We start from the raw sequence: 144,179 nt of genomic DNA, 5'->3' as shown, positions 1-144,179 counted from the left end.
CCATCATATTGAACCATTCTAAATAGAGCTAGAATCAACAAAACTCCCCCGGCTTTTAGCGCCGTTGGCGCTGCCGGTAGTGTTGACGGCAGAGCTCACGACCCATCTGAGGTGTTGCTGACATGGTTCCTACTGCAAGACCACGGCGGCAGGAAAAGTGTCAGATGTGCAAAAACTTACAAAGCTGGGTCAGATCTGACTGAAGTTTGTGAAAATGGTCAAAACAGTGAAATAGGCCGGCGCGCGTGGGTGACGACCGCAGCTTCCTGATTTGCGTGGGCGTCTAAAGGTGAGAAGCGATGGATCGATCGATATGGTTGCGGCAGCTACCTCCTTTCTATCCATCTGCGGTGCGCCTAAATGTGTGTCGTCACCTTATAAACTCCGGCCATTCAGGCTCACGCTTTCCATATACAAAAGACACACGGAGAGACAGGGAGACCGCCGACTGTTGGCCATGCTCATGCATGTGGCCGGTAACATAAAATACATGCAGCAGGAGCGGTGCAGAGAGCCATATACATCCTTATCTCGCGTGCCGCATGCATGCGTGTCCAGCCTCCAGGTCACTCCTTTACACGTGATTCTCCCGCGGGCTCTCAATAGTTTATGCCATGCAACATGCACCGATCATCGATCTCCGATCAACATCTGTGTGCACGATACATTCCTCCTACTCAATCGAACATGCTTACCTCACACACTTCTATATAACTACTATATGAACGTTCCTATTTATGCTCCTCGATCCATCTTTCCAATTTCCATAGTTTATCACGGATTGATCGATGCATGCATGATCGAATATATCACCACGCATCAGCAGGCCGGCCGGCGCAGCCCAACCGCCTGCTGATCGTATCATCGCCGGAAAGGGCACGCTTTTCTGTGGGGATTACGTCCCTGAGTGCCTGCTTACTCATCCATGGGTTGTTACAAGTCATCAGATAAATAGATATATATGTATAAATATTCTACTCCTACATGAATATATCCACTGGGTACGTTTATTACACATGTGCACGTGGGCGCGTACGCAAGCATCCACTAACCCCGTACTTAATTGGAGATTCGGCGATCCGACGTGCGCGGGGGTTTATCCAACTGATGTGGCACTTTGCATCATACGCACAACCTAGCTTGATTATGGAAAGGCCGGTCTTGCTCGATAGATAGATAGATATGATCGATATGATTATTATGTGTAGCATGTTCGTCTGAAGATCAAAAGACATGCGTTGGGCTTTTCTTTCCGACATCGTAGATCGATGACGATTGATCATTAAGCACATAATTAACTTGATTGTACGTGATCTATGCTTTTCTATGCCATCTTTGACCAATTTGGGATGATGCTCGTGTCGTGCAGCTCTGCTGTCCACGCATGGTTCGTTCATCTCTCTCTGAGTGCATGCTATCGATCAGCAGGTGATTTGTTTTTACCATGTCTAGGTGCATCAATGGGAGCGGTAAGGACCCATGAATATATAGGGATTTTTTAGTGTTGAAAATCTTGACAACAAACTTACCAGATAAGTGGTAGCTAGCTAGTATTATTGATCAATTATATATCCTTACTTTTTATCCGATATCGTTGCGGATAAGTTCCACACATGCATGCATCATGCATTATACCTGCGTCCTGTGGGAGGAATTTTCTTTAGTTTATGATGAGTAGCTCTGTTGTCCAAACGAAATTATCAAAAATAAATCGAATGAAATAAATGGGCGCAAGAAGCTACTCCCAAGACACGTGCATACGCAAGCAGGTTTGAGATAGGCTCGGTTAATTAGTACACATAATTAACTGATGGTCCTACTAGCTTGATGATACCACACTCATCATGCATGAATGCAAGGTTTCAAAGCGAAATTCCAGATATATATTTAGGGAATAGAAGTATCAAAATCCACTCATCATGCTAGCATAAATTTTATTTGGAAATAGTTTAAATTTAGTCATTTTTTACTGGTTTCCTCTCTTTTTTTGCGGATATTTTTTTACTGGTTTCAACATAGCTAAGAGGCCTTAATTTCTTACAACATAGCTAATGTTCCTATCTTATAAACCCAAGGAGGCCTTATTTTTTTACTGGTTTCAACTTAGGTTACAAATTTCTATGATGTGCCCAATGAGGCCTTATATTTGTTGTCCCATGCATGTGGAGGTGACAAACTTAGGCATCCGTCGAAGTTAGCTAGTTTGACTCTAGCGTGTAACTCCCGGCGCCGCAACGCAACCACTCAACTTGGGTGGGCATTTGGGTGGAAACTAATCGACCACGGCATGTGCTCTGTCCTGACTGGCTGCTGGCCTGACACTCCCTTGACAAACGAGGATGAAGTTTAATTGGTTTGCAGTATCGTAAATTCGATACCGATCGCAACTGTATACGCAAGTTAAGTTAGAATGCGTGTCTGCAGCCGGGCTGCTGGTGCTGGGCACATCATTGACCTGCAATAAATAGTTTGAGTAAGCACCACATAACTCCCAGCTAGATATATATACACTCTAGTAGGAGTACTGCCGTGGAGTACGTGAGTGTGAGTCGGTCAAGTGTTGGTTGGCTCTTGGCTCTTCGCAAGTTCATTTTGGCCACTTGCGGCCCTATTTTCGCTGTTGATCTCTTGACCTCGGGCACTGTGTGGTGAGCTGTGACATGTTCATAGAGCAAATGTAGTACTCCCTGCTGCTTGTAGTTGATCTCTTGACCTCGGGCACTGTGGGGCGGCGACAAGTCTACATATAGATTAGATCAGAAATATCAGTGCGGCACGACCGTTTCAATTCTCCCCCTCCGGCAAGGTGCCGCTGATTCTTCACGCGATCGCCGCAACGTGCAGGCAGTGTAAGAATATAGTACACAAGTTGCAGTGTCAGATGTTAGGTGTATGTTGGGGCGACGAGGGAGGGAGTACTTTCCGTCTGAACAATGAGAAAACATAGTCCTACTGCATACATACGGACGCGCTGCAGGATGCTGATCTATCACGTGCATGCATGGATGCTCGCGTGGCAGGTCGTGGGCAATAGTACGTGTGCAAGCTCATTCTTCTGGCAGGTCGTGGTGTACAGAAGAGGCCGTGGCGCGGGGCCAAACACCGACAGATTGTCCCACGAACTGACGTGGTAACTTCGCTCAGTCTCCGGCTTCTTTGTCCGAGATCGCCGTGGTCGTACTCCACCGGTACGGGGTAGTAATTAGAAGTTGCCAAGTTGCAGCGGTCGCCATGGCGCGTTCCCTCCGGTTTATCTATGTCGTACGCTCTCCTGTTTTATCTCTGGTGGTCAAGCTGAGCTAGTCGATCGTTATGAGGGAAGCTAACACTCCGGCTGATTTATGTGCCAAATATGCTACTTGTCTTAGCAGTACCGATTGCTGGATTGCTGAAAGTCCGTCGTTTCTTGTTAGAACCCTTCTGACTGATGTTAGCCTAATTTTCATTAAGCAAAAGATCCCTGAGTTTTTGAGTTAAAAAAAAGGAGCTAGTCGATCCACTACCTTGACTTTTACACGCGTTAAGACTGTGTCTTTGAAACATGATGACAAGTTTTTCGTAATCAAATCTATGTTTATGCTCCTACATGAAAAAGAACATTGGATACAATGGGAATAACTCACACAATACTATGGACAACTTGCAGAAATTGTCATCAAAGACCTGTTGCAAACTAACCTTGATGAATCGCCACCGCAATAGTAGACTATGGCATAGAACGGAGATTCAATCCAGCAAAGCATATCCATGTGCTTGCGTGTGTTGGGGGGGGGGGGGGGGGGGGGGCTCCCCGATCTAGATGACCAGCTGTGCTAGTATGGCGACACAAACACGACTACCATACTAGTAAAGGCTAGAGGTGCTGAATAAGATGACATTGTCACCGACTATGGCACAGAGACATGCCAAAGTATGACAACAAGCACCAACATGTCTTCCAATAAGATAGGCGGAGATAAATACTCACGAGTTCGTTGGCAACACCAGACCAAGTGCTATCGAGAGGAGATTGGGTCCAAATGAGTTTTATTCAATAAAAACATCTGAACAACGTCACCACGACACTATAGCATAGTTCTCAAAACACATGTTGTTTCCTTTTTGTCGAAAGAGGTCTTCTCTCCACTTTATTCAACAACAATGTTCAAATTCATCCGTACAAAGCCAGATATGGTGGCTTACATCTAAAGATAAAGCATATTTAGCTAAATTATATGCCTCGTATTTTTTCTTTGAACCATTATGAGCCTCATAACAAACTTAGACTTAATAGCAGTTATATCCCTCATGATTGCTTCGTAATTCGAGTTTGTTGCCATCGCAGTATCTTCCACTGCAGTTTCACAATCACATGCAACATATGTCAATGAATGTGATGGGCCTAGAGTTTGTTAACCATGTAGTCAATAGTTAATGTGGTGCCATCGTGACAAGCCCAAAGGACCCTTCAGAACCTCCTCTGTTATGTTGTTGTCTTTGAGGTGTAGTCTGTCATAGGATCTCCTAAGCCTGACCAGGGTCACCTGCAGGGCTGCATCCTCAGGAAAAGCTAGAAAATCACGTTCCGTGTTTAGGACGACGCAAGTCACGGAGTGAGACGTAGCTCCGCGTCGCCTATGGCACAACCTATTGTGTCGTTCGATTGAGCTTGTCTGGCGAAGTGGTTTGCAGGGATGTTCTGAACACCGGTTCATGGAACTGTCCACCGGTTTTATCTGGTGGGCTGTTAGGGTGGTTCGCGGGGATGTTCTTTTTTGTGTGTTTTTCTTTACGGTTTTCATCGGTTTTTCTATCGTTTTTAAATTTTATGTTTCCTTTTCACCCTTTTTTATTGTATTTTTTTCAAATACATTTTCACTCTTTTTAATATTCCATTAAAAAAATTCATATACCATTGTACATTTTATCACACTTACCATTTTTCAAATACATGACCAATATTTTTTTCAGATACATGTTTGACATTTTGTTGAATACATGTTAAATAATTTTTAATACATGTGAAACATTTTATATATACATTGAACATTTTATAATACATGTGAATTTTTTTTCAGATACACCTTTAACATTTAAAAAAGGATGTGATAAATACTTTTTAAATACATGTTGAACAATTTTCGTTTACACATGGAACATGTTTCTGATACCTGCTGAACATTTTCAAGTACATGATGAATATTTTTTCAAATACATGATTGACCTATTTTTCGATTTTTTTTAATAGATGCTAATTCTTTTTGAATACATGTTCAAGATTTGTTTGGATGGTAAATAAGAAAATTTCAAAATAAATGATGTTCCACATTGTATAAACATATTTTTTTTACAAATTTCATGAATACAGTATTCTAACACATCAACATTTTTTTATACGTCATAAAGATTTTTATAATGGTGTGAAACGTTTTTCAAAATTACAGAAACATTTATTTGCACTTTATAATTTTTCTAAATGTCACAAATATTATTTTGTAACATATTAACATTTTTAAATGTCACATACATTGTTCTGAAGAGTGGAGTTTAAAAAAATTACTTGAGGAAATTTTTCAATGACTTAACATTTTTCTAATGCATGTCAAAAGTTTTTATTTAATTTGGAATACATGTATTTATAAAATTTCACAAAATATAAACAAAAGAAAGGAAAAAAACTAATGAACAAAGAAGCAATGAAGAATGGAACAAATGAACGCGCCCGAGGGTACTACTGAGCCAGCCCGGCAGCAAGTAGTGCTGGATTTGGCATTCATTTGTATGGTGTTCATATGTCTACATGTTAGATACTTCCGATTAAGGCTTCTCTTCGTCATCGATCGTTATTAATTGGATGCGCTGGTCCCTTGAGGCCTTAGCACGAAAACCTCCCGATTGTTTATACTACGATAAGGTTTGATCAGCTCCGTGAGGGAGACAAGATAACGGCGGCATGCCTTCAGTTTGTTTCGGTGCTTATAATTGCCGCTAGGTAGTCTATTAATCTGGATGCAACTTCCATTACTTTTGATATTTTTGTTATTTATAATAAGGATGTAGCTAGGTCTCAGTCAACTGAGATTTAACCGTCTCAATCAAGTGACATATAGAGTAGTATATAAGAAGAAAAAAAATTAAACAGAAAAATTTGCACGGACCACCACTCAAGATGGAACGAATAAACATCAACTGAGACATAAACAAGTCTCAGTCGACTGATACTTAGTAAAACTGTTATAATAAAGTTTGATGAACAGATCGGAACTTTTTCCGGAAAAAAAAAACCGCTACATATACTACACTACTATTACGTGAATGTGAGTATCTGCGCCGCTGATTCCAGCTGATCTTTTGACCCCGGGCGTGTCTGTGAGGCGAGTGGTGACAAGTCTATAGAGCAAATGTACTCCCTGCTGCCTGCACTCCTTCTACTTGATCTCTTGACCTCGGGCACTGTGAGGTGGTGGCAAGTCTATAGGTCAGCGCGAAGTCTACGCAGCGCTTCTTCCAGACCGCGTGGGCCGGAGTGGGCGCCGCTACGCTGGCGTCCATGGATCTCTTATTTGTCTTGGGCGCCATGCCGTACTCCTCGTGCTCGGGCGCCAGTGCCGTGAGAAGGTCGACGCCGAAGAGTCGCACGGTCCTCGTCACCGGGGCCGGCGACGGGGCGGCCGCCGCGTTAAGGAAGGTCGTCGTGCTCTTGGACCGGAGCTTGCAGTCGATGAAGAGCTGGTTGTTGCCGGAGGCGGAGCGGTAGAACCCGACCGCGTCGCCGGCGTGCAGGCCCTTCTCCTTGACGAAGCGGCTCCACCCCTTTGTGAGCACGTAGCTCTGGCTGCTGTTCCAGTACGAGTACCGGAACCTCCACATCTTTCCGACGGCGTCATCGAAGTTGAGCAGCACGCCCTTGCACTCGCCTGGTACGGCGGTGCTGGCAGAAGGGAGCTGCAGCGGGAAGTGCTTCTCGGCGTGCTGCTTCGGGATCACCAGCCGGTTCAGCTTCCCCACGTCGCTGGGCGTGACCGTCTTGTCGAACAGGTGCTCGCGCCGCGCCGCCGCGGAGGGCGCCGCGGCTGAAGGAGCCGACGAGGCGGGAACTAACGACGACGACGTAGGGGACGACGCCGCGGAGGCGAGGAAGGCGCGCTTATGCTGCGCGAGCTCATCGGGGTAGATGTGCTTGCGCAGCATGTCCACGACCTCGGCCTTGGAGCGGGCGGCGAGGAAGCGGAGCTCGGCGGCGTCGCCGGGGTCGGACTCGGCGAGCGGGCGGAAGTTGGTGACGGCATCGCGGCCGCGGAAGCGCTGCGCCGCCGCATCGTAGGCGCGCGCCGCCTCGGCCTCCCCCGTGAAGGTGCCGAGCCAGACGCGCTGGTGGCGTTCATAGATCTGCGCGCCCCAGCGCCCGTTGGGCTGCGGCACCACGCCCTTGTACTTGGACGACGGCAGCCTGCCGACGCGGCAGGAGTCCGCCTCGGCGCCAGGCTCCGGCGCGTCCATGACCGCGCTGGCCCCGCTGCCGATGCGCTGCAGCGGCTTGGTCGCCGGCGCGGCCGGCGCCGGAGAGGCCTTCTTGCCCGTGGACGCGCCGCTGCTCACGTCGCCCACGAGGCAGCTCCTCGCGCTGTCCATCCGATCACCACCGAGAGAAATCAAGAAGATGCTTAGCTAGTAGTAGCTTAATTAGCTAAAGGTTGTGTGGAAATGGAGGCAGTAGGTAGGTAGGTGCGTGTGTTATATAGAGGATGAGACGAGGTGAGTGTGAGTGTGGCTAAGCTGGCTAGTGCATACACCAACCACACTATATTGTATTGTTTCATACATTTCCACACATGGGCTTATGGTTTTTTTTGTCTTTCATATGTGTGTAGTACATAATAGATATACTATTGTTTCTTTTTATTTATACATGCTAGTGTTGTTTTTCATTTGCATGGTACTTTAGTTATACATAAATGATTTTATATTTCTTTGCAGACAGTACTTGATATTAGTATCAGTTTGTCTAATCCACATCTAAATATTTTTTTTAAATGTCACATCTAAGCTTCCACAAATATATAATGTAACAACAAGTATTAGTAGTTGTGTATAAGGTTTATGTTTTGGACTTAAGGTTTCAATTTAAATATTATATATTTATATAGGCCTCGTGGGCACTTGTGTTGATGTGGGTCAACTAGTAGATATTTTATGGCGGCTTTCATGGAAAGGATAAATGAAAAGATCAAAGACTACGATGAGGATGATGATGAACACACTAGTTGGCCATGCTACGCACACAGTATCGTATGGTGTGGTTGTGTGAGAAATTCAGAGTGCCATTCTTGCATTCCCTTTTGTTGCCTTCTAGTTTTAACTTTGTTTGGGAGGAAGAAATGTAGTAGCACGCCAAGGAAAGCATCTCCTCCTCTTAGTAACGCCTACAAGTGGAAGAACAAAATGTGTGAGCTGAGCTAGCTGCTAGCTCAGCTGACCCATTTTTGTTTTGGCGCTTATGCAACAGGTAATGTGTTGTTGTGTGCCAGTCACTCATAGTAAACGATGACGCTGATGTCGGCGTAGAATTTTGTGGGAGTTCTAGTCTTCTAGATCGATGGGTATGCATGTCTGCATCGGTCGATCGATTCCTATTTGATATTTTTGATCTTTTATTGACTATTCACCGTACGTGCGTAGAATTTCTTCATCACCGAAAATACGAAACAGCACTTACTAGTTAACCATATGTTTGATGTTTTACTTGACCATTCACCGTATACACATGGAATTTCTTCATCAATAAAAACACAAAACAATACGAGTAGCTAGGTGACGATAATGATCAGGGACCAAACATAAAGAAGCAGGTCAACGGCCAATCCTATTGCACGTATGATGTATAGTTAATCAATTACATTGCAACAATATGATATTTGGGATCAAGCCGGCAACTAGCGTTGGATTTTAGCAGGCAATCGTCGGACCGTTTCAACAGACCATTTTATATATGTGTTCGTATGTGTGTCTATTTATATAGTTGGCAACTAATTGATTCTTAAATACTAGTACAATAAAGTCGACAGGTACGTACAACCTATGTAGCTGGATAGTATACATGAGCGCACAGAGTTCAATCAGTTCATAGTCTCAAGATCTATGGTTGATACATTATACTACAAAAAATAAACCATCTAGCTGCATGCATGGTCAGGCTGCTTGCTACGTATCCGTGCCTGCTTGCGCTGTCATGTGGTGACCATGTTTGCAAGCTGGTGTGGGGAGCAGGAAGTAGAGCAATTGCCACAGACGACGACTTGGTGCAAGACTTGGCATCGCAAAGTCCACCTCAAGGCTCGTGGAATTAATCAAGATGTGCAGTTTGCAAGAAAGATCGTAGAATTATAAGAAGGATGTATAGAAAAAACATATACTAAAGACAGCATGCGTCGATCGGAGACTTTCTTGCATGGATGGACAGCGAGTGGGACTGCAGTGCATACTCATTAAATTCTGGTCCACGGAGAATTGGAAGTTGGCAATGGGTACTACCCTAAAAAAAACTCTCTTGGTAGTTTACCACCTTATAATACAGTACATGGTCAACACAAGAGTTATTTACCCAAAACCACCATATTATGGGCTAGGGTAACAGATCGGTACCACATTTGAGGCAGGGCACAAAAAAACACCAACAATGGGGCTAATCTGTAACGCGGAGCACTGATTGTCTCATTTACTCATGAAAACAGCAAAATCGACAGGTCGAACTCACCGGTCAGGCTGACATGGTAAAGACCAAGCACAAAAAAAACAGTAAACAACTGAGTTGGCAAATGATATGCGGACCCCGCATTTCAGTGACTACATGATCATCTTCTTCCTATCTGCCTTTCTATGGAGCATTACATCGAGCAGCTTGTGGGCAGTCGGACTCCAGCGACCAAAGGCACCAGCAATTCAGCGGCGAGCACCATGGTGGTGGTGGGAGTGGGGGGCGCCGTGAGTCCTCGAAGGCCGATGCTGCTCCCGTCGGCATGGATGCCCGAGTCATCTGCGTCTGTGCGAGCCGAGAGCTCCATGGCCACCGTGGCCATGGCAGCCGAGCCCCTGCTCGAACTAGCCCCTGACCGCCTCGCCCTGTAGCCCGCACGCCTAGCCGCTGCGAGTCACACACGCATCGAGATGCGCCGACGAGATTCGGCAGCCGCTTGTCCCGCTGGCGTCCGAGGTCGTCGGCCATGGCACGCACGCGCAGATGCAATCACAACAGGGAGTAGCTCGAGCGGAGCCATGGTGTTCTTCTGTGGTTGTGGAGGCGCGCGGCAAATGCGTTGGCGGTGCACGACCGGAGCAACGGCGAGACAAGGGGTGGTCTGTGCAGCGGCCGTGGGGTTGTGCGGTGACTGGCGGAGCAGCTCGGGGCGACGTCGTCTGCAGAGCTTCGGGAGGATAAGGTGGCCGGCGGGCTGCCTTGGCCTACGGTGGCCCAGGCGGAGCTCCTCGATGAGCCGATGCACGAAGGCCTCGGGTCGTTGGCGATGGTGACCCTGGTGGGATAGGATGGGGGGAGAGAGATAAAGATGACGAGGAAGAAAAAGAAAATAAGGGAAAAATATATGAGGCTGACATGTGGGACACCCCTCCAACTCAGCATATTGTCCACACAAGCACGCCACATCAGCCCGACAGGTGGGCCTAACTTGTCAGTTTCGCTGTTTTCTCAACCAAATCTGAGCATCAGTGCTCCGCGTTACAGATTAGGTACAATTTTGGTGATTTTTTGTGCCCTGCCTCAAATGTGGCACCGATCTGTTACCCTAGCCCATAATGTGGTGGTTTTTGGTAAATAACTCTCAACACAACCATATTGCTTCAGGAACACGATGGCCGAGAAATGCAGGGTGGACCGAGATTTTTATTTTATTTTATGAGGCAAATTTATCCTTGGGAATGATCGGTGCACAAATTTCAAATTTTAAGTATTTTCTAAACACATATGTCGAGAGACTACTGCAATTTGAAAATTAACGTGCATTTAGAAATCCAAGGCACTACCCGATAACTTCCAGCACTCTCACACAATCAAGATTTTTGGCCGTCCAATCACATTTTTTGGGCGTTTCTGGCCATTCATTCTAGCTGCTTCATCGTCAATACGGCATACTTAACTATAACTAGGGGTGTATTACGCTTGTCCTCACATACCAACATTATGTCTAATTCTATATGGGCCAAGCCGACAGGCTGTCCGATGAACTCCAGTATAAAATTTGGAGCCCTATGGTTGAGTGGGCCAAAAGAGCCCATGTAGCTCCTGTGCACAGAGGCCTACTCTATGGTGCATAGGCAACTTTGACATGTTCCCTGTGTTATGCCTAAGTGCTCCTACTCTGGTTGCACCTCCTCCTCTCCCCGACCTCTAATTCCCCCAAACCAGCCCTCCCGGAACTGCCAGCAGCCGAATGTGACCTCAAGCGGTGTCTCCCGTTCTCGATATCGACTTCGATGGGAGGTGCCCATCTCGCAATCTTGATCTCGAGTAGCGTACCCACCGAGATGCGCCTACTTATCGGGTGATGACGACACCAGAACCGGCACCATAGGCACAATGTTGGCCCTTACCTCCCCACTTCCTCCATGCCCCTTCCACAACCAAAGGTAGCTTCAAGCGGACATGGAGTCAAATCACTTCTTCTCCCTTAATTTCCCACCCCTCGATTAGGTCCAGATCAGGATCATGGCCAGAGCCACCGGAGGTGGCCACAGAGTTGTCCACTATTATTGGAATCCACGCACTACATCGTCTTTTGCTGCACCATATCCGTCTTCTGCCGCCGGGTCACTCTTCCTTGTTTAATACCACTTCCTTTGAGTTCTCCGAGTTGAACTGTCTGGCAGCAATGGTAACATAATGTATCTGATTATGATGGTTTTTTATGCTATGCAACACCACTGTCGCAGTTGTCGGGCAAGCTCGGCCACGATCACTCTTCCTACCATATGTTTGATGTCGCCATGAAAGCTCTTGGGTAGATGGGCTACCTAGGAATTTTTAAGAAATTGATAAGTTTTAAGAATTTTTTTTCAAAGGCTAGGGATCTAATTCCTCTGACCATGCCAAAAAAATAAAGAGGGAATGGTTGTTATAGAAAACCTGGAAGAGCATGCTGAAATTTGTCTTGATGTTTAAAGTAGGAGAGCTTCCTTGTGTGTTGAACTTAATGAGATTCTTACGAATGAAGATTTTTTGTTGCAACAATCTAGCGAATGTTGGCTACTCAAAGGTGTACAAAACACTACTTACTTTCACTGGGTTGCTAACGGCAGGAAAAGGGAAAACACAATTAACTCTTTTACCGTTGGTGATACTACTTGCTCCCACAGGAGTTGTTGTTATAAGGGTGAAGTAGCCCAGCGGCAAGTATTTCTCTTAGTTTGAAAACCAAGGTTATCAATCCAATAGGATCTCCTCCAATGAATAAAGTATGCAGTACCCGCACACAACACACAGAACAACTTGTCGCCAACATGGCAAGAGATAGAGACAATTGGTAGAAAAAATAAAATAGGGCGGCAAGGAAAATATTTATTTTCAATAAAGGAGAATATACCCAAGGGGCACAGGTTCACTAGTGACATCTCTCTCTCTCTCTCTCTCTCTCTCTCTCAAACAAGCAAGTGACATGGTAAACGAATTACAATTGGACACCGGATAATAATGCAATATTTATGACTAGTCATTCATGGTGTAATCTCATATAGGCACTACGTTCATGATAAGTTGACCGTTAATCCAACTACGTCTACTACTTGTATTCCACTAGAAAATCACTATCCAGCATGCATCTCGAGGTATTAAGTTCACAAGAAACAAGACATAATATAGACAACAAACATAAATTAATATGACGAGACATCATCGTTTAATCCTTAGTGGTAACAATACAAATACGTGTCTTGTACCTTTATGTCACTGGAATATAGAGCACGACAAGATTGAACCCACTACAAAGCACCACTCCCTTTGAAGAAAAACTCATCGAACCTGGCCAAAGAAGATAAATAGATTAGAGAGAGCATGCAAAACTACTTAGTTATACAACAAGAAAACCTCAAAATATTCAATTGATTTCAATGAACAATATGATCCATAAAGTGACAATTCATCCTATCCCAACAAACACAGTACTGGTTACATCGAGTTGATCCCGATCATGTGAGGCTGTTCACGGGAACATGGTATTAAAAGATCCAAATATAGAGAGAGTCATCTTGCTACTGTTATGGAGCCTAAGGTCCTTTCACGGATGTGGCGAGGTTGATGAAGAAGCCTCCGACAATGGACTCCCGCTCTGGTAGAGCTCCGGAACAGGCCTCAAGAATGGGTCTTAGCAAAATGGGAACTTGTGGCGGCTGAAAAATTGTTATAAAATTATCTCGGTTTTCGTATTTATAGGAATTTATGATGGTGGAATGGACGAATGGAGGTGCAGGTGGGCCCCACATGACCTAGGGGGGCATGCCCTAGGGCAGGGGCATCCCAGGTGGCCTTGTGGCCCCCCTGTGGCTCCTCTCGATCTCTCCTGAAGCTTCCTGGGGTCCTTCGTTGCCCGAAAAATCTATTAATTAAATTGACAAGTTATTTTGACCTCCGTATATATTGATTTCCTGTAAAAACAAAACATGTAGAAAACATGAACTGACACTAGGCACTAAATTAATAGGTTAGTCCAAAAATATAATAGAAAATAGTATAAAAAGTATACACAAGTGACAATGCAATAACATGGAACAATATATTTGAGATGTATCAGATACTATCATAGAGGGTACCAATAAATTGTTGCAGCAAGCTATATCTTATATTCTTATTAGAAAGACCTTTTTGGGCTTGCTCCATGCAATTTGTTTCACTTTCCCCTGATACCGGGGGTGACCATGAAAGCCATAAGGAGGAAGATAATGTGTTCCCAACTAGAGAATTTATGATGAGGAAGTTAGAAAATATTTATTTGGCATGGAGTGTAATGGAGCACCTAGAGCAGACAATATTCCAACAAAAAAATATCAGTGTTGTTGGGAGATTGTTAAATTTGAGATTATGCATTTCTCTTCTGCTTTTGTACTGGCACCCTTGAGGTAGAAACACTTAATTATGACACTATTACCATTATCCCCAAGTTTAGTAGCGCCAAAAGCTTCAGCAATTTCGTCCCATTTGTCTAATTAGATGTCCATACAAGTTGATCACTAAAGTTTTAGACAATTGGATTGTGGTTTATACTAATAAAATCATTAGTGTTCGTGAGAATGTATTCATTGAAAACAAAAATATTACGGATGGAATCTTATCCCTCCACGAGACCTTACACCATACCCAGGCTCAGAAAAAAGTGGGTAACGTGCTTAAATTAGATTTTGAAAAGGCCCACGAATTGGTCTAGTGGATCTACCTTTTGCATTGTCAAAAGATGTGTGGTTTTGGACCTGTTTGGTGTGGATGGACAAAAAATAGGCACGGTTTGTGTTAAACTAAACACCACGACTATTGCTTATTCCAGAGTCACAAGGGTGTGTGCCAAGGAGATCCTTTATCCCCCCCCCCCACACACACACACAAACGAAAAACCTATGTGCGGGAGGCAGTGATGATATCCTTAATTTCTATGCTAATTTATTGAATTGTTCAGATTGGCCACTTTCCCATGAAATATATTCTACTCTTAGAAATGTGGGTTGAGAATATGTTGATACCAAACATCTTAAGATATGTGAATCCTGGATTAGGAATGCTGCTTCTACGGGTGGTAGATTAACTCTCCTTAATTCCTCCTTGCCAAGTATTGCTTATTACTACATGTCTATGTTTTTGTTGTCCAAGATTTTTATTGAAAAGCTTGATAAACACATGCGACGTTTTTCTCTGGCATAGGGGGAATGGTAATAAACGTTACTATCTAATCAAATGGTCTTGGGTCTGTGGATTGAAATGTAAAGGTGACCTCGGTGTTAAGGATTTTAAAAAACCATTAGTTTGTAGGTCAAGTGGTGTTGTAAACTTGATAATAACACTAGTAGAAAAAGGGTCAAACGTGAAGCACATTAGTGCCGGTTTGAATTTGAGCCGGCACTAATGTGTACATTAGTGCCGGTTCCAACGGCTAGCTGGGCCGCTCTCATTAGTACCGGTTCGTGACGAACCTTTAGCACCGGTTCGTGCCACGAACCGGTACTAAAGTGAGTGGTGGCAGGATGTTGTCAGTCCGGGGCCCCTCCAGCACCTTTAGTACCGGGTTGTATCACGAACCGATACTAAAGGTCGTCCTACATAGACCCTTCGTCCACCCGCGAGCTCGCTCTGTTCTTCCCCTTTCCCCTCTCCTCTCTGTTCTTTTCCCTCTTCCTCTCAAGCTCATCACATATTTTTCCCAAGATTTGAAGGCCCCATCCATACAGATGATCACAAAGGTTAGCAACTTTTTCCTTTCATCTCTCATTGCTAGATTAGCTCGTGCAATGCTTTATATAGTGATTGATTTTTGAGTTTAGTAATTTGGGAGGAATTATATATATGTGCTAGTATTTGATTTATATGCAATTTGAGGTCAAAAATAACACTTAGTTTCGCATATGTAGGTGTGGTTTACTTAGTACCTTCTAAATCTCCGTCGTAACCACCGTCGATCGCTCGCAACGTCCCGTCGCCGGCACCACCTTGTGGTGAGCCTCTTGTTCATGAAGTTTTATATAAAAAAATGATGTTTGTGTGATTTGGATATATAGTTACTCGTATAATTATCTTACTCATACGTTGTTTGTTATGCATAGTGCCATGGTTTTGATATCCGTCCCCGTCGGCCCTCGTCCGAGTTATGATTCGGATGTGGTATATTCTCTTTTAGAACTATTCATTGCATTTCGTGTTTATGACAAATTATGCCCATCAAGTTGACATAGATATTTGTATGTAGGAGGTAGTTGAACTCGAAATTCCAACTGACCCTATTGTCAAGAGGTTAAATTTAGTTGAAAGAGAAAACGAGGATTTGAAGGAAAAATTGAAAAGAATTGAGGGGAAGAAGATGGAATTGGAGTTGCATGTTGCCGATGTCGTCGATGATCACAAGATTAAGATGGAGAAAATGCGCTTGAAGATTAGAAAGATTAGAAAATATGCCATTCATAGTGAGGCATGGTATCATTATGTTGTTGGATCAATTGTTACCTTAGTTGCGATCTTGATCGCATTTGTTGTTGCATTTAAATTCTTTAGCTAGAGAGTTATTTGTTTGTTGCATTTAAGTGTTGTATGATCTTTATGTATGAACTTTATGTATTGTATTAATTTGATGTTTTCGGTGTTGCGTATTGAAGATGAGCCGGCAATGGATGTACGATGACCGATGCTCTCCCGACTTCATTAATGGCGTGCGTACTTTTCTACTTGCGGCTGAGGCAAACAAGCGAGCGGATGGTTTTATGCATTGTCCATGTGCTGGCTGTAAGAATGGTCGCAATTACTCTACGTCAAGAACCATTCACGTCCACCTGTTTGAGTCCGGTTTCATGCCCCACTATAATGTTTGGACCAAGTATGGATAAAGAGGGGTTATGATGGAAGACAATGAAGAAGAAGAGGACGACGACAGCTATCCTACCATGGGTTCCCTGAATACGACGATACAACAATGAGGGAAGAAGCTGAGCCGGTAATGCGGGAACAAGCTGAGCCGGCAATGCGGGAAGAAGCTGAAGAAGAGGCATCGGATGAGCCCGTTGATGATCTAGGTCGGGCCATTGCCGATGCAAAGAGAAACTGCGCAAGTGATTTGGAGAAGAAGAAGTTGCAGCGCATGTTAGAGGATCACAAAAAATTGTTGTACCTGAATTGCGTAGGTGACAAGAAAAAGCTGGGCACCACACTGGAATTGCTGCAATGGAAGGCAGAGAATGGTATATCTGAAAAGGGATTTGGAAAGTTGCTGGTAATGATAAAGGATGTGCTTCCAAAGGACAACGAATTGCCCGAGAGTATGTACCAAGCAAAGAAGGCTGTATGCCCTTTAGGGTTAGAGGTGCAGAAGATACATGCATGCCCTAATGATTGCATCCTCTACCGCGGTGAGTACGAGGATTTGAACGCTTGCCCGGTATGTGGTGCATTGCGCTATAAGATCAGCCGCGATGACCCTGGTGATGTCGAGGGCGAGCACCCCAGGAAGAAGATTCCTGCCAAGGTGATGTGGTATGCTCCTATAATACCATGATTGAAATGTTTGTTCCAAAACAAAGAGCATGCCAAGGCAATGCGATGGCACAGAGAAGACCGTAAGAAAGACGAAAAGTTGAGAGTACCCGCTGACGGGTCGTAGTGGAGAAAAATCGAAAGAAAGTACGAGAAGGAGTTTGTAGATGACGCAAGGAACGTATGGTTTGGTCTAAGCGTAGATGGCATTAATCCTTTTGGGGAGCAGAGCAGCAACCATAGCACCTGGCCTGTGACTCTATGTTTGTATAACCTTCCTCCTTGGTTGTGCATGAAGCGGAAGTTCATTATGATGCCAGTGCTCATCCAAGGCCCTAAGCAACCCGGCAACGACATTGATGTATACCTAAGGCCATTAGTTGAAGAACTCTTACAACTGTGGAATGGAACAGGTGTACGTGCGTGGGATGAGCACATGAGGGAAGAATTTGACCTAAAGGTGTTGCTGTTCGTGACCATCAATGATTGGCCTGTTCTCAGTAACCTTTCAGGACAGAGAAACAAGGGATACCGCGCATGCACGCACTGTTTGGACGATACCGAAAGTATATATTTGGCTAATTGTAAGAAGAATGTGTACCTGGGACATCGTCGATTTCTTCCGAGCAGGCATCCCGTAAGAAAGAAAGGCAAGCATTTCAAAGGTGAGGCGGATCACCAGACGAAGCCTCGCCACCGTACTGGTGCTGATGTACATGATATGGTCAAGGATTTGAAGGTGGTCTTTGGAAAGGGTCCTGGTGGACAACCTGTTCCGAATGAAGCTGACGGACGCGTACCCATGTGGAAGAAGAAATCTATATTTTGGGACCTGCCCTATTGGAAAGACCTAGAGGTCCGCTCCGCAATTGACGTGATGCACGTGACGAAGAATCTTTGTGTGACCCTGCTTGGTTCTTGGGCGTGTATGGGAAGACAAAAGATACACCTGAGGCACGGGAGGACCAGCAACATATGCACGGAAAAAACGGCACACATCAGGGTCATGCAAGCTACGCTCTTACCAAAGAAGAGAAGGAAATCTTCTTTGAATGCCTGCTTAGTATTAAGGTACCATCTGGCTTCTCGTTGAATATAAAGGGAATAATAAACATGGCAGAGAAAAAGTTCCAGAACCTAAAGTCTCATGACTGCCACGTGATTATGACGCAACTGCTTCCGGTTGCATTGAGAGGGCTTCTACCGAAAAACGTTCGATTAGCCATTGTGAAGCTATGTGCATTTCTCAATGCAATCTCTCAGAAGGTAATTGATACAGAAATCATATCAAGGTTAGAGAATGATTTGGTGCAATGTCTTGTCAGTTTCGAGTTGGTGTTCCCACCATCCTTCTTCAACATCATGACGCACGTCCTAGTTCACCTATGCGAAGAGATTAACGTTTTGGGTCCTGTATTTCTACACAATATGTTCCCCTTTGAGAGGTTCATGGGAGTCTTAAAGAAATATGTTCATAACCGTGCTAGGCCAGAAGGAAGCATCTCCAAGGGCCATGAAAATGAGGAGGTCATTGAGTTTTGTATTGACTTTATTCCTAACCTTAAGCCGATTGGTGTTGCTGAATCGCGGCATAAGGGCAGACTGGATGGAAAAGGCACGCTAGGAGGGGAACAAATAATATGTATGGACGGACATTCTCTCACTGAAGCATACTACACAGTTCTACAGAATTCCGCTTTGGTGGCTCCGTATATGGATGAACACAAGAATTTGCTACGCTCCAAACACCCGGAGCGGTCTGATGACTGGATTACACGTGAACAAACCAGGAGTTTCGCCAGCTAGTTGCAGACACGTACCATGCATGACACGTACCATGTCCCAGTTACCATCTTCGAATATAATGACTTTCAAAGGGTACGAGATAAATGGTAATTCATTTTACACGATCGCCCAAGATAAGAAGAGCACCAACCAAAATAGTGGTGTCCGCTTTGATGCAGAAACCAAGACAGGAAAGGAAACATATTATGGTTATATACAGGACATATGGGAACTTGACTATCGACGTGGTTTGAAGGTCCCTTTGTTTCTGTGCAAATGGATCAATATGACACGAGGCGGGGTAACGGAAGACCCACAGTACGGAATGACAACAGTGGATCTCAACAATCTTGCGTATGCAGACGAACCATTCGTCCTAGCCAATGATGTGGCACAGGTTTTCTATGTGAAGGACATGTCTACCAAGCCAAGAAAAAGAAAAGATAAGGAAGCGAATGCATCGTACGATGAGCCAGAGCGGCACATAATTCTTTCTGGGAAGAGAAACATCGTGGGAGTGGATGACAAGACAGACATGTCAGAAGATTATGAAAAGTTTGATGAAATTGCTCCATTCACAGTGAATATTGACCCAAACATCCCGTTAAATGATGAAAATTTTCCATGGTTACGGCGCAAAGGGATACACGCGAAGAAAAAGTTTCACACCCAAAGATCTGGGATGTGATCGGCTTCACTATCATCACTTTCTTCTGTGTTTCACACCCAGGAGGGAATCTCTGTAATAGTTAGGGTAGTTATGTGTTTTGGCATTTGAAACGCGAAGAAATTTTATGTGCAAACAAATTCTTTCATGTCTTTACTGATTTTTAAAGTTAAGTTATTCACAAACTAGTGATTCATACTAATTTCAAATAATTCAAAATTTAAACTATTCAAATTTGAAAACTACGGGCATTAACAGAAAGTTTGTAATTTTTTGTACCTAAAGCAAAAATATTCACAAAGAAACTCTAAATACACAAAAAAACAACTAAAAATAAATAAAGCAAAAAAAAGCCCGCCTACTAGGCCAGAGCGGCCTGCATACGACTAGAAACCCAACCTGTTGTTGGGCCAGGATGGAGGCCCGCAAAGGCCCAGTAGGCCCACAGGGCAGCACAGAACATGTAGGCCCAGTAGGCCTGCTTTGGAGAGGAGCTCGAGAGAGCTACCGCACGGGGGTTTATAAACCAGTGCGGACGCCCCTCGGCTAGCGAGGTGGGACTAAACTTGCTGCACAGCACCTTGCCAGCGCACCCCCTTTAGTACCGGGTGGTGGCTCCAACCGGTACTAAAGGCCCCCCATTTAGTACCGATTGGAGCCACAACCCGGTACTAAAGGGTGTGCGGTTCCCACCGCTTGGCCTGGCCAAAAAAGGCCTTTAGTACCGGTTGGTGGCTCCAACCGGTACTAAAGGTCCATCCTATATAACTAAACACTTTAATAATTTCAGTTTCTCATCTGCTTCTTCTCCTCTGCCCCGTCGCCCGCCACCCCCGTCTCCATATCCCTCGTCGCCGCCCCGTCCCCGTCGTCGCCGCCCCGTCGTCCCCGTCCCCGTCGTCACCGCCGCGCCGTCCCGGCCCGTCCCGCGTCGTCCCCGTCCCCGTCATCGCTGCCCCGTCCCCGTCGTCGCCACCCCGGCCCGTCCCCGTCGTCGCCGCCCCGTCCCTGTCCCCGTAATCGCCATCCCCGTCGTCGCCGCGCCCGTCGCCGTCCCCGTCCCTGTCCCCGTCGTCGCCATCCCCGTCGTCGCCGCGCCCGTCCCCGTCCCCGTCGCCGCCCCTCGTCGCCTCTCGCCTCGCCAGTGAGCACACACACACATACATTTTTTTAGTTTTTTAGTTATAGAAATAGTTATAAAAATGTTAGAAATTTTTCTTTTTTTAGTTATAGAAATTGTTAGTTATATAGCATTGTTAGAAATGTTATAGAAAAGTTAGAATTGTTAGGAATTTTTCTGTTTTTTAGTTATAGAAATAGTAATAACAAAGTTAGAAATTTTTCTTTTTTTAGTTATAGAAATAGTTAGTTATATAGCATTGTTAGAAATGTTATAGAAAAGTTAGAATTGTTAAGAATTTTTCTGTTTTTTAGTTATAGAAATAGTTATAAAAAGTTAGAATTTTTTTCTTTTTTTAGTTATAGAAATATTAGAAATGTTATACAAATGTTAGTTATATATATATAGAAATGTTATAATTTTTTTCTGTTTTTTAGTTATAGAAATATTAGAAATGTTAGTTATATAGCATTGTTAGAAATGTTATAGGAATGTTAGTTATATAGAAATGTTAGAAATTTTAGTTATCAAAATCCAATCATTAAAAAAATGTTACTTTTTGCGGGCATATAGCTAGTATTTGTTCTCGACGATGCCCGGCCCGCATACTCGCCGTCGACCCGTCCGCGACAACGTCCGGCTGACCCATGTCCGGGACTGGGCTCCGCCGGGCTGGCACTGGGAGGTGCTGCCTGGAGGGGCGCGCCGCTTGATGAGGAACCCGGCCCCGGTCGTCGACCCTGATCTCGTTTGATGGCGTTCGCGTGGGCCAGTTTTGGTGCGGAGGGAGCCGGCCCCGCCGGAGGTGGTACGTCGCCGTGTCAGGGAGGAGGACGAGCACGTCCATCGCTACATGGTTGCGTTAGAGGGCGGCAGGTTCTCCAATACCTGGCAGTTTCTTCAGGGATCTCACTTCAGCTATGATCCTGTAAGGGTTCCTTCTCTTTGGGTGTCCACCGCCCGCGCCGCATGATCCGACGATGTATTCGAGATTATATCTATTATTCGAGACGATGTATTCGAGATTATATCTATTATTCAAGACGATGTATTCGAGATTATATCTATTATTCGAGACGACGTATTCGATATTATATTCGATGATGCCTATTATGTACTATGATTGATTCAGTTTTTCCTTATTAATTGATTGCATCCATGTATTGTAATTTGAATATATATTTTTGGATTAGCTAAACAAAACCTATGGCGGACAATATCGACAGAGAGGGAGAAGAGGCCCTGTTCAATATCATACGCAATCCTCGCGGGCCAGATGATGATCAGAATGAAGAAAATTATGACGGCTCCGAATATCTAAACAACACCGGGGAGGGTGATATGATATTCGATCGCGACGACCGAATTGATGAAGTCATGAACTATGAACATGACGAAGAAAATGTTGATCTTGAAACAACAAAGACCGGCGAGGTATATATATTTATATAAGCAGGCATCTGGTGATCATCACATGTTTTAAATGACTTGAAGATATATTAACGAATCGATCTTTCTTCTTTCAGCCATCCGGATCGAGCAAATCTTCAGGCAACTGGATGAAACGAGGCCCGAACAAAAAGTTGAAGGAGGGCGTAAAGTACACTATCGAGGCAATCAGACCTAATGGCAAACCATTCGCGCCTAAGAAGATTGCGGACAAGTTCGTTCGTCAGTGCTAAGTTCTTGTGAAGGACCAACTCCCGATCTCCCTTCAAGAATGGAGAGAGCCAGCAAAGCCACGTCCAGGAGTTACTTTTGTCGACGACAGACAAAAACATTTGCTTTGGGAAACGCTCATGGAACATTTCACCCTACCAGATCATTTCACAGATGCAGATGTGGAGAAAGTAAAGGACGCTGCTCTTAGGAAGATGGCGGTTGCATTCAAGAACCACAAGATTCGTGAATGGGCCAAGTACGTCAAACGAAGGAAGGAAGACTCCAGTATTCGAGGGAACACTAGAGAACCAAAGTGCTCATTGGGACGATTTCGTGAAATTCAAGAATTCGGAATTATCTAAGGAACGGTCGAGAATAAACAAGGCCAATGCCGCAAAAAGGATAAGTTTCATAAGCTGGGGCCAGGTGGCTATGCGGTGGGAATGCCTAAGTGGGATAAGTCTGAGAAAGAGATGCTGGATGCAGGTGTCACTCCAGAAACATTGAGCTGGCCCCCCAGGTGCAGGACTTGGTTCTATGCGCATGGGGGGGAGTCGGACCCGAAGACAGGCAAAGTTTCGAAGAAGGCATGTCTGGACAGAGCCGAAGATAAGCAACTTGTTGCAATAGAAGAGGCTCGATCCGGGTTGTTCGAGCCCAACAGAGAGAACGACGAGCTTACGCGTGCCCTGGGAAATTCTGAACACCCGGGAAGAACACGAGGCATGGGCGCTATTCGGTGGTATGAGGGGTTTTCGGACTGGAATGCCGACTACAGAACCCGTGCGAGAAAGAAGATTGCGGAGGAGAAGAAGAGGAAGATGGAGGAGGAGCAGAGGAAGCTAGACTATGAACGCCTTCAAGGCCTAGAATCAGCGCACGCGGACTTGGCAATCAAATTCCAGCGGCAGCAGGAGCAGATCGACTCATTTAGCCAACAAAGGGGGTCTCGGCAGCTAGCGGATGATCCACCAATGGATAGCACCGTCCCATCCATGTCGAGAAGCAGCGTGGGTTCCGCTCCGGGCGACGCATTGCTGGATAGCTACCCAGTGGATGACATCATGAAGAACACTAACTGCGAGCTACACTTCAAAATGAAGAACATATCCATGAAGGTGGCGGACGCCCTTGCTTTTACAAATCCGCCCGAGGCAACCTTCCATTGCAACCCGATTCCAGCGGGCAATGCTCGTGTCTTGGTTGATGAGGTGGTGGACCAATATTCGGGGCTAGAGCTTGACATTCCTGGAGGTGACGATGAGCACACACTAGGAGAGGCCAACCATCGTATCATCCTATGGAGAAAGGATTGCATCATCTTTCGAAGGCCACCGACACCGCGTCATCCGACTCCTCGTCGCAGTCCGCCACCGAGTCAGCAGACTCCCGCTCCTCCAAGTCCACCAACGCGTCAGGCCACTCCTCCTCCAAGTCCGGCACAGTTTTAGGCCACTCCTCCTCCAAGTCCGGCAAAGCGTCAGGCCACTCCTCCTCCAAGTCCGACACAGCTTCAGGCCACTCCTCCTCCAAGTCCGGCATAGCTTCAGGCCACTCCTCCTCCTCCAACTCAGCCACGTCAGCCGTCTTCGCCGCCTCAGCAATCACGGAAGAGAGCCGCCTCAGCTATGGTGCGTAGCGGTACAAGTCGAGGTAGTACTGCAGGTACAAGCAGAGGCAAGCGATTTCAATATGGTCCAAGCCTCGAGCCTCTACCGCAGAGGCCTTACGACAAGTCCGAGGAGGAAAACGTAGCCATATCGAAGGCCGAGGTGGAAGCCCATTTTGCACCGAAACCGCCACCGCCGCCAAGGGAGAAAGTGCCTGTGGAAAAGATTGACCACTTCATTCATATGGCTAGACCACCAGCTCCCAAGCCTGTTGACACAGACTATGAGCACCACCTCAGGAAGTTAAATCGAGCACGTCGACAGAAAGAGGCGAGCTCGAGCTCGAGCAAATTAGCTGGCAAAAGGAGCGGTAAAACCGTTCCCCAGCTGGTAGAACAAGCGGCGCAATCAATCCCCCCGCTTGTTGTGCCAACAACACATGAGAGTAGGCGCGCCCAATATTATTGTGGGCAAACCGTTAACGTTCCCGGGGTGGGCGATGTGGTAATAACCGAGGAGCATATTGCGCAGGCTGAATCGATCGGGATCACTGTTGGACAACTCCTCGATATTGAGCCCATGTCTCCAACTAGAGAGGAGGAAATAAAACGGAAATATGCCCAGGGCCAACCTTTGGTCGAGCCAGAGGAGGTCAATAAGCTCCCAACGAGAATGTATGAATTGCATCAATGGTACTTGGACATTACCAAGATTTCCAATCGAGAGTCCCTCTGGTGAATGTCAACGAGGAGCATTACTACCATAAGAAAGCTGTGACCGTTGAGTATTCAGAACTTTTTCAGCTATACAATAAAGACGCACTCGACAAATCTATCGTCAGTTACTATTGTCTGTAAGTGATTTCTTTCTGTAATTTAAGTCTCAAGCTAGCTGATCATTTTGATCAATCATTACCTGTAATTATCCTCACTATATTCTTTTCTGTGGTATTATGCAGGATGAAGATTTATGAAATGAAAAAAGGTGGACGCTATGGCATTGGGTTCGTTGACCCAAATACCATTAATGAATATACATGGAAAATAGATACATATCACGCAAAATGTGTAGAGGAAAGCATGCTACAGTTCTTCAAGGAACTCAAATACAATGAAGATATACTACTTCCTTACAACTTCCAGTGAGTCACATTGTCTTGTACTACAAATTCTGTTTTTCCCTACTAGCTATAGCTACATGTTTTTGCTTACATATGCCCGCTTAATTAAGACATGCAAACGTGTGTGCATGCAGATTTCACTGGATCTTGTAAATCATTAAAGTTGATGAAGGAACAGTTGAAGTACTAGACTCGCTACTTAAGAAAGCAAGTGACTACACCATCGTGAAGGGGATAGTCAACAGGTAATTCCAATCATTATTAACTATATCTCGACCTATTTAATTAGTTCGTCATTTCCTGATAACAACTATTTAATAACCCATTTATTCATTTTCTTTGTCGGCGGGCAGGGCTTGGGCAAAGTTCATCAGGGTCACTCCAGGCCCATGGAAACAAAGTCTGAAATGGTATCGACCCAAGGTAAGTAATTAAGTAGTACTAGCTAGCTGTCATCTCTTTAATTATCATGCTTGATTAATTATTATCTGATCAAATTCCATTCTCGTAAAGGCCCTGAAGCAGGCGCCGGGGAATGATCTATGTGCATACTACGTTTGCGAGAACATTCGCATGATGGCGTCCGAAAGGAGCAAATCTCAAAGATAGGAGTGGGTACGATATCGATTGTCGGAACACTATTCACAATTTTTACACCATTATTGATATCTAGTCACACAATTAATACACATGCATATTGATCTCCTTCTTAACAGTTCAAAAAGGTGCGGGACAGACTCCTAGCACAGGACCGCATAGAAGCAATTCAAGAGGAAATAGCGGGATTTTTGCTCGACCAGGTCATAGATCCCAAAGGAGAATACTATTACCCGCTACCGCCCCCATGAACCACTTCCAATTGTTATCGTGCTCCGAAGGCACCAATTAGCTAGGCTAATGCCACTGGCTCCGAAGGCACCAATTAGGAGAAATTCTATATATATATATATATATATATATATATATATATATATATATATATATATATACATATATATATATATATGTATATATATATTATGATCGGTTCTACTAGAAATTCTATTTATATATATGCATAATGTGTACAATATGTAGTATCGTAAAATACTAGCAAACAAAAAATAATTAAATGGAAAACACAAAATTAAATGAAAAAGAAATCATAAACCCAACCCCCCCCCCCCCCCAACATTTTAAAGGGCTCCCTGTCCCCCAAGCTGGCTCGTGCCACGTGGTTGCCCTTTAGCACCGGTTCGTGCTGAACCGGTACTAAAGAGGGGGGGGGGGCTTTAGTGCCTACATTTTAGCGCCGGTTACCAAACCGGCACTAAAGGGCCTTATGAACCGGTGCTATTGCCCGGTTCTGCACTAGTGTAAAAAAGGCCATTATCATCGTGTCATTTTTGCTAAATATCTAAAAAGAAATTATGTAGCAACGGTGAAAGAAAAAATAGGTGGTCACCCTAGTTGGAAATCGAAATATCTTAAAAGGAGTAATTAGGATGGAAATCCTCAATGTTCTTATTGTGGCGAGAGGGAAACTTATCAACGCCTCTTTTTCCTATATCCGGTAGCTAGAGTAGTTTGGCATACGGTGGGAGCAGTATTTGGTACCGAGCCCTGCCCTACCAATCTACGACAATTTCTCACTTGGTGTTATATTTACTTTCCTAGTGGGGATATATTTTACACATTGGGATTATCAGCTGCTTGCTCAGCTATTTGGAATTGCCACAATCTTGTGCGAACTTTGAGTTCAAGTATCCTAAACCCCTTTTGAAATATTGTTCGCTTTGTGTCTGTCTCTTCTATCATGGGCAGGTTTACAGAAATTTGAGGACTGGAGTATGCTTGAGCGTGGGGCTCTAATGCTTCGGGAGAACACTTCTAACATGACGAGGATCAACACGCGAGGATGCATCTACAAACTGAGGGGCTTCGCTGAGTTTAGATGATGCACGCATGTTGTCACTTTTGCGTGTGTTCTCCCTAGATCTCGAATGTTGCTTTTGTGTTTCATTCGTCTCTGCTCCTTTGTGAGTGTTAAAACTTCTATGATAGGATAGTGATTTATGTGGTGTCGCAGGGTCTTCATCCCATAGCAGGTGTCTCGAATGCGAGCACCTTCTGACGCGATGTGTTGGACCCGCTTCTTCCCTTTCTCGTATCCTGAACATCTTTCGGGTCGGCTATATTTCTATTATTCATATCATAGAAAGGAGTTAAGCCCAGTTAAAAAAAAGATGGAAAAACCTTATTGACAACAGGATCTGAATTTTGTACAATATCGTAATGGTTGTATTTGTGTTTGCTGCTGAATGTATGAACATAATTTGGAGTTCAAATGTGGCTTGAAGATAGATAATTACTATCTTTGGTAAAAACCAAAAAAAACATGACATGACATTTTTGGACACCGCCACGTGCATGCATGGCCAGAATATGAATTTTTTTTTTTACTCGAAGGGCTGCATGGCCAGAATATGGTAGTACCATCTTATAATTTGCTGTAGCTCCAAGATTTACTCTGCGATGATTAGCATGATTGATCATGAAAATTCCCGTTGTATTATGCTTCTGCATGAGCCGTAATGTAAGAACCGACTCTATGTGTCCAAGATCCGTTAGAACATCTACAGCTGGATGTCTTAAACCATCTCTCATACGTTTGCGGACGCGCCTGATCAGTCATCGGATAGAAAAGAAAAAAAAAGTGACCCAGCCGGACCCCTCATATTATATGTCCGGATTGTCCGTGAACCCTCGTACCCATTTCAAATGTAGAGAGGATACGCCATGTCGAACGCGGCCCCACCTCTCACCACCTTTTCTCTTTCTTTCTTTATTTTTTTTTCTCTTTTTTAATCTCTCCAATCACATGCAAGTGACTGAACATATGAGAAAAAAATAAAAATTATGACTGCACAGATGAATAAATAGGGGTTCAAAACATTTGAGGGGTCGAATTAGAGATAGGTGGCTGTAGATGCTCTTACCGGGCAGGCAGGACAGGAGGGAAGCCCTATGAGGAGGCAACAGGTGCCACATGCCAATGATTGATTGTGCCTGTCAGGGCCGGCCAGCAGCACGCAGCAAAACCATCTGAGTTGCACCGGTACGGCGTGCCCGAGCGCGACGTGTGTGTGGCAATGCCCAATGGTGGGTGGAGGAAAGAAAGTTGGATTGGAGGGAGGGAGGGGGCAGGCGCGCGAAGGAGTCGCGTGGTGTTCACATGCTGCGCGGGGGCCACGTACGGGCGGGGCACCGCCGCGCCACTGATGCCAACCAGCTACCCCATGCCGATCCTCTCTCTGGTCGATCAGGTGCATTCCCCCTGAAACGAATGATGATCACCCTCACCCGGCCGCGAATGCTGCCGCCATACGTACATAGTGCCACAGTGCTCCCTAGCAACGGCTCACGGCGTCCAGCGTCTTCCAGCTGACACGCACTGTTGCCGCTAAGCCAGCGCTGCATGCGCCATGCTACTCCTGCTCACATTTTTGAAAGATGATAAAGGTTTTTCCAACGTCGCACGCGTACTGCTTGGTGGACAGTGGAACAGTGATATCAAAGACCAGGGTCAGGGTGGTAGAGATTTTCAGTTGCATGTGCACCGGACGTCGCCGTCGGTCGAGATTAGCCTCTAGCTGGATTAACATTCCAGTCTTCTTCTTCACATTTTAGTTTGTTGCAGGTTGATAAGATATGTCCCGCTTTTGCATCTATTTTGCTAAAACTGCCGCTGCCCCACATGTCGGCCACACATGAGTGTCGCATTTGACGAAGACAAACTAAAATATGGTAACTTGCAAAACTCTCCTTCGTTTCTACTGTAAAATTTTCTTTTTACAGCCTAATGTGTGACATCGACAACTTTAACCATCTATTTATAAAATATCTTCCGCCAGGTGTGATCGGATTTACCTCATTTTATTTTGTCCCCACAAAATAAAGAATGGATCTTGTAGGAGGACGTGTCACCCGACCGTGTAGACAACTTGGACATATATTCACTTGGGGCAATACCAAATTATGCTAAAATTTCCCTCATTTAAAAAAAATAGATGTCAAATTTCCCTGTAATTTTTTCGCAAAAAAAATTCCCTGGAATTCATCAAATTCTGTGGAACTATTTCAACTTTGTCAAACAACACCGCTAGCCACATCACACTGCTCGTGTATCATATTAATTAGATTTTTTAGGGATTCATATTAATTAGATAGTCCTAGCGAATACGGGTCCGAGTTGTCCGCCTAATAATTAGCCTGCACATCATCCATACATCTTGACACGTGATTCTGCCATAAAGGCATGTCATCGCAAGATGCTAACTAAGGGGTAAAAAGATCAGTTTTCGAAACTAATACATAAAAAGTAAAAGTTTCTTAGTTTTCTTCTCATGATCCTAAATATTTCTCTTCTTCGTGCGATGCAGAACCGACTGCTTGCCATGGATGAAATTTTCTCGTCAAAAGCCTAGGCAGACCCCCCCCCCCCCCCCCTTTATAAAATAGCATAGCCAAATCATTTTTATTCTGGCGATTTTGGTTGGTTTTTCTTAGGAAATACCTGGATAATTTTTGAAATCTTAAAAGCGCATTTTCTTTGTAGGATGAGGATCGACCAGCATGTACATATACGCTTAGGGCATCTTCAACACCGACCCTCAAACCGCCTGCATCCATCCAGATCGCGCTGTTCGGACCATGGAATTCATCCAACGCGGGACTGTATCGGTCCGCCGGGTGGTCCGAACGCATTTTCTCCCGCAATTTGGAGGCAAAGTGGGGGAGCTTTGCGGGAGTCCAGACAGCAGACACGTAGGAGTCTGACACCCCGGCCCACCAATCCCCCGCTACCGATCCCATTTCCTTCCACTCCGCCCTTCTTCCTCTTACTTTGCATCTGCACCCTCCACCTCTGCAGCAGCTGATGTACGCCTCCGGCCGCAACAGAGGCATTGTCGGACGCCCGCCACCAAGTTTTATGACGTGGTTCGTCAGCTGGAGGCAAGGTGGCCATTGCCCGCGGGAGAGGATGAGATCGTAAGTTTTGCTTCCTATTGCTCAACTTGTTGATTGATTCGTTCGCTCAATGTTGATGTACACAATATGTAGCCCGCACGCGTTGCCATGGTGTACCACAGGACAGAGGGACATGCATTTACGTACACACACATTTGGATGAAGTTGAAGGAAGAGTATGTGTGGGAGCCTGGGAGGGCATGTTCCGTTGATGAAAACCATGTTGGACATCCGGTTAATCTAGTCGAATTTGAGACATTGTTGTACTAGACTTAATTTGCATGCTATATATGGATGATTTGTGCTATTATTATTCGAAATTTGATGAATAACGGCCGGTTTGCATGAATTTCGTCCGGTTAGATCAAATGTGGGTTGAAATGTATGCGGCTATGGTTGGATGGCGGCCTCGGGCATCCGTATCCGTGGACTGGTCCTTCTTTGTCCGTGGACGGATGCGGGAGAAAATTTATGGGTCGCCGTTGGAGATGCCCTTACATAGTTGTGCTTTTTTTTTGCGATGAGCATAGTTTTGCTTTTGCTTTCTACAAAGCGAAGTGGCATGCGTGGGTTGGTCGTCGACGAACAGATAGATACGATGATGCGCTAGATAGATTATATACTTGGCACGCGTGGGTGACGGCCGCGGCTTTCTACTTTGCGTGGGCGTCTAAAGGTGTGAAGCCATGGATCGATATGGTTGCGGCAGCTACCTCCTTTCTATCCATTTGTGTTGCGCTTCAATGTGTCGTCACCTCATAAGCCCCGGCCGTTCAGGGGATTGCCTTTCATCATCATATACAAAAGACACACGAGAGAGAGAGAGAGAGAGAGAGAGAGAGAGAGAGGCCGCCGACTGTTGGTCATGCTCATGCATGTGGCCGGTAACATAAAATACTCGCAGGAGAGCCATCCTCATCTCGCGTGCGTTATGCATGCGTGTCCAGGTCACGCCTTTACAGTTTACACGTGATTCTCCCGCGGGCTCTCAATAGTTTATGCCATGCAACATGCACCGATCATCGATCTCCGATCAATATCTGTGTGCACGATACATTCCTCCTACTCAATCGAACATGCTTACCTCACACACTTCTATAACGACCTATTATATGAACGTTCCTATTTATGCTCATCGATCTATCTTTACATAGTTTATTATGGACGGATGCATGCATGATGGAATATATCACCAGCTGATTGTATCATCATCTGAAAGGGCACCGGAGATTACGCACTTGAGTGCCTGCTTACACATCCACGGGCTGTTACAAGTCATCCGATAAATAGATATGGTATATATATATATATATATATATATATATATATATATATGTATGAATATATCCATTGGGTACATTTATCTCACATGTGCACGTGGGTGCGTACGCAAGCATCCACTAACCCTGTACTTGATTGGAGATTCGACGATCCGACGTGTGAGGGGGTTTATCGAGCCGATGTGGCACTTTGCATCATACACATTACCTAGCTTGATTGTGGAAAGGCCGCTCTTGTTCGATAGAAAGAAAGATATAGATATGATTAAGACGGGTAACATGTTCGTCTAAAGATCAAAGGACATGTATGGGGCGTGCTTTTCTTTCCGACGTTAACTTTTTCTCTTCAAAAATGTAACATGTTCGCTCATAAAAATGTAATTTGAGGCATCTATATTAAATTTTTCTCTTCGATGCAAGCTATCACTAGTGGGCTTTATTAAAAAATAGAAAATAAAAAGTCTAGTACACATGCATCTCTACTTTTCACTCAACCTTTTCAGATTTTGTCATCGGACCACACTTTTTCTGTTCTAGCACCCGCCTCCTGGAGAGGATCCCGCTTCCCTATCCAAACCTACTTTACGTCATATCCGATCCTACATGGCATGCGAGGCATCACCTTAAGGCTATGCATTGTACATGCCCTAAGTTTTTCTATGTCATCTTTCACCAGGTTGGATGCTCATGCAGCTCTGCTGTCCACTTAGGGCATCTCCAGCCGTTGGCCCCCCAGTGGCGCCTAAAATCGCCGCCTGGAGGTGAGCCGGCGTAAAAATTGAGCCTAGGGGCGAGTTGGTCCCCAGCAGCCGGCCCCAGGGCCGCCCCCAGGCACGTTTTAAAATAAAAGAAGTTCGGCGAAGTTCGGCTTAAACACGATAAATTTCGACCAAACATGATAAATTTCGGCCAAACACGATAAATTTCGGCACATTTCGGCGAAGTTTGTGGATTTTCATTACATAGCACATATATATAAACTAATTTAAAGAAAAAACTGGCTGAAGTCGCCGCCGTCGCCGCCATCGTCGTCGTCGGCCTTCTCCTCCTTGACGCGAGTGCCCCTGCTGGACCCCTGCCCGGCGTCGCCATGGCGGACTGGTGGCGGCGCATCGTCGTCGTCGTCGTCGCTGTCATAGATGACGACGACTCCGCCTTCGTCGCGGCCGCGTCGACGCTCCGCGAAGCGAAGCAGGGCGGTGCACTGGCGCTCCTTCGCCTTCTCCAGGCGCTCCTTCTCCATCGGTATGGTGTCCCTGCGCGCCCATTCCAGGGCCGCGTCGTCGTCGTCGAGCTCCGTCGTCACCGGCGTGGCCGGCTCCTTCTTCACCTGCGCGAGCCCCGGCTCCGTCTTCACCGGTGCGAGCCCCGGCTCCGTCTTTGGCTTGATGAAGCGCGGAGGAGGAGCCGACGAGTAGGCGCGCCGTCCGCCCTCGTTGATGACGATGCCGGCGCTGCGAGTGCGCCGGCCGAGCGGCGTCTCAGCCGCGGGCTCGGCCTTGACGCCGAGCAGGGCCGGAGTACCGGAGGAGTGCGATGAAGATCGGGAGGAGGATGAAGAGGAGGAGGACCCGAACCTCCTTGGCGCCCATGGCCCGGCGCGTCGGTGCTGCGCCGGGGCGGCCACCCTCGCCGGCCCGGCGCGCATGTCCGGCGGCGCCGGGATGTTCGCCTGGAACAGGAGCCCGGACTCCTGTTCGCGGAGCGAACGGCGGCCGAAGTCGTTGGCCGTCGCCTCGTCTCCGGGGAAGCGTTCTGCCATGGCGAGGGGCTCGGGAGAGGTAGAGAGGTAGAGGGAGGGGCTGGGCGGCGGCGCTCGGGAGAGGTAGGGAGAGGGAGGGGCTGGGCGGCGGCGAGGGGCGGGGCTGGTGTGGGCACAGGCGAGTGAGGCCACCGGCTATATAGCCGCGCCGCGCCCGTGTGTACGCGTGCGAGGGAGGGGAGGCGTCGGCGCGCCGTCCCGTGACGCGCTGCCCGTGAGGAATCATTGGTAAGGCTGACCGGCGGCAGCCTTGGCATTGATTCCCCGCGGGAACCGAGGCCATTGGGGAAAGACGAGGACCCGTGTCGCTGACGCGGCTGGCCCGCAGCTTTTTCGCGCCAAAATAGCTCGCCCCGGCGCCCCCGGGCGCCCCCAGCGCGTCGGGTTCGGCCTGGGTCGGCCGGCGCTGTTTTCGGCCCAGGCCGGCGAAAATCGGGCTCCTGGGGCGCGGCTGGGCCGTTTTTTCGGCGTCGGCACGAAAAAATCGCCTGGGAAAGCCTTCCTGGAGGCGCGGCTGGAGATGCCCTTATTATTCGCATGTCCCTCTCTCAGTGCATCCTATCAGCAGGTGAATTTGTTCTTTACCGTATGTTGTTTCTTACCATACGTATCTTGTGTGCATCCACGGGGCAGTAACGACCCATATATAGGGAATTCTTGTGTTGAAAATGTTATCAACAACTTTACTTTTTATCCATAGTTGCGGATAAGCTCCACACATGCATGAACGGGCAGTTGGAATTTATTAGCTCCATTTTTGCATTGTCTTTACGAAAACAGCAAAATAAATGGGCGCAACAAGCCACTCCCAATATATGCGCATATGCAAGGTGGCTCCAGATAAGCTTGATAGTTTTAGCTTTTTGAGATGGACAAGCTTGGTTTATTAGTACTGCATATACATAATTCCAAACCGATGGTCAAACTAGCTTGATGATGTTGCGCTGATCATGCATGTATATGTTCTATATAAATGGTAACTAATTTTATTCGTCACTCCTAGTAGTTGTGTTATCTTAACAAATCTTTATCTCTATCTCTCTCTACTACTTTAAAAATAAGCATTGTTCCTTTTTCTGTCAACAGAGACCTTTGTCCTATATTCCATATTTGTTCTGAACATCGTTCCTTTGATAACCACCTTGATTATTCATATTTTATTGACTTACCAAATAAATTAATGTTCTATTTTATATAAGAAACAAGGGATTACAAAAGAAAATAAAAAAATATTTATGTAGTTAAATCACAGACAATATTTGGTACCATTTATTTACACAAATCATATTAATATGGGCAATTAAATCATGGGCTTATACTAGAATATTTTGTAACCCGTGGCAACGCACGGGCAATTGTCTAGTCGGCAAAAGTAAATGGGCGCATATGCATGGGGGTCTCAGATAATTAAGCTCGGTTAATGTACTATAGATAATTCCAACTCTTTTTTTCTGAGGATTTTTTTTTTTTGCAGGTGAGGATTAATTGATGGTCTAAGTAGCTTTTTATTTTTGAGGGAAGATGGTCTAACTGGCTTGATGATACCGCTCTCATCATGCATGTATGCAAGGTTTAAAATCAAAGTTTCAGATATATTCTTTGGGAATAGATATACCAAAATTCATTTATTTACATTTTTTGCTCTTTTAAAATTGGTTTGGAAACAGTTTAAGCATAGTCCAAAGTTTGACACTAAAACTTTTTCTATTGTTGGTTTTAACATAAATAACCATACACACTGAGTCGCCGAGATCACAGATATTTTGTACCCACTAGACTAGTCAAAATTTTGTTCAAATTTGGAACCTGATGCACAGGTAACTAATAATCCCAACTGGCCAATAACCAGTGAGCGATATGCACACAGTAGCATGACTGCGAACACAATTAATTTGATATCGTCAAATGCATGTGGACGTGACAAACTCTAGGTCTTCGTCGACGTTAGCTAGCTAGTTTGACTTTGGCATGTGATAAACTCACGGCGCCGCAACGCACCCACTCCACTTGTTTGGGCATTTGAATGGAGGCTAATCGACCACGGCATGTGCTCTGGCTCTATCTTGCCTGGCTGCTGGCGTGAGAGCAACTCTAGCATACCCCGCAAAACGCCTGGCCTGCAAAAATTTTGGTGAGTATGCTAGTTCGGCTTAATTTTTCGATGAGAACAAAGCCTACATACTCGCCCGGCTCGCAATATTTTTTGCGGCAGCCCGCAAACCGCACGCCACAAGCAGTATAACTGCGGTTCCGCGACCCTTTTGCGGGTCCAAACCCTATCCCTTCGCCGCCGCGAGCCACCCGATTCCCCTTTCCTCTCTCCCAATTTCTCGCCACCGGCGACCACCCGCCCCGCCTCCAGCGGCCATGTGGGGGCGCATGTGGAGCTCCGGACGCGGCTCCAGCAGCAGATCCGACCATGAGCACGACCCGGAGCGCGAGCGGCGCGTCCGGTCGTACGGCGCGAGGAAGCGCGGCGCCCGTAGGTGGACTAACCACGGGATGTCGCCGCCGGCGAGCTTCAACCGCCGCGAGACGGAGGAGTACGGCCAACGCGCGTCCTTCTCCTCCGCGAGGTCCTACGCCGGATCCTCCTCGTCCTCCGGCACGGGCTTCCTCCCCATGAGGAGGGAGTGGTCGGATGACGAGGAGGAGCCGGAGCCGCCGGCGCCGTTCGCCTTCGTCCTGGTGAAAGGAGGAGCCCGAGGATCCCGCTCCGCTCGGCCGCCACGGAGTCGTCGGCCCCGAGGACTACGTCGCGGACTTCGACGCCGTCGCCGCCGCCATCGCCGAGCGGAGCATGCGCGAGGAGGAGGAGCACCGGCGCCACGCCGAGGAGCTGGAGGCCCTCGAGTGGCGGTAGGCGGTCATCGACAACCGCGCCGCCAACGAGAAGGCCGAGGAGTGGCGCCGCATCCGTGCGGAGCAGGCGGCGAAGTACATCGACTTGTGCAGCTCCGGCGAGGAGGATTGAGCGTCCGGCTCCTCCACGGCGTCGTCCAGTTGCCGCGACCTTGCCACCGTCAGATCCAACCCCTATGCTAGTAGTTTAACGTAGTTTGTAGTATAAACTATGCTTGTAGTTTGTTGATCATGTGATGAATTATATAGTATGTGATGAATTATTAGTGCAATTTCTCCCGCGAAAGTGTTTTTTCAAATTATGCAAGTTTTGATACGGGTTTTGTTCTGCCGCGCATGTTTTCAACCCACAAATACGATCTTCGTGTAACCGCAAACATGTTTTGTGGGTCGAATTTTTGTGGGGTCTGTTAAAGTTGCTCTAACAGTCCCTTGACAAACTAGGAGAAAACGTTGGTGAAAGTTTAATTAGTTTGCAGTGTCGTAGCTTTGATACCGACACGAACTGTATACGCAAGTTAAGTCAGTATGCATGCCTGCAGCCGGGCTGCTGGTGCTGGTGCTGGTCACATCATTATAGTTGGAGTAAACACCACACAACTCCCAGCAAGATATACATGAACTACCAGTGCCGTTGAGTTGGAGTAGTTTCGACTTGAGTGTGAGTCGGTCCAGAGTTGGTTGGCTCTTGGCTCTTCGCAAGTTCAACTTGGCCAATTGCGGCCCCATTTTGCGCTGCTGATTCCAGCTGATCTCTTGACCCCGGGTATTCTGTGGCGAGTGGTGACAAGTCCATAGAGCAAATGTACTCCATGTTGCCTGTAGTTGATCTCTTGACCTCGGGCACTGTGGGGTGGTGACAAGTCTACATATAAGATTAGATCAGAAATATCAGTGCGGCACGACCGTTTCAACTCGATCTCCGTCCGGCAAGGTGCCGCTGATTCTTCACGCGATCGCCGCAGCGTGCAAGCAGTTTATGACTATAGTACACAAGTTGCAGTGTCAGAGGTTTGGCGTATGTTGGGGCGACGAGGGAGGGAGTAATTTCCGTCTGAACAAAGAGAATATACATACAGACGCACGCGCTTCGTGGATCGATCACATGCATGGATGGTCGCGTGGCAGGTCGTGGGGAATATACTCCCTCCGTGTTTCTAAATATTTGTCTTTTTAAAAATTTTAAATGTATTACCACATACGGATGTATATAGATATATTTTAGAGTGTAGTTTCACTCATGTTGTTCTGCATGTAGTTATTTGTTGAAATCTCTAGAAAAAGAAATATTTAAGAACGAAGGGAGCAGTACGTATGCATGGTGAGGAAACCGGTAGCTCATTCTTCCTCCAGTATAATGTACTGGGCTTCTGGTATGGCAGTCTGAAACTCAGAGGCAGGTCGTTCTGTACAGGCTACAGCAGAGGCAGAGGCGCGGGGCCAAACACCGACAGATTGTCCGGCGAACTGGCGTGGTAATTTCGCCCAGTCTCCGGCTCCGTTGTCCGAGATCGCCGTAGTCATACTCCACGGATACGTGGTAATTAGAAGCTGCCAAGTTGCAGTCGCCATGGCCCATTCCCTCCGGTTTATCTCTATGGACCACCCATGCAGTACGCTCTCCCATTTTTATCTCTGGTGGTCAAACAAAGCTACACGGTCCATTTCCTTGACTTTTACACGCGGTAACTACTCCCTCTCTAAACAAATGTAGTAAAATGTACTCCCTCCGTTCCTAAATATTTGTCTTTCTAGACATTTCAAATAACTACTACATATGGATGTATGTAGACATATTTTAGAGTATAGATTCATTCATTTTGCTCCGTATGTAGTCACTTATTGAAATGCCTAGAAAGACAAGTATTTAGGAACGGAGGGAGTACTACGTTTACGTAACTTCTCTGGTTGCCAAGTTTGTCCTCCCTTCGTGAAAAACGTCTTACATTACGAGATGAAGGAAATATCTTTGAAACACACCCGGACAAGTTTTTCATAATCACCCAAAAAAGTTTTTTGTAATCAAATTTGGCTTATGCTATAACATAAAAAGATTATTGGATACAATGAGAATAACTCACACAGAACAATAGACAACTTGGAGAAAGTACCACCAGCGACCTATTGAGGAGCAAACCTTGTTGAATCGCCACCCCAAAAGTAGGACAAGGTGCACAACGGAGATTAGCAGTCTGCAAAGGCGATCTAGCTAGGTGAACAGTCGTGCCAGTATCGCTAGACAAACACGACTACCATACTCGCAAAGGGTAGAACAAAAGGGATCTTGAATAAGATAAGATGAGATTGTCACCAACTATGCAACAGAGCCATGCCAAAGTACAACAACAAGCACCAACCCGTCTTCCAATAAGATTGGTGAAGACAAAAACTCACGAGCTCTTTGGCAGCACCAGACCAAGTGCTACCGAGACGAGATTGGAGCCATATGACTTTTATTCGACACAACATTTGAGCAATGTCACCATAGCACTAAAGCCAAAATGGAAGAAATCTTACTACATACCGAACAAGAGAAAAAACACACGCAACATACGTCTTAAACACATGTTGTTTCCTTTTTGTCGGGAGAGATCCTCACTTCACTTTATTCAACAACTATTTTCAAGGGCATCACTACAATATCGTGAGGGACGCCAAGCTAGATATGGCGGCCTACATCTAGAGATAAAGAAAACATAGATGAATTATGAGCTCATAATTACTCTTCCTATCTTCATGACTAAAATTGCACATTGCAAACTCAAACTTTATAGCAACTAGTAGACCGCCCGTGCGTTGCCACGGACTTTTGAAAATTTGTATTGGTTGCATGTCAAATTTTACATAGATAGAAAGATAGGCAATAACAATTATTTTTTGGAATGATACGCTTGCAATGTACTTTGATAACAAAAAATGTAATTCGGCCCTATACACCTGATGCAAACTCAGACTTTATAGCAATAATCCCCCTCGCGATTGCTTCATAATTCCCATCTGTGCCATCGCATCATCTTTCACTGTACTTTCACAATCACATGCAACATTGTGTCCAATGAATGTGACGGGCCTAGAACTAGTGACCGTAAAGTCAGTAGTCAAAGTAGCCACGTTGTTGCAAGCCGTAAGGACCCCTTTTGAACCTCCTTTGTTATGTTGTTGTCTTCAAGGTGTTGTGGGTGTAGGATCTGCTGCATGTGACCATGGTCGCTTGCACGGCTGTGTCCTTGGGAAAAGCTGGAAAATCATGTTCCACGCTTAGAACGTCGCAAGTCATCCAGCGAGAGATAGCTCCACCTCGCCAATAGCACAATCTATTTCGTCATCCAATTGGGCTGGCCCAATGAAGTGTTTCACGTGGATGTCCTGAATACTGATTCATGGAACTTTCCACTGGTTTTGGCTAGTGTGTTGTTAGGGTGGTTCCACATCTTTTTTTTCTTTTTCTATTTTCTGTGTTTTTCTTTACGTTTTTGCCGATTTTTCTTAAGACTTCTTTATTTTTAGGTTTCCTTTTCCTTTTTTTCTTTTATTTGCATTTACATGTCCACTTTTTTAGTATACCCTTTACATTTTTCATATACCTCTGTATAACTTTATGAAACATTGAACTGTTTTTGAACATTGAAAATTTTGTTGAATACATTAAAAAGATTAAATGAACCTTTAATATTTTTTGAATACAGGTTGACCATTTTCTAATACATGTGAAACATTTTTCAGATACACCTGGAACATTTATAAAATAAGTGATAAATATTTTTCAAATATATGTTTATAATTTTTCAAATGCACGTGGAACATTTTTTTGGTACATGTTGAACCTTTTTTGGAATATATGTTTGAATTTTTTTCAATTACATGTTTAATTTTTTTTGAATATACGTTAATTTCTTTAAAATACATGTTGAACATTTGGTTGGACGATAAAAAACATTTTTTTAAAATCACTCAATTGTTTAGCCACTGTGTAATAATCTTTTTGAAATCACAAACATATTTTGTAATGCGTGAACTTTTTTTAAAATGTCCCAAAGATCCTCATTATGTACCTTTTTTTCTAAATTACATGGAATTTTTTTACATTTTATAAACATTTGAAAACAATCACAACCATATTATAGGAGCGCATGAACATTTATACGTCAAGGAAATTTTATTGAAGAGTTTGAACATTTTTAGAAATTAAGCGCACACTTTTTTATGCATTAAGATGTTTTTCTACTGCACGTTGAAATTTTTTATTTTGGAATATATGTATTTAAAATATTTTTAAAAATATATAGATAAAATAAAACAAAAAAAATAACTGATGAATAAAGAAGCAAAGAAGAAAGAAATGAATGCACATGCCCGGAGCTACTACTGGACCGGCCCAATAGTAGTGACGCGTGATGCTTGCTGAGGCGAGACTTGCTTCTGTTGCGCTACTGCTGGCGAGACAAAGTGTTGCCCGACATGAGTCGATCAAACACATATGCCCTCAACACTATATGGGCTGGTTTGACACGAGAAAATATCATACGGAAACCAACATTCGTTTAAACCGGTGAAAACCACATGAGAACGATGTTTCGAATTTTTTTAAAACTCCAAAAAAATGGGATGTTAAGAGAGTGATGTTCTATTACCTAGAAAAATTTCAAGTTCAAACACATTACGAGATATGAGCTCAGAAAAAAAAACCAAATCAGTCTTGAATAGTGCAAAACAGTAACGTCACTATTCATTGCTGAATTTGTCATTTTTATAGCTCACATCCCGTGATGTGTTTCACATGAAATTTCACATGAGAATAGAACATCATCCTCCTAGCATCCCATATTTTTTTCTCTGATTTTTTTGGAATTCTCAAACATGGTTTCCACGAAGTTTTTTTAGAAGGTTTTCGTATGATATTCTCCCGGTTGGACACTATCTTGACAATCTACTATGAAAATGCTGGTTAATATTTGGTTTACTGAATATTAACTTCAATACTAACATGAATGAAATACGCAAGTTGGTATGCATCAGGGCTCCTGGTCAGATCACTATCATGTACTCCCTCCGTTCCTAAATATTTGTCTTTTTAAAGATTTCAAATGACTACCATATACAGATGTATATAGACATATTTTGGAGTATAGATTTACTTATTTTACTCCGTATGTAGTCACTTGTTAAAATCTTTAAAAAGATAAATATTTAGGAACGGAGGGTGTAACTAATAGTTGGAGTAAACACCATGCAACTCTCAGCAAGGCTCGCGGAAGGGCTCCTGCTTTCTTTTTAAATGTTTTGTTGTGTGTGATTTGGATTTTGACCTGCCCGGAAAGACTAGGCGATGCCCTGCTCCCTCAAAGATGGAATAAGATTCTCGCTGCTTAGCCCCCATCCCGGCGATGCTACTCATCAGGGAGTTGTGCAAGTTTGTCTCTGGCGGATCTCGCAGGATTTAGTTAGTGTTTGTCTACGGTTGTTCAACTTGGATTCGACCTTCATTCGTATGCGTTCATGTGTCTACATTCGCGGGATTTATGCTTCTCTTCGTCAGCGACCATTGTTGTATTGGTGCATTGGTCCGGTGGGGCCTTAGGACAACGACCTTCCGGTTGTCTGCTACCATAAGGTTTGCCCAGCTCCGATAAAAAAGGAGAGATGACGGCGATGCACCTTGGGCTTATTCCAATGCTTGTAGTCGTTGCTAGTTGGTCTATGATAGTGCATGCAATTTCTATTACTGATGTTCTTTATACATAAAGTTTGATGAGCACATCGGAAGTTTTTTCAAAAAAAATCCTGCTACGTGAATGTGAGTCGGTCAAGAGTATTTGCGCTGCTGATTCCAGCTGCTCTTTTGACCTCGGGCACTGTGTGGCGAATGGTGACAAGTCTACAGAGCAAATGTACTCCCTGCTGCTTGTATTCCTTCTAGTTGATCTCTTGACGTCGGGCACTGTGAGGTGGTGGCATGACTATAGGTCAGCGAGAAGTCTACGCACCGCTTCTTCCAGACCGCGTGCGCCGGAGTGGCCGCCGCTACGCTGGCGTCCACGAATCTCTTGTTTGTCTTGGCCATGCCGTAGTCCTCGTGCTCTGGCGCGTGCCTCAACGCCGGCGCAGTGAGAAGGTCGACGCCGAAGAGACGCACGGTCCTCATCACGGGTGCCGGCAACGTGGTGGCCGCCGTCGCGTTGACGAAGGTCGTCGTCGTCGTCATGGACCGGAGCTTGCAGTCGATAAAGAACTGGTTGTTGCCCGAGGCGGAGCGGTAGAATACTACGGCGTCGCCGGCGTGCAGGCCCTTCTCCTTGACGAAACGGCTCCACCCCTTGGTGAGCACGTAGCTCTGGCTGCTGTTCCAGTACGAGTACCGGAACCTCCACACCTTGCCGGCCGCGTCATCGAAGTTGAGCAGGGCGCCCTTGCACTCGCCAGACACGGCGGTGCCGGCCGAAGGGAGCTGGAGAGGGAAGTGCTTCTCGGCGTGCTGCTTCGGGATCACCAGCCGGTTCAGCTTCCCCACGTCGCTGGGCGTGACCGTCTTGTCGAACAGGTGCTCGCGCAGCGTCGCCGCGGAGGGCGCCGCGGCTGAAGGAGCCGACGAGGCGGGAGCTGACGACGACGACGTAGGGGACGACGCCGCGGAGGCGAGGAATGCGCGCTTGTGCTGCGCGAGCTCGTCGGGGTAGATGTGCTTGCGCAGCATGTCGACGACCTCGGCCTTGGAGCGGGCGGCGAGGAAGCGGAGCTCGGCGGCGTCGTCCGCGTCGGACTCGACGAGCGGGCGGAAGTTGGTGACGGCGTCGCGGCCGCGGAACCTCTGCGCCGCCGCGTCGTAGGCGCGCGCGGCCTCGGCCTCCCCTGTGAACGTGCCGAGCCAGACGCGCTGGTGGCGCTCGTAGATCTGCGCGCCCCAGCGCCCGTTGGGCTGCGGCACCACGCCCTTGTACTTGGACGACGGCAGCCGCCCGCCGCGGCCGGAGTCCGCCTCGGCGCCGGGCTCCGGCGCGTCCATGACCGCGCTGGCCCCGCTGCCCACGCGCTGCAGCGGCTTGGTCGCCAGCGCGGCCGGCACCGCAGACGCCTTATTGCCAGTGGACGCGCCGCTGCTCACGTCCTCCATGAGGCAGCTCCTCGCACTTTCCATCCGATCACCACCGAAAAAAATGAAGAAGATGCTTAGCTAGGTAGAGTAGTAGCTTAGCCAAAGACTGGAAATGGAGCAGCAGAGGCAAGTGCGTGTGTTATATAGGATCGAGGAGCCGATCGAGGAGAGGAGCTGGAGGTGAGTGTGAGTATGGGTATGGCTAAGCTAACTGGCTGGCAAAACGATCTTATATTATGAGATGAAGGGAGTACATTATATTGTTCAATCAGTTTTGCTAAGTCTTACTCGACTCAGACTTCGTTATGTCTCAGTCGATGCTTTATTCCTTTGATCTTGCGTAAAGATTCATACAAAAAAATTCTTCTTAGTTTTTTCTTTCTTCTTATATACTATGTCATTTGACTGAGACTTGATTAAGTGTTAGTTAACTAAGATTTGGTCACACACTGTACTGATGTTTCTTTTTATTTATACATACTAGTGTTATTCACTTATTTATAGTATTTGCATCGTAGATATTAGTATTGTTTTAAATTTATATGTTTAGACACAGGATTCCATTTTGAATGTTAGATATTTATATAGGTCTCATGGGCTTGTGTTGGTGTAGGTCAACTATTACATATTTTATGGCATCCATGGAAGAAAAAGACGATGAAGATGATGATGAACGCACCCCTTGGCCATGCTGCGCACGCAGTATGGTATGGTGTGGTTGCGTGAGAAATTCAGAGTGCCATTCTTGCATTTCCTTTTGATGCTTTCTAATTTTAACTTTGTTTTGGAGGAAGAAAAGTAGTGGCACGCCAAGTAACGGATCTCCTCCTCCTACTAACGCCTACAAGTGGAAGAACAAAATGTGTGAGCTGAGCTAGCTGCTGACCCATTTCGGTTTTTGATGCTTATGTGCAGTCTATGTTGTGTGTAGGTCTCTCATAGTAAACGGTGACGCTGATGGTGCCACACAATTTTTTTAACATAGTACAGACGCAAACGCTAGTATATATGCACATACATTCATCCGTATAAACGCATACACGCATATCTTACTTCTATGAGCACCTCAGAGAGACTGCGGCATGTCATCTTGAGATTTTACAAAGTCATCGTGGGCGCCTCATAGTTGACGGGAACGTTTTCTCCCACTAAAAGTGTATCGCCGGAAATTCTGAAATAAATTCAAGATAATTGCGAGCATCAGGATTTAAACCCGGTGGGATGGGAATATCACTGTTCTCCTAACCATCCAACCAAAGGTTGGTTCGTGGTGCCGCAAAATTTTCTGGAAGTTTTAGATTGATGGTTATGCATGTCCGCATCGGTCGATCGCTTTGTCGATCCCTATCAGATATTTTTCAATCTTTTACTTGGCTATTCACCACGCGCACATGGAGTTCCTAGATCACCAAAAATACTAGTTAGGACAATAATGATCAGTGACAAAACATAAAGAAGGTCAACAACCGATCCAATTGCAACGTTTATCGTCAACGTTATGGATATGTATATTACTCCCTCCATTCCGCATATAAGATTTATTTGAAGTCAAACTAAGCAAAGTTTGACCAAATTTATATAAAATGTCTACAATACTAAAATTATACAATATGAAAACAAACTTCATAATGCATCTAATAATATTGGTTGCATGTTGTGAATGTTTATATTTTTTAATATAAACTTAGTCAAACTTTACAAAGTTTGACCTTGACCATATTTTACATGCAGACTAAAAAAACAAAGGAAGTACCTTCAATAATCATAACATGAAACCCATTCATAATGAAGATATAGGACAACTGGTCTAGCATACACGTACACGTACAACCGGATTAAAAATCAGATCACGCAGACGCAGCCATTGGATTCGTGAGAGGGTCGGAAAAACGGGATTGAGATTCGTGATGGTGTGTTGGAATTAATGAAACTGTTCCATGCACGATACGAGTGCACGATTTATGGACGACAAAACAATCCAGCGGCCAACGACTTGTTCAAACATACGTACGTCCGGCCAGATTTAACCATCGTCTCTGCATCGTTCAAAGCTTGTCATGTGCATGGCCCTTCTCTGGAACTAATAGGCGTGTCTCATACCTCCCGACTATTTAAATCCATGCTTATGCACCCATTACTAGGGGGCTATGCTACGCCATACTTGACTAATTAAATCAACATCCAAAAAAAACTGCAGCTTATAATGCGACAAAGAAAAGCTTAAGACCTTGTGTTGTGCCGATATTGCTTTTTAACACAGTTGTACCGATAGTTCATAGTTTGGTTCTGATTAACATATCATATAGTACTTCAAAATCAATGCTTATGGTTTTTACTGTTAGACGGTAAACAAGACAAGTGAGCTATGGGGGCATGTCATTAGGAATTTAGGATTCAATCAACATGTACAAATTTAAATGGGCTCTTTGCTATTGCTCTACAAATTACTATTGAACTAGCTAAAGACAGCTAATCTCTTGGTAGCTGCTCATAGTAGTAATTGTGAACAAAAGCAAATACACCAGATTCTGGTCCAGGGCAGCATGCGTCGATCCAGGGCCTAGCTAATTAACTCAGACCGGAGACTTTCTTGCATGGATGGACAGCGAGTGGGCCGGATTGCAGTGCATACACTCACTAAATTCGGGTCTCCTGAGAATTGGAAGTTGTCAATGAGCATCAGCTAAATCTTGGTAGTTTACCACCTTGTATAATAGAGAAATATCTGTGTACAATACAAGGTCAACACAACATATTGCTTCAGAAATACAATGAAAGAAATGCGGGGTGAACCCATTTTTTCCTGAGTTGGGGCAAATTTATCCTCGGGGGAACGGTCCATGAACATTTGCTACCAGATGAACAGTAACGAAAAAACTAGTAAAATGTTTTAAAAAAAATCTGAAATTTTTGTGGATGTTCATGTTAGTGTTGCAGGCATGCTTGACAATTTTCATGCAAAACAGAGCTGTAGTGTGTTTGTTGGTGAAAAAAACAAATTTGAAGTGGCATTTTGGAGTAACATTTGGCGTTCAAATTTTTTTTTGGCACAGGCCAAAATTGTATAACATATTTACGTAAAGTTTTGCAAGTAGCATTTGGATGGGACTATGTATGCATACAAAGTTTGTTCGGTTTTTCTTTTACATTTCAAAAATCATTTTCACGCCCACGAGCACATGCTCCGGAAGCCAAATTGGATTTCTGATAAACTACTACTATTAGAGAATTTGAGTGGGGCCATAACATTGGCCCGCCCTTGGAAATGCACATCTACAAATCTAGGGCTCTTCCTTCACTTCCCAGTGTGAGTCGCATGTGTCGACCCGGCTCACTCCCTTTTCCGACAACGACGTTGCTGATTGGTATAGAGCTGAGAGAGGAGCACAAGTTCCCCTTGTCAAGGGTTCGTGTTGCCTTACAAGCGTATGGCATGATGTCGATCTGCAACATGCAACCTACGCATGCAAGCTACAATCTAGTGCGATGGCCCTGTTGCTTACGGTGGTGAAGAGCAAGTTGCAGCCAGACGGGCCAACGTCGGTGACTCCCTCAGTAAGCTCAAGGCTACCCTGATGTGTTGGTGGGTTGTCTGCTTGTCCTCACCTTTTGATGCCACCATTGTTGTGTATGAAGAGCAGGGGAGAAGTGAAGGCCTAGATTTTGACGATTAGGCAGGTTTCATGATCGCTGGTGTTCATGGCAGAGTTATGACGTTTGTGACGGCGGTTAATTGCCACTCTTCACCATCCCACCAGTGGTTCTTATGGATGAAGGGCAACTATATATCTTTCTTTCTACCATCCTCAAGGTCAATGAGGAGGCGGCTAAACTTCGGTCCAAAGTTTGTGGAATGCTGGTGGTGGTGGTGTGGATGTCTCACCATCCCAAGTGTCCTCGTCCCCGTCACGACAAGGACGGATCCATGCGAGAGTTGTTGGACCTGATTGCAATCTTCATTACTTGTTTCGGCCCCTCCTTGAAAAATCAGGGACTTCAATGTACTCTGTGTGTGTGTGTGTGTGTGTGTGTGTGTGTGTGTGTGTGTGTGTGTGTGTGTGTGAGTTGTATCATGCCATTGCCTTAGAAGTTGTACCGGCAAAATGCAATGAAAAACATACCAACGAATCGAAGTGTTTGGACACATGTTACATCTACAATGGTAATAAAGATTAACTCCAAACTGTACCATACATTTTTGAAATGTCGAGTAGTGAATAGTAACCAGAAAAGAGAACTTTATTGATAGCATTGAGTTTAGTAGTGTTAACGGTTGTGTGTGTGTTGTTGGAATTGTGTCGAATATATTGTTCAAGGTAGGTTACAGTTGGATTATGAGTTAAATTGTGTCTACGTAAGGTAGGAGTTGTGTCCTAATAGCACACTTCTATCATAGGCCTCCTATATAATTTGAGGGTAGACACATGATTTAACTTAATTATGCCAGCATAATAGCACCTGCACACAGTAGGGTGGCGGCGTGTGCTGGCGTCCGAATGGCCAGGGTGCGTTATCATGGGGAGGAGCACTCATTGTCAGCCCCTGAGAACGTAGCCATGTTGATGAACCTCGTTAAAAAATCTCGATACCGTGATTCGTGTGACCGATTAGTCATTGGATGATCGATGGTGCATCTGGGATTATTCTAACATTGTGTTTGCTGATGATGAATGTCTGAACATGATTTGGTGTTAATGTCATTGATAAACTTATACTCTTTGGTAAAAACAAAAGAAAAACATGACAGACACCGGCACGTGCTAAAAGTAGGCACCAACATACACGCCATCGCTAGAATACAGTGGTACCGACTACCGTCATGCTGTAGCTCCAATATTTACTTACTCTGTGATGACTAGCACGGGCACGACACACGGCCGTACGTACCGATTCGCGAAATGCAAGATAGGAAACCAACCAACCCCATGTTCCGCTTGCAGATCCGTCACGAGGCAGGCCCTATGAGGCGGCAACAGGTGCCGCACGCCAATGATTGATTGTGCACGTCAGGGCCAGCCAGCAGAAGGCAGCAAAACCATCTGAGTTGCACCGGTACGGCGTGTCCGAGCGCGGCATGTGTGCTGTGAGTCCAATGGCTGGGTAGAGGACTGCTGGGTGGGACGGGGCGAGAGGGGAGGGAGCAGGCCCGCGGGGGAGGCGCGTGGTGTTCACATGGATGAATCGCAGGGCACCGCCGCGCCAGTGACGTCAACCAGCTACCCCATGCCGGATCAGGTCAGGCCGATCAGGTGCATTCCCCCCTGAAACAAATGATGGCAGCCGCCATACGTACATAGTGCCACACTGCTTTCTCCGTAGCAACAGCTCGCAGCAGCCGCGGCTCCCATCGGCCTGACACACACTGTTACCACTTGCCAGCACCCAGACATGCCACTCTCGCGCCTTTCTAAAAGAAGATAAAGGTTATTTGAACATCGCACGCGGAACCATTCTAGTATTTTATGTTTGTATGAGGAAAGGAACAGTGATACCAGGACCAACGTTTTCAGTTGCATACGAAATACACGATACTGCTTGACATCTTTTTAAGTCCCCGTCGATCCATCGATATTGGCCTCTACCCAGATTCTTATTCTAGGTTTTTCTTTCACATTTTAGTTCATAAATTGTTCACAAGATGCCGTGCTTTCGCATCTACTACTTTGTTAAAAAATGCTGCCGGCCCACATGTCAGCGACACATGAATGTTGCATGTTGACGAAGACAAACTAAGACATGGTTTGTTATCAAACTCTTCTTAGTTTTTAGTGTAAGTTTCACCTTTTATCCCCTAGTGTGTGGCAGTTACAATTTTAACAACCTTTTAAAATGTCTTCCACGTTGTACCACTTAATTAGGTGTGATATAGTGTAATTGGTTTCATCCCATTTTATTTCTTCCTCCATGAACTGGGAAAATTAGATCTTTTTAGGAGGAGGGCAACCGACCACGTAGACAACTTGGACGTGTACTAGTTTTGGGGAGTACCAACTTATGTCAAAATTACCTTGAGTTTCATCAAATTCTATGAAATGGTGTCAATTTTGCCAAACAAATGTTGCTAGGTACATCACATTGTTCATGTATCACATTAGACACACCCTAGAGAATATGGGTCTGAATTGTCTGCCTAATTAATTAGCTTGCACATAATCCATACATCGTGCGTGACACATGAATCTGGGGTAGAGATGTCATCGTAAGATACCAATTAAGGGGTGAAATGTTGTCACAATATCACAAAACTAATACGCTAAAAATAGAAAATCAGCTAGTTTTTTTTTCTAATCACTGGCCTAAATGTTTCTCTTTTGTTTTTTTTTCTTCCTGTGATGTACAACCAATGGCTCGTCATGGAAGAGGTTTTCTCGACTGAAGCCTTGCCGAACATTATAACACTCCCTCATTTTTGGTTTATTGGTCTCATCTTGTAAATCACATCAACCAACCAAAGAGGGCCGTGTCAGACAACATATTAATGATACATGCATGACCCTCTCACTCCTTAATGCGTCGGTTGATTCTACACGAAAACATAATTTTGACAGATTTTAATATGGACACAGCTATATTTACAGGTTTTCAAGAGAGTGAGCCTTGCAAATACAAAACTTCTGGTTTTTGAGATAGTCAGTTTAACCCGAAAGGAAGAAGTACCTATTTTTGGCGATTTTGATTGGTTGATCTCAGCATATGCCTGGATAATTTTTGGAATCTGGAAAGGGCATTTTCTTCTTAGAATCGACCGGCGTGTGCATATATGTACGCTAGATAGCTTTGCTTTTGCTCTCCGCAAAGCGAAGTGGCCTGTGTGGGTTGGTCGTCGACGGACAGATAGATAGATATGATGAGATAGATTATATTTGGCGCGCGTGGGCGTCCAAAGGTGCGAAGCCATGGATCGATATGGTTGCGGCAGCTCCTTTCTATCCATCTGTGTACACTGCGCCTAAATGCGTCGTCACCTCATAAACTCCGGCCGTTCAGGCTCACGCTTTCCATACAAAAGACACACATGCTTTCCATACAAAAGACACACGGAGAAAGAGAGAGAGCGCCGACGGTAACATAAAATACTTGCAGCAGCCGTCCAGAGAGGAGAGAGCCATCCTTATCTCGCGTGCCGCATGCATGTCCAGGTCATGCCTTTACACGTGCTTCTCCGGCGGCTTCTCAACAGTCTATGCCAACATGCACCGATCACCGATCAATATCTGTCTGCACAATATATTCCTCCAACAGTCCAACTCAACCGAACATGCTTACATCACACACTCCTATAACGAACTAGTATTATACTGTGAACGCTCCTATTTATGCTCATCGACCGATCTTTACTTAGTCTATTATGCATGATCGAATATATCACCTGCCGATCGTATCATCATCAGAAAGGGCACGCTTTTATGTGGAGATTGCGTCCTTGAGTGCCTGCTTACACATCCACGGGTTGTTACATGTCATCAGATAAACAGATATGGTATATATATGTATGAATATATCCATTGGTTGGTTTTCTTCTTCTTTTGAACATGTGCACGATGATGGGTACGCAAGCATGCACTAACCCCGTACTTGACCGGACATTCGGCGATCCGACGTGCTCGGGGGTTTATCCAACTGATGTGGCACTTTGCATCATACGCACTACCTAGCTCGATTATGGAAAGGGCGGTCTTGTTCGATAGATAGATATGGTCCTAAAGATAAGATGATGTAGTTTATATGGCTAACATGTTCTTCTAAAGATCAAAAGACATGGGTAGGGCTTTTCTTTCCGACGTCGGCAGATCGATGACGATCGATCATTAAGCGCATATTTAACCTGATAGTATGTAATCTTTGTTTTTCTATGCCATCTTTCACTAATTTGGATGCTCGTGCAGCTCTGCTGTCCACGTATTATTCGTCCGTCCCTCTCTCGGTGCATGCTATCAGCAGGTGAATTTGTTTTTTTTTATCGGATGCTATTTTTACCGTATGTTGTGCATCCACGCGGGCAGAAACGACTCATATATAGTGCATTTTTGTTGTTGAAAATGTTATCAACAAGTTCACTTTTTATCCCATATTTTGCGGATAAGCTCCACACATGCATGCATGAACGGGCGGCTGGAATTACGTTAGCTCCATTGGTTGTGTTATTATCTTGACGAAAATAGCAAAACAAATGGGCACGACAAGCCACTCACATGATATGCACATACGCAAGTAGATTTCCGATGAGGTTGATTAGTTTTAGTTTTTTTAGATGGTTAGTTAGTACTGTACATACTTAATCCAAACCGATGGCCTAACTAGCTTGATGATACCTCACTCATCAGTCATGTGTATGTCATTTTTTGTATTCTACATGTATATGTCATATATAAGCGGTAACTAATTTTCTTTACCCCCAAGACATGTGTATGTCCTAGTAGCTGTGTTATCTTAAGGAAATTAGCAAAATAAATAGGCGCAACAAGATACCCCCAAGACATGCGCATATGCAAGGAGGTTTGAGATAATTAAGCTCAGTTAATTACAACATATAATTTCAACTCTTTGTGAGGATCAACTGATGGTCTAACTAGCTTGATGATAGCGTTGTCATCATGCATGCATGCATGTGAGGTTTAAAATCGAAATTTCAGATATATTCTTTGGGAATAGATGTATCAATATCCACTTCTTTTGCTATTTTAAATTTGGTTTGGAAATAGTTTAAATTGTGTCCGAAGTTTTGACATGCTAATTTTTTTCTCAACTCAAATAGAAGCACAAAAAAAAAACTAACAATCCCAACTGGCCAATAACTTGTGAGCTATATACACACAGGTATTCGCAAGAAAAAAAAGCTATGTACATACAGTAGCATGACTGCGAACACAGTTAATTTGTTGTCCAAATGCATGTGGACGTGATAAACTCTAGGTCTTGGTCGACGTTAGCTAGCTAGTTTGACTTTGGCATGTAGTAACTCCCGGCGCCTCAACGCACCCACTCAACTGGTTTCGGCATTTGAATGGAAGCTAATCCACCACGGCATGCGCTCTGCCTCTGTCCTGCTTCTGCTTGGCCGCTGGCCTGGCACTCCCTTGACAAACTACTGTAGTACTGGGAGAAAACGTTGGTGAAAGTTTAATCGAGTTTAACTGTTTGCAGTATCGTAACTTTGATGCCGACATGAACTGTATACACAAGGGTGCCGGTCACATCATTGCCCTGCCACTAATAGTTTGAGTAAACACCACATAACACCCAGCTAGATATACACGTAGGAGTAGTACCCCTATGTCAGTGTGAGTACGTCAAGTCGTCAAGAGTTGGCTGGCTCTTCGTAGGTTCGACTTGTCCACTAGCGCATTGCTGATTCCAGTTGATCTCTTGACCTCGGGCACTGTGTGGCGAGTGGTGACAAAGTCCATAGAGCAAATGTACCCCCTGTTGCTTGTAGTTGATGTCTTGACCTCGGGCACCGTGCGGGCTGACAAGTCTATAGATAGATTAGATCAGAAATATGAGTGCGGCACGACCGTTTCAACACGATCTCCGTCCGGCAACGTGCCGCTGATTCTTCACGCGATCGCCGCAACGTGCAGGCAGTGTATGAATATACACAAGTGGTAGTGTCAGAGGTTTGGTGAATGTGTTGGAGCGATGAGGGAGTAATTTCCGTCTGAACCAACAGAACATGCATACTCCGCCGATCCATCACGTGCATGCATGGTGAGGAATGGCTAGCTCATTCTTCTGGCAGGTCGTGGTGTACAGCAGAGGCGGAGGCGCGGGGCCAAACACTGACAGCTTGTCCCGCGAACTGGCGTGGTAGCTTTGCTCTTGGTTTTGTCAGGGAACATAGCAAAATTTTAAAAAATTTCTACGCATCACCAAGATCAATCTATAAAGTCATCTAGCAACAAGGGAGAGAGGAGTGCATCTACATACCCTTGTAGATCGCGTGTGAAAGCGTTCAAAAGAACGGGGTTGATGGAGTCGTACTCGACGTGATCCAAATCACCGATGACCTAATGCCGAACGGACGGCACCTCCGCGTTCAACACACGTACGGTTGGGAAGACGTCTTCTCCAACTTGATCCAGCAAGGGGAAATGAGAGGTTGATGAAAATCCAACAGCACGACGGCGTGGTGGTGGAAGCAACGGCGATCTCGGCAGGGCTTCGCCAAGCGCAGGGAGACGGAGGAGTGTCACGGGAGGGAGAGGGAGAGGCCAGGGGCTTTGGTGCGGCTGCTCCCCCCCCACTATATATAGGGTGCCTAGGGGGGGGCGCCGGCCCTAGGAGATCCAATCTCCTAGGGGGGCGGCGGCCAAGGGGGTGCCTTGCCCCCCAAGGCAAGGGTGGCGCCCCCCACCCCTAGGGTTTCCAACCCTAGGCGCAGGGGGAGGCCCAAGGGGGGCACACCAGCCCACTAGGGGCTGGTTCCCCTCCCACTTCAGCCCATGGGGCCCTCCGGGATAGGTGGCCCCACCCGCTGGACCCCCGGGACCCTTCCGGTGGTCCCGGTACAATACCGATTACCCCGAAACTTTCCCGATGGCCGAAACTTGACTTCCTATATATAAATCTTCACCTCCGGACCATTCCGGAACTCCTCGTGACGTCCGGGATCTCATCCGGGACTCCGAACAACTTTCGGGTTACCATATGCTAATATCTCTACAACCCTAGCGTCACCGAACCTTAAGTGTGTAGACCCTACAGGTTCGGGAGACATGCAGACATGACCGAGACGTTTCTCCGGTCAATAACCAACAGTGGGATCTGGATACCCATGTTGGCTCCCACATGCTCCACGATGATCTCATCGGATGAACCACGATGTCGAGGATTCAATCAATCCGTATACAATTCCCTTTGTCAATCGGTACGTTACTTGCCCGAGACTCGATCGTCGGTATCCCAATACCTAGTTCAATCTCATTACCGGCAAGTCACTTTACTCGTGCCGTAATGCATGATTCCGTGATCAACCACTTGGTCACATTGAGCTCATTATGATGATGCATTACCGAGTGGGCCCAGAGATACCTCTCCGTCATACGGAGTGACAAATCCCAGTCTCGATTCGTGCCAACCCAACAGGCACTTTCGGAGATACCTGTAATGTACCTTTATAGTCACCCAGTTACGTTGTGACGTTTGGCACACCCAAGGCACTCCTACGGTATCCGGGAGTTGCACAATCTCATGGTCTAAGGAAATGATACTTGACATTCAGAAAAGCTACAGCAAACGAACTACACGATCTTTGAGCTATGCTTAGGATTGGGTCTTGTCCATGACATCATTCTCCTAATGATGTGATCCCGTTATTAATGACATCCAATGTCCATAGTCAGGAAACCATGACTATCTTTTGATCAACGAGCTAGTCAACTAGAGGCTCACTAGGGACGTGTTGTGGTCTATGTATTCACACATGTATTACGATTTCCGGATAACACAATTATAGTATGAACAATAGACAATTATCATGAACAAAGAAATATAATAATAACCATTTTATTATTGCCTCTAGGGCATATTTCCAACAGGTTTGTCCGAGATTGCCGTGGTCATACTGCACGCATACGCGGTAATTCAAAGTTGCTAAGTTGCAATCACCATGCCGCGTTCCCTCCATTTTAATCTACCATATCAACCACCCATAGATAGGTACGCTCTCCCCTTCTATCTTTGAAACACACGGTGACAAAAAAAAGGAGTTTTCAACAAAAAAAATTTGAGGGGTGGTGACAAGTTTTTCTTAAGTAAAAACCGTACCGGGCGACGGTATTTGGCCCGGCCCAATACTGTAACTGCTTACGAGTTTTTTTTTCTGTTAGAGGGCTTAACTTTTTTGCAGGGGTTTTTTTGGTTTTCTTCGGCTTTTGCATTTTCCTTATTCCATTTTTACTCTTTCATTGGTTTTCACTTTTCACCGGATTTCTGGAAAAAAAGAACACATGTCTGCATATTCCATATGCACTTTAGAATATTTTTTTGTCTACATCAGAAATATTTCTTTTATACAAGTTTAACACTTTTAAACGGATGTTTAAGAATTTGTTTCAAATATATGTTTTGATGACTATTTTTATCCATACACATTGTACATTTTTGTGTACATACACAATATTTTTTATACGCATCTAACATTTTACAAGATTAAGATTTTTTTTCAAATAAATGTTTTGAACTTTTTAAAAATATCTGTTAATCATTTCTCAAATACATGTTGAAATATTTTTCTGAATGATAAAAACATTTTTCAAACTAAGTGAATTCGTTTTGTTGTATAAACATTTTAAAAATCATGGATATATTTTTGAAACTCATAAGATTTTTGCCTTCTCCTCTGGCACAACAAGAAACAGCTTGCACCTCAAGTGTGCCCCTATTAATTAAATAGTACTTTATCAAGTCAAAAAGCAGAAAAAAAGTATAGCGATAGTTTTATTCTTCGCCACCATAAGTAAATATGTAACCAGATGATTAACCAAGTTATCCATCAAATGCTGATGAAATTTTTATTTCATTTGGCTCCTTTATGGATAGCCTCACTTCTTAACATTTTTGTCAACTATTCTATTTGAATGGAACAAAAGCTCTCCACTTTCTAGATGATCCTTGTAGAATAGGATAAATGTAATGTACATTATTTTGAATGGTAATAAATGTTTGTTTGAATTACACAAACATTTATTTACATTATATAAACATTTGTTGAAAATGTCATATACATATTTTTTTAGAAACGTGTGAACAGTTTTAAAATGTCACGAACATTTTTTAAAGATTACGGTAACAATTTGTTTACACTGTGTTAACACTTCCCAAATTTGTGGTTTTATTTTCTAAAAATTAAGTATGGGAATGTATGTACGTAAAATGTTTTCAGAAATATGAATAAATGTCACAGAAACGAACAAATGAAATAAAGACACGCACGCCGGGCCGGTTTCGGTGGCGCCGGTGTCGCTTTCCGGAGAGGGCTCGGGGCAGGTGGTCCCGGGGCCTTCTTCTCCAAGAGCGCCTACGGAGGCCTGCTTGCCTTCGGCGCCGGCCATGTTGCCTGGCCGGTGGGCCGGGGTGGATGGAGACCTAGGGCAGGAGGCCCTGGTTCAACCTTCCTCCGGCTTGGTGGTCTCGAGTGCTGCTACTCGGGAGGAGGTGATTGCGTTCGGGGGCATTCCGGATCCGGTCTCCGAGGGGCGGCGGTTGAGTAGCCGCCTCCAGGACCATCCGGAAGTGGACGACATTCAGCAGCGGTGCGCTATGAGGGCGGTAAAGCTTCGTGACGTGGAGGTCACTACTGGTATGTCTGTCAATACCTCTAATTCTATTTTGCATTTTAGCAATGATGAGATTATTAATAATGCAAATCAACTAGGTATTTCACTAGGTAGTAATGATAGTGATATCTCAACCTCGGTTAATGATATGCTGGATTTAGAGGCCGAACGGGCGCTTGAGATGATTCGTAACTTAGCGGCGGTAAAACCTATGAATGATTCTGAGATCGACGATCTAGGGGTCAGGGCGCTCGATAATCTTTGTGCGGATCTGACTCAACCGTCTCCTGAGCCTGAGGAGGAGGTTGAGCGGGTAGATAATGTGGAAATGCGCACCTCTGTGGCTGGTTGTGAGGACCAATTGCAGAGTTTTAATGCTCCTAAACGCAAATGGAAGCGGAAGATTTACCCAGATTCCGCAGTGCGTAGGAGCGCTCGGATCCGAACAGCTAAAAAATTCCATGACGAGATATGAAAGGAATTTTTTAGAATAGCAGAGGTCTGAAAGACTTGGCTAAAAGAAGGTTTCTTGCTGAGGCTTCTATTGAGCATAAGTTGGACTTTATCGCTTTGTCGGAAACGGGTAGAGCCAACTTCTCGCCACAATTTCTTAATACTCTTTCGGGGGGTATTGATTTTGACTGGCATTGTCTACCTCCGCGAGGAAGATCGGGTGGGATTTTACTCGGGGTTAGATGTGACTCGTTAGAAGTCCGAAGCATGGTCATGGGAGATTTCGCTGTTAAGTTTAGGGTGCGGTCGAAGTCAGATGGGTTTAACTGGGCTTTGGTAGCGGTTTATGGTGCCGCACAGCCTGAGCATAAACCGGATTTCTTGGCTGATCTGGTTAGGATTTGCGGTTCTGAACAACTTCCTATCCTGGTGGGGGGTGATTTTAATATCATCAGAAGGAGTGGTGAGAAGAATAATGACAATTTTGATGGCTGATTGTCCTTCATGTTTAACACAATCATTGAAAGCCTAGATCTGCGTGAGATAGAGCTTTCGGGCAGAAGGTTTACCTGGGCTAACGCCTTGCCAAATCCGACGTTTGAAAAGCTGAATCGAGTCCTGGCTAGCGTCGAATGGGAGCAGAAATTTCCATATGTTACGGTCCAGGCGCTTACTCGTGGTATTTCTGATCACACGCCTTTATTCCTTGATTCTAGAGAGGCTACCCATTGGGGAAATAAAAATGTTTTCTCCTTCGAGCTTGCTTGGTTTGAGAGAGAAGGCTCCTTGGATCTCGTAGCCGGAGAATGGGCTAAGGATGCAGGAGGTCGGTCTGCGCTTGAGCGCTGGCAGAATAAAATTAGGCATTTGAGAAGTTTCCTACGTGGGTGGGCTAAGCATCTCAGTGGGATTTATAAGGCCGAAAAGGAACAGCTCCTTTTTCTTATTCAGTCCCTTGATGTAAAGGCTGAGACCACGATTCTGCCAGCCTCGGAGCTTCATGCGAAGCTAGAGGCGGAAATGAGGCTGAAAGAGCTCCTTCGTGAGGAAGAACTAAAGTGGGCGCTTCGGGCTAAGGTCACTAGAGTTGTTCAGGGGGATGCGAACACACAATTTTTTCACCTGATCGCCAATGGTAAGCATAGAAAAAAGAGGATCTTTCAGCTTGAACAAGACGAGGGAACGATTCTTGGTCAGGAAAACTTAAAGCAATATATCACCGAGTTCTACAAGCAGCTGTTTGGGCCTCCAGAGGACAACTATGTGTCGCTGGATGAGTCTAGGATTGAGGATGTGCCTCAACTTACGGCTGTTGAGAATGATATTTTAGTCGCTCCTTTTTCTGAGAAAGAGGTATTTGAGGCCATTTCCCAGATGAAGAATAATAAGGCTCCTGGCCCGGATGGTTTCCCGGCAGAGTTCTTTAAGAAGTGTTGGCATATTATTAAAAAAGATCTCTTGCCTTTGTTCAACGATTTATTCTTGGGCCAGCTTCATCTTTTTAAGCTGGATTTTGGAACTATAACCTTACTTCCAAAGAAGACAGAGGCTGTGCGGATTGAGCAATTCTGGCCTACCTGTCTGCTTAATGTTAGTTCCAAATTTTTTACCAAGGTCGGGACGAATAGGCTCACACAGATTGCGCATACTGTGGTGCAGCCTACTCAGTCTGCTTTCATGCCGGATAGGAACATCCTCGAAGGAGTTGTGGTCCTGCATGAAACGCTCCATGAGATCCACACGAAAAAACTTGATGGTGTTGTTTTCAAAGTGGATTTCGAGAAAGCGTATGACGAAGTCAAATGGCCTTTCCTACAATAGGCACTCCGAATGAAGGGTTTTGATGAAGTTTGGAGAAGACAAGTGGAATCCTTCACGCAAAAAGGGAGTGTTGGAATTAAAGTGAATGACAATATAGGCCATTATTTCCAGACACACAAGGGCCTGAGACAAGGTGATCCAATGTCTCCCATTCTCTTCAATATTGTCGCAGACATGTTGGCAATCCTGATAAGTAGGGCAAAGGAGGCCGGTCAAGTAGGTGGCTTGGTGCCGCATCTTGTTGATGGTGGCGTGTCCATCCTGCAGTACGCTGATGATACAATTATCTTTATGGAGCATGACTTGGCAAAAGCAAGAAATATGAAGCTGGTGTTGTGCCTTTTCGAGCAATTGACTGGCCTGAAGATTAACTTCCATAAGAGTGAGTTGTTCTGTTTTGGGAGAGCCAAAGAGGAACAAGATGCTTATAAGCAATTGTTTGGTTGCGAAGTAGGATCACTTCTGTTCACTTACCTGGGTATCCCCATTCATCATCGTAAGCTGACAAACAACGAATGGAAATGTATTGAGGATCGGTTTGAGAAGAAACTGAGCTGCTGGAAGGGCAAACTCATGTCGTATGGAGGCCGACTGATTCTCATTAATTCGGTGCTCACGAGTCTGCTTATGTTCCTTTTGTCCTTTTTTGAAGTTCCAGTTGGAGTCAGGAAAAGACTGGACTTCTATCGATCCCGTTTCTTCTGGCAGAGTGATGAAATTAAGAGGAAGTACCGTTTAGCCAAATGGGACGTCATCTGCCGACCGAAAGACCAAGGGGGTCTGGGTGTTGAGAATCTTGAGGTTAAGAACAGATGCCTCCTCAGTAAGTGGCTTTATAAGTTAGCAGCTGAGACGGATGCAACTTGGGCACAAATTCTGCGTAATAAGTATCTGCACTCAAAGACTTTGTCGCAGGTGACAGTCAGGCCGACTGACTCGCCGTTCTGGAAAGGGCTAATGAGAGTCAAAGCTACTTTCTTTAATAGATCAAGGTTTATTGTTGGTGATGGTAATAGTACTCGCTTCTGGGAGGATACTTGGCTGGGGGAAGCGCCGCTGGCGCTTCAGTATCTCTCGTTATATTGTATTGTGCAGCGACGCGATGCTCTGGTTGCAACGAGTTTGCAGTCCACCCCCCTTAATATTCAGTTTAGAAGGGTGCTTGTTGGAGTACGGTGGGAAGCTTGGCTTCATCTGGTGAGTAGACTGATGGAGGTTCAGCTTACTCACCAGCCCGATCAGTTGTGCTGGAAGCTTACTACTTCTGGGGAATTCACAGTCAAGTCGATGTACCTTGACGTCATCAATTCTAGTGTTATTCCTAGTTCCATACATGTTTGGAAAGTTAAGGTTCCGCTAAAAATCAAAGTGTTTATGTGGTTTGTACATAAACAAGTTATCTTAACGAAAGATAATTTGGTTAAGCGCAACTGACAGGCTGTACTAGGTGTAGTTTCTTTGATTGCCTGTTGGCGAGGGTTCTGTGGCGCTCGGTGCAAATTGCCTTTAACATTACTCCTCCGAGTTCGGTCGGGTCGTTATTTGGAACGTGTCTTGTTGGGATAGAGTCCGAAACAGCTAGACAAATTCACGTAGGAGTATGTGCGTTGTTATGGGCAATTTGGAACTGCGAAAATGATTTGGCTTTTAACAGAACATCAACTATCCATTTTTTGCAGATTTTATTCCGGACTACTGCGCTAATCCGTATGTGGTCCTTACTCACTCCGATGGAGGCCAGGGAGCGTTTGGTTACTGGATCTCTCCGGTGGGAGATGGTTGCGCGGGATATCTTCAACCGGTTTGGATGGCGGTCATGTAATAGGATAGGCGATTAGTTTACCTATCTATATTTTGCCAGCCGGTTGTGGCTTTTGAGCCTTTTCTGTCTTTGTTTCTGTTACTCTCTGTGAGCCAGCTTATCATCTTGTTGCAGACTGCAAGACATTGTTGAACTATTTTTTTTAATAATAATTGTGGCCGTATGCATCGTTCTGATGTAGAGACCGGGGAGTCCCCTTTTCAAAAAAAGAAAAAAAATCGCTACACATTTTCGCTTTCCAAGGGGACGCGTCTAGCTGGCTGGGCCTGGCCGATTTAGCTAGCGTTGCACACTACGAGAGATGCGCGCAGCAAGCACATGGTTAGACTTGTCTGTTTAATTCAGCATAGCGCGGGGAAAAAAGCGACCCAATCAGCACACAGATATGTACGTAGGTAGTGTAGATTCTCTGTATATTAAAATTTCATGTTGCATTAAACCTTTTTTTATTTTACTAACATTTTGCTAAAAATAAACATGCACTGCAATTATACATCACGTATTAGAAGTTCTCATGTTCTATTAGACATTTGCTCATTATCAAAAATATAAAATTATCATTTATCAAATATTTAATCATGTGTATATATAATAAATCAATATCGGACAAATCTTGAAAAAATAAGTATTTGAAACAAATGACCAGTGCTTATTAAAAACATACTCTTCAATATACAAAAAATGTTTAAACATTTTTAAAATTATTGACTAATGTTTATAAAATTATTATGTACTAATCGTGTTAAAACAATTTGAACAATATTAATTTATTTTCCAAAAATATCCGTGTACTTCATAAAAAAATCGCTGTGTATAGATAATCATTTCATTATAAAAGTCACATATCTTTCGAATTTTCATATAATTAAAAATTCTCACGTATTCCTAAAAATGTTCATCCAATTTTTAATAAAAATCAAATGATTACATAATGGTTGTGTAATTTTTAAATAGTTTGCAAACATTTTATAGAAAAATCATGCATTTTATGAAAAAAATTGAATGGAAAAACAAAAATCAAAAAACAGGAAGAAAGAAACAGAAAATGTGAAAAAAAGGCTAGAAAAAGAAAACAAGAAAGAAACATTTTTTTCATGCTTGTGTTAACAAAAATCAATGTGTCTTAAAAAATTGTTCATCATGAATTTAAAACGTGTTTATCATGTATTTAAGTTATATGTTAAAAAATGGTTATCATGTACTTATGAAATGTTCATTGTATATAAAATACCAGTCTATATTTATTATTGCCGACTACTTGCAAAAAGTCCCTCTGGCATTTATACAAAGTTCATCTATAATACATAAAATAGAAGTAGAAAGCCCACAAAAGTGGGAGAACCCTTGAAAAGAAATAAAGAAGAACATTGAAAACACAAAAGAAATAAAATCATGTGGATCCAGACCAAAAGTTCCACAATCATCCTTAGAAACTTTACAAAACCGCTTGCTGAACATTATATTAATTCGATGAACAAATTTTAAATTTTAAGGAATTTTTTAAATCCGACGAACAAACAATTGAATTCGATGAACATTTTTAGAATTGTTGACTTTTCTGCATTGATGAACAGTTCTTCTATTAGATGAACAAAAATATGTTCGGAATTTGAAAAAAGGAAACTCGTAAAAAAGTGAAAATTAAAGAGAAAAAAAAGAAAACCCAAAATAAGAAGGAATAAAACAAAAAAACAAAGCAATTGGGCTGGCTCATACCTACGCTCGGTGCGCGCCAGGTCAGTAGCGGGCGACCCGGGCGCCGAATAGGGTGAGACCTCCTATATATGCCGCTAACTGCGGCAAGAGGTCGACGTTTCGCACAGGGCGCCTCGTGTGGGCCGGCCCATTTTCATGTGCAGTGGCACAGCATGATCAACGCCAAAAAACGCCAAAAAGAAGAAGACCGCTGCTGGGATTCGAACTAGCAAACCACGGAAAAAGTTGTGCGCTGTGCTATCCACTGCGCTAGACAAGTCCTTCTGTTCAATACGATTCGCTAGTCTTCAAGAACGAAACGGCTGCGGCAAAACAAAAACACAGCTTTGCGTAGGCGATCGAATCAAGGAGCTCTTGCTCGTTAACAACCTCAGAAGCCACCATAACTACTGAGATTAAATGTCTAAAATAGCAGCCAGTGTGTGTCAACTATAAGCCACAAAGATATAAACTTGTTTCTAAAATATTGAACGTGATTTTCTTTTTGCAAAGAGTAAATATTTTTTGAAATGCGAACATTTTCTAATTTTGAACAATATTTTTAAAATTTACTCTTTGCACATGGTTAGGCTTGTCTGTTTAATTCAGCATAGCGCGGGAAAAAAAGCGACCCAATCAGCACACAGATATGTACGTAGGTAGTGTAGATTCTCTGTATATTAAAATTTCATGTTGCATTAAACCTTTTTTATTTTGAAATATTATGTAACTTAAATTTCGAAAACATTTTACTTTACTAACATTTTGCAAAAAATAAACATGCACTGCAATTATACATCACGTATTAGAAGTTCTCATGTTCTATTAGACATTTGCTCATTATCAAAATTATAAAATTATCATTTATCAAATATTTAATCATGTGTTTATATAATAAATCAATATCGGACAAATCTTGAAAAAATAAGTATTTGAAACAAATGACCAGTGCTTATTAAAAACATACTCTTCAATATTCAAAAAATGTTTAAACATTTTTCAAATTATTTACTAATGTTTATAAAATTATTATGTACTAATCGTTTTAAAACAATTTGAACAATATTAATTTATTTTCCAAAAATATCCGTGTACTTCATAAAAATCGCTGTGTATAAATAATCATTTCATTATAAAAGTCACATATCTTTCGAATTTTCATATAATTAAAAATGCTCACGTATTCCTAAATATGTTCATCCAATTTTTAATAAAAATCAAATGTCTAAATATTGGTTGTGTAATTTTTAAATAGTTTTCAAACATTTTATAGAATCAATGTGTCTTAAACAATTTTTTCATGCTTGTGTTAACAAAAATCAATGTGTCTTAAAAAATTGTTCATCATGAATTTAAAACGTGTTTATCATGTATTTAAGTTATATGTTAAAAAATGGTTATCATGTACTTATGAAATGTTCATTGTATATAAAATACCAGTCTATATTTATTATTGCCGACTACTTGAAAAAAGTCCCTCTGGCATTTATACAAAGTTCATCTATAATACATAAAATAGAAGTAGAAAGCCCACAAAAGTGGGAGAACCCTTGAAAAGAAATAAAGAAGAACATCGAAAACACAAAAGAAATAAAATAATGTGGATCCGGACCAAAAGTTCCACAATCATCCTTAGAAACTTTACAAAACCGCTTGCGTCGCACTTAATGAGCTGGCCCATTTCGTCCATGCTTGAGGTGACGCTAGCAGTGGTCTCATGTACAAATGAGCTCATATGCATCCCACGCAGCGATACAAAACACTCGAGCATGGGACCTCCTATTTGGCGCATGAGGCGCCGCCAGTCGCGGCAGTGTGCACCCCCCCCCCCCCCCCCCGCACCCTATTGGGGCGGCCCCTGTTCATTTTTTCGTTTTTGTTTTCTACTTTTTTATTTTTATTTTTTATTCTATATTAATATAATTAGGGATTTTCCAAAATTGCAAAGCATTCTACATTGTGCATTGTCAGAAACAGCAATTCAAAAGAATGAACATTTTTTGAATCTTAATGGACATTTTTTTATTTTAATGAACAATTTCTGATAAGCAAATTTTCATAATGATAGACATTGTTTGAAGTTCATGAACTAATTTTGAATTTTACGAACAGTTTTTGAACTTTAGAAAAAAAAACTGTATTCAGGAACATTTATTTAGAAAAATGGATGAAATTTTTTTGAACTCAATGAATTTTTTTGAATTTCATGAACATTTTTTGAAAATGGCTAACCCATTTCAAATTTGTTGAACATTATATTAATTCGATGAACAAATTTTAAATTTTAAGGAATTTTTTAAAATCCGACGAACAAACAATTGAATTCGATGAACATTTTAAGAATTGTTGAGTTTTCTACATAGATGAACAGTTCTTGTATTAGATGAACAAAAATATGTTCGGAATTTGAAAAAAAGAAAACTAGTAAAAAAGTGAAAATTAAAGAGGAAAAAAGAAAAACCCAAAAAAAGAAGGAATAAAACGAAAAAACAAAGCAATTGGGCTGGCTCATACCTACGGATCCGGCTTGCCTGCTCCCTTCCCATGCTCCCATCCGTGCTCCCACTTCATCCTACGGTTGTCTTTTTTTCTCTTTTCTTTCTAATCTAATCATCTCCCCCCTGATTTTAAGGGGTGGGGCCGGGCCTTATTTTATTCCAATCAAATCAAGCCATGTACACGGGAGCACGGATGGGCACACGTCGGGGGAGCAGGCAAGTCTCGTCCCATACCTACGCTCGGTGCGCGCCAGGTCACTAGCGGGCGACCCGGGCGCCGAATAGGGTGAGACCTCCTATATATGCCGCTAACTGCGGCAAGAGGTCGAGGTTTCGCACAGGGCGGCTTGTGTGGGCCGGCCCATTTTCAGGTGCAGTGGCACAGCATGATCAACGTCAAAAAACACCAAAAAGAAGAAGACCGCTGCTGGGATTTGAACTAGCAAACCACGGAAAAAGTTGCGCGCTGTGCTATCCACTACGCTAGACAAGTCCTTCTGTTCAATACGATTCGCTGGTCTTCGCTGGTCTTCAAGCACTTTGGGGATGTCACCGGCCTTGTCAAAAATTGTTCCAAAAGATTAGTCACCCTAATCCGTTATGAAAATGTTGATCTTTCGAACATCCTCCAGTCCTAACCGGCCAAGCATTACTCCTTTCTGATGAATATACATTGGTTTGCCTTTGTCTGCCAAAAAGTCAGCTCACTTCGTGGGTGGGGAGGCATATTGCTCAGCGGGTCACGGGGTCTTGGTCAAGTCGGTCCACACGGTGATTGCTATGTACTACATGACAGTGTTAGATTTACGGGTGGAGGTCAAAAACAATATTGACGCCCTTAGACGTGCTTTCCTTTGGGGCGGGTTGTGATAAGGTCACAAGTGAAAAATGCAAGATAAATTGGGAGCAAGTGTGCAAGTCAGATGCACGGAGGCCTCAGAGTCCGAAAGCTCGACAAGTTTTCCATTGCCCTTTGCCTCCGGTGCTTGTGGGCCAAGTGACTTCACCTGGTCAAGCCATTTGTTGGCTTGGGTGCCCCTTGTGATGCCAATGATCGATATATCATTGTCAGGGCCACCAAGTTCCAAGTTGAGTATGGCCTGCGAGCCAAGTTGTGGGAGTCATCTTGGCTAGATGGGATTAGGCCCAAAGACGCGGCTCCAAAAATCTACGACTTGTCAAAGAAGAAGAAAATAGCTCGGTTTAATTAAATGGCTTTGCATGACAACTACTGGACTTCCTAGGTTGACATTCTTCAAGGCATCATCGTTGAACACATCTTTTAGTTTGTCACCCTTTGGGAGAGGTTCTCCCATGTCCACCTTAACATCGACACGCCCGACACTATCACTTGGAAGTTCACTACTAATAGACACTACTCGGCGATGTTGACATACAAGGTGCAATTCTTTAGTCAGACTGGAAGGGCCATGATCCCAACTATTTGGAAGATTTGGGCACCTTCTAAATGCAAGTTCTTCACATGGCTGGCAATCAATAATAGAATTTGGACGACAGACATGCTTCATCGTCATGGGTGGCCAAACTATAACCTCTGTCCCCCGTGCAAGCAGGTCGACACTATCAGGGTTTGGCGCATGATCAAAGATTGTCATGGTTTCCATGAAGTGCATCCTTCCGAGTGGGGTGACGCGACTTCCACCAAAGAGAGGTGGAGCCACAATGCTACCAATAAGACCAAATCACGAAGGCCGCTTGCTTCCTTGATGATGCTTATCTCTTGGGGCTTGTGGAAAGAGAGGAATGCGCGGATCTGTCGTAATAATACCGTTTCGGTGGGAGTCATCATCGCTAGGATTAAAGAGGAGACCTATATTTGGAGCATTGAGGGCAAGGCACTTGAGTAACGTAATGCCGCATGAGTGACTGTTGTAATTTGGCCTTGGACCTTATCCTCCAAACTTCTCCCTTAATGAATGATAATAGCAAATCTATTGCCTCGTTTAAAAGAAAAATAGGCCACAGACCTCTAGATGTTAGCTTCAAACCTACAAAGAAGAATGAGATCAAGAGGAGGTCATTGCTACCATCTAAACTTAAGAGGAAAGCTTGGGATTTTATCAGGCTTAGCGCATCTACAGCTGCACGCCTAAAACCCCCTCAAGCGCTCGGGCGGGTGACCATAAAAACAATGCGACCCAAATGGGCGCCTTAAACACCCAGGCTGACCGGCAGCCTCATATCCAGCCCAAATCTGGGGCAAATATGGGGTGGCCCGGGCATGTCCACCACATCGGAGCCGACCCACGCTGGTCCACTTGACCCCACATATATTTGTTCAGATCCGCTCCCCGGACCAAACCCTAGCCACTCTACTCCAGTCCACTCCGCCCCCAAGCTCCCGTCTGGCAATCTCCGACCTTCTCATGCATGGTGGGAAGCGGATCTTACTCTGACCAGTCTGAATCCGTCGACTAGGATGTCGTTCTGTGCGGGATGGAGGACGCTATGGCTATCCGCATTGCCCTCCGCCGCTCCCGGGAGAACTATGCGCCTAACTGACGGGGTGATAGTTCGGCATGAATCCATTGCGTCGACGCAACGGGCACTCGGATCCTCCGGGTCTGGATCATTGCGGTCCGATGTTCCTGCTGTGGGAAGGAGAGGATAAGGGTGGCCGAGGCACACCCCGCTACCGACATGGCGGCGGCGATGCGCGCTGCCGCAGAGGAGAAAGCCATTCATCCCCGCATCTAAAGAAGCGGCAGTGGAGGAAAATGAACACCCTCGCCCGATAGCGAACTCGGCCGGTCCGTGCCATGGCCGGACTCCCCCCCCTCCAAAGAGGAGGAGGAGGACAGAGATGGGTCGCTCAGCTCCGGTGACAAGCAGATCCAGTTGGATCCATTTTGCATTTTCGAGCGCTACTTTGGCGTGAAGGACGACAAGGGCGTCGGGAAAGGCAAGGGCAGCTGTGGATGATCTTCTCCATAGCTAGTATGTAGATTTTTTTTGCGGGTAAGCTAGTATGTAGATTGAACATGGCAATTTTTGGCAGTCCGATGGCATGTCCTCATGTAGTAGTCGGACGAAGTTGTTGCATTGTTTACGTTTACATATGAATCTGAGGTTTGCTAATTAAGATGTCCAGTTGTGCGAAGCAAGATTTGATATGTGACTGGTCAGTGTTCGTGGACCTGTCTGGGTGCGTCTGCGGGCCTTTAGAGTCTACATTAGCAAGTTGCGGCTGTAGATGCACACCTGAAGAGTGTATGGAGAAGCCATGGGTGAAAATTCAGTGCCCTGATAAGATGAAGGTGGTGCTTTGGAGGCTGGCCCGTATTTGTCTTCCCACATGGGCGGGCACAGGTTCTCAGCTCCAAGCGAGATCAATTCCTACAAGGTATGACTGTCATTGTAATCGTAAGGAAGATGAGAATCAATATGATTATAATGCTGATTTGGAGGATCTGGCACCTCCGTAATGAGCTAACTCATGGCAAGGAAACCCCTCCCGTGGAAGCATCGAAGGTGCTTCTATGCAGATATCTAAGCTCATTCCGCAAGGCTCGGCAGTTCACCACAGAACAAGCCATCAAAGGCATGGCTCCTGTGGAGACGTTTGTACAGGTTCAACAGGATAAAGAACGACCGCCGGAGTCACCATGGCCGCCTCCACCAGCAGGCTGGTTGGCGTTATGAACATCGGTGGACGGTTCCGATGACCCGGCTGATGGATCAGATTTCAGATGGTGCAGGCATGATCTTGAGGAACAAGAGAGGTGAAGTAAATTTTTGCTGCATGCCAGTTGCTGTTCTTCTGTAATAGTAACGCCCTACAGTGGTCTACGCCTCTTGTTCTGGTGCAATCAGATGCGAGGGGTGCACTTGCTGCTATAAAAGAATCAGTGGTTAGGGGTGAAATTCCACTCGAACCTAGAGTTGTTGCCTGTCTTCAGAATTGCTGGTATAGTCGACTTGCCTCTGTTCTCGCACCGGTGTTTGCCAGGGTCTGAACCATTAGGTAGAGGATCAGCTGAAAGTAGAATCCTCCATTTAAGTGGTTCTCGCTTCTCCTTGTTCCTGCTCCTAACTCCTCCCCGGGTAGTTCCCAATGTTTGGCACTTTCCATACTTCGTGGGTGCAACATCAACAAATTCGCTCAAATAAAGGATGCTTCTGCTGACAAATCTCCTAAGGGCCAACTGGTGAAGGAAATCAAGATTTTTATGTCCTCTATAGGGAGTTCGAACCTGTTAAGATTGCTAGAACGCAAAACAGGGTAGCACATTGTCTTGCTAGTTATGCTCGCTCGGTACGTAGCACCGCTTGTTGGTTGCAACGTGGCCCCCCTTCCATTACAGAACTTGTGTTAGCAGATTGTAACACTAATTCTATGGAATAAATTCCCAAAACTATATATGTCCAAGAGCTATGGAAAGAAATAAAATATGCATATGGTATTTGCCTTAAGCTAACAAGCTATGTTGATATCATGCCATGGATATTGGGCCGAAATTCTGAATCGGCGAAGCTTCAGATTTCCAGGCCATATATGGCCTGGAAACAGGAACAGCTCCACTGCTCCAGTAATGGCGAGCTGGAGCTTCACCCCTTCCGTATGGTGGGTAAAATCAAAGTCTTACCTCTGACCTCATCATCAAAAATAAAATGGTCTCTGCCACAGGAAGATGTTCTGCAGATAAATGTTGATGCGGTGACTTTTGCCCACTCTAAACAAGCTGGTCTAGGCGCCACTGTTCATGGATCAGTGCAGGCAGCGAATCGGGCTGCCATTCACCATGTTGGGATCCCAGAAGTGGCTGAAGCCCTTACATAGCGCCAGGTCTTTTAGCATGAGTTCAGGTTTTCATAAGATACATAAGGTAGTTCAGAGTTTTCAGAGGCAGGTAGTTCAGACCACCTGCCTATCTTTGATAAATAAGGTGCAAAGTGAGTTTGACAGATCATCTACAGGCGCCAATGTCCAAGATAGTACCAAGAATAGAGCCTCGATGTTTTTATCTAGTAATTCTATTCATGTAAAATGTTGTAGTAATGGGACAGCTCATGTTCTTGCAAAATCTGCAGAATATGATCAATGCTGCTGGTACAATGAGGAACCTGAAGCTATGAGGACCAATGCTTCTAATGAAAAGACTGTGAATGAAAGGAAGGGTGCTTCCCATTGTCTAAATAAAAGTACATAGAAAACTACAATGAAGAACTGAAAAGTCTCGACAAGACTCGATGTAAACTGGAATGCGAGGATATGCATATAGCACCTGAATCCAACTTCAGGTTTCAGTAGTCGCAGACTCCTTCAGAAGAAACATCAAATACTAGTGACAGTCCATAAAGCAGTGAACATTTCCAGCAAGCCAGTGCAACATGGAGCAAACAGACTGAATGATTGATTATTCAATGAACAACAACACAACACAACCGTTCATTATCCATAGAACACAACACGGTACAAGAGATAATCAACCCCACCCCCTAACCATTCCCCGCAGACGCCTACAAGAGTCTCACTCACCTACAAGATTTCAAATCAAGGGTTTCGAATGCTCCACACAGCAAACCAATCACATTTGAATCAGATGCACAAGACAATCGAATCGCAGTAGCCAATCGGAGGGGTCAGCAGCAGCAGCAGGAGGGCAGGCTCACAGCTTACCCTTGAGCCTCTTCTTGAGGACGTCCATGACGGCGCTGAAGTCGGCCTTCATGCTGACCGGTGGGTTGGCGTACTTGCAGGCCATGTCCTCGATCTTCTGATCATGGTAGTCTATCTTGGATTGGGAGAACTTGAGGCCGTGCGCCATGCCGACGACCACCGTGTGGTCATTTGCCCCGATGGTGCCCTCTTCCTGGAGCTTGAAGAGCGCCGCGAGCGTGACCCCAGTGTGCGGGCACGCAAACATGCCGGTGCGGTCAGCGAGGGACATTGCGTTCATGAGCTCCTCCTCTGTGGCCTCCGCGATGATGCCATTTGTTGCCTTGAGTGCGACCACCGCACGGTCGACAGATACAGGGTCACCAATCTGAATCGCCGACGCAAATGTAGGCTCGGCCACTTGTGGCCGGAACTGCGTCCACCCTGACTTGTAGTAGTGGTACAGTGGGTTGGCATTGGCAGGCTGTGCGCAGACACACCGAGGCAGACGATCAACCAGACCAAGAACATGGCACATCTCGAATCCCTTGTAGAATGCATATATGTTTCCGAGCTTGCCTCCTGGGACAATGACCCAATCGAGGACCTACCAATCAAACTGCTGCAGTATCTCAATGGCCGCTGTCTTCTGCCCCTCGAGCCTGAGGGAGTTGAGCGAATTGGCAAGGTAAATGGGCAGCTCAGCGGTCACCTCCCTGATGAGCCGCATACAGCCATCAAAGTCGGTGTCCAGGGAGAGCACGGTGGCGCCGTTGGCGATGGGCTAGATGAGCTGCTCGAGCGAGATGCGGTTGGCCGGGAGGAACACAATAGCTGAGATCCTAATCTCGATCTATGCCAACTCAACAAACACCATCGGAGACACCTGTAGAGCATCTTTATAATCACCCAGTTAAGTTGTGACGTTTGATAGCACACTAAGTGTTCCTCCGGTATTCGGGAGTTGCATAATGTAACGCCCCGGACACACCCGCCGGTGGTCGTTACTCTTGGCAGGATCTAGACTGGCCCCACAGATCAATACTAGTCTTTTCTGCGCACTTTGTCCTCACTCATGCGCACCCGGGAGCAACTTCCCGGTCGGTCACCCATCCTGACACTACTCCAAGCTGAGCACGCTTAACTTTGGAATTCTATCCGAATGGGATCCCGGAAAAGAAGGAATTCCTTATTGATATGAGTAGTCTATCATCCCTAATAAGCCAGGCTATCACATACACTCCCACTCAGAGGAATCGACGTCCTCGTCCGGCCACAGGAACGTTCCCTCTTGGCACAAACGTCTGTGCTTCCAGTCCGGTACATGTGCCATGCTGGGTGCCACGACGGGTCACAAACGTCATGAACAACATGACCACGCACCTGTCCGCAACCATCCGTGTAACCGCGAGGGTCAGCTTTGATACCAACTTGTAACGCTCCGGACACACCCGCCGGTGGTCGTTACTCCTGGCGGGATCTAGACTGGCCCCACAGATCAATACTAGTCTTTTCTGCGCACTTTGTCCTCACTCATGCACACCCGGGAGCAACTTCCCGGTCGGTCACCCATCCTGACACTACTCCAAGCTGAGCACGCTTAACTTTGGAATTCTATCCGAATGGGCTCCCGGAAAAGAAGGAATTCCTTATTGATATGAGTAGTCTATCATCCCTAATAAGCCAGGCTATCACACATAATCTCATAGTCATATGAACATGTATAAGTCATGAACAAAGAATAGCAACAAATTAAACGATCATCGTGCTAAGCTAACGGATGGGTCAAGTCACTCACATCATTCTCTAATGATGTGATCCCGTTAATCAAATGACAACTCATGTCTATGGCTAGGAAACTTAACCATCTTTGATTCAACGAGCTAGTCAAGTAGAGGCATACTAGTGACACTCTGTTTCTCTATGTATTCACACATGTACCCAGTTTCCGGTCAATACAATTCTAGCATGAATAATAAACATTTATCATGATATAAGGAAATATAAATAACAACTTTATTATTGCCTCTAGGGCATATTTCCTTCAATGCTAGGCCCGTCAAGTTTAACCCGAGTATTCTGCGTGTGCAAAACTGGCTTGCACCCGTTGTATGTAAACGTAGAGCTTATCACACCCGATCATCACGTGGTGTATCGGCACAACGAACTATCGCAGCGGTGCATACTCAGGGAGAACACTTATACCTTGAAATTTAGTGAGAGATCATCTTATAATGCTACCGCCGAACTAAGCAAAATAAGATGCATAAAGGATAAACATCACATGCAATCAATATAAGTGATATGATATGGCCATCATCATCTTGTGCCTTTGATCTCCATCTCCAAAGCACCGTCATGATCACCATCGTCACCGGCTTGACATCTTGATCTCCATCGAAGCATCGTTGTCGTCTCGCCAACTATTGCTTCTACGACTATCGCTACCGCTTAGTGATAAAGTAAGCCAATTACATGGCGATTGCATTTCATACAATAAAGCGACAACCATATGGCTCCTGCCAGTTGCCTATAACTGTTACAAAACATCATCATCTCATACAACAAATTATATATCATCACGTCTTGACCATATCACATCATAGCAAGCCCTGCAAAAACAAGTTAGACGTCCTCTACTTTGTTGTTGCAAGTTTTACGTGGCTGCTACAGGCTTAGCAATAACCATTCTTACCTACGCATCAAAACCACAATGATTTTTCATCAAGTGTGTTGTTTTAACCTTCAACAAAGACCGGGCGTAGTCACACTCGATTCAACTAAAGTTGGAGAAATAGACACCCACTAGCCACCTGTGTGCGAAGCACGGAGGTAGAACTAGTCTCATGAACGCAGTCATGCAATGTCGGTCTGGGCCGCTTCATCCAACAATACCGCCGAATCAAATTATGACATGCTAGTAAGCAGTATGACTATTATCGCACACAACTCTTTGTGTTCTACTCGTGCATATAACATCTACGCATAGACCTAGCTCGGATACCACTGTTGGGGAATGCAGTATTTCAAAAAAATTTCCTACAATCACACAAGATCTATCTAGGAGATGCATAGCAACGAGCGGGGAGAGTGTGTCCACGTACCCTCGTAGACCGAAAGCGGAAGCGTTAAACGCGGTTGATGTAGTTGAACGTCTTCGCGATCCAACTGATCAAGTACCGAACGTACGGCACCTCCGCGATCTGCACACGTTCAGCTCGGTGACGTCCCACAAACTCTAGATCCAGCTGAGGCTGAGGGAGAGTTTCGTCAGCACGACGGCGTGGTGACGGTGATGATGAAGTTACCGACGCAGGGCTTCGCCTAAGCACTACGACAAAATATGACCGAGGTGGAAATCTGTGGAGGGGGGCACCGCACACGGCTAAAATCAACTTGTGTGTCTATGGGGTGCCCCCCTCCCCCTATATAAAGGAGTGGAGGAGGGGGGGCGGCCTCCTATGGCGCGCCCCAAGGGGGGATTCCTACTCCTACTAGGAGTAGGTTTCCCCCCTTTCCTAGTCCAACTAGGAGGGGGAAGGAAGGGAAGAGGGAGAGAAGGAAAGGGGGGCCGACCCCCTTCCCCAATTCGGATTGGGCTTGGGGGGGCGCCCACCACTTGGCCGCCTCCTCCTCTCTTCCACTATGGCCCATTAAGGCCCATTAAATCCCCGGGGGGTTCCGGTAACCCCCCGGTACTCCGAAAAATGCCCGAACTCATCCAAAACCATTCCGGTGTCCAAACATAACCTTCCAAGATATCAACCTTCATGTCTCGACCATTTCGAGACTCCTTGTCATGCCCGTGATCACATCCGGGACTGCGAACAACCGTCGGTACATCAAATCACAAAACTCATAATACATATCGTCATCGAATGTTAAGCGTGCGGACCCTACGGGTTCAAGAACTATGTAGACATGACCGAGACTCATCTCCGGTCAATAACCAATAGCAGAACCTGGATGCTAATATTGGTTACTACATATTCTACGAAGATCTTTATCGGTCAAACCGCACAACAACATACGTTGTTCCCTTTGTCATCGGTATGTTACTTGCCTAAGATTCGATCGTCGGTATCATCACACCTAGTTCAATCTCGTTACCGACAAGTCTCTTTACTCGTTCCATAGTGCATCATCCCACAACTAACTCATTAGTTACATTGCTTGCAAGGCTTATCGTGATGTGCATTACCGAGAGGGCCCAGAGATACCTCTCCGACAATCGGAGTGACAAATCCTATTCTCGATCTATGCCAACTCAACAAACACCATCGGAGACACCTGTAGAGCATCTTTATAATCACCCAGTTACGTTGTGACGTTTGATAGCACACTAAGTGTTCCTCCGGTATTCGGGAGTTGCATAATCTCATAGTCATAGGAACATGTATAAGTCATGAAGAAAGCAATAGCAACAAATTAAACGATCATAGTGCTAAGCTAATGGATGGGTCTTGTCAATCACATCATTCTTTAATGATGTGATCCCGTTCATCAAATGACAACTCATGTCTATGGCTAGGAAACTTCATCATCTTTGATTAAAGGGCCAGTCAAGTAGAGGCATACTAGTGACACTCTTGTTTGTCTATGTATTCACACATGTACTGAGTTTCCGGTTAATACAATTCTAGCATGAATAATAAACATTTATCATGATATAAGGAAATATAAATAAAAACTTTATTATTGCCTCTAGGGCATATTTCTTTCATCTTATCCATGTCGTCGCTAAGCTAATTGCTAAAATGATGTCCAACCGACTTACCTCGCACATGAATGAGCTCTTCTCACACGCCAAACGTGCATTCATTAAAAAAAAGATGCATCCACGACAACTTCATGTATGTGCGCAATCTCGCGAGACGCTTCTACCATTGGGAAACCCTAGCGTCTCTTCAAACTTGACATTAAAAAAAGCCTTCGACTCGGTTCGGTGGTCCTTTCTCCTCGAACTACCTTGACACCTTGGTTTCCCACTTCACTTCATAGGTTGGGTTTTGACACTGCTGCCCTCGGCTTCGTCGCGCATTCCGCTCAATGGCGTATCTGACGATTCCACCAAGCTTGGTTGTGGGTTGAGGCATGGGAGCATCTACCTCCTGCTATTCATCCTCACATTCATGTGAAGGCCACGGCTTAGAGAAACCTTCATCCCCTTGGTGGAAATGCTATGTGTATCCATACTTCGCTTTACACGGACGACGCTGTTGTTTTTCTTGCACCCATTAAGGAGGACGTCCAGTTCTTCACGAGCACTCTCAAGCACTTTGGGGGTGTCGCTGGCCTTTTCACAAATTGTTCAAAAGTTTTGTCGCCCCAATCCGTTCCGAAAATGTTGATCTTCCGGACATCCTCTAGTCCTGACTTGCCAAGTATTCCTCCTTTCCGACGAATATACCTTGGTTTGCCTTTGTCAAGAGATTGAAGAGAATTCACTACAAGCCCCTTGAGGACAATAGTCAGTTCACTCCTTGGGTGGGAAGGCATATTGCCTCAACTGGTCATGCGGTCTTGGTCAAGTCGATCCTCATGGCGATTACTATCTACTACATGACGGTGTTAGATTTACCGGTGGAGGTCAAGAAGAAGATCCATGCGCTCAGACGTGCTTTCCTTTGGGCAGGTTGTGATAAGGTCATAGGTGGAAAATGCAAGCTAAATTGGAAGCAAGTGTGCAAGTCCAACCTGCATGGAGGCCTTCGAATCCTAAATCTTGACAAGTTTTCCATTCCCCTTCGCCTCTGGTGCTTGTGGGCTGAGTGGCTTCACCCGTACAAGCCATGGTTTGGTTTGGGAACTCCTTGTGATGCCAATGGGCGAGATATCTTTGTCGCGGCTACCAAGGTCCAAGTTGGGTATGGCATGTGTGCCAAGTACCGGGAGTCACCTTTGCTCAATGGGATTAGGCCCAAAGATGTGGCTCCAAAAATCTATGATTTGTCGAAGAAGAAAATTGCTTGGTTCAAATGGCTTTACACGACAACTACTGGACTTCCTAGGTGGACATTCTTCAAGGCATCCCCGTCGAACACATCTTTGAGTTTGTCAACCTTTGGGAGAGGCTCTCCCATGTCCACCTTAATATTGACAAGCCTGACACTATCACTTGGAAGTTCACTACTGGCGGACACTACTCGGCTCGACATACAAGGTGCAATTCTTTGGCCAGGCTGACAGGGCCATGATCCCGACTGTTTGGAAGATTTGGGCACCTTCTAAATACAAGTTCTTCGCATGGATGGCAATCAACAAATAGGATTGGACAGCAGGCAAGCTTCATCATCGTGGCCTCATGGGTGGCCAAACTATAACCTTTGTTCCCCGTGCAAGCAGGTCCACCCATTCAGACTTTGGCACATGATCAAAGATTGTCTTGGTCACCATGAAGTGCATCCTTCGACCGGGGTGACGCGGCTTCCGCTAAAGAGAGGTGGAGCCACAATGCTACCAAGAAGACCCAATCGCGAGGGCTACTTGCTTCCTTGATGTTGCTTATCTCTTGGGGGGTTGTGGAAAGAGAGGAATGGACGGATCTTCCGTAATAATGCCGTTTCGGTGGGAGTCATCGTTGCTAGGATTAAAGAGGAGACCTATCTTTGGAGCATTGTAGGAGCAAGGCACTTGAGTAACGTAATGCCACATGAGTGGTTGTTGTAGTTCGGCCTTGGACCTTAACCTCTAAAACTTCTCTCTTAATCGATGAAAATGGCAAATCTTTTGCCTCATATCAAAATAAAAATAAAAACTAGGTCACGGACCTCTAGACGCCAGCTTCTAAACTACAAAGAAGAAAGAGGCCAAGAGGGGAGGCGACTGCTACCATCTAAACTTACAGGAAAGCTTGGGATTTTATCAGGCTTACAACCTGGGCTGAAGACACTTTTTTTCTGGTCTGAACGTTGTTCCTCAGGGAAGGGTATCTCGTCCCACCTGAAGACTATGGAGAAGCCATGGGTGAAAATTCAGTTCCTAACAAGATGAAGGTGGTGCTTTGGAGGCTGGCCCATAATTGTCTGCCCGCAAGGTTCTCAACTCCAACTGAGATCAGTTCCCACAAGGTACGGCTGTTATTGTAATTGTAAGGAAGATGTGGATCGTTGCTTTTCTTTTTTACATTGACAATATGTCCAAGAGCTATGGGTGGAAATAAATAAATATGGATATGGTATTTGCCTAAAGCTAACAAGCTTTGTTGATATCAGGCCATGGATATTGGGCTGAAATTCTGAACTGGCGAAGCTTCAGATTTCCATGATATATATGGCACTGGCAACAACTATACAACGCGGTATTTGGGGAAACAGGAACAGCTCCAGTAATAGCGAGCTGTATTGTGGGTAAAATCAAAGCCTGGCATGACCTCAATACCTCATCATCAAAAAGAAAATGGTCTCCGCCACAGGAAGATGTGTCGCAGATAAATGTTGATGCGGCGACTTTTGCCCACTCTGAAGTCTGAACAAGCTGGTCTAGGCGCCCTTGTTCATGGATCAGTGCAGGCAGCGAATCAGGCTGCCATTCACCATGTTGGGATCCCAGAAGTGGCTGAAGCCCTTGCATCGCGCCAGGTCTTTTAGCATGAGTTCAGGTTTTCATAAGATAAATGTTGTAGTTAAGAGTTTTCAGAGGTAGGTAGTTCAGACCACCCGCCTATCTCTGATAAATAAGGTGCAAAGTGAGTTTGACAGATCATCTACAGGCGCCAATGTCCAAGATAGTACCAAGAATAGAGCCTCGATGTTTTTATCTAGTAATAATTTTTATTCATGTAAAATGTTGTAGCAATGGTCCAGCTCATGTTCTTTCAAAATCTGCAGAATATGATCAATGCTGCTGGTACAAAGAGGAACCTGAAGCTATGAGGACCAATGCTTGTAATGAAAAGATTATGAATGAAAAGATGGGTGCTGCCTACTGTCTAAATAAAAGTAGAAAACTACAATGAAGAATTGAAAAGTTTCGACAAGACTCAGTGTAAACTGGAATGCGGGCATAGGCATATATAGCACCCGAATCCAACTTCAGGTTTCAGTAGTCGCAGACTCCATATACTAGTGCAACATGGAGCAAACAGACAATGATTGATTATTCAATGAACAGCAACACAACACAATCATTTATTATCCATAGAACACAACACGGTACAAGAGATAATCAACCACACCCCCTAACCATTCCCCGCGGACACGCCTACAAGAGTCTCACTCACCTACAAGATATCAAATCAAGGGTTCGAATGCTCCACACAGCAAACCAATCACATTTGAATCAGATGCACAAGACAATCGAATCACAGTAGCCAATCGGAGGGGTCAGCAGCAGTAGCAGGAGGGCATCATACTCAAAGCTTACCCTTGAGCCTCTTCTTGAGGACGTCCATGACAGCGCCGAAGTCAGCCTTCACGCTGACCGGCGGGTTGGCGTACTTGCAGGCCATGTCCTCGATCTTCTGATCATGGTAGTCTATCTTGGACTGGGAGAACTTGAGGCCGTGCGCCGTGCTGACGACCACCGTGCGGTCGTTTGCCCCGATGGTGCCCTCTTCCCGGAGCTTGAAGAGCGCTGCGAGAGCGACCCCAGTGTGCGGGCAGGCAAACATGCCGGTGCGGTCGGCGAGGGACATTGCGTTCATGAGCTCCTCCTCCGTGGCCTCTGCGACGATGCCATTTGTTGCCTTGAGTGCGACCACCGCACGGTCGACTGATACAGGGTCACCGATCTGAATCGCCGACGCAAATGTAGGCTCGGCCACTTGTGGCTGGAACTGCGTCCACCCGGATTTGTAGTAGCGGTACAGCGGGTTGGCATTGGCGGCCTGTGCACAGACAAGCCGTGGCAGCCGATCAACAAGGCCAAGAACGCGGCACATCTCGAATCCCTTGTAGAATGCATATATGTTTCCAAGGTTGCCTCCTGGAACGATGACCCAATCGGGCACCTCCCAATCGAACTGCTGCAGTATCTCAATGGCTGCCGTCTTCTGCCCCTCGAGCCGGAGGGAGTTGAGCGAATTGGCAAGGTAAATGGGCAGTTCGGCGGTCACCTCCCTGATGAGCCTCATACAGCCGTCGAAGTCGGTGTCGAGGGAGAGCACGGTGGCGCCGTTGGCGATGGGCTGGATGAGCTGCTCGAGCGAGATGCGGTTGGCCGGGAGGAAGACGATGGCGGGGATCCCGGCGGCCGCGCAGTATGCGGAGAGCGCGGCGGAGGTGTCCCCCGTGGAGGCGCAGCCGACGCCGGCGATGGGGCGGGAGAGCGGGGCGCGGCGGAGGCGGTTGACCTGGCTGACGAGCACGGTCATGCCGAGGTCCTTGAAGGAGCCGGTGTGGGAGATGCCGCAGTGCTTGACCCAGAGGTCCTTCATCCCGGCGAGGTGGTCGCGGCCGAGGCGCTCGGCCCAGAAGAGGTTGGAGTTGCCCTCGAAGAGGGAGACGATATGGTCCGGGTCGATCCCGGGGAGCACGAACTCCTTCTTGGACCAGACGCCGGAGCCGTAGGGCCAGACGGTGCGGCCGACGCGGGAGTCGAAGAGGTCCCGCCAGTAGGACCCCGGGTGGCGCGCGAGGGCGTCCATGTCGTGGCGCACGTCGAGCAGGCCGCCGGAGCTGGAGCGGTACACGATCTCATCCAGGGAGTAGCGCTCGTCCGTGCCGGCCCCGCCGGGGCCTGGGGGGAAGGGCTCGTACCAGGCGGAGAAGCCGTTGGCCGGGGCGCGGTGCCGCGCCGCCTCCTCGCGGATGTCCTCGTCCGCCGCGCGCCGGGGCTTGTTGGTGGCGGCGGGGGCGGCGGCGTCGGTGGCGCAGCGGACGCGGCGGTGGGCGGCGGGGCGGAGGCGGAGCTGCGGCGCGGCAGAGCGGGGGCGGGAGAGGAGGAAGGAGAGGGATGGCGACGGGGAAGGGGCGTGGGTGGTGGTCGCCATGGTGGAGCTGGCGGCGGCGGCGGCGGGGATTGGGAGCAGTGGGTGGGATGTGGACTGTGGGGGTGGAGGAGGGTTTTAGACTGTAGCACGGGGTTGGTGGAAAGTGGAGACTGGAAAGCGGTAGAAAGTCTGATGGACGGTCCTGATTTGGCCGACATCTGACGAGCACCGTCTGTTCCATCAGATCACATCCAACTGATGGTCATTCAGACAAAGCTGTCCATTCTCATGATCAGATGCAGAAACACAATGTTCAATTTTTATCGACAAAAACATCCCAGGTTTTGAAATCAACCGGCTAAACATACCACACAAGTACTCGCTCCGTTCCGAATTACTTGTCGCAGAAATGGATGTATCTAGACGTATTTTAGTTCTAAATACATCCATATCTGAGATAAGTAATTCTGAACGGAGGGAGTACATTTCTAGAAAGTACAATAATATCTACTATGCATCAACAGATTCACATAACCTAAGTTTCATTACAGAGTGGTTAAAAATGCCAAAAAGGCGGCAATCAAGCCATGTAAAATAGAGAAACTCAACTGTTAGGTAAGGAGATCTGCTTGGAACAAAATCTGCTGATATAAACACTAGAACAAATAAATGCTTCACGCTGGAGACCGAAAACGTCGTACAACTGCAATTTTACAAGCTCTGGTGTGCGCTCCATTGGACGCCTCTACAAATGAATCTGGAATTCAGGATACATATGCTCAAAATGAATCTGGAATTCAGGATACGTATGCTCAAAGGACAATGGTCCTCTGTGCTTTCTAGTTTCTGCAGCTACCTGAGTGACTCTTAACCTGAACAAACTAATTTACACTTCACAGTGTGCATCTCAGCGTTGTTTAAGGTCAGGTTATTTTCATCTCTTCAACGTTTTCACGTGGCTGTGGAGCTGGAGTGTTCACAAAGGTCGCACTCTTGTTGAACCCTTCCAGCAACATTATCCGCACCGCTTGCAAGCCCCTCAGAAACGTGGAATCAAGCTGCAAAAGATTGGGGTGGAGACAAAAGTTAGCTGATGCTGTGGTTGTTTGTACACATCGATATAGTGCTTCAGCTAGTCACTGAGTGCTTGCTTACAAGAAGAAAAAGCACATGATCAGCGCAGAAGCAAATTTCCACGCATATTGTTCAGTTTGTTATATTTTTGTCAAAAATATGTACAATGCAATATGCAGGTAAAAGTACCTCTTCTTGTTCTTCCTTGCTGAATGCACGTAGAACAAAACCGATGGCTCCCATCATTCCAGTTGGCCGTCCAATGCCTGCACAACATTTGGGGGATTTGTATTTTCAGATTCGTCACCTCAGTGACAAAGGCGTTAAAGAAGCGATCGTTTAACATACCAACTCTTAGCCGCGGGAAATCACGGCTTTGTTTCAGATGGTGAATGACACTTCTCATCCTGAAACATTAATCATATGTTAAGGTAGAACAAAGGCAAACGATTAAGAAGAAATAACAAAGAACCACAGAACAAAGCAGGATGGGAACAGGTTAAATAAATACCCATTGTGCCCACCATGTCCCCCCTTTGGCAGTAGACGTAGTTTTGCAAAGGGTAAGTCTAGATCATCGTAGATCTAGAAGAATCAAACAACAGTTTGTGAATAACTAGGAGCATCAAAACATGTATTATGAGCTAGTGGACAATATTTACCAGAACGACTTGATTAAGTGGTATCTTGAAATATGAAACCAGCTGGCCGACCTGCATAAGGCAGTCCTATTCAGTAAACAGGGCCTGCTGAAAATAGTGATCTGAAGCTGCATTATTAGAGTTGCTGTACTTACAGACTCACCACTTGCATTCATAAAAGTCTGCGGCTTGGCAAGCATTACAGGGACATCACCAATGAGGCCTATAAATACAAGGCAATAAGATCAACAATGCCGTTTCAGGAATTTAAATACTTATCCATGTCCATTGCGAACAAAAATTCAAGCATATGGAAAAAAACTAAGAACTTGCGTTCTAAGGACATAATTCTTGATTACACAAAGATTGGCATGTAGATACTTCTTACAGTACATTAACCAAAGATATAAGCCTAGTGCATAAAGGTCATGCAGGAATCGTTTTTCTCAAAAACAGAGTGCAACTACAAATGATGGGTTAACAGTTCACACCCATCTACTCCCTCCGTTCCTAAATATAGGTCTTTCTAGAGATTTCAACAAGTGACTACATAGGGAGCAAAACAACGATTACGAGTCGAACGACTAGTCTAGACTAGTCGCTCGACTAGTCTATGAGTCGCAAACTGGCTGTGACTCGGTTTCTCATGTAGACTACTTGTATGAGTCGAGCCAGTCATCGACTACGATGCCTCATCCCGCGGGAGACCTAATCCTTTCTTTCCCCTCCTCACCTGGACGCGCCGCCGGCTGCTGGACGCGCCCGTCGAGCCCTCCTCGCGCCGCCGGCCGCTGGATGCCTGCCGCCGCGGATCTGAAGCTCCACCGTCGCCGGCCCCACGTCGCGGATCTGAAGCTCCACCGTCGCCTTCGTCTCGCGCCCCTCCTCGCGCCGCCGGCCCCTCGTGCTCTTCTCCTCTTCAGGCAGGTGAGCCTCAGTGCTGCTCTGCCTCGCTGCTGGACTGCTGGTGCTGCTCTGCCTTGCCCCTCCTTTCTCCTCCTCTTTCTTCTTGGCTTGCCGCTGCTGTTGCTCTGCTTCGCTGCTGGACTGCTGGTGCTGCTCTGCTTGCTGTTGGTGCTGCTCTGCTCGCAGATAGACTGCTGGTGCTGCTGTGCTTGCTGCTAGTTGCTGGTGCTGCTCTGCCTCAGTGACTCCACTTTGCTTGTTTCAATTGTATACTGTACTTGTATACTTATATAGTGTAATACTACATACTACTACTAGGTATTATTAGTTATGTACTGTAAGTTCAGTGCTACAGTACCATGTCGACTAGTCTTGCACTAGTCTAGACTAGTCTATGAGTCTCAACCTTGGAACGGCTCGTCGACTCTTCGACTCGTAAACGTTGGAGCAAAATGAGTGAATCTACACTCTAAAATATGTCTATATACATCCGTATGTGGTAGTCTATTTGAAATGTCTAAAAAGACTTATATTTAGGAACAGAGGGAGTATTAGACTATTACAACGTCCTGGAGTTGGATAATACTCCCTCCGTCCGGAAATACTTATCATCAAAATGGATAAAGGAAGATGTATCTAGACGTATTTTAGTTCTAGATACATCCCTTTTTGTTCATTTTGATGACAAGTATTTCCGGACGGAGGGAGTACTCAATAGAAAAAGCAAGAACATTTTATTGTGCTTTCTTACAGGAATGTGTGTCAGGAACAGAATGATGGATACCAAGTCTTAACCAACAAGCCTTATTTGGTTGCTCTCTATGTGAACAACTAGCGAAGTAAAAATAAGCTGCCGGAAAACATAAATCAAAAACAGAGCTAGACATAATTTGAGCAGGCCAACATTTAGCTTGTTGCAGTGGTCAGTTATAAATTACTCCCTCCGTCGCAAAATAAGAGTATATCTCAAATGTATAGCTACGCACAGCTGCACTTTTTGTAGATCAACAAGCTTTATGTGGAAATTACCTTTCCCAACCATCGATTTGAACTGCTTAGTGCTGACAGATATCCCCTCAGCTTCTGCAATAGCATCAATCATCTCAAACCCAACCTGTATGCAACAACAGAATGGTTACCAACAGGATATAATAGTGATATACTGTAATCCAGAATATAGTTCAACTAATCACATTAATCGGGACAGTGCGCAGTTAACTGAAAGCCAAGAGTTTGTAGTATCAAGCAACCAAAAAGATAACACCTTTACCCTGGCGAAGAGCTTAGCATCAAAGCCTAATTTAGCCTTTCCAACCACGCAACATCAACGTTTGTAGACATAGTATAAATGGCTTCAGAAAATTGTGATTTCTAGCAAATACTACTAGGATTTATGAATTGCATCATGATTAACTTGGACAGTCGACAGGGCTACCAGCTGAAAACGCACAGTTCCTTTCAAGATAAGCAAAGCGGGATCCAGATAGCTGGATCGCCGGAATCTTACGTTGTGGCGGGTCCCCTTGTACATCCTGCCGGGGTTCCCGAGCCCGACGAACAGCCACGGCTTCTGGGCCGCGCCGGCGCCGGCGCCGGCAGTGGCCGAGGAAGAGGATGACGAGGCGGCGGTGCTGCTTGCGGGGCCGTTCGCCCCCATGCTTCTACGGCTCGAGCGGGCGAAGGAGATGCGCGGGGAGGTGAGGCGGGAGGCGGGGACGCCGGAGAGTAGCCGCATCGCCGCCGTTGTGGCTTCCCCTATAAAACGGGTCCGGGTTGACCCGGGTCCCAATCGTACACGGGATTCCCCTTTGACAAGCTGACCGCTCAGCCTATTGGGTATTGGGCTGGACTTGTGGACCAGCCCAATATAACTCTTACAGCCCGTTTGGCTGAAAGGAACAAAAAAAAAAACTCAGGGCTTGTTTGGTTTGTGACTGATTTTGCCACAGTTTATCACAATGTGTTTGTCGCACTTGCTTTTATCTTAAGTGCTCAAATAGTCGCGACCAACCAAGAGATTGGCTAGCAAGGGTTTCTCGTGCCGTCGTCGCCCCCGTCATCTAAGAAAGGCGACTGCTACGAATAAGTCGGATGATTTCCTCGGGAAATTATCCGCCTAACCAACCGTCCGATCTGACGGGGGTTGCCGTTGGATCGTAGCACAGCCTCGTCTTCCTTCCCTATACGTAGCGCATCAGTTGGATCGCAGCACAAACCTCGTCTTTCTTCCCTGTACCAAGCGCAGCAGCTTCCATGGCAGCACCGGTGGCGCCGCCGACGCTCCATTGCAACCTCCGGCGTGCTTCACTGCAGCTCCTGCAACGCTCCATTGCAACCCCGACGATCTTCCGGCGTGCTTCACTGCAGCTCCGACGACGCTCCATTGCAACCCCGACGACCCTCCGGCCTGCCTCACTGCAGCTCCTGGCGACGCTCCATTGCAACCCCGAGGACCCTCCGACGTGCTTCACTGCAGCTCCGGTGACGCTATATTGCAACCCCGACCCTCCGGCGACGCTTCACTGCAGCCGCGGTGGAGCTCCAATGGCCCCAAGAGCTCTCCAATGCAGCTCCGCCGCCGGCGACTTGCAGCATCAGCAGGTTGTATCGCAGTGCTGTGGCCATGGATGCATTGCTCTGCATTGGAGCACAGATGGTCGTCGACGAGCGCGACGCATCGCCGGCGGTACCGACGAGCGAGTGCCTCCCCCATACGCGTTGCGTCGCACCCTCGAGGATGCAACACTGCGGCGGTGGCGTGCGGACTTCACCGTCTCTCCATTTGTGGTGGGATGCAGGAGCGTGGTGGAGCCGTCGCTCCCTTTTTCGCAGCACCGTGGCCGAAGTACGCCATGGGGGCTCTCCTCTTCTCGCGAGCAGAGATGGGAAAGAGAAAAAAGTGAGCGGGGATGAAAACGTGTGGAGGAGAGACGGGGTGAAGAGATAAGGCCGGCCGAGCGAAGCGGTGAAGGGCGAGAGGACACGTGTCGATCAACGGGAGCGGCTTGCGTTTCGTTCTTTTCATCCGACTTAAAACAAACGTTTTCCTCTAAGAAATTACTTTGTATTTTCATTGTAATTCTTAGTCATAGGAGTTACTTTGTATTTTCTTGAATCTTAGGTCCAAATCAGTGTACCTGTAATTGTTATGAGTATCAATAAAGTTGCAGGTGTTTCTAAAAAAAAATCTTAGGTCCTCAAATAGTTAGCCACAATTTGACTTGTCTAGGGGAGTCTTGCTACATTTTTTATGCGTATGACATATGTGGCTTATTTTTCACAAAAGGAATTTTGCTTTAGGTGTGGCTAAAACCAAACAAACACCTAATTTGACAAAACTTGCCTAACTTAACATGTGGCAAAGTGTGGCTACAAACCAAACAACCCTCAATAATACGATGTTGATCTTCAAATTTTTACTCTTAGCCCAAGTGGTTTAGCAAATTGCAATTAAACATAATTCTATTTAAAATTAGCCTTTTCTTTCCCCTCTCGCAAGACGACTAGGGAAAGCCTTCTTCCCTTCGATCTTCATCGGCGAGCCTGTCGATTTGCCTCCCCTTCGCTTGCAGCTCCGACGGCTGGTGGCGGAGGGTACTCCTGGTGCCTCGGCTTAGATAGGTAGGGTTTTCGTTCTCGCAAGGACGGCTCTCGGACAGATGATGACGTTTCTTCTTCGAGTCAGTCTCTTGGGCTCCGATCCTCCTCAAGTTCGTTTGTCGGGGCGGATTAGAGGAGCTCCAGCGTAGATTCCTGCCAGCTCCTGGGAGCGGCGAGGTTAGGGCTTCTCGTTGCATGCAACGACGAGATTTGATGTCAGATTCTTCAGATCGATTCAAAGATTCAACGGCAACGACTGCGGCTCCTGAACGCTGGTCCTTAGGGGCACATGCACGAAGACTTCCCAGCTGGTATCGACAAGGTCAGGCCGACTCCGGTATGGGAGCGGCGACAGCGGCGCGTCAGCGACTCGTTCGCGGCAACAATGGTCGTTAGGTTCTCTATGGATCTCGATGTAATTTTTATTATGTTTGGGATGCTTTGTACTTCCAGTGAATTTTTATAATAGATATGGTATTTTTGCAAAAAAAAAAGGTTTAGCAAATTGCATGTCTTACAACTGTATTTATTCATGCCACTCACATGGTATTGCTATGTCAAGTGTTATGTTGATCTTCTCTCTTTTTCCAAATACGTGAAGACATTGCTGGGAAGCATTGGGTTCAGTCTTGGGAGAGTAATGTTACTATTCTTTGCACAATTTTGACACCGTTCAGCTCGGTTCTTGCCTAGTACTTGGGAAACCATCAGTTACTGCTAGAAATAAGGAGAAATACATGTATATATCCAAACCATGTTGGTGTGTGTGTGAGCACTCAGGAAGTCTTATGCCTTGCTATGTAATGTCAGTTTTAGAAGCTTAAAATCTGATAACTACTATAGTAAGTTTGCTTACATGCTTCCCATGGTGTTTGCAGGGAAACAAAGAAGCCACAAGTTTAAACCAATATCTGCATGCAAGTTCAAGCCTCTTCATTCAATGTAATTTTTTTATTTTTATGGTCTTAATATATTTGGAATGGCAAGTTCTCTTTTATCTTCCATACCGTGCTTAATACAAGCCACGAACCTTCGAAGATCTTGGTTTTCGACCAACCAAAATTTTAGCCTTCAATGGTCCTTGAAAGATCTTGTCGCTATTAGTATCTGCATTTTGGATTATTACATTTGACATATTTGAATGCGTGAATGTGTGAAGATGATGTTGTTTAGATAGATCTTGTTGATCTTGATCATTGAAAAAAATACACAATTATTTTGGGTTAATTGTCATTTTTAGGTTTTAAATGTGTTAATGTACATATTGAGATGTGCATGTTGATTACGATTACAATTCAACATAGCAGCTGATACGTCTCCAACGTATCTATAATTTTTGATTTTTTTGAGAACTATCTATAATTTTTGATTGTTCCAATGCTATTATATTATCAATCTTGGATGTTTTATATGAATTATTATGCTATTTTATATCATTTTTGGGATAGCCTATTAACCTAGTGCCAAGTGTCAGTTGCTATTTTTTCCTTGTTTTTGTCTTCACAGAAAAATCAATACCAAACGGAACGAAACTTTTTGACGATTTTTCTTGGACTACAAGACACCCTGGAAGCTTCGGGAGGAGGCCAGAAAAGTCACGAGGTGGACACAAGCTCACAAGGCGCGCCCTAGCCCCCCCCCACTTGTGGGCCTGATACGTCTCCGTCATATCTACTTTTCCAAACATTTTTGCCCTTGTTTTGGACTCTAACTTACATGATTTGAATGGAACTAACCCGAACTGACGCTGTTTTTAGCACAATTACCATGGTGTTATTTATGTGCAGAAACAAAAGTTCTCGGAATGACCTGAAACTTCACGGAACAACTTTCCGGAAAATATAAAAAATCTTTGCAAAAGATGAAGGCCAGGGGGGCCACCACCTGTCCACGAGGGTGGCGGGCGCGCCCCCTACCTCGTGCCCCTTGGAGCTCCTCCGACTCCAACTCCAACTCTATATATTGTGTTTCGGGGAGAAAAAAATCAGAGAGAAGAAATCATCACGTTTTACGATACGGAGCCGCCGCCAAGCCCTAAAACCTCTCGGGAGGGCTGATCTGGAGTTCGTTCGGGGCGCCGGAGAGGGGAATCCGTCGCCATCGTCATCATCAACCATCCTCCATCACCAATTTCATGATGCTCACCGCCGTGCGTGAGTAATTTCATCGTAAGCTTGCTGGACGGTGATGGGTTGGATGTGATCTATCATGTAATTGAGTTAGTTTTGTTAGAGTTTGATCCCTAGTATCCACTATGTTCTGAGATTGATGTTGCTATGACTTTGCTATGCTTAATGCTTGTCACTAGGGCCCGAGTGCCATGATTACATATCTGAACCTATTATGTTTTCATCAATATATGAGAGTTCTAGATCCTATCTTGCAAGTCTATAGTCACCTATTATGTGTTATGATCCGTTAACCCCGAAGTGACAATAATCAGGATACTTACCGGTGATGACCGTAGTTTGAGGAGTTCATGTATTCACCATGTGTTAATGCTTTGTTCCGGTACTCTATTAAAAGGAGGCCTTAATATCCCTTAGTTTCCGTAAGGACCCCGCTGCCACGGGAGGGTAGGACAAAAGATGTCATGCAAGTTCTTTTCCATAAGCACGTATGACTATATTCGGAATACATACCTACATTACATTGATGAACTGGAGCTAATTCTGTGTCACCCTAGGTTATGACTGTTACATGATGAACCGCATCCGGCATAATTCTCCATCACTGATCCATTGCCTACGAGCTTTCCATATATTGTTCTCCGCTTATTTACTTTTCCGTTGCTATTGCTATCATCACTACAAAATACCAAAAACATTACTTTTACTATGGTTACCTTTTTGCTACCGTTACCACCACTATCACATTACTTTGCTACTAAACACTTTGCTGCAGATACTAAGTTTCCAGGTGTGGTTGAATTGACAACTCAGCTGCTAATACTTGAGAATATTCTTTGGCTCCCCTTGTGTCGAGTCAATAAATTTGGGTTGAATACTCTACCCTCAAAAACTGTTGCGATCCCCTATACTTGTGGGTTATCAAGACTATTTGCTGGCGCCGTTGCCGAGGAGCATAGCTCTATTCTTTGAGTCACTTGGGATCTATATCTGCTTATCATTATGAAGAACTTGAGAGATCCAAAAACCAAGATTTATCCCTCAACTACGAGGGGAGGTAAGGAACTGCCATCTAGCTCTGCACTTGATTCACCTTCTGTTTTGAGTAAGCTTGCGACACCTAAACCTACTTCTGTTATTCGTTCTGATATGTCGCATGTTATTGATGATGCCACTTCTGCTATACATGATACTTATGATGAAACTACTCATATGCTTGATACTACTGTGCCACTTAGTGAATTTCTTGACGAACAACTTGCCAGGGCTAGAGAGATTGGAAATATTGAATCTGATAATACTGATGAAATTGATGATGAAAACTTGCCTGTTATTCCTGAGGGTTATGTTTTTGATAAAGAAGCTTCTTTAGCTATTTTAGCTTGTAAAGATAGATACGAACTCAAGACGTTATTAGCTAAATGGAATCAGCAATCTCTAAATGCTAGAATGAAACCTGACCCTGCTTTTGCTACTTCACTTATCTGTGTTATCGATAAGGATTATGAATTCTCTGTTGATCCTGATATAATTACTTTGGTTGAATCTGATCCTTTTCATGGCTATGAATTTGAAACTGTTGTGGAACATCTTACTAAATTAAATGATATAGCTACCCTGTTCACTAATGATGAGAGAACTCGCTACTTTTATATCCTTAAAATATTTGCGTCCTCATTAAAGGGTGATGCTAAGATATGGTTTAATTCTCTTGATCCTGGTTGTGTGCGTAGTCCCCAGGATATGATTTATTACTTCTCAGCTAAATATTTCCCTGCTCATAAGAAACAAGCTGCTTTAAGGAATATATATAATTTTGCGCAAATTGAAGAAGAGAGTCTCCCACAAGCTTGGAGGAGGCTTCTCCAATTACTTAATGCTTTGCCTGATCATCCTCTTAAGAAAAATGAAATACTTGATATCTTTTATAATGGACTAGCCGATGCCTCCAAAGATTACCTGGATAGTTGTGCTGGTTCTGTTTTCAGGGAAAGAACACCGGATGAAGCTGAAATTCTATTGAATAATATGTTGACAAATGAAAATAATTGAACACCTCCGGAGCCAATTCCTGAGCCTATTCCCAAACCAACTCCGAAGAAGAGGGGTATTCTATTTCTCAGTCCTAAAGATATGCAAGAGGCAAAGAAATCTATGAAAGAAAAAGGTATTAAAGCTGAAGATGTTAAGAATTTACCTCCTATTGAAGAAATACATGGTCTTAATTTACCGCCTGTTGAAGAAACATATGATCTTAATCCATTACCTATTGAAGAAACTCATGGTCTTGATAACCCGACACAGGTAGTAAAGGTAAATTCTCTCTATAGATATGATAAAGCTGAAATCCCATTTACTAAGTTTGCTAGCCCATGCTTAGATGAGTTTGATAAATTTATGGTTAAGCAAGAAGATTTTAATGCTTATTTTGGTAGACAATTGAAATACAATTCAAATATGCTTGAACACTTTGGGTGATTATATGGCTAATGTCAAAGGTGAACTTAAACTTATTAGTAAACATGCTTCTATGGTTACCACTCAAGTAGAACAAGTACTTAAAGCTCAAAATGATTTGCTCAATGAATTGAATAGTAAGAATAATGATAATGTTGTTAGAGTTATGACTAGAGGTGGTAAAATGACTCAGGAACCTTTGTATCCTAAAGGCCACCCTAAGAGAATTGAGCAAGATTCTTAGAGAAATAATATAGATGCACCGAGTCCTTCTAAAAGGAAGAAAAAGAAAAATGATAGGACTTTGCATGCTCCTAGTGAACCTATTACTGAAACACCTAAGAATCCAAATGACATTTCTATTTCTGATGCTGAAACACAAGCTGGTAATGAACCTAAAACTAGTGATAATGTTAATGATAATGTTCATGATGATGCTCAGCCTAGCAATGATGATGATGTAGAAATTGAACCTGCTGTTGATCTTGATAACCCACAATCAAAGAATCAACGTTATGATAAGAAAGATTTTTTTGCTAGGAAACACAGTAAAGAAAGAGAACCATGGGTTCAGAAACCCATGCCTTTTCCTCCCAAACCATCCAAGAAAAAGGATGATGAGGATTTTGAGCGCTTTGCTGAAATGATTAGACCTATCTTTTTGCGTATGCGATTAACTGATATTCTCAAAATGAATCCTTATGCTAAGTATATGAAAGATATTGTTACAAATAAGAGAAAGATACCGGAAGCTGAAATTTCCACCATGCTTGCTAATTATACTTTTAAGGGTGGAATACCAAAGAAACTTGGAGATCCCGGTGTACCAACTATACCATGCTCCATTAAAAGAAACTATGTTAAAACTGCTTTATGTGATCTTGGAGCCGGTGTTAGTGTTATGCCTCTCTCTTTATATCATAGACTTGATTTGAATAAGTTGACACCTACTGAAATATCTTTGCAAATGGCTGATAAATCAACTGCTATACCTGTTGGTATTTGTGAGGATGTGCATGTTGTAGTTGCAAACGTTACTATTTTAACGGACTTTGTTATTCTTGATATTCCCGAGGACGATAGTATGTCTATTATTCTTGGAAGACCCTTTTTGAATACTGCAGGGGCTGTTATTGATTGCACTAAAGGCAATGTCATTTTTCATGTTAATGGTAATGAGCACATGGTACACTTTCCGAGGAAACAACCTCAAGTTCATAGTATCAACTCTATTGGAAAAATTCCATCGATTATATTTGGAGGTTCTGAATTTCCTCTTCCTACTGTCAAGAAGAAATATGATATTCTTATTATTGGGGATGTGCATATCCCCGTTGAGGTAACATAGTGTTATTCGAAATTTCTCCGGTTCCATGTTATTCGGAATGAGTTCGTTAACAAGACTTGATCAACCTTGTTAGTGGATTCCTTTTGATGATCATGAGATGGATGAAACTAGAAGGCACAACCTTCTGTACCCCACTTTTACTTTCTGTTATTTATATTAAATAAAATAAAAATAGTATTTTTCTGTCTGTTATCTGAATTATCCGTGCACTATAAAAATACCCCGAAAATAAAAGTTCTTCAAATAGGGGGTCACCCACCTGCCCACGAGGGTGGAGGGCGCGCCCTACGCCCCTAGGTGCACCCCCTACCTCGTGGGCCCATGGTGGCCCTAATCCACTTATCCTTTCACCCACACACTCCTTCCTCCCACAAACACGAACAACCAGCTCAAACCCGAGTCCAAGCTCATTTTGCTACCATTTTTGATCTCCTTGCTCAAAGCACCTCTCACAAAACTGCTTGGGGAGATTGTTCCTTGGTATGTGACTCCTCCATTGGTCCAATTAGTTTTTGTTCTAGTGCTTTATTCATTGCAAATTTTTGCTACTTAGGTGACCCTGTTCTTGAGCTTGCATGTCAAATTTATATGGTTCCAAGTAGTTTTGATGCATGATATAGGCTCTAGGCACTTGTAGGAGTAGTTGCTATCAATATTATTGAATTTGGTTTACTTTTATTTTGAAGTTACTAAAAAATTTCAGAATTTTTCAGAGGAAGAAATATGCTTAGGAAAATGTTCCAGGGTGGTTCTTCAAGGAAGCAAGGACCCAGGCTTGCAATGCGTGATGCTAATGATGAGCCACCAAGAGATGCTCAAGTGCATCCTTGTGAATGGCCTTCTGAGAACTTTATGGATCGAGCGGGAATTAAGGAAGAATTTAATGCATATTTGCGTAACACTGATCTTGTGAGCTTCGAGGAAGAGAAGTGCAGCCAGTATCACAATCTCACTAGTTCCTTTGTGAGGAGATTCCAGCTTAGTCCAATGCACATGCACAATTATTATTATTCACATCATTCGGTCATGCAAGTGAAAGGCAATTATGACGATATATGATGGACTGACTGAGATGAGAAAGGTTGGTATGAACTCGACCTCTTTTGTTTTTGTAAATATGATTAGTTCATCGTTCCTGATTCGGCCTATTATGAATAAACATGTTTGCAATGACAACTAGAGATCATAGTTCTTGTGCCATGCTTGATTAGCTATAAGTTATAACGGTTTACCTTGAGTGCCAACATGCTATTGAAATGGTTATGATGTGGTATGATAGGGTGGTATCCTCCTCTGAATGATTTAAGTGACTTGACTTGGCGCATGTTCACGCATGTAGTTGAAACAAAATCAACATAGCCTTCACGATATTTATGTTCATGGTGGATTATATCCTACTCATGCTTGCATTCAGTGTTGATTAATTTTAATGCATCTTCATGACTGTTGTCGCTCTCTAGCTGGTCGCTTCCCAGTCTTTTACTAGCCTTCACTTGTACTAAGAGAGAATATTGCTTGTGCATCCAATCCCTTAAACCCCAAAGTTATTCCACATGAGTCCACTATACCTTCCTGTTGGAAATATGCCCTAGAGGCAATAATAAAATGGTTATTATTATATTTATTTGTTCATGATAATTGTCTATTGTTCATGCTATAATTGTGTTATCCGGAAATCGTAATACATGTGTGAATACATAGACCACAACACGTCCCTAGTGAGCCTCTAGTTGACTGGCTCGTTGATCAAAAGATAGTCATGGTTTCCTGACTATGGACATTGGATGTCATTGATAACGGGATCACATCATTAGGAGAATGATGTGATGGACAAGACCCAATCCTAAGCTTAGCTCAAAGATCGTGTAGTTCGTTTGTTGTAGCTTTTTTGAATGTCAAGTATCATTTCCTTAGACCATGAGATTGTGCAACTCCCGGATACCGTAGGAGTGCCTTGGGTGTGCCAAACGTCACAACATAACTGGGTGACTATAAAGGTACATTACAGGTATCTCCGAAAGTGTCTGTTGGGTTGGCACGAATCGAGACTGGGATTTGTCACTCCGTATGACGGAGAGGTATCTCTGGGCCCACTCGGTAATGCATCATCATAATGAGCTCAATGTGACCAAGTGGTTGATCACGGGATCATGCATTACGGCACGAGTAAAGTGACTTGCCGGTGACAAGACTGAACAAGGTATTGAGATACCGACGATCGAGTCTCGGGCAAGTAATGTACCGATTGACAAAGGGAATTGTATACGGATTGATTGAATCCTCGACATCGTGGTTCATCCGATGAGATCATTGTGGAGCATGTGGGAGCCAACATGGGTATCCAGATCCCGCTGTTGGCTATTGACCGGAGAGTCGTCTCGGTCATGTCTGCATGTCTCCCGAGCCCATAGGGTCTACACACTTAAGGTTCGGTGACGCTTGGGTTGTTAGGAAGACTTGTATGTGATTACTGAATGTTGTTCGGAGTCCCAGATGAGATCCCGGACGTCATGAGGAGTTCCGGAATGGGCCGGAGGTAAAGATTTATATATGGGAAGTTGTCATACGGTCGCTGGAAAGGTTCGGAGGCATATCGGTATTGTACCGGGGCCACCGGAGGGGTTCCGGGGGTCCACTGGGAGGGGCCACCTCTTCCGGAGGGCCTTATGGGCTGTATGGAGAAGGGAACCAGCCCAAGTGGGCTGGGGCGCCACACCCTCCTAGGGCCCATGCGCCTAGGGTTGGGGGGAAACCCTAAAGGGGGCGCCTCCTTGCTTGGGGGGCAAGCCCCCCTCCCCTTGGCCGCCCCCCTCTAGATCTCATCTAGAGGGGGCCGCCCCCCTTCCCCTATAAATAGAGGGGTGAGGGGAGGGCTGCATACAACGTCCAAGGCGCAGCCCCTCCCCTCCCCTACACCTCTCCTCCTCCGTTAGAGCTTGGCGAAGCCCTGCCGGAGTACTGCAGCTTCACCACCACCACGCCGTCGTGCTGCTGTTGGAGCCCTCTTCCTCAACCTCTCCCTCCTCCTTGCTAGATCAAGGCGCGGGAGACGTCCTCGCTCCGCACGTGTGTTGAACGCGGAGGTGCCGTCCGTTCGGCGCTAGGATCTTCAGTGATTTGGATCACGACGAGTACGACTCCATCAACCCCGTTCTCTTGAACGCTTCCGCTCGTGATCTACAAGGGTATGTAGATGCACTCCTCTCTCCCTCGTTGCTAGATGACTCCATAGATTGATCTTGGTGATGCGTAGAAAATTTTAAAATTCTGTTACGTTCCCCATCAGTGGCATCATGAGCTAGGTCTATGCGTAGTTACTATGCACGAGTAGAACACAAAGCAGTTGTGGGCGTCGATATTGTCAATTATCTTGCCGTTACTAGTCTTATCTTGATTCGGGGACATTGTGGGATGAAGCGGCCCGGATGAACCTTACACGTACGCTTACGTGAGACCGGTTCCACCGACTGACATGCACTAGTTGCATAAGGTGGCTGGCGGGTGTCTGTATCTTCCACTTTAGTCGGATCAGATTCGATGAACAGGGTCCTTATGAAGGGTAAATAGAAATTGGCAATTCACGTTGTGGTTTTGGTGTAGGTAAGGAACGTTCTTGCTAGAAACCTATAGCAGCCACGTAAAAACTTGCAACAACAATTAGAGGACGTCTAACTTGTTTTTGCAGCAAGTGTTTTGTGATGTGATATGGCCAAAGGATGTGATGTATGAGATGATCATGTTCTTGTAATAGGAATCACGACTTGCATGTCGATGAGTATGACAACCGGCAGGAGCCATAGGAGTTGTCTTTATTTATTTATGACCTTCGTGTCAACATAAACGTCATGTAATTACTTTACTTTATTGCTAAAGCGTTAGCCATAGTAGTAGAAGTAATAGATGACGAGACAACTTCAAGAAGACACGATGATGGAGATCATGATGATGGAGATCATGGTGTCATGCCGGTGACAACAATGATCATGGAGCCCCGAAGATGGAGATCAAAAGGAGCAAATGATATTGGCCATATCATGTCACTATTTGATTGCATGTGATGTTTACCATGTTTTGCATCTTATTTGCTTAGAACGACGGTAGCTTAAATAAGATGATCCCTCGAAATAATTTCAAGAAAGTGTTCCCCCTAACTGTGCACCGTTGCGAAGGTTCGTTGTTTCGAAGCACCACATGATGATCGGGTGTGATAGATAGATTCTAACGTTCGAATACAACGGGTGTAAGCCAGATTTACACACGCAATACACTTAGGTTGACTTGACGAGCCTAGCATGTACAGACATGGCCTCGGAACACAGAAGACCGAAAGGTCGAGCATGAGTCGTATAGAAGATACGATCAACATGAAGATGTTCACCGATGTTGACTAGTCCGTCTCACGTGATGATCGGACACGGCCTAGTTAACTCGGATCATGTTATACTTAGATGACTGGAGGGATGTCTATCTGAGTGGGAGTTCATTGAATAATTTGATTAGATGAACTTAATTATCATGAACTTAGTCTAAAATCTTTACAATATGTCTTGTAGATCAAATGGCCCACGTTGTCCTCAACTTCAACGCGTTCCTAGAGAAAACCAAGCTAAAAGACGATGGCAGCAACTATACGGACTGGGTCCGGAACCTGAGGATCATCCTCATAGCTGCCAAGAAAGATTATGTCCTAGAAGCACCGCTAGGTGACGCACCTGTCCCAGAGAACCAAGACGTTATGAATGCTTGGCAGTCACGTGCTGATGATTACTCCCTCGTTCAGTGCGGCATGCTTTACAGCTTAGAACCGGGGCTCCAAAAGCGTTTTGAGAGACACGGAGCATATGAGATGTTCGAAGAGCTGAAAATGGTTTTTCAAGCTCATGCCCGGGTCGAGAGATATGAAGTCTCCGACAAGTTCTTCAGCTGTAAGATGGAGGAAAATAGTTCTGTCAGTGAGCACATACTCAAAATGTCTGGGTTGCATAACCGCTTGTCTCAGCTGGGAGTTAATCTCCCGGATGACGCGGTCATTGACATAATCCTTCAGTCGCTTCCACCAAGCTACAAGAGCTTTGTGATGAACTTCAATATGCAGGGGATGGAAAAGACCATTCCTGAGGTGTATTCAATGCTGAAATCAGCAGAGGTGGAAATCAAAAAGGAACATCAAGTGTTGATGGTGAATAAAACCACTAAGTTTAAGAAAGGCAAGTAAGAAGAACTTCAAGAAGGACGACAAGGGAGTTGCCGTGCCCGGTAAGCAAGCTGCCGGGAAGAAGCCAAAGAATGGACCCAAGCCCGAGACTGAGTGCTTTTATTGTAAGGGAAATGGTCATTGGAAGCGGAACTGCCCCAAATACTTAGCGGACAAGAAGGCCGGCAACACTAAAGGTATATGTGATATACATGTAATTGATGTGTACCTTACCAGTACTCGTAGTAGCTCCTGGGTATTTGATACCGGTGCTGTTGCTCACATTTGTAACTCAAAGCAGGAGCTGCGGAATAAGCGGAGACTGGCGAAGGACGAGGTGACGATGCACGTCAGGAATGGTTCCAAGGTCGATGTGATCGCCGTCGGCATGCTACCTCTACATTTACCTACAGGATTAGTTTTAAACCTCAATAATTGTTATTTAGTGCCAGCTTTGAGCATGAACATTGTATCAGGATCTCGTTTAATTTGAGATGGCTACTCATTTAAATCCGAGAATAAATGGTTGTTCTATTTATATGAGAGATATGTTTTATGGTCATGCTCCGATGGTGAATGGTTTATTCTTAATGAATCTCGAGCGTAATGCTACACATATTCATAGTGTGAATACCAAAAGATGTAAGGTTGATAATGATAGTCCCACATACTTGTGGCACTGCCGCCTTGGTCACATAGGTGTCAAACGCATGAAGAAGCTCCATGCAGATGGACTTTTAGAGTCTCTTGATTACGAATCATTTGACACGTGCGAACCATGCCTCATGGGTAAAATGACCAAGACTCCGTTCTCAGGAACAATGGAGCGAGCAACCAACTTATTGGAAATCATACATACTGATGTGTGCGGTCCAATGAGTGTTGAGGCTCGCAGTGGCTATCATTATGTTCTCACCCTCACTGATGACTTGAGTAGATATGGGTGAGGGAGTCCTGGATTAGGGGGTGTTCGGGTAGACGGACTATACCTTCAGCCGGACTCCTGGACTATGAAGATACAAGATTGAAGACTTCGTCCCGTGTCCGGATGGGACTTTCCTTGGACCATTGTAACCGACTCTATGTAACCCTAACCCTATCCAGTGTCTATATAAATCGGAGGGTTGTAGTCCGTAGGCAATCAACTCCATATACAACAATCATACCATAGGCTAGCTTCTAGGGTTTAGCCTCCTTAATCTCGTGGTAGATCTACTCTTGTACTACCCATATCATCAATATTAATCAAGCAGGACGTAGGGTTTTACCTCCATCAAGAGGGCCCGAACCTGGGTAAAACATCGTGTTCCCTGCCTCCTGTTACCATCCGGCCTAGACGCACAGTTCGGGATCCACTACCCGAGATCCGGCGGTTTTGACACCGACATTGGTGCTTTCATTGAGAGTTCCTCTGTGTCGTCGCCTTTAGGCCCGATGGCTCCTTTGATCATCAACAACGATGCGGTCCAGGGTGAGACTTTGCTCCCCAGACAGATCTTCGCTCTGCGGGCCAATTCGCTCGGCCACCTGGAGCAGATCGAAAGTTACGCCCCTGACCATCAAGTCAGGTTTGGAAGCTTAAACTACACATCTGACATCCGCGGAGACTTGATCTTCGACGGGCTCGAGCCACGGCCAAGCGCGCCGCACTATCTCGAGGGGCATTATCTAGCTCTGCCCCCGGACAGTGTCCTGGAGGCCGCACACGCATCGGTTCCGACCCCTAACTCGGAGCCTATTGCGCCAATCGAGGATGAACGGTTGGACGTCACCTCAGGGGCTGCGATCCCGAAAGCTATCGAGCCGAACGCTAGCCCCGCACTCTGCACGACCCGTGACTCTGAGGATCCGGACTCCTCCCCGGACTCCGAACCCCCCACGCCCCTGCCAATCGAATCCGATTGGGCGCCGATAATGGAGTTCACCGCCGCAGACATCTTTCAGCATTCGCCTTTTGGCGACATCCTGAATTCTCTTAAGTCTCTCTCTTTATCAGGAGAGCCCTGGCCGGACTACGGTTAGCGAGGGTGGGATACGGACGATGAGGAAATTCAAAGCCCACCCACCACCCACTTTGTAGCCACTGTCGACGATCTAACCGACATGCTTGACTTCAGCTCCGAAGACATCGACGGCATGGACGACGATGTAGGAGACGAACAGGAACCAGCACCTGTAGGGCGCTGGAAGGCCACCTCGTCATATGACATATATATGGTGGATACTCCAAAAGATGGAGATGGCGATGGAACAGTGGGGGATGACGCCCCCAAGAAACAGCCAAAGCGCCGGCGTAAGCGGCGCCGCTCTAAATCCCGCCAAAGCAAAAATGGTGATTCCGGCACGGGAGATAATACTACCCCGGATAGCGCCGAAGAACACCCACCTCAGCAAGATTCGGCACAGGAAGATGGAGAAGCCAGCCCTCATGAGAGAGCGGCAGACCGAGAGGTCGAGGATGATAACTATATGCCTCCCTCCGAAGACGAGGCAAGCCTCGATGACGACGAATTCGTCATACCATCAGACCCCGTCGAACAAGAGCGTTTTAAACGCAAGCTTTTAGCCACGGCAAACAGCCTCAAGAAAAAGCAGCAATAGCTTAGAGCTGCCCAAGATTTGCTAGCTGACAGATGGACTGAAGTCCTTGCGGCCGAAGAGTATGAACTCGAACGCCCCTCCAAGAGTTACCCGAAGTGCAGGCCGCTACCCCGATTAGAGGAGGAAGCACCTACATCACCAGCGCATGACATGGCAGACCGGCCACCTCGCGGCCGCGACAGAGAGGCCTCTCGGCCCTCCACCCAAGCCATGCCCCGACGCCGCTCAACTAAGGCACGGGAAAATGCACCCGACCTGCGAGACATACTAGAGGATAAGGCAAGACAAACGAGATCGATCTACGGATCGCGCAGGCGCCCTACGGCATGTGACAATGATCTTCACGCCGGATACAACAAATCCGGCCGGGCCGAACACAACAGACATAGCTCTTCCGAGCTGTGTCGTGATATAGCCCAGTACAGAGGCGCCGCACACCCGCTATGCTTCACGAATGAAGTAATGGATCATAAAATCCCAGAGGGTTTCAAACCTGTAAACATCGAATCATACGATGGCACAACAGATCCGGCGGTATGGATCGAGGATTATCTCCTTCACATCCACATGGCACGCGGTGATGATCTACACGCCATCAAATACCTCCCGCTCAAACTTAAAGGACCGGCCCGGCATTGGCTTAACAGCTTGCCAGCAGACTCAATCGGTTCTTGGGAGGACCTGGAAGCCGCATTCCTCGACAACTTACAGGGCACTTACGTGCGACCGCCGGATGCCGACGACTTAAGCCACATAATTCAGCAGCCAGAGGAATCGGCCAGACAATTCTGGACACGGTTCCTAACAAAGAAAAACCAGATAGTCGACTGTCCGGACGCAGAGGCCCTAGCAGCCTTCAAGCATAACATCCGCGATGAGTGGCTTGCCCGGCACCTGGGACAGGAAAAGCCGAAATCCATGGCAGCCCTCACGACACTCATGACCCGCTTTTGCGCGGGAGAAGATAGCTGGCTAGCTTGCAGTAACAACTTATCAAAGAACCCTGGTAATTCAGATACCAAGGACAAAAGTGGCAGGACACGTCAGAATAAGCAAAAACGCCGCGTTAACAGCGACAGCAATGAAGACACGGCAGTCAATGCCGGATTCAAAGGCTATAAATCCGGTCAGCGGAAAAAGCCATTCAAAAAGAATACTCAGGGCCCGTCCAGTTTGGAACGAATACTCGATCACTTGTGCCAGATACATGGCACCCCCGAAAGGCCAGCCAATCACACTAACAGGGATTGTTGGGTGTTCAAGCAGGCAGGCAAGTTAAGGGCCGAAAACAGAGACAAGGGGCTGCACAGCGACGACGAGGAGCCCAAGCCGCCGAACAACAATGGACAGAAGGGCTTTCCCCCACAAGTGCGGACGGTGAACATGATATACGCAACCCACATTCCCAAGCGGGAGCGGAAGCGTGCGCTATGGGACGTATACGCGATGGAGCCAGTCGCCCCAAAGTTCAACCCATGGTCCTCCTGCCCGATCACTTTTGATCGAAGGGACCATCCCACTAGCATCCGTCATGGCGGCTTCGCCGCATTGGTTCTCGACCCAATCATCGACGGATTTCATCTCACAAGAGTCCTCATGGACGGCGGCAGTAGCCTGAACCTGCTTTATCAGGATACAGTGCGGAAAATGGGCATAGATCCCTCAAGGATTAAGCCCACAAGAACGACCTTTAAAGGCGTTATACCAGGTGTAGAAGCCAACTGTACAGGATCAGTAACACTTGACGTGGTCTTTGGATCCCCTGACAATTTCCGAAGCGAAGAGTTAATCTTCGATATAGTCCCGTTTCGCAGTGGCTATCACGCCCTTCTCGGACGAACCGCATTCGCAAAGTTCAATGCGGTGCCACACTACGCATATCTCAAGCTCAAGATGCCAGGTCCTCGAGGAGTAATTACGGTCAACGGAAACACCGAACGCTCCCTCCGTACGGAGGAGCATATGGCGGCTCTCGCAGCGGAGGTACAAAGTAGCCTTCTCAGGCAATTCTCCAGTCCGGCCATTAAAAAGCCAGACACTGCCAAGCGCGCCCGGAGTAACCCACAGCAGGACCGCCTGGCACACTCTGAGCAAGCGTAGCAATGCGGCCCCAACCCCAGCTTTTGCGACATAGCGAAACCAGTACCTCGCGTACATAACTACGCCCTTGAAATACCATGGGCACAGGGGAAGGGGCACAATAACGGCACGCCCAAAATACAGCTTAAAACGTACTAGGGGCTGCCGGATTCTTTTTTTAATTTTTTCTTACTTTCAGGACTCCATACTTCGGACGACCTGTTCGGCAATTCGACTGCCGCACAAACGATGCAAGATCCAAGGAGGCAGACAAGCCATGCCGCATTATGGAACTCCCAGGTGGTCTCTGTTACAAGCGGTATACCTGTTTTAAATACAATTCCGCGGCCTGCCCCTGGTCAGGACATACTGAATAGTCCAATATCTTTTGCTTACCGCACTATTTGTATCGTTCGGCTTTGATAAATAGCCTCTCTATAAACAATGCTTAGCTTCTTGTCTATTTTTTGCATTATCTTCTTTTCACATTTATGTTTATTAAATGACGTGATTGCACCCGTACACCATGGTACGGCAAACACGCCAGGGGCTTCATTACCCCTCATAATGGTGTGAGAAGTCCGTACACTTTCACAAGTGTGGCACCTGAACTTATAGCACTATATGCATCGGCTCCGAATCATGATTTGGGTCAATAGTTGGGTTTGCCCGGCTCCTATGTTTTGGTGCCTTACGTTTCGCTCTATCGGCTAAGGTAGCACTAGGAGAACCACTGCGATTGTGCCCCGGTTCAGCTGGGTTAAGCACCTCAGTGGAGAAAGCTAAAACTGACTGTCATGATGTGGCGAGAGACCGGTCGCTGTTCAAGAGGTTTTTCGAGTCCCTAAAGGCTTATGCCGCTTCGAGCGAGGAGCTGGCTTTGTCCGGCCAAGGCGTGGATAGCGCCCCGAACTCGGTCTTACGAACTAGGGGCTTCGCCGAAATTTAAAATTATAGAGTTCTATGGCTAAGTGAGAGTGTTCAAGCATTATAGTCCGATTGCCTGGTTCGTTGTGCTGAGCGCCTCCCTCGAAGGACCCAACTATGGGAAAAAGAGCGCTCAGGTTTATCCCGAACACCCCAGCACTAGTGGCACGGAGGCAGAAGCCGACGACTGGCCATCTCTCAATTTTTGATAAACGGCCGCACAGAAAGTAATATTTTAAATTCAATAAGCATTGCTTAGCGCATATGAACAAGTTTTCAGCGCACAGGATAAACACGGGCAAGTTCATTCAAATATCACATCCTTGGTACATTCATCCGCCACAAGGCGGGCACCTGCAAGAACATCCTTGTAGTAGTTCTCGGGCTTGCGATGCTCTTTCCCCGGCGGCGGCCCGTCCTTCACAAGCTTCTCACCGTCCAGCTTACCCCAGTGCACCTTTGCACGGGCAAGGGCCCGACGGGCACCTTCGATGCAGACGGAGCGCTTGATGACCTCAAGCCTCGGACAGGACTCCACCAGCCGCCGCACCAGCCCGAAATAGCTCCCAGGCAGGGCCTCTCCGGACCACAGTCGAACTATGAAGCCCTTCATGGCCTGCTCGGCCGCCTTGTGGAGCTCAACCAGCTGTTTCAGCTGGTCGCTCAAGGGCACAGGGTGTCTGGCCTCAGAATACTGAGACCAGAACACCTTCTCCGTCGAGCTACCCTCTTCAGCTCGGTAGAATGCGGCAGCGTCGGATACACTGCCCCTAGAGCTCCGGATTCGGGTAAGTAACAGGTAGTTCACTTTTATATTTCTGCTTTGCATAAAGAATGCCTTACCCGCTGCTATCTTCCTCATCTCCTCCAACTCTTGGAGGGCCTTTTGGGCTTCGGCCTTGGCAGACCTGGCAGCCTCTAGGGCCATTGCAAGCTCGGATGCTTGCGCCTTCGACTCCAGCTCCAAACTCTCATGTTTTTTCATGAGAGCCTGAAGCTCTTGCTGCACCTCGCCGACCTGAGCCCCAAGTCTGTCTCACTCGGTGCGCTCCGCGGCCATTTTCTTTTCGGCCTCAGACAGCGCCTGCTTAAGGGTCGCCACCTCAGTCGTGGCCCCTACAATAAGCAGTACAATCCTGTTACTCTTTTTTGCAATCAAGCCTTTTTATAGGCACTTTTTCTGTAAGGTATTTCTTACCTTCTTCCTCCTCGAGCCGCCGCCTGGCAAGGCCGAGCTCTTGCTTGGTCCGCTCGAGGTCCTGCCTCAGGACACCCACCTCCGCAGTCAGTGCGGCGGTGGATAGCAGCGAAGCCTGCATACGTATATTGACTCTTTTTTGTTAGACTCCTGTGATATTTAATAGATCCTCTATTCGACTTTTCTTTCCGAACGCCAAACAGAGCATCAGGGGCTACTGTCTATGCGGTAACATTTTTACTTACCTCGAAGCCTGTTAGAAGGCTAGCGCAAGCTTCAGTCAGTCCGCTCTTGGCGGACTGAACCTTCTGGATCACCGTACTCATAATAGTACGGTGCCCCTCGCCGATGGAGGCATCGTCAAGCACCTCCAGCAGATTGTCCGGCACCTCCGGTTGGACGGAGGCCGCCGGCTCAGAAGGCTTGCTCCTCTTGGAAGGAGTTCGCCTATCGCGGTCCGGAACTGTAGAAGATTCCGGCGCGGTGTCCGGCACAAAGCCGGACCGAGAGCCCTGGGGAGCCTTATGCCCTTCACCCCTGGAGTCCGGGAGGTTGCCTTGCGGCTCCTCCGGGACCACCTCCTCCTACCCTAGAGCTTGTCGCGACGCCACTTCGGCGTCGTCTGCAGTGCGGGGGGAGACAGCGGGCGGAACTGAGTTCACGTCCGATGAGTCCAGGGAGCCGCCCGACGATTCGTCGAATTCGGCCCGGGCGGACTGCATAATTACATTCGACATTAGGGAAAGCTGTGCAACAAAGGAACATCATGAGTTATTCTGATATCCGAACTTACGATTTCGCTGGACGCTTGGCCCTGTTTGGCCACTCCTCTTTGCCCTCTTCGGCGTTGGGGGCGTAGTCCGGCGGAGGGGTCTTCCTTTTCCTAGACCCCTCGGCCTCCCCCGTTGGGGCGGCCTTCCTCTTCTCTCCTCCCTCCGCTGGGGGGGGGAGAGTTTTCTTCTTCCTCCTCCTCGTTTCCGCGGGAGGAGGGCGTCTCGGACTCGTCAGATGATGAGTCCAACACCACCACGTTGCAGGCACTCTTTCGAGTCCCCGTGGTCTTCTTCTTCTTGGCCTTCTTCTTCGGCACCACATAAGGCGCCGGAACCAGCAGCTTCACTAGTAGAGCTGGGGCTGGGTCTTCGGGCAGCAGAGCCGGACAGTTAATCGGTCCGGATATCGCTTGCCAAGCCTGTCAAAGGTAAGGGAGTTTAGATCCCGCATAGAGTCAAACTATGAAAAAAATCTTAACATCCTGTAAAAGGTGAAGATAGCTTACCTCGCTAGCGTGACGCTGCGAGCTGTATCCGCGGTCCTTGGAAGCGGATGCGGGAGCCTCGGCGCCCTTGAATAGCACCTTCCAGGCATCTTCGTACGTCGTGTCGAAGAGCCTGCTAAGGGTTTGGTGCTGCGCCGGGTCGAACTCCCACAGATTAAAATCCCGTTGTTGGCACGGGAGGATCCAGCAGACGAGCATAACCTGGATTACATTAACAAGCCGGATTGGCTTGTTCACCAGGGACTGGATGCTTGTTTGCAATCCGGTCACCTCTTTTTCGTCACCCCACGACAGGCCCGTCTCTTTCCAGGACATAAGCCGCGTGGGGGGTCCGGATCGGAACTCGGGGGCTGCGATCCAGTTCGAATCGTGTGGCTCGGTGATGTAAAACCATCCGGATTGCCACCCCTTTAGGGTCTCCACAAAAGAGCCCTCGAACCATAGGACGTTGGCCATCTTGCCTGCCATGGCGCCTCCGCACTCCGCCTGGCTGCCGCGCACCACCTTGGGCTTGACGTTGAAGGTCTTGAGCCAGAGGCCGAAATGAGGGCGGACGCGGAGGAAAGCCTCGCACACGACGATAAACGCCGAGATGTTGAGGATGAAGTTCGGGGCCAGATCGTGGAAATCCAGGCCATAGTAGAACATGAGCCCCCGGACAAATGGGTGGAGTGGAAAACCCAGTCCGCGGAGGAAGTGGGGAAGAAATACCACCCTCTCATGGGGCCTTGGGGTGGGGAGAAGCTGCCCCTTTTCGGGAAGCCGGTGCGCGATGTCCTTAGACAGGTATCCGGCCTTCCTTAGCTTCTTGACTTGGCCCTCCGTAGCGGAGGAGACCATCCACTTGCCTCCCACTCCGGACATTGCTGGAGAAGGTTGAGGTAGGAAGTGCGGGCTTGGGCGCTGGAGCTCGAGTGCGCAGGAGATGGATAGGCAAAGGAGGAAGAAGGCGTAGGTAAAAAGGTGGATCCTTATCCCCTTATATGGGCGGATGCGGTTGTGCGTCCCCACCTGCCTAGTAAAACTCGCTTGCCTCCCAAGCGCCGTGATAAGTGGCGCAGTTGGGTTACCCACGTCTGTATTGATGAGAATCCCGTAAAAGGGGGGTACACGATCTCTGCTTTGACAAGACGTGCCAAGGAAACCGCCTCGCAAAACACGCTGAGGTGGAAAAGTAAAAACGATTCGAGTAAAGGACTTGGCCGTAGTGTGATGACGCACTGCGGAATACGTCAGCAGATTTGATTTGTGTTTATATCATTCTCTCTATGGCAATATGTGGAAACTTATTTTGCAGAGCCAGACACTACTCTTGGTGTTTACAATCTTCTATGAAGGACTTGGAGGAGGAACCCGCCTTGCAATGCCGAAGGTAATTTGCGCGCCGGACTCGTCATCATTGAAGCCTGGTTCAGGGGCTACTGAAGGAGTCCTGGATTAGGGGGTGTTCGGGTAGCCGGACTATACCTTCAGCCGGACTCCTGGACTATGAAGATACAAGATTGAAGACTTCGTCCCGTGTCCGGATGGGACTTTCCTTGGCATGGAAGGCAAGCTTGGCGATGCGGATATTCATGATCTCCTACCATTGTAACCGACTCTATGTAACCCTAACCCTATCCGGTGTCTATATAAACCAGAGGGTTGTAGTCTGTAGGCAATCAACTCCATATACAACAATTATACCATAGGCTAGCTTCTAGGGTTTAGCCTCCTTGATCTCGTGGTAGATCTACTCTTGTACTACCCATATCATCAATATTAATCAAGCAGGACGTAGGGTTTTACCTCCATCAAGAGGGCCTGAACCTGGGTAAAACATCGTGTTCCCTGCCTCCTGTTACCATCCGGCCTAGACGCACAGTTCGGGACCCACTACCCGAGATCCGCTGGTTTTGACACCGACAATGGCTATGTCTACTTAATGAAACACAAGTCTGAGACCTTTGAAAAGTTCAAGGAATTTCAGAGTGAGGTTGAGAATCAACGTGATAGGAAAATCAAGTTCTTGCGATCAGATCGTGGGGGAGAATACTTGAGTCACGAATTTGGCACACACTTAAGAAAATGTGGAATAGTTTCACAACTCACGCCGCATGGAACACCTCAGCGTAATGGTGTGTCTGAACGTCGTAATCGCACTCTATTAGATATGGTGCGATCTATGATGTCTCTTACCGATTTACCGCTGTCATTTTGGGGCTATGCTTTAGAGACTGCCGCATTCACTTTAAATAGGGCTCCGTCGAAATCCGTTGAGACGACACCGTATGAATTATGGTTTGGGAAGAAACCTAAGCTATTGTTTCTAAAAGTTTGGGGATGCGATGCTTATGTCAAGAAACTTCAACCTGAAAAGCTCGAACCCAAGTCGGAAAAATGCGTCTTCATAGGATACCCTAAAGAAATTGTTGGGTATACCTTCTACCTCAGATCCGAAGGCAAGATCTTTGTTGCCAAGAATGGGTCCTTTCTAGAGAAAGAGTTTCTCTCGAAAGAAATAAGTGAGAGGAAAGTAGAACTTGATGAAGTATTACCTCTTGAACCGGTAAGTGGCGCAGCTCAAGAAAATGTTCCTGAGGTGCCTGCACCGACTTGAGAGGAAGTTAATGATGATGATCATGAAGCTTCAGATCAAGTTACTACTGAACTTCGTAGGTCCATGAGGACACGTTCCGCACCAGAGTGGTACAGCAACCCTGTCTTGGAAATCATGTTGTTAGACAACGGTGAACCTTCGAACTATGAAGAAGCGATGGCGGGCCCGGATTCCGACAAATGGCTGGAAGCCATGAAATCCGAGATAGGATCCATGTATGAAAACGAAGTATGGACTTTGACTGACTTGCCCGATGATCGGCGAGCCATAGAAAATAAATGGATCTTTAAGAAGAAGAGAAACGCGGATGGTAATGTGACCATCTATAAAGCTCGGCTTGTCGCTAAGGGTTATTGACAAGTTCAAGGGGTTGACTACGATGAGACTTTCTCACCCGTAGCGAAGCTGAAGTCCGTCCGAATCATGTTAGCAATTGCCGCATTCTATGATTATGAGATATGGCAAATGGACGTCAAAATGGCATTCCTTAATGGTTTCCTTAAGGAAGAATTGTATATGATGCAGCCGGAAGGTTTTGTCGATCCTAAGAATGCTGACAAGGTGTGCAAGATCCAACGCTCGATTTATGGGCTGGTGCAAGCATCTCGGAGTTGGAACATTCATTTTGATGAGATGATCAAAGCGTTTGGGTTTATGCAGACTTATGGAGAAGCCTGCATTTACAAGAAAGTGAGTGGGAGCTCTGTAGCATTTCTCATATTGTATGTGGATGACATACTGTTGATGGGAAATGATATATAATTCTTGGAAAGCATAAAGGCCTACTTGAACAAGTGTTTTTCAATGAAGGACCTTGGAGAAGCTGCTTATATATTAGGCATCAAGATCTATAGAGATAGATCGAGACGCCTCATTGGTCTTTCACAGAGTACGTACCTTGACAAGATATTGAAGAAGTTCAAAATGGATCAGTCAAAGAAGGGGTTCTTGCCTGTATTGCAAGGTACGAGATTGAGCACGGCTCAATGCCCGACCACGGCAGAAGATAGAGAAAAGATGAGTGTCGTCCCCTATGCCTCGGCCATAGGGTCTATCATGTATGCTATGCTGTGTACCAGACCTGATGTAAACATTGCCATAAGTTTGGTAGGAAGGTACCAAAGTAATCCTGGCATGGAACACTGGACAGCGGTCAAGAATATCCTGAAGTACCTGCAAAGGACTAAGGAAATGTTTCTCGTTTATGGAGGTGACGAAGAGCTCGTCGTAAAGGGTTACGTCGATGCTAGCTTCGACACAGATCTGGATGACTCTAAGTCACAAACCGGATACATGTATATTTTGCATGGTGGGGCAGTAAGCTGGTGCAGTTGCAAGCAAAGCGTTGTGGCGGGATCTACATGTGAAGCGGAGTACATGGCAGCCTCGGAGGCAGCACAAGAAGCAGTCTGGGTGAAGGAGTTCATTACCGACCTAGGATTCATACCCAATGTGTCGGGCCCGATGACTCTCTTCTATGACAACACTGGAGCTATTACCCTTGCCAAGGAGCCCAGGTTTCACAGGAAGACCAGGCATATCAAGCGTCGCTTCAACTCCATTCGTGAAAGTGTTCAAAATGGAGACATAGAGATTTGTAAAGTACATACGGACCTGAATGTAGCAGATCCGTTGACTAAACCTTTCCCTAGAGCAAAACATGATAACACCAGAACTGCATGGGTGTTCGATTCATCACAATGTAACTAGAATATTGACTCTAGTGCAAGTGGGAGACTGTTGGAAATATGCCCTAGAGGCAATAATAAAATGGTTATTATTATATTTCTTTGTTCATGATAATTGTCTATTGTTCATGCTATAATTGTGTTATCCGGAAATCGTAATACATGTGTGAATACATAGACCACAACACGTCCCTAGTGAGCCTCTAGTTGACTGTCTCGTTGATCAAAAGATAGTCATGGTTTCCTGACTATGGACATTGGATGTCACTGATAACGGGATCACATCATTAGGAGAATGATGTGACGGACAAGACCCAATCCTAAGCTTAGCTCAAAGATCGTGTAGTTCGTTTGTTGTAGCTTTTCTAAATGTCAAGTATCATTTCCTTAGACCATGAGATTGTGCAACTCCCGGATACCGTAGGAGTGCCTTGGGTGTGCCAAACGTCACAACGTAACTGGGTGACTATAAAGGTACATTACAGGTATCTCCGAAAGTGTCTGTTGGGTTGGCACGAATCAAGACTGGGATTTGTCACTCCGTATGACGGAGAGGTATCTCTGGGCCCACTCGGTAATGCATCATCATAATGAGCTCAATGTGACCAAGTGGTTGATCACGGGATCATGCATTACGGCACAAGTAAAGTGACTTTCCGGTAACGAGACTGAACAAGGTATTGGGATACCGACGATCGAGTCTCGTGCAAGTAACGTACCGATTGACAAAGGGAATTGTATACGGATTGATTGAATCCTCGACATTGTGGTTCATCCGATGAGATCATCGTGGAGCATGTGGGAGCCAACATAGGTATCCAGATCCTGCTGTTGGTTATTGACCGGAGAGTCGTCTCGGTCATGTCTGCATGTCTCCCAAACCCGTAGGGTCTACACACTTAAGGTTCGGTGACGCTAGGGTTGTTAGGAAGACTTGTATGTGATTACCGAATGTTGTTAGGAGTCCCGGATGAGATCCCGAATGTCACGAGGAGTTCCGGAATGGTACGGAGGTAAAGATTTATATATGGTTAGTTGTCATACGGTCGCCGGAAAGGTTCAGGGGCATATCGGTATTGTACCGGGGCCACCGGAGGGGTTCCGGGGGTCCACCGGGAGGGGCCACCTCTTCCGGAGGTCCTTATGGGCTGTATGGAGAAGGGAACCAGCCCAAGTGGGCTGGGCCGCCACACCCCCCTAGGGCCCATGCGCCTAGGGTTGGGGGGAAACCCTAAAGGGGGCGTCCCCTTGCTTGGGGGGCAAGCCCCCCCTCCCCTTGGCTGCCGCCCCCCCTCTAGATCTCATCTAGAGGGGGCCGGCCCCCTTTCCCCTTCCCCTATAAATAGAGGGGTGAGGGGAGGGCTGCATACAACATCCAAGGCGCAACCCCTCCCCTCCCCTACACCTCTCCTCCTCCGTTAGAGCTTGGCGAAGCCCTGCTGGAGTACTGCAGCTTCACCACCACCACACCGTCGTGCTGCTGTTGGAGCCCTCTTCCTCAACCTCTCCCTCCTCCTTGCTGGATCAAGGCGCGGGAGACGTCCTCGCTCCGTACGTGTGTTGAACGCGGAGGTGCCGTCCATTCGGCGCTAGGATCTTCGGTGATTTGGATCACGACGAGTACGACTCCATCAACCCCGTTCTCTTGAACGCTTCCGCTCATGATCTACAAGGGTATGTAGATGCACTCCTCTCTCCCTCGTTTCTAGATGACTCCATAGATTGATCTTGGTGATGTGTAGAAAATTTTAAAATTCTGCTACGTTCCCCAACACTTCCTATATGCGGTATCTACATGCCGTTCCAAGTAAATTTGTATGTGCCAAACTCTAAACCTTCAAATAATCATCATGTTTTGTATGCTCGATTAGCTCATGTATCAACTAGGGCTGTCTATATCTTCCATGTTAGGTGGGTTATTCTCAAGAGGAGTGGACTCCGCTCCTCACTCACGAGATAAAGGGCTGGTCACCGGGATGCCCAGTCCCATGCTTTATGCAAACTAAATCAAAATAATTGCAAACAAAACTCCCCTTGGGACTCTTGTTAGTTGGAGGCACTCGTTGTTTCGAGCAAGCCATGGATTGATGCTTGTTGGTGGAAGGGGGAGTATAAATTTTACCATTCTGTTTGGGAACCGCCTATAATGTGTGTAGCATGGAAGATATCGCCATCTCTTGGTTGTTATGTTGACAATGAAAGTATACTGCTCAAAATATTATTCATCTCTGTTTCAAAACCGAGCGCTAGCACATCTACAAATCCTTGCTTCCCTCTGCGAAGGGCCTATCTATTTACTTTTATGCTGAGTCATCATCCTCTTATTAAAAAGCACCAGTTGGAGAGCACTGCAGTCATTTGCATTCATTATTGTTAGTTTACATTGGGTATGACTTGACTGGATCTCTTTTACCATGAATTACAATGTCTAGTCAGTCCTTGGTCTTCAAAGGTGCTCTGCATTTATGTTTTGCGGTCTCAGAAAGGGCTAGCGAGATACCATCTTGTTATATCATATTATGATTGTTTTGAGAAAGTGTTGTCATCCGAGATTTATTATTATTGCTCGCTAGTTGATTATGCCATTGATATGAGTAAACTTGAGACCTAAGCGTTATTGTGAATGTGGTTAGTTATAATCTTTGCTGAAAACTTGAATGCTGGCTTTACATATTTACAACAACAAGAGCAAACAGAGTTTGTAAAAGTTTTTCTTTATCACTTTCAGTTTGTCAACTGAATTGCTTGAGGACAAGCAAATGTTTAAGCTTGGGGGAGTTGATACGTCTCTGTCGTATCTACTTTTCCAAACACTTTTGCCCTTGTTTTGGACTCTAACTTGCATGATTTGAATGGAACTAACCTGGACTGACGCTGTTTTCAGCACAATTACCATGGTGTTATTTATGTGCAGAAACAAAAGTTCTCGGAATGACCTGAAACTTCATGGAACAACTTTTCGGAAAATATAAAAAATCCTTGCAAAAGATGAAGGCCAGGGGGGCCACCACTTGTCCACGAGGGTGGGGGCGCGCCCCCCACCTCGTGGGCCCCCTGGAGCTCCTCCGACTCCAACTCCAACTCTATATATTGTGTTTCGGGGAGAAAAAAAATCAGAGAGAAGAAATCATCGCGTTTTACGATACGGAGCCGCCGCCAAGCCCTAAAACCTCCCGGGAGGGCTCATCTGGAGTCCGTTCGGGGCTCCGGAGAGGGGAATCCGTCGCCATCATCATCATCAACCATCCTCCATCACCAATTTCATGATGCTCACCGCCGAGCGTGAGTAATTCCATTGTAGGCTTGCTGGACGGTGATGGGTTGGATGGGATCTATCATGTAATCGAGTTAGTTTTGTTAGGGTTTGATCCCTAGTATCCACTATGTTCTGAGATTGATATTGCTATGACTTTGCTATGCTTAATGCTTGTCACTAGGGCCCGAGTGCCATGATTTCAGATCTGAACCTATTATGTTTTCATCAATATATGAGAGTTCTATATCCTATCTTGCAAGTCTATAGTCACCTATTATGTGTTATGATCCGTTAACCCCGAAGTGACAATAATCGGGATACTTACCGGTGATGACCGTAGTTTGAGGAGTTCATGTATTCACTATGTGTTAATGCTTTGTTCCGGTACTCTATTAAAAGGAGGCCTTAATATCCCTTAGTTTTCGTAAGGACCCCGCTGCCATGGGAGGGTAGGACAAAAGATGTCATGCAAGTTCTTTTCCATAAGCACGTATGACTATATTCGGAATACATACCTACATTACATTGATGCACTGGAGCTAGTTCTGTGTCACCCTAGGTTATGAATGTTACATGATGAACCGCATCCAGCATAATTCTCCATCACTGATCCATTGCCTACGAGCTTTCCATATATTGTTCTCCGCTTATTTACTTTTCCGTTGCTATTGCTATCATCAGTACAAAACACCAAAACATTAATTTTACTACTGTTACCTTTTTGCTACCGTTACCACTACTATCATATTACTTTGCTACTAAACACTTTGCTGCAGATACTAAGTTTCCAGGTGTGGTTGAATTGACAACTCAGCTACTAATACTTGAGAATATTCTTTGGCCCCCCTTGTGTCGAATCAATAAATTTGGGTTGAATACTCTACCCTCGAAAACTGTTGCGATCCCCTATACTTGTGGGTTACCAGGGCCCCTCCGTGGCACTTCCAACCCTAATTCTTCTATAAATACCCAAATATTCCCCGTAGACCAGAGGGCACACCAAAAATACTTCTCCACCACCGCAAGTTTCTGTCTTCATGAGATCCCATCTGGAGGCCTTTTTCGGTACTCTGTCGGAGGGGGATTTGATCACGGAGGGCTTCTACATCATCCTTGCCGCCCTTCTGATGATGTGTGAATAATTTACCATAGACCTACGGGTCCATAGCTAGTACCTCGATGGCTTCTTCCCTCTCTTTGATATTCAATCCAATGTTCTCCTCGATGTTCTTGGAGATCTATTTGATGTAATCTTCTTTTGCAGTGCGTTTGTTGAGATCCGATGAATTGTGGGATTATGACCAGATTATCTATGAATATTATTTTAGTCTTCTCTAAACTCTTTTATGCATGATTAAGATAGCTTTGTATTTCTCTCTGATCTATGAATTTGGTTTGTGTTTGCACACGAACACGTCACCGTGTATCCTAGACGCCGGGGGTGATGCACCGCAGCTCACGTCGAAGGAGACCCGCTGGAAGCGCGGTACGCAAGCAATCCGGCGGGTGCTTTTGAAGACCCGAAACCCCACGCACCCGGGAGGGACCCCGTGAGGGCGCGCGGCGGCTATGGGCTGCCCTAGGTTGACCTGATCGCCCCTAGGGCCTCGAGGTTCGCCGCCCTGCAACAAAAAGAACAGATGAAGAACGAGGAAGAAGAAGAACTAGGGTTAAGGAGAAAAGATAAAAGGTAAAAGGTGGTAGATGATTTGATCGATTGTGTGTTGTTCAATCGGCCGTCACCTCTTAGGTATATAAGAGGCGGCTGAACTTCCCGTGCAAGGAAAATTCTTGGATTCACGCCCAAAACCCTAGTCAAATTTGAATTGGTTTTGTCTGAACTTTTCAAAACCGAACGGTTTAAACTGGATGCATCTTCTGGGTCTTTTTTGTGGCAGTAAACGACCTCTGATGAAAATGTGCTCAAAAGCATATTTACTCATTTCGACGAGAAGAACAACTTTAATGTTAAAAGTTTTTCGATTCGAGGCCATCTTCAGGGTCGAATCCCTCGTGCAAAACGGACTGTCACTCGCGCTATCCATCAGACAAGGTGTCTGATGGGGCGAGCCAGTTTTGCCTCGTGACAGAGCCGTATTCAAATGGCTCTAACTTTTGCATACGATCTCAGATTGATATGGGTTTTATATCAAAATCATCCATTTCAATGAGACGAAGACAATTCGTGTAGAAAGTTTTCTCATCTGAGGCCATCTTGGGGGAGTAATTAGCCGAATAGTGTTCTGAATACAAAATCTCAATACTTCGAACACAACTTCGGCCTTAGAGATGAGACCGAATTGCTATGGCCCAAATATCAAAGTTTCTCCTTTTGACGATATGGAACATTCTCGCTATAAGATCTTTTCCATTTGAGGCATTCTTAATTATGAATTCGACCATGCCAAAATATGATGTCAACACATGCCCTCCTGTTTTTCGGCAAAACTTGCATGCCGAAAAATAACTTGCACAATGCTCTTTCTAAGGACGATGTCAACACTTCATCGGCCATTTGTACGTGCTTAGGACGATAAGTATATATCGGCCATTTAGATTAGCAACAAAAGTGAAGCTAATCAAAACATATGATGATTTGGTAATACCCTTTCATGATGTAAGAAATTATGTTGCATCCATGGATTAAAATAAGCCCATTGAGGGTAACCAATCATACCTGATGACGAATTCCATGGCATATGCATCAACGACATTGTTGAAGAAAATGGATAATGTGTGGACTGAAGATGTTAAAACCTTCGGCTTGGTCCTTCATAGTTTTCACTCTTTTCCTTCTTCACCTTTGCCGCACTCCTTGTAAAGGAAGCTCGCGCATAATTCTTATTTTGAATACTTCCTTTGGGAACCCATGCCATGTTTCTCTTTTCAAGTTCTTGTGCACCAAGATTTTGCAACTTCTTCTTTTTCCAATACGATAAGCCGAGTGGGCACCTCGACTGCGATTTTGTTTGAAGTAATGGCAATTCTTGTTTTACCTTGTGCACTCTCAACTTCTTCCCTTCAGATTTGACACTTGATTGACTTGCCTCACTACCTTTTGTAGCCAATGTCAACACTTTAATTGGCTCTTTTTCATTTGAGATCATATCTGAAGTGGCACTCTTACGACCATCTCTTTTGACGCGGTAGACTTGCTCAACCACCTCCTTATCCTTCCTTGTGCTCCGGACCGATTCTTTTTTATTGAAACGGTCTTGAACATATGACTGCTCATTGGACATTGGTCTTCTTGAAGCTGCATAATATTGGCGAGATGGTTTATAATAATATGGAGAATGTGCCCTTGTATCATACTTGTCCCGTGATGGATATGGATTTATGTGAGCATAGGGAGGCATCCACGACATTGGCATTGACGGCCCAAAATAAGGATATGAACAAGTTGCATTCAAATTCTCTTCTTGCCAATATCGATCCTTGGATTTGCGCCTAGGGGGTGATCTTGATGCTTTTACATTAGTTGGCCTATAAGCACTGTTCTTCTCACTTATCTTCTGATATTTTTCCAATAGTTGCACGAAAGTGACTTTTGGCTTTTTACCTTTGTGCTTACATCGGCCTTTGTTTTCTTTGGTTGTGCTTGCACCGATCTTTGGATTTTCTTGTTGCCCCCAGTACTTGGTGTCTCCATTGTAGCTTAGATGGAATTCTCTCCCTCAAGATTACGTTCATTATGCTCTTCAACAACTTCTTTACTTGAAAGCTTGATCCCATCACCTGCAATTTTTACCTTCTCTTTAAATGGATCGGCTTGAAGCAGCCGATGCAAAAACCTTTTACCATCGGGACCAATTGGAATAGACTCGTCATCTCTTGGTGTCTCAACAAATTTCAATCGTCCTTTATCAATGGCCGATTTAACTATTTGACGAAACATGTTGCAATTCTCAATAATATGCTTGACTGAATCATGCAACTTACAATAAATTCGTCCTTGGATAGATGGCTTGACATGGTGATCAAGAATTCTAATGTAATTATTTTTCAACAACAAATCAAAGATTTGATCACACATGTTTGAATCGAAGGTATACGTTTTGTTTTCTAGCCGATCTTGTTGTGCGAACGGCTTTGGAGGTAAGCAAACGAATGGTTCAGATTTAGAATCCCCCCATTCGGCTATGCATTGTGTTTTGCAGTCTATCTCCGATGTCTTTGGATAAGATATAATATTAGCATCGGATTTCTCAAAAGAATTTAACCTTGGCTTTATGTTTCTGAAACAAAAATTGAGACCATGCGTAAGCCAAGTATGAAGCAAGCAAAACTAACCAATTAGATATGAACTTTAAATAAAGCAATGGGAGAAGCTTTGGCTGCAATAATAAGTCACTATCGGTCTCTTTGAATGGTACTCCCTCCGTAAACTAATATAAGAGCATTTAGAATACTAAAGTAGTGACCTAAACGCTCTGATATTAGTTTACAGAGGGAGTACAATATATTGACCGATATGCTTAGTAACAATTTTATTGCTAACAAGTAAATTACCCTTCATCATTTGTCCTTCAAAATTACTTATGAGGATTTTTCTAATAGATGCATCAACAATAAAGTCCTGACCAAATCTGAAAATAGGTAAATTACTTGCTAAACATAACTGTTCAAATATGTTGGGAGAGCATGATGGTGGTGTAATTTCAATAATACTTTGTTTCGTTTTCAGTTGGCTCCCCAATGCCTTGGCATCCTCTTTTTGTTCAATAGATTCGGCACACATAATATTTGATTCGGCTTTATCAATAACCAAATTTTCATTGTTACCTGAATCAATACTTTTATCTTTTTGTATTTGCAAGGCTTCCCGCTCTTGTCTAATTTTAGCCCACATCTCAGCTTGGCGAGCTTTAAACTTTTTCATCTCAATTTCCACCCACTCCTCATGAGATTGCCCCCTAATACTTTTAGACTTTTTCGGTAATGAGGTGCCGAAACTTTGCAATTGTTTAGGGGGTGCACTGGATGGTACAACACTAGACGAATGCATCATTTGCACAACTCTAGCTTTTACTGCAGCAAAATCGTGAGGCTTCCCGCCTTCTATTAGTTCCTCTCGAATGGAGTTGCACAAATCCCAAGAGAATGTAAGCTTGTTCTCAACTACCAGTCAAGATATGGTTGCCCCCCGATGCTTTTAGACTCTTTCAGCAATAAGATGTTACCGGAATTCTGTAATTGTGTAGGGGGGACATGATATGCCACGGTAGTAGGTGAAGGCATTCGTGCTCCTGCAGAAGTTTGCTACGTCTTGAGCTCGCGTTGGTTTTCCCCGAAGAGGAAGGGATGATGCAGCAGAGTAGCGTAAGTATTTCCCTTAGTTTTTGAGAACCAAGGTATCAATCCAGTAGGAGCCCACGCTCAAGTCCCTCGTACCTGCACAAAGCGATAGCTACTCGCAACCAACGCGATTAGGGGTTGTCAAGACCTTCACGGTCACTTATGAGAGTGAGATCTGATAGATAGAATATTTTTGGTATTTTTGATATAAAGATGCAAAGTAAAAAGTAAATGCAAAGTAAATAGCAAAACAATATAAAAGTAATGGAGATTGATATGATGAGAATAGACCCGGGGGCCATAGGTTTCACTAGTGGCTTCTCTCAAGAGCATAAGTATTCTACGGTGGGTGAAAAAATTACTGTTGAGCAATTGATAGAATTGTGCATAATTATGAGAATATCTAGGCATGATCATGTATATAGGCATCACATCCGTGACAAGTAGATCAAAACAATTCTGCATCTACTACTATTACTCCACTCATCGACCGCTATCCAGCATGCATCTAGAGTATTAAGTTAAAAACAGAGTAATGCCTTAAGCAAGATGACATGATGTAGAAATATAAATTCATTCAATATGAAATAGACCCCATCTTGTTATCCTCGATGGCAACGATACAATACGTGCCTTGCTGCCCCTTCTGTCACTGGGTAAGGACACCGCAAGATCGAACCCAAAGCTAAGCACTTCTCCCATGGCAAGAACTACCAATCTAGTTGGCCAAACCAAATGGATAATTCGAAGAGACTTGCAAAGATAACCAATCATGCATAAAAGAATTCAGAGAAGATTCAAATATTATTCATAGATAGACTTGATCATAAACCCACAATTCATCAGTCTCAACAAACACACCGCAAAAAGAAAATTACATCGAATAGATCTCCACAAGAGAGGGGGAGAACTTTGTATTGAGATTCAAAGAGAGAGAAGAAGCCATCTAGCTACTAACTATGGACCCGAAGGTCTGAGGTAAACTACTCACATTTCATCGTAGGGGCTAGGATGATGTAGAAGCCCTCCGTGATGATGGCCCTCTTCCGGCGGAGCTCCGGAACAGGCCCCAAGATGGGATCTCATGGATACAGAAAGTTGCCGCGGTGGAATTAGGTTTTTGGCTCCTATTCTGATCGTTTGGGGGCACGTGTGTATATATAGGAGGAAGGAGTACGTCGGTGGAGCACCGAGGGGCCCATGAGGCAGGGGGCGCGCCCTAGGGGGGGCGCCCCCACCCTCATGACCACCTCTTTGATCCCTGGCAGTAGGGTCCAAGTCTCCTGGATCACGTTCGGTGAGAAAATCATGTTTCCGAAGATTTTATTCCGTTTGGACTCCATTTGATATTCTGTTTATCCGAAACACTAAAATAGGCAAAAAAACAGCAATTCTGGGCTGGGCCTCCGGTTAATAGGTTAGTCCCAAAAATAATATAAAAGTGGGAAATAAAGCCCAATATAGTCCAAAACAGTAGATAATATAGCATGGAGCAATAAAAAATTATAGATACGTTGGAGACGTATCAGGCATCCCCAAGCTTAATTCCTGCTCGTCCTCGAGTAGGTAAATGATAAAAAGAGAATTTTTGATGCGGAGTGCTACTTGGCATAATTTCAATGCAAACCTTCTTAATTGTGGTATGAATATTCAGATTAGAAAGATTCAAGACAAAAGTTTATATTGACATAAAAAATAATAATACTTCAAGCATACTAACAAAGCAATTATGTCTTCTCAAAATAACATGGCCAAAGAAAGTTATCCCTACAAAATCATATAGTCTGACTATGCTCTATCTTCCCCACACAAAGTATTTAAATCATGCACAACCCCGATGACAAGCCAAGCAATTGTTTCATACTCTAACTTTTTCAAAACTTTTTCAATCTTCACGCAATACATGAGCGTGAGCCATGGATATAGCACTATAGGTGGAATAGAATGGTGGTTGTGGAGAAGACAAAAAGGAGAAGATAGTCTCACATCAACTAGGCGTATCAACGGGCTATGGAGATGCCCATCAATAGATATCAATGTGAGTGAGTAGGGATTGCCATGCAACGGATGCACTAGAGCTATAAATGTATGAAAGCTCAACAAAAGAAACTAGTGGGTGTGCATCCAACTTGCTTGCTCACGAAGACCTAGGGCAATTTGAGGAAGCCCATCATTGGAATATACAAGCCAAGTTCTATAACGTAAAATTCCCACTAGTATATGATAGTGACAACATATGAGACTCTCTATATGAAGAACATGGTGCTACTTTGAAGCACAATATATGAGACTTGCTACATCACGGTGCTACTTCGAAGCACAAGTGTGGAAAAAAGGATAGTAGCATTGCCCCTTTTTTATCTATTTATTTTTTTGGGCCTTCTCTTTTTCTTTGGCATTTCCCTTTTTTTGGGACAATGCTCTATTGAATGATGATCATCACACTTCTATTTATTTACAACTCAATGATTACAACTCGATACTAAAACAAAGTATGACTTTATATGAATGCCTCCGGCGGTGTACCGGGATATGCAATGAATCACGAGTGAGAAGTATGAAAGAATTATGAACGGTGGCTTTGCCACAGATACTATGTCAACTACATGATCATGCTAAGCAATATGACAATGATGGATATGTCATGATGAACTACATGGTGGAAAGTTGCATGGCAATATATCTCGGAATGGCTATGGAAATGCCATAATAGGTAGGTATGGTGGCTGTTTTGAGGAATGTATATGGTAGGTGTATGATACCGGCGAAAGTGGCGTGGTATTAGAGAGGCTAGCAAGGGTGGAAGGGTGGGAGTGCGTATAATCCATGGACTCAACATTAGTCATAAAGAACTCATATACTTATTGCAAAAATTTAGAAGTTATCAAAGCAAAGTATTACGCGCATGACCATCGCTCGTCCCCGACCGCCACTCATAAGGAAGACAATCAATAAATAAATCATGCTCCGACTTCATCACATAACGGTTCACCATACGTGCATGCTACGGGAATCACAAACTTCAACACAAGTATTCTTTAAATTCACAACTACTCAACTAGCATGACTTTAATATTATCACCTCCATATCTCAAAACAATTATCATGCTTCAATGTTTTCTTAGTATTCAACACACTCAAAAGAAAGTTTCACAAATCTTGAATACCAAGCATATTATTATTAGGCAAATTACCATGCTATTAAGAGACTCTCAAAATAATTTAAGTGAACCATGAGAGATCAATAGTTTCTTTAAAACGAATCCACCATCGTGCTCTAAAAAGATCTAAGTGAAGCACATAGAGAAAAATTATCTAGCTCAAAAGATATAAGTGAAGCACATAGAGCAAAATTATCTAGCTCAAAAGATATAAGTGAAGCACATAGAGCAAAATTATCTAACTCAAAGGATATAAGTGAAGCACATAGAGTATTCTATCAAATTTTAATTCATGTATGGCTCTCCCAAAAGGTGTGTACAGCAAAGATGATTGTGGAATACTAACAAACAAAGACACAAATAATACAAGATGCTCCAAGCAAAACACATATCATGTTGGTGAATAAAAATATAGCTCCAAGTAAATTACCGATGGAAGTGGACGAAAGAGGGGATGCCTTCCGGGGGCATCCCCAAGCTTTGACTTTTTGGTGTCCTTGGATTATATTGGGGGTGCCATGGGAATCCCCAATCTTAGGATCTTGCCACTCCTTGTTCCATGATCCATCAAAATAATTCACCCAAAACTTGAAAACTTCACAACACAAAACTCAAAATAGAAAACTCATGCGCTCCGTTAGCGAAAGAAAACAAAAGACCACTTCAAGGAACTGTAATGAACTCATTCTTTATTTATATTGGTGTTAAACCTAATGTATTCCAACTTATCTATGGATTATAAACTATTTTACTAGCCATAGATTCATCAAAATAAGCAAACAACACACGAAAAACAGAATCTGTCAAAAATAGAACAGTCTGTAGTAATCTGTAGCTAGCGCAAGATCTGGAACCCCAAAAATTCTAACATAAATTGCTGGACGTGAGTAATTTATCTATTAATCATCTTCAAAAAGAATTAACTAAATATCACTCTTCAAATAAAAATGACAGCAGTTCTCGTGAGCGCTAAAGTTTCTGTTTTTTACAGCAAGTTCAACAAGACTTTCCCCAAGTCTTCCCAACGGTTCTACTTGGAACAAACACTAATTAAACACAAAAAACACAACCAAAACAGAGGCTAAATAATTTATTTATTGAATAACAGCAAGGATAAATATTGGGTTGACTCCCAACAAGCGCTTTCGTTTAACGCCCCTAGCTAGGCATAACGAGCAAGAATAGATCTAGGTATTGCCATCTTTGGTAGGCAATCCATAAGTGGCTCTCATGATAGTTTCATATGGTAATTTTATTTTCTTTCTTGGAAAGTGTTCCATGCCCTTTTTTAATGGAAATTGAAATCTAATATTCCCTTCCTTCATATCAATAATCGCACCAACCGTTCTAAGGAAAGGTCTACCAAGAATAATAGGGCAAGAAGGGTTGCAATCTATATCAAGAACAATGAAATCTACGGGCACATAATTCCTATTTGCAACAATAATAACATCATTCATTCTTCCCATAGGTTTCTTAATAGTCGAATCCTCAAGATGCAAGTTTAGAGAGCAATCATCAAAATTATGGAAATCTAGTAAATCACACAAAGTCTTGGGAATAGTAGAGACACTAGCACCCAAATCACACAAAGCATAAAACTCATGATCTTTAATTTTAATTTTAATAGTTGGTTCCCACTCATCAAAGAGTTTTCTAGGGATAGAAACTTTCAAATCAAGTTTTTCTTCATAAGATTGCATCAAGGCATCAACAATATGTTCGGTGAAGGCTTTATTTTGACTATAAGCATGTGGAGAATTTAGAACGGATTGCAACAAGAAATACAATCAAGCAAAGAGCAATTTTCATAATTAAATTCCTTGAAATCCAATATAGTGGGTTTAGCAACATCTAGATTTTTATTTCTTTCAATCCCACTTTCATCATTAAGATCTAAACACTCTGAATTTTTAGAACGCCTTCTAGGTAAAGGAAGATCATATTCAGTTTCATAAAGATTCATATTGCAAATAAAGATTTAATTGGAGACACATCAATAAATTTTAGATCTTCATCTTGATTTTCATAGGTATTCGGTTTAGCGGCCATCTTATTGACTAAGGTGTCTTGCATATCTGAAATTTCAGTAGTCATCTTCTCTAGACGAGCAATCTGGGATCTTATACCCTCAAATTCTTTAGACATATCATCAAGCTCTTTATTCATATAACTCATAAAGATTTTTTGTTCCTTAAGCTCGTTTCTAAAGAAATTATTATGCTCAAATTGCAAAACCATAGACTTCCTAACGTTGTTTTCTATCTCCTCTAACCTTTTAAGGTGAAGATCACCAAATCTTGGTTGAGCCATCGCGACAAATAAGCAATCTAACACACGGGCACACAAATAGCAAGCGGACAAAAAGAGGCAAACAGAGAGGGAGGATAGAGAGAGAGGGCGAATAAAACGGCAAGGGTGAATTGGGGGGAGAAGAAAACGAGAAGCAAATGGAAAATAATGTAATGCGAGAGATAGGGATTGTGATGGGTACTTGGTATATTGACTTTTTGCATAGACTCCCCGGCAACGGCGCCAGAAATCCTTCTTGCTACGTCTTGAGCTCGCGTTGGTTTTACCCGAAGAGGAAGGGATGATGCAGCTGAGTAGCATAAGTATTTCCCTCAGTTTTTGAGAACCAAGGTATCAATCCAGTAGGAGCCCACGCTCAAGTCCCTCGTACCTGCACAAAGCGATAGCTACTCGCAACCAACGCGATTAGGGGTTGTCAAGCCCTTCACAGTCACTTACGAGAGTGAGATCTGATAGATAGAATATTTTTCGTATTTTTGATATAAAGATGCAAAGTAAAAAAGTAAAGGCAAAGTAAATAGAAAAACAATATAAAAGTAATGGAGATTGATATGATGAGAATAGATCCCGGGGCCATATGTTTCACTAGTGGCTTCTCTCAAGAGCATAAGTATTCTACGATGGGTGAACAAATTACTGTTGAGCAATTTATAGAATTGTGCATAATTATGAGAATATCTAGGCATGATCATGTATATAGGCATCACGTCCGTGACAAGTAGATCGAAACGATTCTGCATCTACTACTATTACTCCACTCATCGACCGCTATCCAGCATGCATCTAGAGTATTAAGTTAAAAACAGAGTAACGCCTTAAGCACGATGACATGATGTAGAGAGATACATTCATGCAATATGAAATAAACCCCATCTTGTTATCCTCGATGGCAACGATACAATACATGCCTTGCTGCCCCTTCTGTCACTGGGTAAGGACACCGCAAGATCGAACCCAAAGCTAAGCACTTCTCCCATGGCAAGAACTACCAATCTAGTTGGCCAAACCAAACGGATAATTCAAAGAGACTTGCAAAGATAACCAATCATGCATAAAAGAATTCAGAGAAGATTCAAATATTATTCATAGATAGACTTGATCATAAACCCACAATTCATCAGTCTCAACAAACACACCGGAAAAAGAAGATTACATCGAATAGATCTCCACAAGAGAGGGGTAGAACTTTGTATTGAGATTCAAAGAGAGAGAAGAAGCCATCTAGCTACTAACTATGGACCCGAAGGTCTAAGGTAAACTACTCACACTTCATCGGAGGGGCTAGGATGATGTAGAAGCCCTCCGTGATGACGGCCCTTGTGGGAGTCCTGGATTAGGGGGTGTTCGGGTAGCCGGACTATACCTTCAGCCGGACTCCTGGACTATGAAGATACAAGATTGAAGACTTCGTCCCGTGTCCGGATGGGACTTTCCTTGGCGTGGAAGGCAAGCTTGGCGATGCGGATATTCAAGATCTCCTACCATTGTAACCGACTCTATGTAACCCTAACCCTATCCGGTGTCTATATAAACCGAAGGGTTGTAGTCTGTAGGCAATCAACTCAATACACAACAATCATACCATAGGCTAGCTTCTAGGGTTTAGCCTCCTTGATCTCGTGGTAGATCTAATCTTGTACTACCCATATCATCAATATTAATCAAGCAGGAGTAGGGTATTACCTCCATCGAGAGGGCCCGAACCTGGGTAAAAAACATCATGTCCCTTGTCTCCTGTTACCATCCGGCCTTGACGCACAGTTCGGGACCCCCTACCCGAGATCCGCCGGTTTTGACACCGACATTGGTGCTTTCATTGAGAGTTCCTCTGTGTCGTCGCCTTTAGGCCCGATGGCTCCTTTGATCATCAACAACGATACGGTCCAGGGTGAGACTTTTCTCCCCGGACAGATCTTCATCTTCGGCGGCTTCGCTCTGCGGGCCAATTCGCTCGGCCACCTGGAGCAGACCGAAAGCTACGCCCCTGGCCATCAAGTCAGGTTTGGAAGCTTAAACTACACGGCTGACATCCGCGGAGACTTAACCTTCGATGAGCTCGAGCCACGGCCAAGCGCGCCGCACTATCTCGAGGGGCATGATCTAGCTCTGCCCCCGGACAGTGTCCTGGAGGCCGCACACGCATCGGTTCCGACCCCTAACTCGGAGCCTATTGCACCAATTGAGGATGAACGGTTGGACGTCACCTCAGGGGCTGCAATCCCGAAAGCGATCGAGCCGAACGCTAGCCCCGCACTCTGCACGACCCATGACTCCGAGGAGCCGGATTCCTCTCCGGACTCCGAACCCCCCGCTCCCCTGCCAATCGAATCCGATTGGGCGCCGATAATGGAGTTCACCGCCGCAGACATCTTTCAGCATTCGCCTTTTGGCGACATCCTGAATTCTCTTAAGTCTCTCTCTTTATCAGGAGAGCCCTGGCCGGACTACGGTCAGCAAGGTTGGGATACGGACGATGAAGAAATTCAAAACCCACCCACCACCCAGTTTGTAGCCACTGTCGACGATCTAACCGACATGCTTGACTTCAGCTCCGAAGACATCGACGGCATGGACGACGATGTAGGAGACGAACAGGAACCAGCACCTGTAGGGCGCTGGAAGGCCACCTCGTCATATGACATATATATGGTGGATACTCCAAAAGATGGAGATGGCGATGGAACAGTGGGGGATGACGCCCCCAAGAAACAGCCAAAGCGCCGGCGTCAGCGGCGCCGCTCTAAATCCTGCCAAAGCAAAAACGGTGATTCCGGCACGGGAGATAATACTACCCCGGATAGCGCCGAAGAACACCCACCTCAGCAAGATTCGGCACAGGAAGATGGAGAAGCCAGCCCTCATGAGAGAGTGGCAGACCGAGAGGTCGAGGATGATAACTATACGCCTCCCTCCGAAGACGAGGCAAGCCTCGATGACGATGAATTCGTCATACCATCAGACCCCACCGAACAAGAGCATTTTAAACGCAGGCTTTTAGCCACGGCAAGCAGCCTCAAGAAAAAGCAGCAACAGCTTAAAGCTGCCCAAGATTTGCTAGCTGACAGATGGACTGAAGTCCTTACGGCCGAAGAGTATGAACTCGAACGCCCCTCCAAGAGTTACCCGAAGCGCAGGCCGCTACCCCGATCAGAGGAGGAAGCACCTACATCACCAGCGCATGACATGGCAGACCGGCCACCTCGCGACCGCGACAGAGAGGCCTCTCGGCCCTCCACCCAAGCCATGCCCCGACGCCGCTCAACTAAGGCACGGGAAAATGTGCCCGACCTGCGAGACATACTGGAGGATAAGGGAAGACAAACAAGATCGATCTACGGATCACGCTGGCGCCCTACGACATGTGACAATGATCTTCACTCCGGATACAACAAATCCGGTCGGGCCGAACACAACAGACATAGCTCTTCCGAGCTACGTCGTGATATAGCCAATTACAGAGGCGCCACACACCCGCTATGCTTCACGAATGAAGTAATGGATCATAAAATCCCAGAGGGTTTCAAACCCATAAACATCGAATCATACGATGGCACAACAGATCCGGCGATATGGATCGAGGATTATCTCCTTCACATCCACATGGCAAGCGGCGATGATCTACACGCCATCAGATACCTCCCGCTCAAACTTAAAGGACCGGCCCGGCATTAGCTTAACAGCTTGCCAGCAGACTCAATCGGTTCTTGGGAGGACCTGGAAGCCGCATTCCTCGACAACTTCCAGGGCACTTACGTGCGACCGCCGGATGCCGACGACTTCAGCCACATAATTCAGCAGCCAGAAGAATCGGCCAGACAATTCTGGACGCGGTTCCTAACAAAGAAAAACCAGATAGTCGACTGTCCGGACGCAGAGGCCCTAGCAGCCTTCAAGCATAACATCCGCGACGAGTGGCTTGCCCGGCACCTGGGACAGGAAAGGCCAAAATCCATGGCAGCCCTCACGACACTCATGACCCGCTTTTGCGCGGGAGAAGATAGCTGGCTAGCTCGCAGTAACAACTTATCAAAGAACCCTGGTAATTCAGATACCAAGGACAAAAGTGGCAGGACATGTCGGAATAAGCAAAAACGCCGCGTTAACAGTGACAACAATGAAGACACGGCAGTTAATGCCGGATTCAAAGGCTATAAATCCGGTCAGCGGAAAAAGCCATTCAAAAAGAATACTCAGGGCCCATCCAGTTTGGACCGAATACTCGATCGCTTGTGCCAGATACATGGCACCCCCGAAAGGCCAGCCAATCACACTAACAGGGATTGTTGGGTGTTCAAGCAGGCAGGCAAGTTAAGGGCCGAAAACAGAGACAAGGGGCTGCACAGCGACGACGAGGAGCCCAAGCCGCCAAACAACAATGGATAGAAGGGCTTTCCCCCACAAGTGCGGACGGTGAACATGATATACGCAACCCACATTCCCGAGCGGGAGCGGAAGCGTGCGCTACGGGACGTATACGCGATGGAGCCAGTCGCCCCAAAGTTCAACCCATGGTCCTCCTGCCCGATCACTTTTGATCGAAGGGACCATCCCACTAGCATCCGTCATGGCGGCTTCGCCGCATTGGTTCTCGACCCAATCATCGACGGATTTCATCTCACAAGAGTCCTCATGGACGGCGGCAGTAGCCTGAACCTGCTTTATCAGGATACAGTGCGGAAAATGGGTATAGATCCCTCAAGGATTAAGCCCACAAGAACGACCTTTAAAGGCGTTATACCAGGTGTAGAAGCCAACTGTACAGGCTCAGTAACACTTGACGTGGTCTTCGGATCCCCGGACAACTTCCAAAGCGAAGAGTTAATCTTCGATATAGTCCCGTTTCGCAGTGGCTATCACGCCCTGCTCGGACGAACCGCATTCGCAAAGTTGAATGCGGTGCCGCACTACGCATATCTCAAGCTCAAGATGCCAGGCCCTCGAGGAGTAATTACGGTCAACGGAAACACCGAATGCTCCCTCCGTACGGAGGAGCATACGGCGGCTCTCGCAGCGGAGGTACAAAGTAGCCTTCTTAGGCAATTCTCCAGTCCGGCCATTAAAAAGCCAGACACTGCCAAGCGCGCCCGGAGTAACCCACAGCAGGACCGCCTGGCACACTCTGAGCAAGTGTAGCAATGCAGCCCCAACCCCAGCTTTCGCAACATAGCGAAACCAGTACCTCACGTACATAACTACGCCCTTGAAATACCATGGGCACAGGGGAAGGGGCACAATAACGGCACGCCTAAAATACGGCTTAAAACGTACTAGGGGCTGCCGGATTCCTTTTTTTAATTTTTTCTTACTTTCAGGACTCCATACTTCGGACGACCTGTTCGGCAATTCGACTGCCGCACAAACGATGCAAGATCCAGGGAGGCAGACAAGCCATGCCGCATTGTGGAACTCCCAGGTGGTCTCTGTTACGAGCGGTATACCTGTTTTAAATACAATTCCGCGGCCTGCCCCTGGTCAGGACATACTGAATAGTCCAACATCTTTTGCTTACAGCACTATTTGTATCGTTCGGCTTTGATAAATAGCCTCTCTGGTATTCCCCCTATCGCCAGACTGTGTTCATCTCCTTCCTCTGTCCATTTTTGCATTTTTCTGTCTTACATTTCTCTCCTTCCCCTCTTTTCTTTTATAGCCCTTAAAGGCTCATCTAGTGACGTGCCACTCGCGCTCATTAAACCTGGGGGCTTCTTTAACAGAAGCTTATTTATACGGGCTTCACGCCCAACACATGCGTCAAACTTCCGCATGTACCTTTTTCTTCACCATTATATGCATCGACATGACTTAAGTTTTGGCCAAGCTGGGTTGCCTGGCTCCTATGCTTACCCCTACGTTCCCGATTGTTCGGCTAGGAGGTAAAGGGAGCACCTCTGTGATTGTTACTGCCGGGTCAGCCGGATGTGTACCTCAGACTGGGTGAAGCCGAAAGCTTGCGTTCTTAAGGGAATATTCGGTCGGTGAGATAAAAGATGATCTTTTTACTCATTTTATGCGCCCCCAGATGCTTTTTTCTGCGTCTTTTTACGCAGTCCGGACATGCACTTTAGGGCATGCCTCCCAGCGAAAGGAACCCCTAACGGAACTATTTTCTCTGGAAGATGTTTCTTACTAACCATGTTATATAACATAACTAGTTGGGCACTTGTCTAATAAAGCACTAATGACCCCTACGCCTGGTCTCCACGCATACCACGGTTCTTATATAACCGCTATGGTATTCGGACACACTCCGGACCGTCAGGTCCCGAGGTTGAAGCAAAAAGGTCGGCAACAACAAACGATCTACAATCCGGCTAGAAGGCATTACACATGTCAATTCAAAATTACATAGTCATTCTGACTGATTGTATTCCTCTTCTATACCATCTAACAGGCTGTCTAATTTATAGTCCGATTGCCTGGTTCGTTGTGCTGAGCGCCTCCCTCGAAGGACCCAACTATGGGAAAAAGAGCGCTCAAGTTTATCCCGAACACCCCAGCACTAGTGGCACGGGGGCAGAAGCCGACGACTGGCCATCTCTCAATTTTTGATAAATGGTCGCACAGAAAGTAATATTTTAAATTCAACAAGCATTGCTTAGAGCATATGAGCAAGTTTTCAGCGCACAGGATAAACACGAGCGAGTTCATTCAAAAATTACATCCTTGGTACATTCATCCGCCACAAGGCGGGCACCCACAAGAACATCCTTACAGTAGTTCTCGGGCTTGCGATGCTCCTTCCCCGGCGGCGGCCCATCCCTCACAAGCTTTTCACCGTCTAGCTTACCCCAGTGCACCTTTGCACGCGCAAGGGCCCTACGGGCACCTTCGATGCAGACGGAGCGCTTGATGACCTTGAGCCTTGGACAGGCCTCCACCAGCCGCCGCACCAGCCCAAAGTAGCTCCTAGGCAGGGCCTCTCCGGGCCACAGCCGAACTATGAAGCCCTTCATGGCCTGTTCGGCCGCCTTGTGGAGCTCGACCAGCTGTTTCAGCTGGTCGCTCAAGGGCACAGGGTGTCCGGCCTCAGCATACTGAGACCAGAACACCTTCTCCGTCGAGCTGCCCTCTTCAGCTCGGTAGAATGCGGCGGCATCGGATACGCTGCGGGGAAGATCTGTGAATGCCCCTAGAGAACTCCGGATTCGGGTAAGTAACAAGTAGTTTACTTTTATATTTCTGCTTTGCATAAAGAATGCCTTACCCACTGCTATCTTCTTCATCTCCTCCAACTCTTGGAGGGCCTTTTGGGCTTCGGCCTTGGCAGACTTGGCAGTCTCAAGGGCCGCCGCGAGCTCGGACGCTTGGGTCTTTGACTCAAGCTCCAAACTCTCATGTTTTTTCATGAGAGCCTAAAGCTCTTGCTGCACCTCGCCGACCTGAGCCCCAAGTTTCTCTCGCTCGGTGCGCTCCGCGGCCGTTATCTTTTCGGCCTCGGACAGCGCCTGCTTGAGGGTCGCCACCTCAGTCGTGGCCCCTATAATAAGTTGTGCAATCCTATTATTTTTTGCAATCACGCCTCTCTATAGGCACTTTTTCTGTAAGGTATTTCCTACCTTCTTTTTCCTCGAGCTACCGCTTGGCAAGGCCGAGCTCTTGCTCGGTCTGCTCGAGTCCCTGTTTCAGGGCACCCACCTCCGCAGTCAGTGCGGCGGTGGCTAGCAGCGAAGCCTGCACACACATATTGACTCTTTATTGTTAGACTCCTGCGAAATTTACTAGATCCTCTATTCGGCTTTTCTTTCCGAACGCCAAACAGAGCATCAGGGACTACTGTCTATGCGGTACTATTTATATATATTTTTACTTAACTCGAAGCCTGTTAGAAGGCTAGCGCAAGCTTCAGTTAGTCCGCTCTTGGCGGACGGAACCTTCTGGATCACCGTACTCATAATAGTACGGTTCCCCTCGTCGATGGAGATGCCGTCAAGCACCTCCAGCAGATTGTCCGGCACCTCCGGTTGGACGGAGGCCGCCGGCTTAGAAGGCTTGCTCCTCTTGGAAGGAGTTCGCCTACCACGGTCCGGAACTGTGGAAGACTCCGGCGCGGTGTCCGGCACAAAGCCGGACTTGGAGCCCTGGGGGCCTTATCCCCTTCACTCCTGGAGTCCGGGAGGTTGCCTTGCGGCTCCTCCGGGACCACCTCCTCCTGCCCCAGAGCTTGTCGCGACGCCACTTTGGTGTCGTCTGCAGTGCGGGGGGAGACAGCGGGCGGAACTGAGTTCACGTCCGATGAGTCCAGGGAGCCGCCCGACGATTCGTCGAATTCGGCCCGGGGCGGACTGCATAATTACATTCGACATTAGGGAAAGCTGTGCAGCAAAGGAACATCATGAGTTATTCTGATATCCGAACTTACGATTTCGCCGGACGCTTGGCCCTGTTTGGCCACTCCTCTTTGCCCTCTTCGGCGTTGGGGGCGTAGTCCGGCGGAGGGGTCTTCCTTTTCCTAGACCCCTCGGCCTCCCCCGTTGGGGCGGCCTTCCTCTTCTCTCCTCCCTCCGCTGGGGGGGAGAGTTTTCTTCTTCCTCCTCCTCGTTTTCACGGGAAGAGGGCGTCTCGGACTCATCGGATGACGAGTCCGACACCACCACGTTGCGGGCACTCTTTCGAGTCCCCGTGGTCTTCTTCTTCTTGGCCTTATTCTCCGGCACCACATAAGGCGCCGGAGCCAGCAGCTTCACTAGTAGAGCTGGGGCTGGGTCTTCGGGCAAGGGAGCCGGACAGTTAATCGATCCGGACTTCGCCCGCCAAGCCTGTCAAAGGTAAGGGAGTTTAGATCCCGCATAGAGTCAAACTATGAAAAAACTTAACATCCTGTAAAAGGTGAAAATAGCTTACCTCGCTAGCGTGCGCTGCGAGCTGTATCCGCGGTCCTCGGAAGCGGATGTGGGAGCCTCGGCGCCTTTGGTTAGCACCTTCCAGACGTCTTCATACGTCGTGTCGAAGAGCCGGTTAAGGGTTTGGTGCTGCGACGGGTTGAACTCCCACAGATTAAAGCCCCGTTGTTGACACGGGAGGATCCGGCGGACGAGCATAACCTGGACTACATTGACAAGCTTCATCGGTTTGTTCACCAGGGACTGGATGCATGTTTGCAATCCGGTCACCTCTTTTTCGTCACCCCACGACAGGCTCGTCTCTTTCCAGGACATAAGCCGCGTGGGGGTTCCGGATCGGAATTCAGGGGTTGCGATCCATTTCGGATCGCGCGCTCGGTGATGTAAAACCACCACGATTGCCACCCCTTCAGGGTCTCCACGAAGGAGCCCTCGAGCCATAGGACGTTGGCCATCTTGCCCGCCATGGCGCCTCCGCACTCCGCCTGGCTGCCGCGCACCACCTTGGGCTTGATGTTGAAGGTCTTGAGCCAGAGGCCGAAATGGGGGCGGATGCGGAGGAAAGCCTCGCACACGGCGATAAACGCCGAGATGTTGAGGATGAAGTTCGGGGCCAGATCATGGAAATCCAGGCCATAGTAAAACATGAGCCCCCGAACAAATGGGTGGAGTAGAAAAACCAGTCCACGAAGGAAGTGGGGAAGGAATACTACCCTCTCATGGGGCCTTGGGGTGGGGAGAAGCTGCCCCTCCTCGGGAAGCCGGTGCGCGATGTCTTTGGACAAGTATCCGTCCTTCCTTAGCTTTTTGACATGGCCCTCCGTGACGGAGGAGACCATCCACTTGCCTCCCGCTCTGGACATTGCTGGAGAAGGTTGAGGTGGGAAGTGCGGGCTTGGGCGCTGGAGCTCGGGTGCGCAGAAGATAGATAGGCAAAGGAGGAAGAAGGCGTAGGTAAAAAGGTGGATCCTTGACCCCTTATATGGGAGGATGCGATTGTGCGTCCCCACCTGCCTAGTAAAACCCGCTTGCCTCCCAAGCGCTGTGATAAGTGGCGCGGTTGGATTACCCACGTCCGTATTGATGAGAATCCCGTAAAGGGGGTACACGATCTCTGCTTTGACAAGACGTGCCAAGGAAACCGCCTCGCAAAACATGCTGAGGTGGAAAAGTAAAAACGATTCGAGTGAAGGACTTGGCTATAGTGTGATGACGCACTGCGGAATATGTCAGCAGATTTGATTTGTGTTAATATTATTCTCTCTATGGCAATATGTGGAAGCTTATTTTGCAGAGCCGGACACTACTCTTGGTGTTTACAATCTTCTATGAAGGACTTGGAGGAGGAACCCGCCTTGCAATGCCGAAGACAATTTGCGCGCCGGACTCATCGTCATTGAAGCCTGGTTCAGGGGCTACTGAGGGAGTCCTGGATTAGGGGGTGTTCGGGTAGCCGGACTATACCTTCAGCCGGACTCCTGGACTATGAAGATACAAGATTGAAGACTTCGTCCCGTGTCCGGATGGGACTTTCATTGGCGTGGAAGGCAAGCTTGGCGATGCGGATATTCAAGATCTCCTACCATTGTAACCGACTCTATGTAACCCTAACCCTATTCGGTGTCTATATAAACCGAAGGGTTGTAGTCCGTAGGCAATCAACTCCATACACAACAATCATACCATAGGCTAGCTTCTAGGGTTTAGCCTCCTTGATCTCGTGGTAGATCTACTCTTGTACTACCCATATCATCAATATTAATCAAGCAGGAGTAGGGTATTACCTACATCGAGAGGGCCCGAACCTGGGTAAAAAACATCGTGTCCCTTGTCTCCTGTTACCATCCGGCCTTGACGCACAGTTCGGGACCCCCTACCCGAGATCCGCCGGTTTTGACACCGACAGCCCTCTTCCGGCGGAGCTCCGGAACAGGCCCCTGTTGGAAATATGCCCTAGAGGCAATAATAAATTGATTATTATTATATTTCCTTGTTCATGATAATCGTTTATTATCCATGCTAGAATTGTATTGATAGGAAACTCAGATACATGTGTGGATACATAGACAACATCATGTCCCTAGTAAGCCTCTAGTTGACTAGCTCGTTGATCAATAGATGGTTACGGTTTCCTAACCATGGACATTGGATGTCGTTCATAACGGGATCACATCATTAGGAGAATGATGTGATGGACAAGACCTAATCCTAAGCCTAGCACAAAGATCGTGTAGTTCATATGCTAAAGCTTTTCTAATGTCAAGTATCATTTCCTTAGACCATGAGATTGTGCAACTCCCGGATACCGTAGGAATACTTTGGGTGTGCCAAACGTCACAACATAACTGGGTGGCTATAAAGGTACACTACAGGTATCTCCGAAAGTGTCTATTGGGTTGGCACGAATCGAGACTGGGATTTGTCACTCCGTGTAAACGGAGAGGTATCTCTGGGCCCACTCGGTAGGACATCATCATAATGTGCACAATGTGGCCAAGGATTTGATCATGGGATGATGTGTTACGGAACGAGTAGAGAGACTTGCCGGTAACGAGATTGAACAAGGTATCGGGATACCGACGATCAAATCTCGGGCAAGTATCGTACCACTAGACAAAGGGAATTGTATACGGGATTGATTGAATCCTCGACATCGTGGTTCATCCGATGAGATCATCGTGGAACATGTGGGAGCCAACATGGGTATCCAGATCCCGCTGTTGGTTATTGGCCGGAGAGTTATCTCGGCCATGTCTGCATGACTCCCGAACCCGTAGGGTCTACACACTTAAGGTTCGATGATGCTAGGGTCATAGGGAATAGATATACGTGGTTACCGAATGTTGTTCGGAGTCCCGGATGAGATCCTGGACGTCACGAGGAGTTCCGGAATGGTCCGGAGGTAAAGATTAATATATAGGAAGTATGGTTTTGGCCACCGGAAGTGTTCCGGGCATCACCGGTAGTGTACCGGGACCACCGGAGAGGTCCGGGGGTCCACCAGGTGGGGCCACCAGCCCCGAAGGCCTACATGGGCCAATAGTGGGAAGGGACCAGCCCCTAAGTGGGCTGGGACACCTCCCCACCAAGGCCCATGCGCCTAAGGGGAAGAGGGGGCAAACCCTAAGGGCAGATGGGCCTTAAGGCCCATGCCTGGTGCGCCTCCCTCTCCCCCTCCACTTGGCCGCCACCCTAGATGGGATTGGGGCTGGCCGCCGCCCCTAGGGTGGAACCCTAGGTGGGGCGCACCCCTCCCTCTCCCCTATATATACTTGAGGACTTGGGGCTGCCAACAGATGAGTTCCTCTCCTTCTTGGCGCAGCCCTACCCCTCTCCCTCCTCGTCTCTTACGGTGCTTGGCGAAGCCCTGCTGGAGTACCACGCTCCTCCACCACCACCACGCCGTCGTGCTGCTGCTGGATGGAGTCCTCCCAACCTCTCCTTCTCCCCTTGCTGGATCAAGGCGTAGGAGACGTCACCGGGCTGTACGTGTGTTGAACACGGAGGTGCCGTCCGTTCGGCACTAGGATCATCGGTGATTTGGATCACGACGAGTACGACTCCATCAACCCAGTTCACTTGAACGCTTCCGCGTAGCGATCTACAAGGGTACGTAGATGCACTCTCCTTCCCTCGTTGGTAGACTTCTCCATAGATTGATCTTGGTGATGCGTAGAAAATTTTGAATTTCCGCTACGTTCCCCAACAATGGTATCAGAGCCAGGTTTATGCGTAGTTTCTATGCACGAGTATAACACAAAGTAGTTGTGGGCATTGATTTTGTTCAATATGCTTATCGTTACTAGTCCAATCTTGATTCGGCGGCATTGTGGGATGAAGCGGCCCGGACCAACCTTACACGTACTCTTACGTGAGACTGGTTCCACCGACTGACATGCACTAGTTGCATAAGGTGGCTAGCGGGTGTCTGTCTCTCCCACTTTAGTCGGATCGGATTCGATGAAAAGGGTCCTTACGAAGGGTAAATAGCAATTGGCATATCACGTTGTGGTTTTTGTGTAGGTAAGAAACGTTCTTGCTAAAAACCCATAGCAGCCACGTAAAACATGCAAACAACAATTAGAGGACGTCTAACTTGTTTTTGCAGGGTATGCTATGTGATGTGATATGGCCAAGAAGAATGTGATGAATGATATGTGATGTATGAGATTGATCATGTTCTTGTAATAGGAATCACGACTTGCATGTCGATGAGTATGACAACCGGCAGGAGCCATAGGAGTTGTCTTTATTTATTGTATGACCTGCGTGTCATTGAACAACGCCATGTAATTACTTTACTTTATTGCTAATCGGTAGCCATAGTAGTAGAAGTAATAAGTTGGCGAGACAACTTCATGGAGAGACAATGATGGAGATCATGGTGTCATGCCGGTGACGATGATGATCATGGAGCCCCGAAGATGGAGATCAAAAGGAGCAATATGATATTGGCCATATCATGTCACTATTTGATTGCATGTGATGTTTATCATGTTTATACATCTTATTTGCTTAGAACGACGGTAGCTTAAATAAGATGATCCCTCACTAAAATTTCAAGAGAAGTGTTCTCCCTAACTGTGCACCATTGCGAAAGTTCGTCGTTTCGAAGCACCACGTGATGATCGGGTGTGATAGATTCTTATGTTCGAATACAACGGGTGTTGACGAGCCTAGCATGTACAGACATGGCCTCGGAACACATGCGAAACACTTAGGTTAACTTGACGAGCCTAGCATGTACAGACATGGCCTCGGAACACGGAGGACCGAAAGGTCGAACATGAGTCGTATAGAAGATGCGATCAACATGAGATGTTCACCGATGATGACTAGTCCGTCTCACGTGATGATCGGACACGGCCTAGTTGATTCGGATCATGTATCACTTAGATGACTAGAGGGATGTCTATCTGAGTGGGAGTTCATAAGATGAACTTAATTATCCTGAACATAGTCAAAAGGTCTTCGCAAATTATGTCGTAGCTCGCGCTTCAGTTCTACTGTTTAGATATGTTCCTAGAGAAAAATTAGTTGAAAGTTGATAGTAGCAATTATGCGGACAGTAGAAGGCTTATGTCCTTAATGCACCGCTCAGTGTGCTGAACCTCGAACGTTGTCTGTGGATGTTGCGAACATCTGACATACACGTTTTGATGACTACATGATAGTTCAGTGCGTAATGCTAAATGGTTTAGAATTGAGGCACCAAAGACGTTTTTGAAACATCGCAGAACATATGAGATGTTCCAAGGACTGAAATTGGGATTTCAGGCTCGTTCCCACGTCAAGAGGTATAAGACCTCCGACGATTTTCTTAGCCTGCATAATAAGGGAGAAAAGCTCAATCTTGAGCTTGTGCTCAGATTGTCTGAGTACAACAATCGCTTGAATCGAGTGGGAGTTGATCTTCCAGATGAAATAGTGATGGTTCTCCAAAGTCACTGCCACCAAGCTACTAGAGCTTCGTGATGAACTATAACATATCAGGGATAGATATGATCCTTGAGCTATTCGCGACACCGCGAAAGTAGAAATCAAAAGGGAGCATCAATCATTGATGGTTAGTAAAACCACTAGTTTCAAGAAGGGCAAGGGTAAGAAAGGGATACTTCATGGAACAACAAATCAATTGTTGTTCTAGTGAAGAAACCAAAGTTGAACCCAAGCCCGAGACTAAGTGCTTCTGTAATAAGGGGAACAGTCACTGAAGCAGAACCACCCTAGATACTTGGTAGATGAGAAGGCTGGCAAGGTCGACAGAAGTATATTGGATATGCATTATAATGTGTACTTTACTAGTACTCCTAGTAGCACCAGGGTATTAGATACCGGTTCGGTTGCTAAGTGTTAGTAACTCGAAACAAAAGGCTACGGAATAAACGGAGACTATCTAAAAGGTGAGATGACGATATGTGTTGGAAGTATTTCCAAGGTTGATCAAATATCGTACGCTCCCTCTACCATCGAGATTGGTATTAAAACCTAAATAATTGTTATTTGGTGTTTGCGTTGAGCATAGACATGATTGGATTATGTCTATCACGATACGGTTATTCATTTAAGGAGAATAATGGTTACTCTGTTTATTTGAATAATACCATCCCGATCGTAGTGATACACATTTTCATGCCAAAGGTATAAGATAGTAATGATAGTACCACACAAATGTGGCACTGCAATTTGAGTCATATTGGTATAAAACGCATGAAGAAGCTCCATGTTGATGGATCTTTGGACTCACTCATTTTTGAAAGGATTGAGACATGCGAACCATGTTTGTTGGTAGATATGCATGAAGAAACTCTATACAGATGGATCGTTTGGACTCACTTGATTTTGAATCACTTGAGACATGCAAATCATACCACATGGGCAAGATGACTAAAAAGCCTTGTTTTCAGTAAGATGGAACAAGAAAGCAACTTGTTGGAAGTAATACATCTTGATGCGCGCAGTCCAATGAGTGCTGAGGCATGTAGTGGATATCGTTATGTTCTTACTTCACAGATGATTTGAGTAGATACTGAGTATATTTACTTGATGAAACATAAGTCTGAATTATTGAAAGGTTCAAGTAATTTCAGAGTGAAGTTGAACATCATCGTGACAAGAGGATAAAATGTCTATGATATGATCGTAGAGATGAATATCTGAATTACGAGTTTGGCACAAAAACAAGACATTGTGGAAATTGTTTCACAACTAATACAGCCTGGAACACCATAGTGTGATGGTGTGTCCGAACATCATAACTGCACCCTATTGGATATGATGCATACCATGATGTCTCTTATCGAATTACCACGATAGTTTATGGGTTAGGCATTAGAGACAACCACATTCACTTTAAATAGGGCACCACGTAATTCCGATGAGATGACACCGTATGAATTATGGTTTAGAGAAACCTAAGCTGTCATTTCTTAAAAGTTTGGGGCTGCAACGCTTATGTGAAAAAGTTTCAGGCTGATAAGCTCGAACCCAAAGCAGATAAATGTATCTTCATAGGACACCCAAAATAGTTGGGTATACCTCCTGTCTCAGATCCGAAAGCAGTAGGGATTGTTTCTGAAATCGGGTCCTTTCTCAAGAAAAAGGTTTCTCTCGAAAGAATTGAGTGGGAGGATGGTGGAGACTTGATGAGGTTATTGAACCGTCACTTCAACTAGTGTGTAGCAGGGCACAGGGAGTTGTTCCTGTGGCACCTACACCAATTAAAGTGGAAGCTTATGATAGTGATCATGAAACTTCGGATCAAGTCACTACCAAACCTCGTAGGATGACAAGGATACGTACTACTTCAGAGTGGTACGTAGTCCTGTCTTGGAAGTCATGTTGCTAAACAACAATGAACCTATGAGCTATGGAGAAGCGATGGTGGGCCCGGATTCCAAAAAAAATGGCTCGAGGCCATAAAATCCGAGAGAGGATCCATGTATGAAAACAAAGTGTAGACTTTGGAAGAACTACTTGATAGTCGTAAGGCTGTTGGGTGCAGATGGATTTTAAAAGGAAGACAGACAATGATGGTAAGTGTCACCATTGAGAAAGCTCGACTTGTCGTTAAGATGTTTCCCGACAAGTTCAAGGAGTTGACTACGATGAGACTTTCTCACACGTAGCGATGCTAAAAGTCTGTTGGAATTATGTTAGCAGTTACAGCATTATTTATGAAATCATGCAGATAGGATGTCAAAACATTGTTTCCTCAACGATTTTCTTGAGGAAAGGTTGTATGAGATACAACCAGAAGGTTTTGTCAATCCTGGAAAAATGCTAAAAAGTATGCAAAGCTCCAGCAATCCTTCTAAGGACTGGAGTAAGAATCTCGGAGTTGGAATGTACGCTTTGATGAGATGATCAAAGATTTTGGGTTTATACATAGTTTATGAGAAACTTGTATTTCCAAAGAAGTGAGTGGGAGCACTATAAAATTTCTGATGAGTATATGTTGTTGACATATTGTTGATCAGAAATGATGTAGAATTTCTGGAAAGCATATAGGGTTATTTGAAAAGTGTTTTTCAATGGAAAATCTGGATTAAGCCACTTGAACATTGAGCATCAAGATCTATAAGGATAGATCAAAACGCTTAATGGTACTTTCAAATGAGCACATACCTTGACATGATCTTGAAGGTGTTCAAGATGGATCAGTCAAAGAAGGAGTTCTTGCCTGAGTTGTAAGGTATGAAGTTAAGACTTAAAGCTCGACCACGGAAGAATAGAGAGAAAGGACGAAGGTCGTCCCCTATGCTTAGACATAGGCTCCATAGTATGCTATGCTGTGTACCGCACCTGATGTGTGCCTTGCCACATGTCTTGCAAGAGGGTACAAAGGTGATCAAGGAGTGGATCACCAGACAGCGGTCAAAATTGTCCTTGGAGAAAATAAGGACATGTTTCTCGATTATGGAGGTGATAAAGAGTTCGGCGTAAAGGGTTACGTCGATGCAAGCCTTAACACCTATCCGAATGACTCTGAATAGCAAACTGGATACGTATAGTGGAGCAACCATTTGGAATAGCTCCAAGTGGAACGTGGTAGCAGCATCTATGATGTGACATAAAGTTTTGCGAAATACATAGGGATCTGAATGTTGTAGACCCGTTGACTACAACAACCTCTCTCACAAGCATAACATGATCAAACCCAGAACTCATTGAGTGTTAATCACATAGTGATGTGAACTAGATTATTGACTCTAGTAAACTCTTTGGATGTTAGTCACATGGCGATGTGACCTGTGATCACATGGCAATGTGAACTAGATTATTGACTCTAGTGCAAGTGGGAGACTGTTGGAAATATGCCCTAGAGGCAATAATAAATTGATTATTATTATATTTTCTTGTTCATGATAATCGTTTATTATCCATGCTAGAATTGTATTGATAGGAAACTCAGATACATGTGTGGATACATAGACAACACCATGTCCCTAGTAAGCCTCTAGTTGACTAGCTCATTGATCAATAGATGGTTACGGTTTCCTGACCATGGACATTGGATGTCATTGATAACGGGATCACATCATTAGGAGAATGATGTGATGGACAAGACCCAATCCTAAGCCTAGCACAAAGATCATGTAGTTCGTATGCTAAAGCTTTTCTAATGTCAAGTATCATTTCCTTAGACCATGAGATTGTGCAACTCCCGGATACCGTAGGAATACTTTGGGTGTGCCAAACGTCACAACGTAACTGGGTGGCTATAAAGGTACACTACAGGTATCTCCGAAAGTGTCTATTGGGTTGGCACGAATCGAGACTGGGATTTGTCACTCCATGTAAACGGAAAGGTATCTCTGGGCCCACTCGGTAGGACATCATCATAATGTGCACAATGTGACCAAGGAGTTGATCACGGGATGATGTGTTACGGAACGAGTAAAGAGACTTGCCGGTAATGAGATTGAACAAGGTATCGGGATACCGACGATCGAATCTCGGGCAAGTATCGTACCACTAGACAAAGGGAATTGTATACGGGATTGATTGAATCCTCGACATCGTGGTTCATCCGATGAGATCATCGTGGAACATGTGGGAGCCAACATGGGTATCCAGATCCCGCTGTTGGTTATTGGCCGAAGAGTTACCTCGGCCATGTCTGCATGACTCCCGAACCCGTAGGGTCTACACACTTAAGGTTCGATGACACTAGGGTTATAGGGAATAGATATACGTGGTTACTGAATGTTGTTCAGAGTCCCGGATGAGATCCCGGACGTCACGAGGAGTTCCGGAATGGTCCGTAGGTAAATATTAATATATAGGAAGTATGGTTTTGGCCACCGGAAGTGTTCTGGGCATCACCGGTAGTGTACCGGGACTACCGGAGGGGTCCGGGGGTCCACCAGGTAGGGCCACTAGCCCCGGAGGCCTACATGGGCCAATAGTGGGAAGGGACCAGCCCCTAAGTGGGCTGGGGCACCTCCCCACCAAGGCCCATGCGCCTAAGGGGAAGAGGGGGCAAACCCTAAGGGCAGATGGGCCTTAAGGCCCATGCCTGGTGCGCCTCCCTCTCCCCCTCCACTTGGCCGCCACCCTAGATGGGATTGGGGCTGGCCGCCGCCCCTATGGTGGAACCCTAGGTGGGGCGCACCCCTCCCTCTCCCCTATATATACTTGAGGACTTGGGGCTACCAACAGATGAGTTCCTCTCCTTCTTGGCGCAGCCCTACCCCTCTCCCTCCTCGTCTCTTGCGGTGCTTGGCGAAGCCCTGCTGGAGTACCACGCTCCTCCACCACCACCACGCCGTCGTGCTGCTGCTGGATGGAGTCTTCCCAACCTCTCCTTCTCCCCTTGCTGGATCAAGGCGTAGGAGACGTCACCGGGCTGTACGTGTGTTGAACACGGAGGTGCCGTCCGTTTGGCACTAGGATCATCAGTGATTTGGATCACGACGAGTACGACTCCATCAACCCCGTTCACTTGAACGCTTCCGCGTAGCGATCTACAAGGGTATGTAGATGCACTCTCCTTCCCTCGTTGGTAGACTTCTCCATAGATTGATCTTGGTGATGCGTAGAAAATTTTGAATTTCCGCTATGTTCCCCAACAGCCCCAAGATGGGATCTCGTGGATACAGAAAGTTGCGGCGGTGGAATTAGGTTTTTGGCTCCTGTTCTGATCATTTGGGGGTACGTGTGTATATATAGGAGGAAGGAGTACGTCGGTGGAGCACCGAGGGGCCCACGAGGCAAGGGGGCGCGCCCTAGGGGGGGCGCCCCCCACCCTCGTGACCACCTCTTTGATCCCTTGCAGTAGGGTCCAAGTCTCCTGGATCACGTTCGGTGAGAAAATCACGTTTCCGAAGATTTTATTCCGTTTGGACTCCGTTTGATATTTGGTTTATCCGAAACACTGAAATAGGCAAAAAAACAGCAATTCTGGGTTGGGCCTCCGGTTAATAGGTTAGTCCCAAAAATAATATAAAAGTGGAAAATAAAGCCCAATATAGTCCAAAACAGTAGATAATATAGCATGGAGCAATGAAAAATTATAGATATGTTGGAGACGTATCAAAGTTTCACTTATTCGGCCATGACCATGAAGGTGCGGAGCCGAATTATGGACATCAACAGTTGCGTATGGTGCCAAAAAAATTAGTAGCATTAGGTGTAGCATATGATGTTTGAGGGTAATTGGCCGAATAACTAGTAGTAACATGGCCAATTCCCCTATCCACCGACACGTTTGGATTAACATACCGTAAGTTATTTGCCGATGAATAAAAACTTGAAACACTTTGTTGCATACCATTGGAAGTTCCTACATAGGGTGTCCCAACTTGATTAACCGAACTCATCATGATATTCATCGGCATATAGATTTGTGGGGTTGC

The 144,179-nt window shown here is 45.7% G+C and overlaps 5 protein-coding genes and 1 pseudogene across 5 annotated transcripts; 1 reads left to right on the top strand and 5 right to left on the bottom strand.

Moving 5' to 3' along the window:
• Positions 1 to 6,151: 6,151 nt before the first annotated feature.
• LOC125527517 (AP2/ERF and B3 domain-containing protein Os05g0549800) lies at positions 6,152 to 7,766 on the bottom strand. The gene has a single exon (XM_048692031.2). The coding sequence runs from the start codon at positions 7,609 to 7,611 to the stop codon at positions 6,370 to 6,372; it is 1,242 nt and encodes a 413-aa protein (XP_048547988.2). The 5' UTR covers positions 7,612 to 7,766; the 3' UTR covers positions 6,152 to 6,369.
• Positions 7,767 to 35,589: 27,823 nt separating this feature from the next.
• Positions 35,590 to 36,196, top strand: LOC147992428 (uncharacterized; annotated as a pseudogene).
• Positions 36,197 to 41,773: 5,577 nt separating this feature from the next.
• LOC125538079 (AP2/ERF and B3 domain-containing protein Os05g0549800-like) lies at positions 41,774 to 43,369 on the bottom strand. Its single transcript, XM_048701383.2, has one exon. It carries the CDS (start codon positions 43,214 to 43,216, stop codon positions 41,960 to 41,962), a length of 1,257 nt encoding a protein of 418 aa, XP_048557340.1. The 5' UTR covers positions 43,217 to 43,369; the 3' UTR covers positions 41,774 to 41,959.
• Positions 43,370 to 70,093: 26,724 nt separating this feature from the next.
• Positions 70,094 to 70,898, bottom strand: LOC147992427 (threonine synthase 1, chloroplastic-like). The gene has a single exon (XM_087540443.1). It carries the CDS (start codon positions 70,896 to 70,898, stop codon positions 70,371 to 70,373), a length of 528 nt encoding a protein of 175 aa, XP_087396569.1. The 3' UTR covers positions 70,094 to 70,370.
• Positions 70,899 to 78,465: 7,567 nt separating this feature from the next.
• LOC125528167 (threonine synthase, chloroplastic-like) lies at positions 78,466 to 80,361 on the bottom strand. The gene has a single exon (XM_087530203.1). The coding sequence runs from the start codon at positions 80,289 to 80,291 to the stop codon at positions 78,714 to 78,716; it is 1,578 nt and encodes a 525-aa protein (XP_087386329.1). The 5' UTR covers positions 80,292 to 80,361; the 3' UTR covers positions 78,466 to 78,713.
• Positions 80,362 to 80,881: 520 nt separating this feature from the next.
• LOC147992426 (peptidyl-tRNA hydrolase, mitochondrial-like) lies at positions 80,882 to 84,651 on the bottom strand. Its single transcript, XM_087530211.1, has 8 exons — positions 84,360 to 84,651; positions 83,882 to 83,966; positions 82,102 to 82,169; positions 81,968 to 82,018; positions 81,817 to 81,890; positions 81,654 to 81,712; positions 81,495 to 81,571; positions 80,882 to 81,289 (listed from the first exon to the last, which is right to left on the bottom strand). Exons 1-8 carry the CDS (start codon positions 84,585 to 84,587, stop codon positions 81,155 to 81,157), a joined length of 777 nt encoding a protein of 258 aa, XP_087386337.1. The 5' UTR covers positions 84,588 to 84,651; the 3' UTR covers positions 80,882 to 81,154.
• Positions 84,652 to 144,179: the final 59,528 nt, after the last annotated feature.

This window comes from Triticum urartu, chromosome 1A, assembly GCF_056163025.1.
Source record: "Triticum urartu cultivar PI428250 chromosome 1A, HENAU_Tu73, whole genome shotgun sequence".
In the NCBI taxonomy this organism is placed as follows: domain Eukaryota; kingdom Viridiplantae; phylum Streptophyta; class Magnoliopsida; order Poales; family Poaceae; genus Triticum; species Triticum urartu.
Note: the sequence above shows the minus strand (reverse complement) of the source record. Positions and strands in the feature narration are given on the sequence as shown.

Bases quoted from the DNA above. Each gene is read 5' to 3' on its own strand.
- LOC147992427 (XM_087540443.1), bottom strand. From the start codon at position 70,898: ATGTGCCATGTTCTTGGTCTGGTTGATCGTCTGCCTCGGTGTGTCTGC.
- LOC125528167 (XM_087530203.1), bottom strand. From the start codon at position 80,291: ATGGCGACCACCACCCACGCCCCTTCCCCGTCGCCATCCCTCTCCTTC.
- LOC147992426 (XM_087530211.1), bottom strand. From the start codon at position 84,587: ATGCGGCTACTCTCCGGCGTCCCCGCCTCCCGCCTCACCTCCCCGCGC. The intron at 82,170-83,881 runs GTAATTTCCACA...TTGTATTTATAG, and splicing joins CAAATCGATGGTTGGGAAAG to GCCTCATTGGTGATGTCCCT. The intron at 81,290-81,494 runs GTACTTTTACCT...AATCTTTTGCAG, and splicing joins GCAAGGAAGAACAAGAAGAG to CTTGATTCCACGTTTCTGAG.
- LOC125538079 (XM_048701383.2), bottom strand. From the start codon at position 43,216: ATGGAAAGTGCGAGGAGCTGCCTCATGGAGGACGTGAGCAGCGGCGCG.
- LOC125527517 (XM_048692031.2), bottom strand. From the start codon at position 7,611: ATGGACAGCGCGAGGAGCTGCCTCGTGGGCGACGTGAGCAGCGGCGCG.